This window comes from Polypterus senegalus, chromosome 10, assembly GCF_016835505.1.
Source record: "Polypterus senegalus isolate Bchr_013 chromosome 10, ASM1683550v1, whole genome shotgun sequence".
Classification (NCBI taxonomy): domain Eukaryota; kingdom Metazoa; phylum Chordata; class Cladistia; order Polypteriformes; family Polypteridae; genus Polypterus; species Polypterus senegalus.
The window spans coordinates 173,455,399-173,580,116 of NC_053163.1; the positions used below are offsets into that span (position 1 = coordinate 173,455,399).

General features: G+C 38.8%; 2 protein-coding genes across 5 annotated transcripts; one reads left to right on the plus strand and one right to left on the minus strand.

Annotated features, from left to right (window-relative positions):
• The first annotated feature begins 2,657 nt into the window (after window positions 1-2,657).
• clp1 (cleavage factor polyribonucleotide kinase subunit 1) lies at window positions 2,658-15,862 on the plus strand. The gene is given in 6 exon segments (XM_039767556.1): window positions 2,658-2,788; window positions 5,467-5,717; window positions 7,692-7,799; window positions 12,217-12,292; window positions 12,295-12,470; window positions 14,915-15,862. Coding segments are annotated over 5 exon segments (1,275 nt in total). The 5' UTR covers window positions 2,658-2,788; window positions 5,467-5,474; the 3' UTR covers window positions 15,587-15,862.
• Window positions 15,863-27,158: 11,296 nt separating this feature from the next.
• zdhhc5a (zinc finger DHHC-type palmitoyltransferase 5a) lies at window positions 27,159-102,961 on the minus strand. 4 transcript variants are annotated; one of them, XM_039767570.1, is made up of 13 exons: window positions 101,121-102,961; window positions 90,786-90,930; window positions 55,496-55,617; window positions 53,707-53,864; window positions 47,369-47,541; window positions 46,119-46,221; window positions 45,902-45,993; window positions 44,221-44,353; window positions 41,842-41,962; window positions 41,438-41,538; window positions 38,138-39,171; window positions 35,289-35,323; window positions 31,166-31,253 (listed from the first exon to the last, which is right to left on the minus strand). In XM_039767570.1, exons 2-12 carry the CDS (start codon window positions 90,902-90,904, stop codon window positions 35,314-35,316), a joined length of 2,166 nt encoding a protein of 721 aa, XP_039623504.1. In that variant the 5' UTR covers window positions 90,905-90,930; window positions 101,121-102,961; the 3' UTR covers window positions 31,166-31,253; window positions 35,289-35,313. The 4 variants fall into 4 exon arrangements, with proteins under 4 accessions (XP_039623503.1, XP_039623504.1, XP_039623507.1 ...); XM_039767573.1 differs by having other exon boundaries at window positions 38,121-39,171; XM_039767569.1 differs by lacking the exon at window positions 35,289-35,323 and having other exon boundaries at window positions 27,159-31,253.
• Between the last annotated feature and the right edge of the window lie 21,757 nt (window positions 102,962-124,718).

The window sequence follows — 124,718 nt, forward strand, 5'->3', positions numbered from 1 at the left end:
CACTTCTGTTTTTAATTTTGCACATAAATGTGACACAATGGAAACATTCTAATTATGTTTCAATTCCATTCATGAATGCAAATAAAATAACTATTCAAAGTTTAAACAATATTTATTAATTTAATTTTACAGAACCTTGTCGATTATGCAATGCACAATTTTGATGAGTGTATAAGAAATTAATATCAGCCTGTTAAAGAGTTGCATTCTCGATAGACAGACAGACAGACAGACAGACAGACAGACAGACAGACAGATAGATAGATAGATAGATAGATAGATAGATAGATAGATAGATAGATAGATAGATAGATAGATAGATAGATTTCCATCTCCATGTGGGATGCCTTCTCAGTAGAATTTGCAAGTTCTCCATGTATGCGATTGTTTCCCCCTTAATCTAAAGGCTCTTTATTCGCACTGTCGAATAAAAATAGAAAAAACATGTATGCCTGCATGTGTCCAATTCGTTTGTTTCACTGATGCATACCTTGTAATGAGAATGTGTTAAGAAGATATCAGTCCCCCGCGGATTTAAGCGAGTCCTTTTATTTAGCGCAGGCGCATTAAGACGTGATGTTTTCCGATGTCTTCGTACCTGCGCACGTTTTGCGCGCCCTTTAATTCTTTTGATTTCGCGCACGCGCCAAGCCAAACTGTGCCATTGCCTGACTGTGACGTGCACGCGCCGCCGCTTGCTCTCCTTTTTTGCCCCACTCAGCGCCGTCGTTACTCTCCATTCTTAGAGACTGCAGGTGTTATTTTCGTTTTAGGGGCTGCTCGGTCTTTCAAAGCGGACTGTAAACTTTGTTAAAGGAGTTCTGAAAAATACCACTTTAAAGGAATGGCTCCGTTTGGTGCGCGTAAATGATACTTCCAGCAGTGAATTAAATTAACATATACTATATTATGTAAGCGTTGATTTGCGTTTAAATATCTTTTGTTAACAGTTTGTGTGCCCGCTGCCAAAAAGACATATCATCATTATTATTATTACTACGCTTAAATAATATTGTACATGTTTGTTCATGGAATCCCGTTAATCCCCTGCTAAAAGTGCCATTATGTGCGAGATGGACTGTTAAAACAAATACATTAATCCATTTTCACTTAACACTATTCTCTTAAACATTTAATGAACTAGTTTGCTTTTCTACTGGAAAACTTCAAAATTGTACTTATTATTTTAATAAGTATCTTTGTTTTGTTTGCTTGGGACCCTGCACTTTTATGATGGGGAATAATGTTCAGGTTAGGCTACGTTAAGAAAGTCAGTCCATCCTGTTTGATAAATGAGCAGTTGAAACTGAACCAATGAAACTGTTTGAATTCTGTTATGAAAAAATACCTGGAATCCCTGCTGCTTTAAAATGGGGAGGAAGCTCATTTTCACAATTTGGGCTATGTTACAAAATTCCGTTTTCCATTACATATTAATTGCACAGTTGGACCCGGATGATTAAAACCAACCAATAAAAAAAAAACGTTTAAGCAGTTTTCTATAGCACTTTAATATTTAATGTGGACTTCCCTTCTTCCTCTCCCACTGATGGTGACATTCGCTTTCACAACCATGCACGAATACGCCGTGGAAATGTGTGTCCCATGTCCGCTACTTGGCTAATAAACTTTGACATAACTATAATCATAATTTCTTTGAAATGTCTGTAGGCAGTCTTTTATAGCACTTTCCTACATTTTTTTCACGTTAAGGTGGAAGTAATTTTTCAGCGGGGACTACTGTATGCCGTGACATGTCCATTGTCAATTGCAGTGCCAGTCGAAGCCCATATGGAGCCCTAGGCTGGTGAGGGGGCTCTCCGTGCTGTCCCGAGCGCGCACCGCTTGAGGCACATAAAACACCGTCACCTCGGTGCACTTAGGATTCAGTCTGTATTTTTAGATTTCGAAGATCGTGGCGGCCCCCCTCGATGTCCGAAGCCCAAGCCCCCCGAGTTACCAAAACGGCGTCCCTTGGCGTCCATAGCGCGGGTATGGGGGTACCAGAGCGCACAACCTTTGAGTTACATAAGCGACTCCCCTCGGTATTCGGGAGGCCTCGCCTCTTAACTTTCAAAAACAGCGGCCATCGGCCTGTGTCTCCTAATTGATTGACTGTATCTGGTTAGTTGTCTAAAAATATAACAATTACTATATAGATATATTTTTTTATAATTTTCCAAAGTATTTTCAAATCAATTCCTGAAGAACAGCATATATCCTCATGTAAGAGCCACGCAACTACTTTACAGGATCGTTGCCTCGACTTTGTGGACAAAAAAGATGCGATGTTAAGATAAGTTGCTAATGTGACATTCGTCTGAACCGGCGTTTTGATCTTTGTGGTAAAAATCCTAGGAAAGCACAGCTTAATGTTTTCCTGTCCTGAGTACCACCTCAGGGGGAAAAAAATCAGAATTCATTGATATTATGGATTTCTTGTCACTATAAAACTAGTACTACTCATGTCTAAATTAATCACTCTGTAATGCACTGTGTTTGATCATAAATTATCGAATCTTAGAATTTAATGATTATTTATATATCTTATTTATTAACATTTTATATAATTGTATGAGAATTAAGCAAGAGGCATTAAATTGTCTCATAACCAGTAAACACCAAGTCCCATAAATCTTTGCGGCAAAGCCATTGCTGATTGGGCGATAGGAAAGAGGCCCGGCGGAAGAGCGGAAGTTAATGATTACGGGATGAAACCGTGTGCTAAACGTGTTTTCTTTTTTTGCTGTCCTATAAGGATAAATTGAATAAGCGAAAAACTAAACCGGTAAGTAAAACGATTGCAATAAAAAGGTCTATCGAACGCTTGACATTGTCTTTGGAGTAGTTTAAAAGTTGCGCAGGTACCAGTATGCAGGGAGGGAAAGTGAATTTTATGCAGTTTTAAGTAGTGTGCGTTTGTGTTTTGCTAAAACGAAGTCAAACCCACTTAATCTCGGTCAGGTGTGCGGGGAACCGGGGTCCATCCTGGTAATGCTGGCAGGAACAGCCCCGAACAACACGCCGATTCATTAAGGCCAACTAAAGCTCACAAGAGGCCATTTTCGATTGCAGTTAATTTAAGTTGCTCGTCTTTAAACGTCAAATGAAATGAATGAACATGCCAATCATTTACTTGGTTAGATACGTTGTATTAAAAATGGCTCTTGTTCGTTTTGTTTAGTACGAAAAAAAGGAAAATATAATCGGATGATGATTGCCTTTACACGTGGATTCAATGCGTATAATAGCTGATGAAGGTTTGTCGGACCGCCTACTGCATTTTCATGGCATATTGTACAAGTCGAACCATTCAAGCGCACGACATTATTGTTTTGGGCTGCGTTTCCCAAAAGATTCCTAGATATGTTGCAGTTAACATATAATCATTTTATGCAATATTTACATTTTTTAATCTTGAACGTTAACAGCTACGGCTTGTACAGCCACAGTCTCGTCTTTTTTCTTCTTTACCTTCCATTTTCCTGGGTTACGTATAACACGAGACGTCAGCCAGGTGAGCTTCTCTTCTGTTTATGAGGTCCAAAACACGCGAGTTCCTTATTTCTCATTGTTGCTTTATATGCATCGTACTTCCACTTCTTCTATCATTCATTGGTTATCAGTTCTCATCGATCATACAACAAAATCAAACCTGTGCTAGTTGTAGACCAGTAGGAGTGAATTATCGGACATGTCACATTATGTGACCGCCTTAACGGGAATACGTCGCCTGCCGCCTAAGATTATGCAAATGAACTCTACGAATGAAAACTCACTGGACAAATCGCATCATGTGACCTTGCCATAGCTCGGCATATGCACCCGATCTTGAGCTTCTAAAATTGAACCAGCTGTCGTCCAGCAGTTTCAGACCGGTGTCAAGTATCCTCTTGGTTTACCATATTAACATCCTTTATAATTATTTTTCAAGGTATGATACAGGAATTAAAATTTGATACAGATATTAATGGCAAACATTGTGGATATTCTGAGCTTTTTAAATTCAACATGTTGTTCAGAAAATAAAGCTTTAATATTGTGTGAGGTTTGGTAAGGTTTCGCGGGTAAGGGGATGCAGCTGTCTTTTATATTTTGGGGAGTAATATTACTACCTCTAGCCATGTGCGCCCAACTACGTTGCGCGTGTTAAAGTTGTGTGTGAAGGGCTCCCTGTTTAAACGCGGCTGCCAGTCGTGAACTGGGCCCTTCGTCGCACAGCATTATGATTTTTTATAAGGGAAACAAAATTACAAACGAAAATCCTTGGACATTGATTCGATAGGAACAGCCTACTCGGAATCACTGTCCGAATAGTAATTATGGTGGCGGTGTAGGAGCATTTCTGCTTCTGTCCGTTCACAGTCCGTCTCGTTTTCACGACGCTATCGTTTCCTCTCACAATCTCTTCTCAACCTTTCTCCAATCTCGCAGGTTGCTTTGTGGCAATCCAAAGAGTAAGGCAATATACACGGAGCAATGGTTATAAAAGGGGGACACATAGGTATCCAGGCTCTTTAAAGCATAAATAGGGATCACTTCACTGACATGTGAGCAAGCCACGGTACAACTGTGAGACGTGCAGCACTCGCCGGCTACAACGTAACAATAATAATTTCTGGAATGTGCTGTTACGTTGTCATTCATTTTACCCACTGTCTTTCTTTCATTCATATGTTACGTAGGCACGTATCTTTTATCTTCGGCAATCTCATTCTCTAACCAGGCCTCAGGAGCTAACCAGCGTATCACTGTTCTCCACCCCTTTCGTTATTCCGGCACATTATTGACATCCGTAAGTAACAACAACGTACTAAAAAACTGGAAGGTGGTCTACGCATTCGTGGAATTCGCGGACAAAGATCAAGATCTAAATGAAGATCTCTTTAGTTAATTTAAAGCACAACAATTTGTTTAGTTTGAATGTCTGTGTTTTGAGGTGTGACTGGAGTACTACAGTCTTCAGTAGTATAAGCCTGGAGGAGATTCTTAATGCAATGCCTATGTTTTAGCTGTCTCTCTACTGCCATCTAGTGCTTCTTCTTCTAATTCATTCGCGGACAAACAAAGATCAAGATCCAAATGAAGATTATATATAGAGATAGTAAAACAAATGTGATTTGTATACTGGCATTATTACGCTTTTCACTGCAAAAGTTGGATTGGCTAAGATGGTGATTAAAGGGGCTGTAAAATGAAGAACCAGCAAACTCACCCCCTCCACCCTTGGCCCAGTGGCCCACAGAGTCTTTGTACAGCCGGACCCTCCTTCAAGATAAATAATTACACAGATGGAGGATAAAAGTGAGTCTACAGTCATGGACAAATCAAGACTTTTTATTTCATAGAATTATAGAGATTAAATGATATGAACTGCCGTACCATATTGCAATGAGTGATGCTTGACTTTAAAGGTAGATCTGAATATGTCCTGGTCCGCTTAACAATTTACTGATTTGTTTTCAGGGCATACTATGGCTACAGAGGAGCCTTCCAAAGATGAGAAAGGCGGTGTAAAGTTTGACCTGGAAAAGGAGACAGAATTGCGCTTTGAGGTGGACTCCGGAGATAAAGTACAGCTGGAGCTGCTTTCTGGCCTTGCAGAAATCTATGGGTCTGAGCTGAACCGCAATAAGAAGTACACGTTTGAGTCGGGATGCAAAATTGCTGTGTTTACCTGGCAGGGCTGCTCGGTGCAACTTACTGGCAAAACTGAGGTCAGCCTCAAATTCTTTACATTGCATTAGTGTGCACTGGGATTGGCTCCAGCGGACCCCCGTGACCCTGTAGTTAGGATATAGCGGGATGGATGGTGGGTTTGTTTATGGGTTCTTTGCATTGAATTTACCACAAAAAAAAATGACTGTAATTAATATCAAAACATTGAGAAGTCGTCCAAAAAATAAAATACACTCACCGGCCACTTTATTAATTACACCTAGCGAGTACCGGGTTGGACCCTCTTTTGCCTTCAGATGTAATTTTTCATGGCGTAGACTCGATAAGGTGCAGGGAATATCCTCAGGGAGTTTTGGTCCATATTGACATGATAGCGTTATGCAGTTTCTGCACATCCGTAATGCGAATCTCCCATTCCACCACATCCCAAAAGTGCTCACTGGACAGTGGAGGCCATTTGAGTCCAGTGAACTCCTTGTCATGGTCAAGAAACCCGTTTGAGAGGATCTGAGCTTTGTGACATGGTGTGTTATCCTGCTGGAAGGAGCTATCGGACGATGAGTACGCTGTGATTATAAAGGGGTTGATATGGTCAGCAACAATACTCGGGTAGGCTGTGACATTTAAATGATGCTCAATTGGTACTAAGGGGCCCAAAGTGTGCCAAGAAAATATCCCTCACACCACTCCTGTAAACCACGGGTGGGCAGATTCAGTCCTAGAGGGCCACAGTGGTTGCAGGTTTTTGTTCCAACCTAGTTGCTTAATTAAAAACCAATCCTTGTCAATTATTTAATTTCATGGCTTGCTAGTGCTTTAAATCTGCCATGTCAGCTCATTCTCCTATCCTAGATTTTTTTTTTCCTTTCTAAGCATATCATTCAAATGATTTGAAGTCTAAAACAGATGAGTTATTCTCAGTCCTTCACTTTTTTCTCATCACTTCCTTCCAAGTATTTAATTAAACCCAATAGTGCGTGATAAATACACACAGGAGTAAATGGAAACAAGCTAAATGGAGGCATGCTGGTTTCTTTTGTCATTTGCATCTTAATGCTAATAAGGAGCAAATAAAAACCAAGACTACAGCTGTTTAAGACAAAATAAGCAATAAGGGTTCAAAATCTTAACAAGCGAGACAACTAAAGTGAAGCAGAAGTGTTACTTGAGCACTAAGGGCTTCTTAAAAACCTGCAGCCACTGTGGCCCTCCAGGACTGAATTTGCCCACCCCCGTCCTAAACCGTTGATACAAGGCAGGATGGGTCCATGCTTTCATCTTGTCAACGCCAAATTCTGACCCCACCATCCGCATATCTCAACAGAAATGGAGACTCGTCAGACCAGGCAACATTTTTCCAATCTTCTGTTGTCCAGTTTTGATGAGCCTGGGCAAATTGTTGCCTCAGTTACCTGTTCTTAGCTGGCAGGAGTGGCACCCGGTGGGGTCTCCTGCAGCTGTAGCCCACCTGCTTCAAGATATGATGTGTTATGTGTTCAGAGATGCTCTTCTGCATACCTCTGTTGTAGTCAGTGGTTATCTGAGTTAATGTTGTCTTTCTGTCAGCTCAATCCAGTCTGGTCATTCTCCTCTGACGTCTGGTATCAACAAAGCATTTTTGCCCAGCGGACTGCCACTCACTGGATATTTTCCCCTTTTTTTTTTTTGGACCATTCTCTTCAAACCCTAGAGATGGTTGTGGGTGAAAATCCTGGAACATTAGCAGTTTCTAAAATACTCACACCAGCCTGTCTGGCACCAACAATCATGCCACGTGTAAAGTCACTTGAGTCACCATTCTGATGCTCAGTTTGAACTTCAGCAGGTCATCTTGACAAGGTCTACATTCCGAAATGCATCGAGTTGCTGCCATGTGATTGGCTGATTAGATATTTATTTTTAAGAAGAAGTTGAGCAGGTGTATCTAATAAAGTGGCCAGTGAGTGTATAGAAACATAATTTGGGCATACGTGACTTTAATTATTTTTGTACTTCTGTGATGTTTTCCTAAGGTGGCTTATGTTTCTCGGGACACCCCAATGTTCCTTTATCTTAATACCCATGCTGCTCTTGAACAAATGAGACAACAGGCTGAAAAGGAGAATGAAAGAGGACCAAGGGTGAGTGGATTAAATCAATGGATCTTTGTTTTGTGTGGTGTTTTTTAATGGTATATTTATCAAAAACATGTACATTTCTCGATGATTCCAAACTTTTGAATACTAGTATGTATACAATATAGATTATCTAATATGTATTTTGTACGTATGAAAAGTGAGTGCTTTTTATGTGACAATTTGTTATGATATGTTGTTGAGTAACCTTACAATTTGTGGATAGACACTGTCACAAGAATGGCAGCTTAATTTTATAGATTTTTTTTTTTTTAATGAAATCTTTAAGTAAAGATTTACACAACTTTCAAAACTCAACTGCATATTGGTCATAAATCGTCCTTTGTCATTTTGGCAAGTCAAGTTGGGGAGCATGCACTGGTACAGCACGTTGCTGCACCCACTACACGTCGAAACAGCTCGGGATCCCGGTTGGCAACCCCCCAGGCAGACACGCGGTTCAGTCCTACCCTCCAGAAATGACCCTCTATCTGCCGCAGCCAGGTGTTACGTGGGCGACCCCTTGGCCTGGTCCAGCTACTCTGGTTCCCAACAATGAGGATCTTACGATCCGGATCAGCCTCGGGGAAATGCGCCACATGGCCGTAGTGCAGTAACTGACGCTCCCTCACAATGCAGGTCATGTGCCTCATTCGGGACTCCATGAGCAACACAAAGTCAAACCAACGGTACCCAAGGATTTTCCAGAGAGACACAGTACCAAAGGAGTCCAGTATTCGTCTCAGATCACTGGATAGCGTCCATGTCTCGCAACCACATAGCAAAACAGGAAACGCCAGGACTCTAAACACTTGGACCTTTGTCCTCTTGTAGAGATATCGGGAGCGCCACACACCATTTTCTAGCGACCTCATGACCCCCCATGCTCTCCTAGTCCGTCTACTGACTTCACAGGAAGAGTCACCAGAGATGTGAATGTCACTGCCAAGGTAAGTAAACCTCTCAACAAGGTCAACACTCTGTCCGCAGACAGACACCCTGCTGATGGCCGTGCCCAAGAGGTCATTAAAGGCCTGGATCTTGGTTTTTATCCAGGACTCTCGCAAGCCCAGACACTCAAACTCCTTACTCAGTCTCTCTCGAGCATCCTGATTAGAGCCTCCATTGACTCCGATCACAGCATCATCGGCAAAGTCAAGATCTGTGAATCTTTCTTCACCAACAGATGCCCAACAGCCGCTGGACCCCATGACTTTGCCCAACACCCAGTCCATACAAGCATTGAACAGCGTAGGAGCAAAACACACCCCTGAGAACCCCAGAATCAACTGGGGAAAAACGCAGAAAGAAGTTCTGCCTCCACTCTGCACAGCACTCACAATACCATTGTACAGGTCAGCCATGATATCCAGCAACATCAAGGGGATTCCCGTGAACCCTCAGGATGTCCCACAGGGCAGCTCAATCAACCGAGTCGAATGCTTTGCGAAAATTGACAAAGGCTGCAAAGAAACTCTGCTGATATTCGTATTTGCGCTCTATGAGAACCCTCAGTGCCAGGATGTGGTCGATGATAGACTTCTTAGGCGTAAAACCAGACTATTCTGGTTGCTGGTAGGTAAGCAAGTGATCATGGATCCTATTGAGGACGACCCTAAAAAGGACCTTACCTGGCACCAAGAGCAGTACTATCCCCCTGTAGTTGCTGCAATCCAGGCGATCACCCTTCCCTTTCCAGATAGGGACGACCAGTCCTGTTTTCCAGTCAGTTGGGATGATGCCAGTTTCCCAAATGGATGCAAAGATTTTTTGCAATGCCAGGAGGACAGCCTTACCACCTGCCTGGAGAAGTTCACCCTGGATACCACAGATCCCTGCAGCCTTTAATCAGCTGGTTCACCACCTGTTCAATCTCCGTGAGACTGGGTGATTGACAGCAAATTGGAGGATCAGCCTCAAAGACCGCAGACCCTGAGATGTCCAGCATTCTAGCTGGAGGATCAGCTTTGAACAACTGCTCAAAGTAGCCAGCCCAGCGGGTCACAACTACAGTGTCATTTTGGCTAAAACAGTTATATAGAATTTTGACATATTTTATTGAAAAACACTCTTCTTAGTTTCATAATAGTTTCAGCCTGCAATAATTTGTTTACTGTGGAGAAAGGTTTTACTATCCATGGGTGCCGTGTATCAACAGTTCAGGCTGCTAGTGGAGTTGTGATGATTTGGGGAATATTTTCTTGGCACACTTTGGGCCCCTTAGTACAAACTGAGCATCATTTAAATGCCTCAGCCTACCGCAGTATTGTTGCTGACCATGTCCATCCCTTTATGACCCCCATCTTCTGATGGCTCCTTCCAGCAGGATAACACGCCATGTCACAAAGCTCAAATCATCTCAAACTGATTTCTTGAACATGACAATGAGTTCACCGGACTCAAATGGCCTCCACAGTCACCAGAGTTCAATCCAGTTGAGCACCTTTAGGATGTGGTGGAACGGGAGGTTGGCATCATGGATGTGTAACCAACAAATGTGCAGCAACTGCGTGATGCTCTCATGTCAATATGGACCAGAATCCCAGAGGAATGTTTCCAGCACCTTGTTGAATCTGTGCCACAAAGAATTAGGGCAGTTCTAAAAGCAAAAGGGGGTCCCAATCCAGTACTCGCAAGTATAGATTACTATTAAAGAACAGAATTTCCTTTAGCCTAACCTAAAAGATAGCATAGTTTATACCATGTGATAAGCATAGTTTATACCATGTGATAAGTTGTATACTTTTAAGTTTCTAACTGTCCTAGTAACTATTCCGAAGTCTATAGCAGCGTTTCTCAGCCACTGGGTTGGTTTCAAGTTGCTGTTGTTTTTCAGTGATAGTCATGGGGACGAGTTATGATCACCGTGACCCCCTAAGCTCTAACAATTGCACCCAGTTTACCTAGGAATACCAAACCACCTCCACCCCGGTGGGCAGTGAAGACTCTTACATGTGAAAAAGTGAATTATGACACGAGAGGCTGATAAAGGGCGATTAACCGCATTTATCTGTCATTTTTTATCTGTGCGTCTACTGTATATAAGCTTTGGAATCTTTGTCTAAGCGCAGTGTCACAAGTAGACCAGAGAGTTCAGTTGCTGCTCTACAATAGATCCTTTCAATGAAAATAAATATAGACTGTATATACAACAAACCCATTGCAGAGTGACTTCAGAACATTTATTTAAAAGAAATCTACAACGGCTTCGCCCCCTGCTCACTTCGCTCTCCAACCCCCTCACCTGCGCTTCGTGCCAGCAAATTCACGTCTCTGTCGCTCGCGTATGTGGATTTCACTTTCACCAAACAACAAAACTTTTAATTCTCACAGATGTGCCTCTTCATTGGGCAGAAACACTACTTTTCCCCGATGGCAACACGAATTAGATGATCTATAAGTCTCCGACTTAAAGTTTAAAGCCAAACAATATCTACATACTTCTGTCATATCACCTATGTCCATATATTCGATCTCTTTTCGTTTTTACCAATTCGTCAATATCACATTGAATTTTGATTCCGTGTTTGGAATTATATGTTGCATTGCCACAATGTAACTGCCTGTGAGTGAATATCGTTTCTTTCTCTCTACAAGAAATGTATCTGATAATAGCATTCACACAAATGAGAAATGATTGAATCGTGTGCAGGGTTATGTGGGTAGGACTTTTTCAAATCTCTTTGCACAAGCTCTTGTCTCGCAGGGCTTGAAATTTTCTTTTGCGGAATTTCACCCTTTCATCAAACAACAACTCTTTTAATTCTCGCGGATACACCTCTTCATTGGGAAGAAACACTACTTCCCAAAGGCAACACGAATTATACAGTCTACAAGCCTCCGACTTAAACTTTAATCCGAACAATATATTCGATCTCTTTTCGCTTTTTCGTTATTTCACCGAGTAATAATTTCCGTTTGTTTGCGCTAATGCAATCTTTCCTATCCTTTTTTTGAGACTTGAATTTTCATACTTCCATTATCTCTAACCTGCTCTGCATGTGTATTGCACCAACATTTTTGAATTCTTTACGACATTCTACTTTGTCATCTACTCTTTGTCTTTTATTTCCGGCCCCGGGACATGGTTAAATCTCTTGGCACAAAGACTCGTCTCGCGGGACGTGAAAGTGTCTCTCTGAGAAAATCACGTCTCGTCTCCTGCCAAGATTTTTTTTACAATAAAGAGATATTTAGAATGTAGCATAGATGTGTTTGTCAATAAGGTTTGTTTTTTTGTTTTTCTCCTCAGACAATATATTCTAACAAAGTATGATGTATCAGTTGCTGCTGTCCTTCAGTAGTCATTGTTGTCTTGTTTGCCAGATGATTTAAAAAACTAATTTAAAATATCACGCTAAAACATTTTCATCAAACAAAAGTCCTGTAAAAGATTTTCATAATGTTATGTCCTTCATTACAGGTGATGGTCTGTGGTCCTATGGATGTTGGAAAATCTACACTGTGCAGGCTACTTTTGAACTATGCAGTTCGACTTGGCGGCCAACGCTTGTTGAGCTGGATGTAGGTCAGGGAAACATCGCCATCCCGGGCACCATGGGAGCCTTGTGCATTGAGCGGCCAGCAGACGTGGAGGAAGGCTTTTCAGTACAGGCACCGCTAATCTACCACTTTGGGTCTACAACTCCTGGAACTAATATCAAGCTATATAATAAGGTAATTTAATCCCTTACTTTTATCCAGAGCAAAAATATATATTTTTAATTACTGGTTTCAGTAATAGGACATGCTGAATGGAGCATATTTTTATATATTTATCATAGCAGCATGGATTTGAATCCTTCACAGATGCGGTCATTTTTCCAGCAGAAGGTGTTCTGTGGTCATGTGGGCCTGCTGGCTATGATTTCACTTTTAAAAATAGAATGCCAGAGAAAAGCAGTCTGGTTTGTAATATTATTTGAGTCTGAGTCATAAAACTGGTAATGTTAAAAGTACCACTGCGCCCTATCACGAACAGAAAACAAGACTGCTGTAAGATGCAGAATGTGCATGTATACAAGAACAAATGCAGTTAGGTGGCAATTTCCATAATCCTTTTTCAAAATTGGTTTTGTTCATTACAAAGTGGTGATGATCCAGAGCCCATGTGGACAAAAGTCGATGTTAGGTAGAAAACAAACCGCGAGTGTGGCACAAGTCCTCAACAGGGTGCAGTTACATGCCTTTGTGTACGCAACACACACACAGAGTCACCAATTCATATTGAACACACTAATTACGTGTTACATGCATTTTATGGGGTGCAGGAGGAAACCTATAAGAACATGAATTATGGACTTTACAAAGAACATTTACTCTACAACAGATGGAGCAAATGTGTTTATTTAATTAATAAGTCACTTCCAACCTCACATATACACCAATATTGTAATGTCACTTGAGACATGGACAGTGTAATAATTCTGTCCCATACTATCGCCCATTTCTCACTCTTAGTTTTTAATGTGTACTAGGGGGCTCTGCCCTCTGCTCGCTTCGCTCGCCAACCCCAGTGCGGGCCCTATGCACTAATCATTTCCCGGATCTGCCACTTGCGACGAATCATGCTGTGCTTTTGGATAAACACGATTATCAACTCAAGTATCAATATGTCAGTCTTTCAAAACTCTTATCGCTGACAATTCGTCACATGTTGGTTTATTATATATGCGAGCATGATCTTTTGGATTCATATAGAAATCCAAGAAAACTTCTTTGTCTGTGTTTTTCAGATAAACTTTGTGTAAAGTGCGATACTTTTCGATGTATGGATTTGCAACCATTATTGGCTTTAGAATTTCTAATACGTCCGATTCTATGTTGCATCACTTCTCAGTGATCATTAAAAAAAACCTGACCAAATTGTGGTTTCTTCAAAATTAAACTTGTAGCTTTAATTGTTGTGGGACCACAGATTCTCATAGCATATGGTCCTGAATCGTGTAAATCTACATTTTGAGCATTGACTGATACAAACGCGAACATATTATTGTAGATTCGGATATTTTGCTTGTAGTGTTCGTAGATTTCAATTTCACCAAATAACAAATCTTTTATTTCTTGCGGATATGCCTCTTCATCAGGAAGAAGCACTACTTATCCCAGATAGCAACACGAATTAGACGATCTACAAGTCTCCGACTTAAACTTTAAATCTGAACAATATCTACATGCTTCTGTCATATCACTTATGTCCATGTATTCAATCTCTTTTCGATGTTCTGTTATTTCACCGAGTAATAATTTCCGTTTGTTTGACCTGCTCTGCATGTGTATTGTGCCAATGTTTTTGAACCTTTTTACGACATTCTACTTTATCTTCTACTCTTGTCTTTTTTTTTTTCTTCTACTGTTTGTCTTCAATTCATCTCTTGGCACAGTCTCGTCTCACGGGACTTGAAATGATCTCTCTGAAAAAGTCTTGGGTCGTCCCAAGATTTTTTTATATAATAGGGAGATATTATAATTTAAAGCCAGTCCATCTAAACTTTAGTGCTTGGGTAGAAGGAACTACTCTGGGCATCTCTCACTAGGAGGTTTCATTTTGCTGACGTGCTCACCTCACTTCTGTATTAGCGGCTAAGCGACTCTGTCTTTCTTCAGAGGTTTTGTTTTGCCGACTAGCTATCCTCTGAGGTGGAACCCTTACCCCAACTCCACCTCTCACTTCCGGGACAGACACACACACACTTTTTATATATAAGATGAACGCACTGATACTTGTCCACCTACCCCTTGTTGCGTTTGTCCTCATTTGCCTGGCTCATTTTGGTTCATGACTAATCGACGGTTCGGGTTTAAGAGGCTCCCAGACACAACAGAGGGCAAGGAGCTGACCTGGACTGTCAAAGCAAGTCTCTTAGTAACACTAGTAATGTTTTGGTTATATTTCTAGTCAATTTAATGGCATCTTGATTTAAAAAAAAAAAATAAAAAATTGGTATCACTTTCCATCAAAAAGTTGAACTTCTACAACAGCGTACTTCTACTGTTTTTCCCCCTGATGTTTATGTTGTTCCACATTCCTGCTCTTTGTCTTGTTCACTAAGTTTTATTGTACTCTTTGTGACCATGAAAAGAGTTTTTCTTATCTGTTACTGTTTTTATCTTTTGAACAGATCACTTCTCGACTGGCAGAAGTTTTCAACCAGAGATGCGACATGAACCACAAAGCCTGTGTGAGTGGCTGTGTGATTAACACTTGTGGCTGGGTGAAAGGTTCTGGATACCAGGCACTAGTGCACACAGCATCTGCTTTTGAGGTGGACGTTGTCATTGTGTTAGACCAGGAGAGGCTGTACAATGAGCTGAAGCGGGACCTCCCCTTCTTTGTACGTACCGTGCTGCTTCCTAAATCTGGGGGTGTGGTAGAGCGCTCGAAGGACTACCGACGAGAATCTCGAGATGAGAAAATCCGGGAGTACTTTTACGGGTTCCGTGGTGGGTTTTTCCCACACGCCTTTGATGTCCGGTTTTCTGACGTACGCATTTACAAAATCGGTGCACCAACCATCCCGGACTCTTGCCTGCCTTTGGGTATGTCTCAAGAAGACAACCAGCTGAAGCTTGTGCCAGTCACCCCAGGTCGAGATCTGGTGCATCATCTTCTCAGTGTCAGCACTGCCGACAGCCCAGATGAAAACATTATTGAGACAAGTGTGGCGGGATTTATTGTGGTCACAAACGTAGACACGGAGCATCAGGTCTTCACGGTACTTTCACCAGCACCACGCCCGTTGCCAAAAAACATCTTACTGATTATGGACATACGCTTCATGGATCTCAAGTAAGTGAGGCAAATTTAGAAACGGCAACAAGACCCGAGACCATTTCATCCTGATTCATCGTTGTAGCTCCTGGGAGATTTCAGCTATATGTATGTTGGCCATCACATTGGACTTGGTGAAATTATTGATCTGAGTTTACTTAAATATAAGTATTGGTTTTAAATTTGTGTAGCTGTTAAATATTGCCAGATCTTCTTAATTTGTCTCAATTTGATGAGGCCTTTTTTATGCTGTTAAAATAGTTGAGCGAATTTAATAAATATTTTAAATTAGGTAGCATCTGGGTATGTTCCTGTTCTCTCTGTTTGTTAAAGCCAATGACACATTACACAACTTCTAGTCGGGGCGATATGAAGCTTGACGACTGCTGCTGCGAATCTTGTTCCTTGATTATGTGATATTACATGCAGCTACCACAAGGTACACTGTATTGCCAAAAGTATTGGGACCCCCGCCCCCCTTCCAAATCATTGAATTCTGGTGTTCCAATCACTTCCATGGCCACAGGTCTATCAAATCAAGCACCGAGGTATGCAGACAGCTTCTAAAAACATTTGTTAAAGAATGGGTCGCTCATAGGAGCTCAGTGAATTCAAGTGTGGTACGGTGATAATGATGCCCCCTGTGCAATAAGTCCAGTCGTGAAATTTCCTCACTACTATAGGATGCCACCTGTGCAATAAGTTGAGCCATGAAATTTCCTCACTACTATAAGATGGCACCTGTGCAATAAGTCCAGTCGTGAAATTTCCTCACTACTAAATATTCCATGGTCAACTGTTAATGGTATTATAACAAAGTGGGAGCAATTGGGAACAACAGCAACTCAGCCACAAAGTGGTAGGCCACGTAAAATCATAGAGCGGGGACAGTGCATGCTGGAGTGTGCCGAAGTTGCCTACTTTCTGCAGAGTCAATAGCCACAGACCTCCAAAAGCTCCAGAACAGAACGCAGAGAGATTCATGGAATGGGGCTTCATGGTCGAGCAGCTGCATTCAAGCCTTACAACACCAAATGTGATGCAAAGCGTCGGATGCAGTGGTGTAAAGCCCACCGCCACCGGACTCTACGGCAGTGCAGACGTGTCCTCTGGAGTGACGAATTACGCAATCTGATGAACGAGGCTGGGATTGGTGGTTGCCTGGAGAACGGTACTTGCCTGACTGCATTGTGCCAAGTGTAAAGTTTGGTGGAAGGGGGATTATGATGTGGGGTTGAGCTTGGCCCCTTAGTTCCAGTGAAAGGAACTCAATGTTTCAGCATACAAAGCCGATTTTGGACAATTTCATGCTCCCATCCTTGTAGGAACAGTTTGGGGATGGCAACATGACTGGGCACACACCAGTGCACAAAGCAAGGTCTAATAAGAAATGGAAGAGTGAGTTTAATGTGGAGGAACTTAAGTGGCCTACACTGAGCTCTGACCTCAACCTGACAGAACACCTTTGGGATGAATTAGAGCAGAGACTGAGAACGAGCCAGGGCTTCTCATCCAACATCAGTGTCTGACCTCACAAATGCCATCCTAGAAGAATGGTCAAAGATTCCCATAAACACACTCTTACACCTTGTGGAAAGCCTTCCCAGAAGAGTTGAAGCGGTTATAGCTTCAAAGGGTGGGCCAACTCCATATTAAAGCCTACGAATTATGACTGGGATGTCATTAAAGTTCAGGACTTCCAATACTTTTGACAATAGAGTGTATGTCATATCCCATAACTGCTAAACAAATTCTCAGCACAGCTTCACATTTTCAAAGAATCTCAACCTCACCATTTTTTTTTTTTCTGACTACCATCATTGTACTGCCTGATGCAGTTAGTTTCTGTGTAAAGGCTTTACAAGTTCACAGCGTTTAGTTGCACTCTCATCCCACACCACATTCAGCCATGTCATGTAAAACATACAGCATCTGACAGATGAACCCATCTACTGTTTGTGAGGTCTAACACTCCTGGATTCCTTATGCCTTGTCACCGCATTTACACTACTGGTCACAATTTTTTAGAAAACTTGCACTTGTCCTGTGTTTTTGTATATGCTCTACCCAGGGCCTGCGCCACTGTTAAAGCCAATTAGGCATTCACCCAGCTAGGGCACAGATCCTATTTTGTAGCCGAACTGGTTAGCTTCCCAACAGGCATTCGGCGCACTAATAAGTTTGACCCAGGGCGCAAAACAACCAGTCTGGGAGAACGTTGATTTAATAAAGTCACTTCACTTCTTTCGATTCAACTCTGAAATGCCCGCTTCTCAGCCCGATCTCAATAGCTGTCAGTTACGGAGAATGGCCACAAGAGGCCGCTCTAAGCCCCGTTAATCGCACCGGCTATCTCAGTGAAAGAGCGTGCCCTGCTGAAATCTATGAATGTGAGCGACAATCCCATCAAAAAGATCGTCACGGAAACAGAGAGCGATCCACTGCTTCGGGCCTTTGTCACCTTTTACGGGTTTGAAAATCAAAAGACACAGAAGCAGGGTTTCGAGTCTCTGAGAATTGCGATCAGTCGCGTGTAAGCCGTGTAGTGGACGCGCGATTACACGCTACTAAAACGCCTTCGTTCGCGATCGCTATAAATTTTTCGGGTGAGTGGTCAGACTGCTGCTCCCAGAATGAAGGTTTTTGGCAATAGTATTTTATAGTTTAAATTTGCAAATATACCTTTAAGAGAAACTTGGAAAAGTAGTCTTAATATGGCAAAGAGTGGCGCATGCTCACTATGTCAAACGTCTACGTCATCACGCTAGCTTTCAAAATGACGTAGTAATGGGCGTTCCGAGTCACTTTAGTGAACCGATTTCTTGGAACTGCCCGTTTAAGTTGATCAATTCTTTTGTTTGCTTCGCTTCTTTTACAGGCTGGTGTTATTGGAGATTTAATTACACATCATTTTGATATATTGCATGTACGTATATATGTATTTTATTTAAACTGGTTCTAAACTAGCTGTGCTAAGACGGGTTGATGTCTTAAGTAATCAAAGTTGACCTCAAGACGTAAGATCTTTTTCCGTTACTACCCGACTGTCCCAGGAACTCAAGTCTCCTGCACAGAGCCCTGACCTCAACCCTACTGAACACTTTTGAAAGAACCTTTTTAAACCTTCTTTAACTCATATTTTTAAAAATGGACAGCACCGCTTCCTCATGTATCTTGGGTTTAAATCATCTCCATGTGCTGCTTGCATGCTTTTCCTTTGTATTTGTGGGTTTTCCTTCCACATCTCCAACTATCTTCTGGTTAACTGGGCTGGCAATTCCTAAATAGCCCCACCAGTGTGATAAGTGGACCATAGGACATTCTGGCCTTTGCTTTTAGTATACAGTATACTAGATGGTTATTTTGCCACCATAAAGTCCTGTTACGGCTGCAAAATAGTTAATACGGATCGATTCATTTTCTTGTGACAGACTGTCTCTTAATGCTTAAGTAATTAAGTACCGTAGCAAGGCTAAACATGAAGAAAGCCTACTGGAAAAAAAACGACAACACCCTCACAGTCAGAAACCCACTTGGTCATTAGAATAGGGGAGGCTGTCCTTTAGCTCACCTGGTAGACATAGCTTTGCCTTCCGATTGCAGTTCAGTGGTCCACACACATCCCACAGTTCTGAATATGCACCACCAAGACGGTTGTTTCCCAGGCACATTCTTCTCTGGTGACATAAGGGGGCTCGTCCAGAATTTGCTTACATATGGAGTGGGGAGCCCATGTTTGCTGATAACATTGTGATCTGTAGCAATAGTAGGGAGCAGGTTGAGGAGAGCCTGGAGAGGTGGAGATATGCTCAGTAGGAACAAGACAGAATACAAGTGTGTGAATGAGAGGGAGGTCAGTGGAGTGGTGAAGATGGAGGGATTAGAGTTGGCGAAGGTGGAGGAGTTTAAATACTTGGGATCAACAGTACAAAGTAATGTGGATTGTGAAATAGAGGTGAAAAGGAGTGCAGGCAGGGTGGAATGGGTGGAGAAGAGCATCAGGAGTGATTTGTGACAAGACAGGTATCAGCAAGAGTGAAAGGGAAGGTCTACAGGACGGTAGTGAGACCAGCTATGTTATATGGGCTGGAGACGGTGACACTGATCAGAAAGCAGGAGACAGAGCTGGAGGTGGCAGAGTTAAAGATGTTAAGATTTTCATTGGGTGTGACGAGGATGGATATGATTAGAAATGAGGACATTAGAGGGTCAGCTCAGGTGGGACGGTTGGGAGGCAAAGTCAGAGATGTGAGATTGTGCTGGTTTGGACCTGTGCAGAGGAGAGATGCTGGGTATATTGGGAAAAGGATGCTAAGGATAGAGCTGCCAGGAAAGAGAAGAGGAAGGCCTAAGAGAAGGTTTATGGATGTGGTGAGAGAAGACATGCAGGTGATGGGTGTGACAGAACAAGATGACGAGGACAGAAAGATATGGAAGAAGATGATCTGCTGTGGCGACCCCTAACAGGAGCAGCTGAAAGAAGAAGAAGATGGAGTGGGGAGCCCACTGCAGGAAGAAGCCTGATTGGTCACTAAGAGACTGGGAGGGGGTGTGGTCACTTCACTTAACTTTACTCTGCACTCACTACTACATTTTCCTTAAAAGTTAGTCTCCATTTTTGACCTTTGTCCACACTACATTGCCATTTTTAACCCCTGAAAACCGTCGCGCCATGAATGAAAATGGTGAGCTTTGAAAACGATGAATTTATAATGGTCTTCCGAGTGGTTTGGGCTTACTTTCTGACCCTTCCCTGATTGGTTATGCCTAACAGAAGAAAACCATCTCTCTATTATAATCAAAAAAAATCTGCGACTTTTTCAGAGAGATACTTTCATGTCCCATGAGACAAGACTTTGTGCCAAGAGATTTAACCATGCCCAGGGCCGGAAATAAAAGACAAAGAGTAGATGATAAAGGAGAACGTCGTGAAGAGGTTCAAAAACTTTGGTGTGATACACATGCAGAGCAGGTTAGAGATAATGTAAGTACAAAATTCAAAAGTCTCAAAAAATGATAGAAAAGATTGCATTAATGCAAACAAACGGAAATTATTATTCTGTGAAATAACGTAACAGCAAAAAAAGAGATTGAATATATTGTTCGGATTTAAAATTTAAGCCAGAGACTTGTAGATCACCTAATTCGGGTTGCCATCAGGGTAAACTAGTGTTTCTTCCCAATGAAGAGGCGTATCCACGAGAATTAAGATTTGTGGTTTGGTGAAAGTGAAATCCACATACGTGAGCGGCAGAGACATGAAGTGGCTGGTGCGTAGCGCAGGACAGAGGGGTTGGCGAGCAAAGCAAGCAGGAGGCAAAGTCCTCTGGTATTCTAATATCGCAGAAATGTTTTCCATGGTGGTTATTGTGTTGCTTTCCTGTGTGAATACTGCATATGTGTGCAAAAAGCAAATAATTTACTGGTCAGTACACTTTTGCTATATATCCCGTGGCGTTTCCGCTGACGCACATATGCCTAGCATAGGCAATATCATATATATTTTCAGAGACATTTTCATAAAGGATGCGAAAAATGTTAGTGAGGATGGAGTCATTTCACTAATACTATGTTGGAACGCAATGTACAGAGAGCTTTTTAGGAAAATGAAAAATCAGGAAGGTAGCAGGAGGTAAGCAAGGCCCAATGACATTCCAGAACACATTTTTAAGATCTTGTGGCGTTCAACTTGCAACAGTGTCCATAGTAATGTTTAATTTCCTTTTAACCGAGTCTGTTGTTCCAACATGCTTTAAAAGGTCCAAATGATGTTTGTCCCTCATTCAAGGATACCATTGACACAGTAACAAAGAAATCCCATCCAAACTGCCTGAATGACTACCTTTAGCAATAAAGTGTTTGAAGGAGTCAGTCAAGAATTACATGTGCTCTTTTCTACTCAAAAGAACTGGATCCATTACAGTTCATGTATTTTTTGTACATGTGTGAATGTAGAGCCATAGATGATACCATCCTGGAATGATTCTGTACATGCAGCACTGGCCTACCTGGACAACAGGAGATTTACGAATGCTCTTCATAGACTCTAGTTTAGCATTTATCACAATAAACCTCTCTAAGCTCACCCCCAAACTCTAGGTCCTGCATCTGAACACTTCACTGACCCCCAGCTGACTCGAGTGGCTGGCCACACTTCATCACCCCTCACTCTCAATGCAGGGGCTCCTCAGGACTGTGTGCTGAGCCCTTTGCACATATAACCGCACGGCTGCACATGACTAATATCATTGTCAAGTTTGCTGGTGACACAGATGTTGTAGGCTTCATCTCGAACAACAATGAGCAAGCTTACCTGGATCAAGTGGAGAGTCTATCATACTGGTATCAGTACAACATTCTACTGCTGAAAGTCAGCAAGACAAAGGAGGAGTTGACTGCAGAATTTAGATGAAAATATCAGAGGCGGCACCACCACCACCCTCTCAGTATTAACACCATTCAGCTGGATAATTTCAGATACATCAGTGTCCACAACTCACAGAGGACCAGACCTGCTCCAAGCATGTTGACACCTTGGTCAAGATGCCTTTACCACTTCAGGGGTTTTAGGCTGCACTCCCAGATACTAAAGAACTTCTACACATCCTCCATTGAAAGTATCCTTACAGGGCAGTATTGGTGCCTGGTCTGGAAAAAGCAAAGATCTGTAGAGGCAGAGAGATGTGCAGCTGAACACATCGCTGGGTGTGCACTCTTGAACTTCCAGAACTTCTACACCAAGCGATGCTGGACCAGGGCAAAAAGAAAATTAGTGATACCAGCCATCCCAATTATGACCTCATCTCTGTACTGTGGCAAGGAAGATGGCACCACTGCCTGACAACCAGAGATTGATACGGAGGTCCATCTGCATCTTGAATAAAGAACGTGTCTACAACTACGTGGCGCCTATTGCTGATTCTCCTATTTTAAGTTATTTGATTATTCCACATTTTTTAAATTTTAATATATAAATTCTATTGCTGTCATTTAATAAAATGATTTTTGTTGACACTTGTAAAGTCATGTATTACCGTTTTTTCCTTTATATTCGACTTAATGAACAGGCTTAGTTATTTATCAATTAAGCTTTTCACTGCATACTGTATGTGACAAAAAGAAATCTGGTGTACTTTTAAAATTTACATAAAAGTTGATTACCTAATAAATATTGTACATGACCGTAACGTGTTACATTTAATATTGCACATCTATCTGGATTAACTGTTTTTTCTATTTTAAAAGGTCCGTCATACAACACGTCACCACTCTTGTGAGAAATATCATACAGGATTAGTCAAAACATAAAATAAAACACCACCTCTTACAGCAGATTACCAACTACTGAAGCAATGACAAAAACAAACGGTGTTACGTGAAATGTGTGGACATCAATGAAGTGCTGAAGCTGGCCTGCAAAAGGACAAAAAACAAACAAACAAACAAAAAAATCCCCTAAAGGAAAAGAAAATGGTTGTGGAGTTTGAAGGCAAATGCTTCTGCCTTCTCACTGCGCTTATGTTTTAAGGGCAAGAGACGATTATGGAATAAAATCTATCTAAAACAAAGAAATTTGTTTTCCTCATGCTATGTACCGACATAAATTTCAGCCAATAAAAGGAGTCATCTTGCTTGACTTCTCACTGCATCCGTAATGGCTAACTCAGTACAACAGCCTACTGTTATGAACTGTTGTAGACTTTGAGTCACAGCACACGACATTCCACAGCTCCATTCATCGGGAAGGGATCTGCAGCTTCCCAAGCCATAAACAAGTTAGTCCATCTGTGGCCTTCCAGTTTTTTCATTTCTTCACTGAGTGCCGGTGCAGAGGGCTGCAGCAAGATCTCGGGTGATGCACGGACAGACTTTACAGATTACTGATGAGTACACAAGCACAGCTTTGCTACAAAGTGGTTTATAGCTGTGATTAATATAAATGAAACCTAAGGATACTTTTTTTTTTTTTTTTTAAACTGCGTTATCCAAAGCAAAGTTGCAGGGAAGCAGTAAAACAGAGCTAACCATGTTTTGCTTGTACTCAATGGCTTGACGCTTCTTGTTTCTGCGTCCAACAACAGTTGGCCAGCAATGATGGATTCCACTTTCCCAGATGTCCCTATTTAATCATGGCAGTTTTCTGGTGGAAGCTTTCTCCATGTTTGTTTCTTACTGCATTAAGATGAGCAGAGAGGAAGTTCATGTATGAATGAAGAAAATGAATCTTTAGCTTCATGTTGAACTCCATGGAGGTAAAAAGCTTAGGGGTAATTGTTGACTGTAATCTGAATTTTAAATCACATATTAATCAGATCATTAGGACAGCATTTTTTCAGTTAAGAAACATAGCAAAAGTTAGACCTCTTGTATCACTGAAAGATGCTGAGAAATTAGTTCACGCGTTTGTTTTCAGTCGACTAGATTACTGTAACGCACTCCTCTCAGGACTACCCAAGAAAGACATAAATCGTTTGCAACGAGTGCAGAATGCAGCTGCTAGAATACTAACTAGGAAAAGAAAATCTGAACACATTTCTCCAGTTTTGATGTCACTACACTGGTTGCCTGTATCATTCAGAATTGACTTTAAAATTCTGCTTATGGTTTATAAAGCCTTTAATAATCTCGCTCCATCTTATATATCGGAATGTCTGACATGTTATATTCCAAATCGTAACCTCAGATCCTCAAATGAGTGTCTCCTTAGAATTCCAAAAGCTAAACTTAAAAGAAGTGGTGAGGCGGGCGGCCTTCTGCTGCTATGCACCTAAAATCTGGGATAGCCTGCCAATAGGAATTCGCCAGGCTGATACAGTAGAGCACTTTAAAACACTGCTGAAAACACATTACTTTAACATGGCCTTTCTATAACTTCACTTTAACTTAATTTAACTTAATTCTGATACTCTGTATGTTCAATTTCCTCATAATAATTACTCATGGTGGCTCGAAAATCCGTACTGACCCCTACTCTCTTTTCTGTTTCTTTTTCCGGTTTCTTTGTGGTGGAGGCCTGCGCCACCTCCATCTACTCAAAGCTTCATGATGCTCCAACAATGATGGATGGATTAAAAGGCAGAAGTCTACGTGACCATCATCATCAAGCCCTTCCATGAGAACTCTAAATCCAAAGAGGACTGTTTCATTTATGTTAGGTAGAATGCCCAGAGGGGACTGGCGGTCTCATGGTCTGGAATCCCTACAGATTTTATTTTTTTCTCCAGCTGTCTGTAGTTTTTTTTTGTTTTTTCTGTCCCCCCTGGCCATTGGACCTTACTCTTATTCGATGTTAATTAATGTCGATTTATTTTGTTTTCTTATTGTGTCTTTTATTTTTCTATTCTTTATTATGTAAAGCACTTTGAGCTACTGTTTGTATGAAAATGTGCTATATAAATAAATGTGGTTGTTGTTGTAGTTGCACAGTTGAAGTATTGTATGTTGTCAGCCAGATGGATGTAGTAGCCTAGTGCTCTGTGGTAGCCAAGAAAATTGAACATCCTTGAATGCTTTCTATGCGATTTCCTCCGAACCCACTAGCAGATCTTCGAACCAGTGGTCATAAATTACGTGTCTGATTTGTGGACAAACAAAAATGCCTTTCTTAATCTTGCCATCATTCATGGAATCATCGGTCTCTAATACTGAAATTCTTCACCACTGGTGTTCATTACTTAAATTTTTTATTAGTGCAAATTTTACTCAAAGATAACGTAAAGGTATCTTTGTTGGGTCGACAAGAGGTTTACTGTATACGGCACACTTTTGTGCCGCAGAATCAAATGCTTAAGGAGCAGCCAGTTCTCTTTCTAGCTGTTGTATGCTTTACCTACACTTATAATATGAAAGGAAAATACAAAAATAGCCATATAGTTGCAATAAAACATAGGATAGGAAGGTTTAAGGGTAACTTTTATGATGAGCAAGCCAAAATCCACAAGATACTTCCAAAAGTGTCCAGGAAGCAAAAATCTTTGTTGTCTGGTCATTTTCAGTCCTTCACTTCCCCCATTTTTCATTCCCCCCATCCCTTTTCATTTCTTACCCAAATACATTACTAATACAGATACAATCACATAAGTATTTGGAGAGTGACAATTTTCAGAATTTTGGTTCTGTAAGATTCAATCAGATTCGTATTTGGAGGACGTGTTGTGTTTAAGTTACATCCCGTGTTTGTCAACCGTTGTAAAGATAAAAGGTTTCATTCATCGAAGTGTTCACTACCCAAATCGGTACTCGTGAATCTAAGATGTTTAACAGGCACTCCCAGTATTAAGGTGTGGATTTGCCTGCGAATATTAAGTGGCAGCGTGTCTATGAACTTAATTAAAACTTAAGCTTTACACCTTGCTTTCCTATTGATACAGTATGTCTACAAAGGCTTGTTCAGATTCAGAGGGTTGTTCCTTTCTTATTGCATCAATAAACAGCTCGTCTTCCTCTTTATTAGAGACATCACACACTGCATGCACAGGTTTACCTTTGCCTTTTATTAGTATAGACGACTGTTGGCAGAAGTAGCAGGATTGAGTTCTGAAGTATCCAGGGCTGAACTGTCTGCTCAGATTCACACAAATGCTGCACTAACTGATAGGACGGCACTTCACAGTACAGATGGACATGAAGCCAAAACATACTATGGCAGCAAACCAAGTGTTTTTGGAGACAAAGAAGTGGAATCTTCTTCCATGGCCAAGTCAATCCCCCTGACCTCAACCCCACTGGACATGCAGTTCACTTGCTGAAGACAAAACTGACGGCAGAAAGTCCAACAAAGAAGCAGCTCCTGAAGACAGCTGCAGTAAAGGCCTGACAAGGCATCAGGGGGGTGGAAATCCAAAACTTGGAGAAGGCCGTGGGTTCAGATTTCAGGCAGGCAATGACTACAGGTAAAGGATTTCCACCGACATATTGAAAATGATCATTATATTTGTTAGTTTGTCCAGATACTTTGGACCATGCATAAAAATGTCTGTCATTACTAAATGGGTTGTATGATATTTATGGTAAACCCATTAATTAAAGCTGAAAAGTCTACAATCACATCTTGACTGCTTTGTTTCAAATCCACTGTGGTGGTGTACAGAGCCAAAATTATGGAAATTGTGTCACTATCCAAATAGTACTTCATGATGAACACATACAGGAGTAGATGGGACCAGGCTAAAAGGTGAACTGTAGGTTCTTGCAATTTTCATCCTATTGTAAATTGCAAGAAAACTAAAGATTAAATGTGGCTGCAGCAATTTTAGATTAGGAGATGCAGTTAAAGGGTTGTAAATCTTAACGGAGTTAAAGCAAAACACACAAATGTTTCCTAAATTGTAATTGCATTAGCAGTAATAATTGGATTGTAAATAAACTGGACTGAAATAGAAACCTGTAGCCACTACAGGAACCAAACAATAATGACAGCACAAGCGGATTAAACCACAACTGAGAGAATCAAAAAAATGTACTATGATGAAGTCGAGTGCACACTTTGTTTCAGAAGTCGTCATCTTCAAAGTCCATTCCCTTGGGACTTTAAGAAACTGTTGTAGGGAAAGGTAACGTGAGAAACGGACAACAACTGACACCATTTTATGAAATCCATTCTCTTTTTTCCCATTTTATTATCAATAATAAGATATTGTGGCTATATTGATTGCACTTGTCCATTCATTTTAATTACATTTCCCCACCCCTGAAAAAATAATAAAATAACCGTTTAAACATATTCATAAAATAAAAATATTAGAAAGATCCCACTGTGAGAAAATAAGTCCATTTGATTGATAGATGGGAAACGAGGAGACACAGGACCAACAGCATAAAGCCCCATTTCAGACTGGTCACGGGGGCCAGTTCAAGACATCACAGTGTATATTTTCAAATTTACCCTCAAAATCTTTTTTCCATCTTTAACTGCAGCAGTCCAAAACCTGAAACCTGCAGCTTCCAACTGCCAGAGTATGCCATCAAAAATATTACGCTACAACTCTGGTGAGGAACTGTTTCCATTCAGGTAATACACATGCAGCTGTGCAAAGTCCACAATTACAAAACAAAAAATAATGTTGCCACACTGTAGTGCCCTTCTGCTTTCAGATTTAGTGCATGTTTATTTGGCGTGAATTAAATTTGGACAGAGTGAAGTGTTTTCTAAATGCACTTCTGTCCACAATGGCATGCATGGGACACCTAAAGTCACCCACACAGCACCCAACTCATACAACTGCAGTCAATTTACGGGATGAAATACAAGATAAGCCTCAAGTACAACTGTCTTGGATCAGAAATTGATTGGAGTCCCCACCTCAAGCAGATATGGCAAACACATATTGGAACAGCTAAAATACAACTGATACAAGTGTTGGCAGCCTGGAGGAGAAATTTACATATTTTTTTAAACCCGGATTGGGGAAGCAGCAAACTTCTGAACAGTCTCTGATGGTGCATTTCGTTCATTCGCTCCACCTGGGACAACTTTATTATGTACCCAGCCTCATCAAGGTGGCATCACACACACATGCTGGTCACTCCCTTTAACAGACACTGCAGACAGACATTTCAACCAGAAAGTAAGTAGTGAACCAGAAAACAATTAATGTAGAGCAAAGGAACAGTGAGGGCAGCACGCACATGAGGCTCAGAGAGCCTCTTCCCATGGCTTCTTCTCCATTAAAATTGACAGCCACTTATCTGTGTGATTCATATAGTGCCTTACTCTCTCCTCTAAATCTACAGACAGGTACACTGTGATGCACTGAAACACAGTGGTTCAGGGTCGGGATTTGAGTGTCATATGACAGATATTAAAAAAAAAATGTTTTAAAAACCTGGCAAAGGTTTTCAAACCTTATTTGAAAATTTAATTGGCCACAGATGCCTTACTGCTACTCAAACAAGTGCAGCACCCAGAACTTATACATATCTGGATGAAAAAAGCATTACTATCAATGTTCTTGGTTATAAGGGAACAATACAAAAGTTCAAACACACTACAACCTTCATTATCCATTATGTCTGAATAGCAATTCTCTGTATCATAGGGCTGATGCCATACTTTTAAATGCACTACTTTTGAACCTTCCATTTATATGAACAATTAATATGCATACTGGATACTGCCTCTCTCTCTCTCTCTCTGTTCCTGACTGTTGGTTTATGGGGTTGAAGGTAGCAGTTTTACCTTTAACTGTGAAAGGTATAAGTTTTACAGTCACTATTAAACAGAGAAGAAAGTCTTCACTTTGAAGATCTGTGTCTGACTGGCTGTGATTTTATTGCAAAAAGAGAAAGATATGTTCAGGGAAGAAGACAGACAAGTTTAAAAACTGAAAGGTATCCTTACAGATAAGCCTAGTAAGCAACTGTCTACTGGGTCTTTTAAGATTAGACAAAGCCAAACAAAATATGATGTTGTGGTTTGCTTCAGCTACCCGCAGCTGATTCTTTTGGGTTTGGGACTATTTTTTAAATCATGCAAATAATTAAAATTTTGAGCATGTCTTATTATCAAAGAGGAGACATGCTTAAGCTATTTTGTTATCAGAATAAACACAAAATTTTTAAATTTCTGAAAAAGTGACAAATGGCACAGGTCAGTATTATTCAACTTTAGGGTTATTACTACTGTAACCTGACCCAAACATGCATTTTTTTTCACTAAAAAATTCAATAATACAAGTGTGTGCCCTTTAGGCTAGCAGCTGCAATATAAAATGTACATTAAAAAAGTATTTGGATATTCTTATTTTGACTGCCTTAAAAAGGGCCAAATTTAATGTGCTAAGTTTAAGTTTCTGGGTAGAGACCTCAAATTACAGTCATAATGGGCTATATTAAGTTAATGGTAGAAGAAACAATATGCGAGCAGGAAGGGGGTGAGAGACACACCCAAAACCACCATAATCTCGTACTGTAATATTTGCTAACACACTTATGGTCCTTTAGTCTATAAAACCACTCTGTCCAGACACAATATATGTATAACTGTATACATAAGACAGTGCTTACTAATGTCTCTCATACAAAAGAAAAACACACACATACACACACCTTGATAATTACTGCATAGAGGCCATTCCAGGCAAGTCTATTTGGAGACATCAGCTAATTGCATGCTGAATTATTAGACACAATCAGGGATATGGGGAACACTTTGCCTGTATAGTGCATCTTGCTAGGGAAAGGAAAGAACAATCACTTCAAAGAAACTTTGGGAAGATACTGCTTCGCCATCAGGATACTCCTGTTGCAGAAACACAGATGTCAATACACACCTTTTGGGTATGTGTCACTGTAAGGCAACTTGTTGGAGCTGTTGACATTGGACAATGATTTTACACAAAATATTATGGTGGTTTGGAGGAGCCAAGCCAACGGAGTAATCTATACCAGGGACTACATACTGCTTCAGTGCAGCAGGCATGGAAAGACATTCATTCTAGATCTCAGAGGCACACAGTTTATAAAATGGTCAAACTGAAAAATTTACCTACTCACTATGGCCTTTGCTCCAAATGGCGCAGGGCTTCTAAACTTGTATCACATTCATTTTGAAACTGCATTTCTGTCGAAAAAATATTCAGCTGAGAAATCAATTTCAGTAATACTGAAGGCTGCAGAGACATTGTTTATTAATGCTTCCAGGGTGTTCAGTTTTTTTTTTTTTTTCTTCTTTCCCCTGAAAAAATTTCATTTTGCAAAGGCAAATAAATATTTCAATCAACACGGTCTTCTAAAAATAGAAAGTAAAATTTTCATATACCAAGCCCTGCATGTTGATCTCAAATGTCCTTAAAATCTGCTTATGCCTCACTCACTATTTGGTCATAAAATATTTACACCACCTGAAACAGCTCCCAGTGTCCAAAGTTGCCCCAGACCTACACTGCTAATGTCTTTTCTTGCACACTGCTTCCCACAGATCTTTGCAGTTTATTTTGCCCTTAATCTTAAAGGTCAGGTATTTAACAGAAAATGTTTTAATTTAATTCCAATTCAGGTTAAACCAAGATCATTCACACCTTCAAGGCATGTAGAATGTATGGGTAGATGCCCATTTTTAAATTTTACCTGCATGGTAAAACTAAAAAACACAAAAACATACAAACATCGCCCCTCAGTTCTGCCCACACAGTAAATGAAATGAACAGGAAGTCCAAAAGAAAAGAGGGCATGTGGACTCTCCAAACTGCTACCGAGTTATGCTATGCCAAGTTACAAATCATGGATGGATTGGCAAAATTTAACTGATACTGAACATATTCAGTCTTGTATTAAAATAGTTATAGGCATCAGAGAGGTAACTGCCCAATGAGCCACACGAGCTCTTGGCTAGTTTTTTTTTTCTCCTTGGTTTCTCCAACACTGTGTAGCTGCATCTTCCCTCTACCAGCAAATTCCTGGCCTCTCATACAGAAATCTCATAAGTAGTCCCACCGACACCAGAGACTTTCTTGACACCACCTCCTCCACCTCCTGGACCTCTAGTAGGACTCAGAGAAGGAGTACTGTGATTTGATGACCCAGAGGCAATCGGGCGAGGGCCAGGACTTGTAGGAGATGAAGACATGTTGCTGATGCTATCTGGGGCTCTGGCTGGCACATGACTCCCAGGATGAGGAGGATGAGAGTGAGAGAAGAAGTGCTTGGGTTGCCCATTCAACTTGCCGTGAGCTCTCATTTGGACTTCGTCTCTGAAAGAAATAATTTAGCAGATGTTAAGGACTGGGCAACAAAAATTAACAAACTGAAGTCAGGAGAACATATTTTCACAGCCAGCTTCAGACTGCCTAATACACGCACACACACACACACACACATCTAAAATAAGCACTTTAACTCTTATGCTCTTTCAATTTGTAGCCCTTGCTTCGGCATTCTTTACTACAGATACTAGAACCAAAGTGTTAGGTGAAACTAATTTGTACATGTATCATTCATCCTACAATTTTACTTTTTGGATGGGTTAAATCTCTATTTGCGTTGTCTTGAAAAGTAAAAAGTGCTGCAAGACAGGATAAACAATTAAAAAAATGTGAAGAGGGTTCATAATTGGAAGAAGTGGGTTATCACCAGCATGAACTCTTAACCAATTCAAACTCTCACTACTTATTTTCTTTGTCACTTTGGTAAAGTTATATGTACACATAACTCCTAGGCCATCGATCAGAAGCTAAACAGAAACATAGTGACTATACCTGAATCATAGAAAATAAAATCAATATGAAGATCATATTATAAAAATGTTTGTCATTTACGTTTCTCATTTGTCAGACTGAGTGATAATTGCATCTGCATCTAGTTGCTTTATCATTCAAAACACTTTTCAAAACGCATCAAAAATCTATAAACAACGGGTAACAAAACATTTTTGAAAAGGATGTGAAATCTGGTTAATTGTGTGTTGCCATTAAATTGAAAATCATTTTTCTGTAAAATTTCTACATGGTCAATCAGTAGCGATTACCCTTTCATGAAGTGGTTTAAAAAAAAAAAAAAAAGGGTGTGGCACCTAATTAGAACAATTTAACAAAAAAAAAATCAGCATTCAGCAAGTAAGTGCAGGTTCTTGTTTAACATTTTGCTGTGAAAAACATGAGGCTTATGGACACTATAGAGGAAGTAACTACTAAAAACACTAAATACTTGTCACACAGCAGAGGCGTATGTTAAAGTCACAACATACAGGTGGTGTTAGAGCAGATGAATCAGTAGTGGGCCCCTTTCAAACAAACAGGTACACATTTACTTCACCTCAGCCTTTTTTTTTATGCAGAGACAACTACCATACTAGTAGTCATGGACCTCTTGACCAATTTTGAGGATCTGTGTTCAATGACCGTGGACTGTCATTTGTGAATTCTATCAATATAAGAAAATACCAGCACTTCCCCAATAGGTGAAAATATGCAAATACCGATGCAATTCAAGGATGGTTAAACCATGAATTTCCAAGGTTCTATTTGTGCAAGAGGGAACTTGTGGCCCTGAGTGAGTCACTCAATCTACTCATGTGATGAATGCAAACTAGTAGTCTGTACTACTGAAAGGATCTTGGCTACAGAAAGAAGCTATAAAAAATCTGGTTGTGGTTTTGGAATTAAGACATGGATGCTACTAAAGCTGGCATCATACTATACAACTTTGAGTCAGTCGGTGCATCATACTTTATGACTGCAGTTGCCTTAAGGATGTTAAACAACTATTTTACGCAGGGAAAGCCCTACTACACAACTCTCTCACAACTTCTTGGCTGCATTTTAGTGGCCAATGAGCAAGAATAACACCACAACTAAAACTGGTGCACCATGCAGAAGTAAGCAAAAAGCATCGAGAACCACCAGGTAGGAGAGAGAAAAATGTGGAGGGAAAAAAAAAAAAAAAAAAAGACCCGTCAGTGGACCACATCTCTTTGGTGGTGAGCGACAGGATTGTATGAACTGTATTTTCAAAGCTTGCCCCAACAACTTGCAACAAAGTCATGGCAAGTCGCAAGGTGTTACGACTGAATCATTGTGGCTAGCAAACTATTCGACTTTGTGATCGTGGGCACACACACAGCGACTGTGCACGACTCACTATGACTACATAAGTGAAGGCTATGATGAGAGGGTAAAAAAAAATTCTGGAAAGGTCAGGTAGAAACAATAGGGTTTTATGATTATCAGCAATCAATGTGAAAGTACTGTACAGCCAGTAATTTGAAGGTAACATTTTTAAAATAGCAACCATTTTGGCATACCTTGAAGTATATTGTTTAAATCAAAGTGTTTTTCAAATAACTTCCTAAAATTATGTTTAATCTTTTGCTAGAGAACTAAAAATTTCCATTATCCAAAAGAACCTTAAACCTAGTTTACTACTTAATTTTACTTACAAGAAAAACAAAACTGGACACATCCCTATCTATAATAAAGACCCTGTCTAAAATTATTTAATTCCTAATATATTACTGTGTAACCATGGACAATTGTCATACTTTGCCAGAGCTATTTGACATCTTGCTGAAAAAAAAAAAAAAAAAAAGACATGCATATGGAACAGTGCATCCCAACTATAATGGCAGGCGCTAGTAGCTTAGCAAAAAGAAAGGGCTTGCACTGAAATGGAAAAACAAGAAAGATGTTTGTCGTCTTAGCACTGTATATAGTCACTGTACAAGCAAAAGGCAACAAGCAGGTTACAAAGCCTTGTGCTGTAGTTGCCTACAATAGCCTACGATGGGTGGCACAGGTTGTGTGGATCAAGAATGGACTTTCTATCCCATATGTGGAAGCAACAAAAGAAATGCTACAAAAAGATTGCCATTTGGTGGAGCAGTGTGTTTGGAATGTATTCTTGATATACAAACAAAAAGCTGGCAAAAAACTGTATCTCATGCAAACTTTACATGCCAGCTTATAGAACAAATCATTGCCACATATCCACAGTCCACACTACAGCTAAAACACAGTCAACCCAGCACATCGCTGATCAATCCATAGCATCTTATTTGGAGACATTATATATCCCCAACAGAGGGAAAAAAAATCCAACTCATTCCTGTGCAGTGTGTTCAAAAACTGATAAATCTGGAAAGAAAATCCAAAAAGAAATACACTATCGCCCCGACTGTGACGCTGGATTGTGTCTTTCACCATGCCTTAAGATTTACTACACAAATGACTCATCTCAAGATTATATGCATTTCTGGCATCATTAATAGTATCATTACTGTTGTTTTTGTTATTATTGTTCATTTCATATTATTTTTCTCTATCGTTACTATTATTTTTATCATTATTATACTTTAGAGATTTGATAAAAATGTAATCTCATACCAAACAAAAAATGCAATGCTTTACATGTTTTTTTTGGAATAAAATGCAATGCTAAGGTGTTTAAGATATTGTCCTCTTAAACTGCACTAGTGACACACAGACATCAAATAAATGTAAATAAATTAACCGCAAGCACATTCACAGTTAACTGCTTGAGTGTACTGCACTGCTCACAAAAATAAAAATGTAAAAAAAAAAAAAGGGATAAGGAAGCTAAATCTTAACGAGTGTGACACAAAAGACTATACAAAAATAATTTAAACAAGAATTTAACAAAAAGCAGCCCCTATAAAACTAAGATGAATTATCCTAACCTGACTGCCCTGAAAAATAGTCTCAAAAGCAAGTTTATCGTTATGCCACTGAATTTTGAAATACAGAACTTTTTTTTTTTTTTAAATAAAAGGAGTGCCACATCTGATTGCCCCATTATCACAACTGACAACAGCATGAAGGGAAATGGCACAATTAAACTGAACTAAGTTCCCAATTGCAAGTTTCAGAATTGGCAAGAATTTGAGACAGGAAGTAAAACCCATTTTGGGGGAGCAAGTTGAGTAGGTATTGGGATGAAGCAACAAAATTACTTACCTTAGAAAATTCAATACTAAATACAGCTCTGATAAAAACTACAATTGCAATCACATTCTCATCATAGTCAGTTAAGAATTTCACCAGTCAGCACACAGTCATACTGTCATTAAAGAACATAGGCAGCACATAAGTCAAGGGAAATGTTCACTTTTGGAATAAAATGAGTAAAATGTGTGGACACAATTAAAACATGAAAAAACAGATGATCCAAACAAGACAAGACAAGACACCACAACGTCAAACTAGCACATGAGAAGTAGGAACAGGAGGAAATGCACAAAGCAGAGAAACAGTAAATAAAAAGGCTACACTTACATTACAAGGTTCGTCACTGGTAGATCTAGAGCACTCTATGGAAAAAACAGCGCAAAGATATGGAGACCTGAAGCAGCACTACTGTAATACATTACAGAAGTCAACCACACTATATCTTAAATCCTGAATAAACTAAAAACAAATACTATAATTTGCATGGCGGGGAAAAAGTAATGCATCCATTTCTATCCATATTTAAATTAAAAAGTCAAAACTATTTTAATGCTCACCTTAAAAACTAACCTGAAAAATGTGGAATTACCATCAGAAATGTGATTAAATATTCATAGCATATGTGCAATTATTTAGTTAAAGTCAGACAGAAAAAACAAAACATTTTATTTTGTCTACTGTCATGTGATATTTTTACTAGATTATCTCTTTGAATGAAATTCTGTATTGAGTTAGGATTGTGTGTTTGGTGTTCTGAGTGACCCAGAGCAACATCTCAATTTGCTTTGGGTCAAATGGTTTTAAAAGATATTCTACAATTGTTCACATATGTAAGGCAACTTGCTGAAGACACTTACAAAATAAGCATTTAACAATATCCAAATTCTCTGTAAAAAGAATTAAAAAAAAATCCTTTTCAAAATATTTTTTTTTAGAGGCAGCTGTGGTTTGTTTCCCACTTCATTTCTAATTCCTTTATTTAGCTAAACTCCTTGGTGAATCAGTCGACTCTAAGACTCTCCCGTTTGGGTTGGTTAAAAATCACATTCGACAGTGGAACTATTTTAGGAAGGATAGCCTTAAGTTCTCCATGACGATAACTCCCTGCCAACCTAAAAAAAAAAAAAAAAAAAAAAAAGGCCGTGGCAGTCTGCACCAAGTAAAAACTCATCTGTCTGTCTCTCTCTACATATCTCTACCTTGCTCAAGACCAATTACTATGCTCACTCACGATACTGATGAACTATTTATGATACCACTGCATGGACAGTGACCATAAATAATCCATACATTGATAAAACAATTCTAACAAAATTCCAGAAATGTGAACCGCTTTGAATAAATTTAAATGAAAAAACTGCATTGGATTGTTTGCTCATTAGTAACTTTTTTTTATCTTTAAACTCAAACAGTTCGAAAGCAGGATTAATATCTTTTAAAGTCATTAAAAAAAAAAAAAAAAAAGGATGAGGTTTAATTTATGTAGAGAATTTCTAAAGTTAATACATTAACAATACTTTTTAGAATATTCCAAATAATATGGTTTAAATATTATTAACATTTCGAGCCTGTTCTAGTTAGGCCACTTCCTCAAAGTCTCATACCAAGTCAGACGGCGGGGCCAACAACTAGGTATGTTGAAATTCAATGTCCTAGCCATCAGGACAAACAGCTTTCCAACAGGAACTTTTCAACAAAAGTACCCATAAGCAGGGAATGCGAAAGGTCAGCTAAAATGCTTAACTCCATGTTCTGAATTAGCCTTTTCACCGGTCACACTAGCACAAGCCACTGATTTGAAAGTTGCTGTGGATACAAATGTGGGCTGAACACAATGAAATTCAATGAGTGAACATATTCACAGAAGGCACTATACCCATGTTCTAGATCATACTGAATATTCATTTGAGCCCGTAATTAATGAAAAGGAGTACAGTTTTAAAAAGCACCCTTCTCTTGCTATTGGAGAGAAAAAAAAACCTTGTTCTCCATAATAAGGACAGCTCATTGAAAAAACTTTTTCCAGTAACTTCCAGTAGTACGACTTCTGTGTGTAAACATGTACGTTTAAAACTGTTTTTAAAATAAAACACACCAGTACAGAGAAGTCCGTATTCAGACAGCAACACAGTTGTTACTAGGGTGGCTCTATACCTAAACATAATGGTACTGAAATGAAAGGATTAGTTTTAGTGTAGCCTTTCAATGTTAAAGCAACAGTATTTACATAAGAATCACAAACTACCCCTTTCTTTTTCTACACCCTTCTCTGTCTCACTCTGGTACTTCATCTCATAAGTCAGCTTCAAAACTGGAAAGCTTTTTTCTTCTTAAACATTAAAGTAGTCTTCTGTCATGCACTGCATTTGTTTTCCTAGGTGTGCCAGGGTGTCTACACTATATTGTTGTTTGTTTCACTTCAGAACCAGTACACTTGAGTAGACGGCCATAGTAATTGTGTCACTGCCAAATACTTATGGAATGTACTGTATATTTTCACCATAAACAAGTGAGAGCAGGAAGAAGTCGTCTAATTAGACAAGGAGTTCACTTAATGCCAAATACTACCTATAAAGACCAACATTTTAGAGCTAAAACCAGCAGCTGCAGTATTCCTTAAAAAAATAAAGCCGTTCAGAGTGTGCTTCAAATCATATGTCATGTTTTTCTTCAGAAATGCTAAGGATTAACCGACAGTCTATGGATTAATTTATTTTTCAAGAGGTTACATTTCCCAGTACCACTGGAAGGATTATATCTTTTCATAGGCTTAGGAATATTGACTGTTTTACTGCTCAAAGAAAGGTTTAAATCACATTTCTGATCTAAAGGCAAACTGAAAATATCCAATCAACTACAAATAGAGCACCTGAATTTCTATTGGAATTAAGGTTTGTTTCAAAGATGAAAAAACTGTCAGATAGTAAGCGCTAATTATTTCAGACGAGACTTCGGTATAAATTTACATGTACAACAAAGACTGAATTAAAAACTACAGACATTTAAAGCAAGCAAAGAACAGACAAGTAAGCCAATAAAGAGGTTGCAGAACACAAAATGAAAATGCTGTCAAAGTTAAACTAAAAATATCAAAGCAGCGGGTCTGCAGAGCTTAAAAAGTAGAGGAAGAAAAAGAAGAAAGGAAGGAAAGCCACTCACAAGCTATAGCTACTCACTTGGGAGCATGGATCACGTTACTGGAGCTGCCACTCAGTTGGAAAGTGCTGGTCACCCCTTCACTGGGAGACGCAATGCGTGAGCTGCTGCTGTACGACAATGACTTTCCTAATCCTGTATGATGGTGGTGGTGGTGGTGATGATGAAACTGAGTAGAATTATGACCAAGTTGCTGGTGAGCTGAGGTGTGTGGTGGAGGAGGAAGGTCCGGTGAACCCAATGAGCGAGCCCTGAGTGAGGAATGGTGGGGTGCACCCTCTGTGGGTGAGGAAAGAGGGGGCCTCCCAAATCTTGGTGGCCGTTGGTGTGGAACTGGAGGATGAGATGGGCTCCCATGTTGTTCATTGAAAACTTCAGAATCCTCACAATCCAGAAGGCGTTCCCGTTCCTGCATGGAGGCCATAATGTGCCGTGAAAGGTTGTCATACCGCACTGGGGACTGAGCTCTTGTTTGCTTTTCACTTCTATGTGGTGAGCCCAGACTTTTGGTTTGGAAACCTACACTAGGATGCAGTTCTGCTTCTCGTTGCTGAGCTATCTGTGCAGATAAAAATGGAGAGTTATATCCAGTTGCTGGATTCTGGGATCCAAAAGGAGGCTCAGGTGCTGCAGATTCAAATTCTGGGCTCTCCGACGGTGTAAGCAGGCTGTCGTAAGACAAGCTTCCATTACGTGGGGTTTGATTAGCTAAGCTCTTGTAGCTGGTGGATGTTGTGCCTTCCGAGCGCACAGAAGCTAGTGCCCCCATTTCAAATCCTCCAGCACCTCCTAGATTGGCATGAGTTGAGCGGAGGCTGGAGGACCTTGAAGTTCCAGACAAAGGATCTTGGAATGACGGGTATGAACGTCCACCTACCCCATAGCTGGAGGCCATACCTCCTCCACCTCCTGATGATGCACCTCCATTGTCAAGACCCATACCACCTGTGGCGGGAGAGTTGATTGCATCAAGGCTTGGTTCAGAGCGATAACTATGATGCTGGCTGCTTTCTAATATTGAAGGTGGCTCTTTTAAACTGTCACCCCTCATCATCTGTAAAAGATATATCATAAATAGCTGTATTAATATTAAATCATTTAAAATTATTACAACACAAAATATTAGGATCCTCAATGATTTTATAATTGTGACAGACTACACAAATCAGTTGCTCATGGAAACCAACAGATGCACTAGAATTTCACATTTAAAATTGGTAAAACACAATTTAACAGACATTTTTTGTTTAACAAGCTTACTGTCTGTGGGTACACTCTTTACCCAGATGGCCTGACATCATATTTTACTACTTGGATAATGTATACCTTTGATTCTGGAGAGATTGCAAAAGCCTTCATTCCAGTGTTTGGTCCTAACATTATAAAGGTTTGGAGGGTTAAAAAAGTCATGAAATATGGGGTTCAAAGCAAACAGGTTTGCCCATAATACTTACTTTATTTAAAAAACAAACTAGTTACTTCTTAAGTTGTTTTTATTGTTTAATGTATGCACAAGCAAGATTATTTAGATTTAGGGTGTTTAGATCTGCTCCTGGAATGTGGTACAAGCTGCACATTTTCACTTTACCCACTCCTTCTGGTCATAGGATCTATATTAGGGGTAATCTGTTTCAGTCCTATATATTTCAACCTTTTAATTTTCTTTGAAATGAACTTTTTTGCTTATTTTCCAGTCTTTATATAGAATATCAATACAAAATCAAATTTAGCAACATGCACATTACTGACTAACTTTAATACTATTTTTTTCTTTGAAAAGAGCTGGTAATTTCCAATTCAATACAGCTGTAAATAAATGTTAACACAGAGCTACTACAGTGTTTAAAAATCAATTAAGTGTCCTCAAAATTGCAAAAACAACTGCCAATATTTTTGTGAAAAAGCAAGAGAGACATACTGAAGTGTAGCATAAATAAAAGTACATTTATACTCCAATCTTCCTAATAAGGGTGCTAATACTTTTCAAGGTGAGCAGACACCGACACCCACACTTGTCATCAATACATACAACTAGACAATGAGAATTTAAAACCTGAAACTAACCTTTTTATACATTTTAAGAGCAGAATACCAATTTCCCCTACTTAGGCTGCACAGTTTAAAAGAAGCCCTCTAGGTTTTGTGTCCTCTGTAAGATACATGCAGCATACAAAGGTTGAACTTCCAGAATATCAATAAAAGCACAAGTATATAATTTCTCCAAAAGTCAAAGATGTACTACAGTCATCTGGAAATTGTTAAAGTCAGCCAACTGTCACCCCAAACTCAAAAAGACAGGCATTAACACTGGATGGAATGACAGTCCATTGCCGAATACATTCACACACTCTGGAATGAATTAGACAGATCAAATATTCTAAAAGAAACTCTGAGCTAGGGAGAATATAGAGAATATGCACACAGTCAAGTGACGAACATGGGTCTGCTACACAGGACATCCAAGCTGAAAATCTGGAGATTGTTAACTGCAAATGCTCTCTACTTATCTTGCATGTACAGATACCTACATATGACTTGCTTTACAATGGCTGGACTGAGTAGTGTGAGAACAACCACCCTTGGGTCATTCCATTTCAAAACAATTACATAAAGCTTAATAAATACAATTACTAAGTCGGCATGCAATACTGAATTAACTGCACAATATGTATACAGTTTACTAGTACTTTAATGCAAGTAAAATTCATAGAGCCTCCTGTGCCTTTTCAAAATAAACATTTAATACTGTCAACAACCATTCTGGAATAAAACTTAATGCATAAATTGGAGTTAATGTACCTCAAAGTGCCAAGCCACCTTTTTGAATATCCTTTAAAAATCATTATGATTTATACTATTAAATTATACTCTATGTAAACATCTGAAGCAAAGGCAAGAATATAGACAGAACCCATGCTTGCAAAATAAAGTCCACAATGATTAAGTAATGATTAGAGGGGCAAAACAAAAAAAAAAACTTAGCTTTCAAACGCAGCAATAAAAAAAGGAAAACCGCAGCTAAGAAAGGCTGATGCAGTTTATCTTCAGTCTCTATTATGAAAGACTAAATTAATTTAGTTGCAATACTCATATACATCTTACATAGAGAAATTAACATTTTAGAGTGTGAAAACAATACAGTTCAAAAATGTCCATGTGAGGAAGACTGTTAAGACTTAAGCTGGGTCAAATACAAAAAAAGAAATAAGAAATACTGTGGCAGAGGCCAATGGGAGGAGAATTTATAAATAATTACTGATTAAATAAAATAAAAAATTAAAAAAATAAAAAGTAACCACATTTATATTTCTTCTCCATACCTTTGTGCTGGTCTGGTTCTTCCCCGGGCTGCTGTATGCAGGTCTATATTTGTACATGGTAGGAGTAGGGGGATTGTCATTTTGGGACAGCAAGCTACTCTCTATTTTTTAAAAAGGAAAAAAAAAATAAAAATCAAGAAACACACTGTACATGAGTAACACTGAAGGAGAAATTACAAAAAGCCACTGAGCAATTAGAGGGGTTTTAATTGTGAAATCAGTTAGACATGTTCAGGCCACATATTCTGAAGAACACCTTTACATTGGATTATAAGCAGTTTTCAATAATGATCTATTTGTGACGACTGCTAGAAAATTCTGAAACTCCCACCACCCTCAAAAACAACAACAAAAAAATTCTTATTAAAGAAACCCCCAATATAGCTTGCACAAAAGGGACTCACCCTCAGTGGTATTCAATGTCAGTTGTGCTCTAAGGCCTGGGTAGCGAAGTTCAGGTTTGGGAGGAGGAGGTGGTTCAGAATCGGCCGACTGACTCTCCATAACTTCCAAACTGCCTTTGGACTGGGATAGTTAAAATACAAAGAAAAGAGCAATTTTTAAAGGAATATCACATGAAATATATTCTGAATGTCTGTAAATATATACTTATTTTTCACATTTCTTTGTTAATAGTGGAGAGTGCATGACAATAATATGTTAATTTTGAGGCAAGTCTTTTTAGTATATGAAAGCACTTTATACAGGTAGGTGAATCTGCAATTGGCAACGTGGTCATTTCAAAGATGCTTCCATTTTAGTAGTAGTACCACCGTAATTCCAGAGTTGGACAATATTGAAAATGCTAATAAAAACAAAAAGCAGTGATTTGTAAGTTTACTTTCACTTGTATTTAAAAAAAAACAAAAAACAAACAAACTATATGCACTAATAAAAAGGTCTCAAACGTGCTTGTAACTGTACATATATTCAGTTTCACTGTTTATATTGGATTATATATTTAGCTCAATTGTTGTGCAAAATTGATTAAAAATGCTTTGGACTACAGAATGCAGTGCCTAGACTTTGAAACTTCAAACTGTTACAAAGTGATTTGTATAAGCAAATAATAAAATTGGCAATGAAACATGCAAATATACATCTATGTATGATGATATGAATGTTTAAGTTCTCACAGAAAAAGAGGAAAAATACAAAAACACCTGGACTTAAGTCACCTTCATGGCAATTCCTATTTATGTAATATTCAAAATAGTAATAGGTGATGTAACAGTTGATCTAATATAACAGATGAAATTCTTTGAATATGTATTTTGAGAAAAACATTTTACCAGTAAGCTAAAAATTAGGGAGAAATCTGCAAACACATTTAAACAAAACATGCATGCCATAGGAGACATTAAATGTAAATATCTCAGTGCATTAAAGCCCTAAAGGTAACTTCTTTGTGTATGGACTTATATGCAAACTGTGATAAGTTAGCCTATCCCTTTAAGAGAAGTGGTGTTGTGTGGTTCAGCCTTATTGGTGAACCAATGCAAACAGGAAAGGCAGACAAGATGAAGCCTCTTCTTGTCAGTTCAGGAAAGGTGAATGCCTTCTGTTAAATCTCTCTCAAAAGCAAAGTGGTATGCATTTTGATGGATTAGAGATATCTATACTAATGAAATCAACCACTACATAATCAGTTTTTAAATAAATAACCACACTACTAAGTTTCAGTCTAAAAATTACATATAAAACTGTTATCTTGCAAAATAATTAGAATTTTCTTATATTGTGTAATACAGATTTTAGTCCAAACCATACACTGCCAATTCAAAGGATTCACATTATTCACATCCAAAAGAGTTAAACAAAAAACTTTGTTAATAAAATTTGAATTGTAGAATTTAAAGGTGGATATATTAATAAAGTTCACATCCCAAAATATACATTTAAACTTCTGTGCTTAAAAGACATTCCTTACAAAGGAGCCAATTAAAGCCAATGACATGTGCACAAAAGACCAACTAGCTTTATTCCAGGGCAATAAGCTATCAATGTCTGCAGCCCAGCCCAAGTAAAACATGACAGGAAGTTAACAGCAGCAGCTGCTATGTGAAAGAAGTGGTTGTTCAATGAAAATACAGGTCATAATCAGAGGCTTCCTAACATTTATGCAAAATTTCAATATCTTTAGTTGTTTAATAAATAGCTAATGGCACATGTTGGTTCATAGTGCTCTTGAAATATACATATTTGGCAATTTACATTTTCAGCCTGGAAATGGGTTTGAAGTATTAATATCTAAATTTGTAAATCTTAACATTTAAATAAACATACTTTACGTTATATTGAGTTGTATGTTCTTACTATCCAAGTTAAATAGATTGCTAAGGATCACAGAAGAGAAGGAAATGGACTCAAATCAACAGTCTAATAGATGCAGGTCAAATGTCTCTGCAACAAAGCTATAACTGAGAACCTAAGTTAAAAAACAGTGATTTTGCATTAAAGATTTGTTTGATAACTGACTTAGCAAATCATTTTTAACTTAGTTATCCTCACCTAACAGCAAACAGACCAGATGCGTTTAGGTTTCAATTCGTTCAAGTAAAGGGACAAGAAAATTAGCATCAGCTGCAAAGACAGCTTCTTTTTCCTTCCAATTCAGTTTACCTATTCATCTATTTAAAAATAGTTGAGCTCTAAAAGAGATTTTATTTGTATAAACACTTTAAACCCCTGGAGATTTATACTTTGTACACGAAAAATAAATAAAAATAATCCTGACTTGCTGTTAGAATAAAGTCCATAGTCAACTGAAAGAAAGCACTTACCCTTGTTGGATTGAGATCATTCTGAATTCCATTGTCCATAATTTTTACAGTTATCTGTCCATCAGAGAATTCTGGTCTGAGGAAAGGGGGTTTCACAACTGCTGTCTGCTCCTTGCGTGGACGCCCAAGATACCTGACAAAGAAGTTTTATAGATTTACATATATATGTAAATATATTTTTTAGTCTATAAATCAATATGAAGGATACAGCTCATCTTAAAAGGAGGAAAAACAATTTAAAAAATATTTTCTTACTGGTACATAAATTTGGGTTTGCTAATTTGAATACACTGGTTTTTTTTTTTTTTTGTTAATATAATCCTGTAAATGGGATTTACGATTTTTTCACCTTAAACTATAAATCATGATGTAAAAGAAAGTGATCTTAATTCATGCTCTTTTAGCCAGTAATGTCTGTTTTTCAGATACATCAAAGGAAGTGTTTAGGTTTTTAAAAAGTCAGCCCCTTTGCTTGCCAACCCCCCTCACCCCCGGCCTGCGCGCCAGCCACTTGGCGAATGTGGATCTGACTTTCACCAAACAACAAATCTTAATTGTTGCAGATACGCCTCTTCATTGGGAAGAAACACTGCTTTTCCCTGATGGCAGCATGAATTAGATGATCTACAAGTCTCCGACTTAAAGTTCAAATCCGAACGATATATTCTCTCTCATTTCACTGTTCCGTTATTTCACCGAGTAATAATTTCCATTTGTTTGCGCTAATGCAATCATTTTTTTTGAGACTTTCGAATTTTAGTGCTTTCACTATCTCTAACCTGCTCTGCATGCGCCAAAGTTTTTGAATTCTTTGATGTTCTACTTTGTCATCTACACTTTGTCTTTTATTTCTGCCTCCGGGCATGGTTAAAGTGCAAAGTGTCATCTCACGGGACATGAAAGGATCCTTCTGAAAAAGTCACATCTCGTCTTTGTTTTAACTTTTTTGTTTAAAGGTCTACTTTTAAATGCACTTATGTTCCCCCCCCTCTTAAAAAGGCAAACAATTTATTGACTTTATGTAGTAATTATGCGTACACATACAGGTAGATTAACATACAAAGAGTTCCAGTTAGAGGTATTACACACATACAGGTGGAAAATGACATGTCAGTTCACAAAGGAAATGTAAGATATGCATCAAAAAACATGGACTGGATGTAGTCCTATTTGATGTTTTCATAAGAAGATGTGTTGTATTAACTTTAAGGTAAAAAAGCGTACATAAAAGTAACCTAATCACTCCCAAAACCCACTTTCCTCCTGCACCTCATACATAAAGAGATATTTACTTACTTAAAAACACTAAATTATGGTTTTAGTCATTACAAATTCAGATTACCATCCCACTAGAGGTAAAATACATCTTTAGATCAAAATTATGCTATAATTTTGACTTTTATTATTATTATTATTTTATTTATTTATTTTTTTATTAATTTTGACTTTTAATTCTGTATGTTAATGTATTTTACAAAGACTTCCTAAAAGTGAATTGAGATGTTTTCTAAGAAAACAAATAGCTATTAATATCTTTCAAAAACAAGATGAAATGCAATACAATCAAACTTTACAAAATATGCACTTACAACTAAAACACACCTAAATAATAAGGAAAGACTGCATTAAACATGACACTAACTGGTATACTGAAATTATATGGTGTAATAAAATTTATTACCTGGGTGCCTGTGAAATGCAGAGAACATGGCTGACATTTTTCCAGCAGCCATTAGTAAAAGGATTGACCCCACCACGGAATTTACCGGTTACCTGGTCAGGGAACAAAAAACTTATTAATCAAAAATACTACAATCAATGTTATAAATAGTATGATTTGGCACTGTATGATTGCCACGTGCTAGTTTACATATTGCTGGTCAACTGTATGCACAAACCTGTTCATTAGTAGTTCTGCCTCTTGCTACCAATACAATATGGAAACCAGTGAGGCCAGCCACTGGAACAAAAAACAATCCTGCAACACACATGACTGCCATTCTGGGAAGAAAATATGTTAAAGAAAAGCTTCCAAAAAGAGGGTAAAATTACGAATTACTGCAGAGATAAACTAGGCAGATTTGCCTTTTCCTGTCAATATACATTAGTGTTTACAACTGTTTAATCTTGTAAAAGAATATCGTTTTCACATTAATGTTAGCTTATTTGCCTACTCCCCCTTCCTAAAAAAAAAATCCAGATCCATCAAATTACAAGGGCATCTAATGTGCACAGCTCTCTTCAGGTTACCACACAGATTTTCTTTTGGATTAAGGTCTGGGCTCTAACTGGGCCATTCCAGAACACTGAACCTCAGTTGATAAAGCCATTTATTTTTGTTGATTTTGATGTATTGCTTTGAGTTATTGTCATGCCGAAGGGTGACGTTCCTCTTGATCTTCAGCTTCCTAGCAGATGCTTGAAGGTTTTGTAACAAAACAGACTGATACTTGGAGGTATTCACTATTCCATCCACCTTGACTAAAGCCCCAGTTCAAGCCTTCACCATGCTTCACTGAGGCTGTTGTATTCTAATGTTGGTGTCCATTGGCCACTTATTACATCATATTGTTCTCAAGAAATTACACAGTATTACTCAAAGATTTTCCACTTGAATATTTTGTTTATCCAAACCCGATGTGTGATTTAAGTGTACCCTTAATTTGTTTTGAGCAGTGTATTATACAATAGTTTAATTTTAACATTTTATGGCCAAACCATAACCAAGCCTACAATTAACTGCATTCCTGGCAAAACAAATTAATCAAAAGTTTGAGATCAATGTACATTATAATTACAGATAAACTTTTAAAATACATTTACACAGGAATTGACCAGTAGCTCCTCTCTCAGCCAATGCATGGATAGTCTTAATAGCATTTCAGATTACCGTTGGAATATTACCCATTTATCCATTATTTGATTTCTTTCCAAAGACCGATTAAAACTATATATAATCAAGTTAATAATTTTATAATGTCTGTACAGTTTCATCTAATAAGCCAACCTGAACCCTGGCACTATGGGTTAATTAAAAATTCAACTCAATATACATAGGTCTGACCACAGAAAATGTGAAAAAAAACGTACAAATTTGACTGACATTAAAGTATGCATGCATGCTCATTTTGATATTATAAAAGGATACGTGACAGCTGAGTGAACCATTCGAAGTTCATCCATGTGGTATAATATGAATAGAAGCCCAAACCCAAAAACTCCAATGATATGAGCTGTCAGTGACAACAAGAACAGAAAGAAATACCGGTAATTTCTTCGCCCGATACAGTTATTCACCCAGGGACAGTGATGATCAAACTCCTACAAAGATAATTAAGGGGGAAAAAAAACATTAAACCAATCTATTTCAGAAACTACAGTTTTGTAAATTCTAGTCTTAAAATCATAAGCAATAAAATTGCTAATTTTCCCTTAAACTCTAGAATAACTCAGAGTAAGTAGAAGATTTAAGCAAAATATGAATACTTGAAAGTGCAACAGATTGAGTATACCCAATATGAAATGATAGAGATCAGTGGCCTCACGGCCGGTACGGAGAAAACTAGAAATGTGTAATTGCACAAAAAAATTCAGATGCGTAAAACTGCCTAAGTTCTACTCTTTCCCTTTATAATCATTAATGTGAATTTTAAACACACATGCACAAGTCTACAGCACAACCCTGACTCCTCCCAGAATTTCTCCTATTTGAATGTGTAAATCAATATAAATAGCCCATTCTGTTCTGTGCTTTGATAAAAGACAATGGCAAAAGCACATGTGAAAAAGAAGAATTTCAACGAATGTGAAATGAAGGTCTGCTCTGTAAAGTGGAGGAAAGGAAAAATGTACTGTTTGGTGGCTTAAGTATTAGTATAAGCAACAAAAGAAATTGGAGTGGCACAGTGGGACAGAGGCACTCAAAAGTTCAAGTTCAGGGAGGTGCACAGTGCCCTTTTTGGGAGTCTTTGGCTATTAATGTCAAAGTTGAAAGATGAGTCACAGCCCACCATCTGAGTGTCAACACCACTGAAGGAGTTTTGTGGCTCACAATGCTTGAGCAGTGAGCTGCTGCAATTATTGGCGAGACACTTATAACTGGCATTTAACCACCGCCCGAGCCTGAAAGCGGAGGCCATCATAATATCGCTCTTGTTCATTCAGGGGGTTGGCAATCGGAGTGAGAAGCCATATCTTCAGCAGATAGCTGCTGTCACCTAAGTAATTCTGCAACATGGTTACATCATTCAGATAACGTACAATTTTGACCAAAGTAGTAATATTAAAATGTCTTCTCTTACCAAGAAACCAGCCATCACTCACAACACCATTTTCAAGTTTGTTCTGAACACTACTATTTCTCAGAATGAATGAATCATGAGTTGTGCTGGGCCATCTTGCCACAGCATTAATGAGATGCATTTTTGTATCACAGATAAGACTTAGAAGCCAGTCATCATCATGTTACAAGAAATCAGTATGATCTCTGAATACAAGCTCTCTTCTAATTCTGCGATTTGCAATGTCTTTTAAAAACATTAAAGCAGCCATGGTAGTCGGAAGTTTGGCCATTTGGTGCACCATTATATTGTTACGGATTGATTACAATCAAGTGCCTGATATTTGTAAACAATATGTAATAAATTTATGGGTCTTTGATAAAGCCCAAGTCATGGATGCAAATCTAAAAAAGGGAAACTACACAAAAATAGTAGCACTGCCCGAAAAAAAAAAAAAAAAAAAAAGCAGAAATGGGAGTACTCATGGTCTAAAGCTGCTGTGAGTACATAGCATTATGGCAAGTTTAGTTTTTATACATCTTGATGCGAATATAAGATTTTTTGAACGTACATATTGTTTAAACATGAGGCCCCAGAAGAAGTATTTCAGATTTTTGAATATTCGCATATACACAATGACCTATCTTTGGGACAACCCTTGATCGAACAGGGCCAAACCAAAAAACCTCAAACAAGCTTACGCAACAAAAATTTGCAAGCATATATATTGTGAAAAGTTTAAGAATAAAACGACTGAGTCAGAAGATGGTTTTTGGAGATTTTTTTCAAAACATGAATGTGGGACAAAAAAAAAGTGATCAAACAAACTCAAGAAATTAAATATCTATGCAATTCAGAGTATACCATGAAAACACTACCAATGCTTGGCAAAAATGCTTTTCACTCACACCAGTCTCAATGCATGAAATTGTTATTTTGAAGTGTATAAAAGGGATTTAAACTTCAGTCAAAGGAGAAATATCACAAATCCCTGTACACAAGATTGATATCATTTCTCTCTCATCTTGAATATTTTCAACAAAGAAATTTTCACAGAGCATGCCATCCTCTCTCTGACTCGCACTAGTACTATGCTCTTTCAGCCAACAAATTATTCAGCAGAAGTCAAGACTGACTACTGGTGCTCCCTAATACCAACAGGATTATGCCTTTATTACGCTTCTCTTTGACTGCAACTCATCTTTAGCCAAGTCAGAAGTTTTAATTTTCTTACTTTTAAGTCATTCTTGTGTGTATTTGAGAGGGGTGTCGGTCATATTTATTGATTACTGAACTTCTGTAAAAAGCAGTATTTTCTTTAAGGACAAAGAACATGCTGTCTAAGACACTGTGCCAAAAAGTAACAAATTGTGGCGGAAGTCTACCCTGTACTAAAATATGGAATTCACAGGTAGTTGTTAATCAAGATTTATTTGCTAGTTATTATGAGAGGTTTAAGCATTAAACTTTAAACTCAGAGTTTGCCCACATGCTTCTTGAGAATTCCCTCTCAGATTAACACAAAGATCAATTATAACAGGGGTGGCCAACCAGTCAGAGACCAAGAGCCACATCATACACATGGGCACACATGAACATCACCCATCCCTTCCTCACACACACACACACACACACACACACACACACACACCCACCTCTGCTCAGCCGGATTTATTGTAAATGTCACACACCAACATGATAAATGACAGAAATTGACTCCTACAGTACTAAAACCACAGGCCAGTCATTTTCAACAATGAACACTGTGTGCACGGTCACACACACAAACTCTCAGTTCAACCAAGTCCACAAACAAAAATATAATTTACAATAGCGTTTTTTTTTTTTTACTATCATGTTGCTTAGCGGGAATTCTGGCATTCCTTGCCTTGAACAATCCTCTTCAAATCTGGCTTGTATTCCATTGTTGCCACTCGAAACAATTCTTTCACAGGGTGTCAGTCAGAACAGATCGATGTTTTGATTTCACATGTTTCAGGGTAGAAAACACAGACTCACAGACATATGTTGACCCAAACATTGACAGTATGTTAAACGCAGCCTGTTTGAGGGTATTTTTCCATTGACACACTTTTCCAGAACTCAATGGTCCCTTCCCTTAAAGCAGGTTTCAGTTGGTCCTCCTCACAAAGATCGATCATCTCCAACTCGGCTGCAGCCTCATCTGACTAGCAGGGCTTTCAAACACTCAGTCTCCGCATTAAATGGGTCGACGAGGAATGTAATCTGTGGCCTTTTCAGTTGTAGATCACAGAACCTGGTCACAAAGCTTTCGTGCAGGTTTTCAACCAGTGTTGCATATCTGGCTCTTTGCTTATTCAGGGCGGCGCTGGTGACTTGCCCGCTGGCTTTTAGAAGAGTGGGAAAATGTGTTAAATCTCCCTTTTGAATATGCGCCTTGAACAGCTTCAGTTTGTTGACACAAACACACTTTGCACCAGGTCAGGCAGCATTTTTAACTTACCCTGCAGGGTCAGGTTCAGTCTGTCCAAGTGACACAGCATGTCGACCAAAAAGGCCAGATCCATAATCCACTTGAGGTCAGAGAGCTCGGGATAGTCCTTGTCCTTCTCTTCCATTAACAGTTTCACGGCATCCAAAAGCTCAAAGAAGCGAGAGAGTACTTGGCCTTTTGACAGCCATCTCACAGTGCAGTGCAGCGGCAGGTCACCTGAAGCCCTTGGTCCAGCTCAGCAATGAGATTCTTGAAATGCCTGTGGTTAAGCGCATGTGTGCGGATGTAGTTGACGATTTCCATCACAGGCTTCATGTCGTTGTCTAAATTCAATGATTTAGACACGAGTTACTCCCTGTGGATGATGCAGTGGAAATTCCAAAACTCGGGAAATGTTTGGTCAGCTTTGCACAGCCCCACAAGCCCATTCACAGATCCGATCATGGCTGGCGCTCCATCCGTGGCTATTGCAGTTAGTTTCGGTATGGGCAGATTTTCTTTCGCAAATACAACCATCATTGTTTCTTTCACATCTATGCCACGGGTTCTGTCTTTTAATGGCACAATATCAAGGAGTTGTTCTTTGATCACACAATCGTTTGACACAGACCGTGCAAATATTGCCAACTGAGGCTTGTCTTGTATGTCACAACTCTCATCCAATGCGACACTAAAATACTCACATGCTTGAAGGTCAGAGTGCAACTGTGATTCAATAGCCATGTTAACGTCCGATATTCTGAGTTCAACAGTGTGGCGGGACAGTTGGACGTCTGATACCATGCGTTTTAGTTTGCCGTTTTCAAGAGACAAGATTTCAACAACGTCAGACGCAATTTTTAACAAACTCCCCTTCACTGTATGGCCTTTTAGCCCATGCAATGTTCCAAGCCAGTTTATACGATGCGAGCGTTAGTCTCTGAGCACTTTGTAAATTTTCGGAAAAACTGTATCTGCTTTTCTGCCCGAGTTTTTAAAGTGACCAACTTGTACTTGCGAAGTTCAGTCCCTTTTGGAAATTCCTGGTCGATGTTAACATGTAGTGAGCTGAAGTGGCGCTGAAGATTTGAAGCTTTGAAATGCGCTAATGACGCCTGACATAAGGCAGAATGGCTTGCCATTACATTCAACAAAAAAAAATATAAAAACTCTCCCACTCTGTTAAAAACGTTCTGTGTTCATCTTCATATTTTTGTTTTGCTGCACATTTTTTCCCTGGCATTTTGAGAGCAAACTTGACACAAATTGTTTACTTAAATGATCTTGCCCCTACTAGGAAACTTTGCTGTATTTTCATCTCACACACATGCGCATTTGACGAAAATACCGCATTGAACTCAAGCGAAGACGATCATTTTAAAAAAAAAAAAAAAACAAACTTCGATATGAACGTAAGAGCCGCATGAAACCAGGCAAAGAGCAGCATGCAGCTTGGGGGCAGCGAGTTGGCCACTCCTGCTTTATAAGATCCTTAATATCTGAATGTTTCGTTTTGAATACATACTGGAATTAAATATCAAGACAAAATGATATGGTTATATTAAAAGCTTAATAACAAACTAACATCTAAATTAATGGATACAGTTGCTCAAGAGAAAGTAATAACTAGCAAGTTCAACTTTCCCACAACATTGACTACTGCCTTTGTTCACATGTTCCATTAATCAAACAATTTACCAGTTAGTTTGCGAGATACTTTCAAATCCATTTAAAATGGCCAGGGCACCACAAACCTGTTCTGGAAAGAAATCCATCTGCTGCACAGTGGAAAGAATTTCATCCAAAGATACTAAAGTATTTATCCCCAAGCAACCCACATTGCCCACTTAAGACACTAATACTGTATATTTCCTGTTTTGCATTCTTGGTAATGCATTCAGATTCACTAAGACGACAAACAATAGTATATTGGACATGTTTTGCCACACCTCAAAATAAATACATCGGTGCTGATGCTCTCTTCCTGGAAACTAAACATAAATAAGAACCTTGATGCAGATTAAGATGTCACTAGATTTCAGGATATATTCCCAGTCCCTGCCAAAAAATCTTAGAATAATATTACATCTTTATCTTAAATACAGGAATTAATTTGGGAGAGATCAGTTACATATTCAGTGTGAAAATATGCAGGGGTCAGAAGGGTAAAATGGTAGCCTAGCAAATTGTGCCAGATGAAAATAAATGTTATTTGTGCCAGTTCAAACACTAATTTTCATCAAAACAGCTATATCACGGTTTGCATTCTTTAACTGAAATTGTGTGGAAGTATCCCAAAGCACCCTCTCTTAAATAACATTTTAAAAGAAAAGAACAGTGGCAGTAAAACACTGGTACATAAATTTGGGTTTGCTAATTTTTCTTCCTCAGATAATAGATAAGCCTATAATAAAGTCTATATTTTCCCACCTCTGTGTACTCTCACCTGTAATACTTGGCTAAAATAACACTACTACTAAAATAAATAAGAAATCAAGAACTAGCATTGTAGATTGATATTACTTCTCATTCAATACTACACATAAATCAGTACAAAAAAAAAAAAAGTATTTGCGCTGCACAGTTACTGAAGATACACCTTTATCTTCATGTTTCATTAACAAAAAGTGGCAAACTCAGTTTTGGTCAAAAGAATATTTTTTACTATGATTTAAACAATATTAAATTCTATACAAGTTCTGTATTATGAAATTCAATCAGAGAAGTCTAAATTAACCCGAGAGGTCTTACCTCGACACAATTGTCGCATACACTGCAATGTGAGCATCTAGGTGGTCTGTAGAAACGGCAGGTGGAACACCATTTCATTCGGACCTGGATTCCCTTTATCTCCACGGTCTTGTAAAGAGGAGCACGGAAATCATCTTCTTTATCCTCATCTTCCTCAGCTGCAAACAGTAGACATTTTAAAATAAAATGCTGCACTTTGCACTTATAGTTACCTGTGGACTAGAGGCAGATTTTGCCAAATAAAATATATATGTGCATAAGTTCCACTAATTTACAATTTTTTTTAGTCTGACTTTTACACCAAAAAAAAAAAAGTATATTCATAATTATGAATAATTACATTTGACTTAAATTCACAAACACACAATAAGCTTCTGTGGATATCACATTTGTTACATGCATCCACTTTCATAACTATTTAAGGATAGAGTCTGGCTCCTTTGAATAAACTATTTCCAATACCCAATTTCATGAATGCAAGTTTTCAAATTTTTTTTTTTTTTTTTTAAAAGCATAAAACAAAAATCAATTTAACCACATTATGAACCATTTACTTAGAACATAGTTGGCTTTGAGCCATACTGTAAAATGCTTGGTACATTAGACTGCAACACTTAATTGTATACCTGTAAGTGGCTGATTGCCCCATTCAAGCACTGTCTTATAGAAGGATGCCCGATGTTTACTATTAATCAATTAACTAAATGTCTTGTCACAACTCTTGAAGGTTTCAATGCTGGACACAAATATGTAAGCAAGTAGATGCCAAAAGGGAAATGTCAGTGACCATATCCCAGACCATATGCAAGTTTACAAGGAAGATTTTGAGTGAAGTAGCTTAATAAGTCACATATTTATTATTAAAATTTTAAGCCATACATATGAAAGCAACAATAGCCTCTTTTACACATGCAGGCTAAACTGGTAAGCTGACTTAAGGTCATACATGAACAATGATGAAGTGCATTACTCCATGAAATTAATCAGAGCAAAATAACAGTGGGATCAAATATTTATATACAAACTTTTTTGGTATTTACTTGGTTTGTTTATATTTGAAAAAAACCATAAGAAGCCAAGTCAGGAGCACAAAAACCATCACAATGACCGTTTTCAAAAGAGAGGAGTGAAGTGAACCAATTACAAGATAACTGGACAATGACTTAATAGCCTACAATTAACTTCACATTTTACTTAATAAATATGGTCATTACAGAGTAGTCCAAAAATGAACCAGCTTAAGTGTGCTTCTCTTGTCTGGAGCCAAGGAGGACAGGTTGAGTTTCTACTGTACATGGTAATGTGATGACAATTTCACAGTCCATTATAATAGAGGACAATTAAAACGTGGGGAACACAGCATCCATTCACTAAAACTTTCATTAACTGCAATAAAACTAAAGTACATGCAGAACATCCATACCACTTTGCTCTGCATTTTTTATTACTGTATTCTTACCTGCGGTTCTGATTAGGTTTCAAATTAATCTTTAAAATCTGTGTATGTCAAAATAAATAAAAGGACAGGCACTTCACAGACTTTTTGCAAATCTTTAAATATTCCTTCTCTTTTAACTTGGACTGCCATGATTGAATACCCTCTACTTGAACTACAGAAAAAAAAAACTTGTCCTTACTCAAGAACCAATTCCAATCCCCCACAACTCTGCCCCAAATAATTTTTCTGTAAAGAAAGTCCAAGATCCAATAAGCAGGTTTATCATAGTGTTACAGAAAATAATGTTCTCTACTTAATAAGGTTCAGCAGGTAAAAGCAGAATTATCTTACCTCTAGGGAAAATTCCAGGGTCCATGAAGGTAGCCATGCTGAAGTTTGCCAACACAAAGAGAAATATGATGCCATTGTAGATGGGAATTGCAAGAGAGAAGGTCTGGGTTAACCAAGGGCACCTGTCGAGAAACAAAACCATGCAAATCTTAGTAATGTGCAGCAAGCTGTGAAAAAGAAAGAAAACCTTTGCAAGTATGAAATTCTAATCCCCTCCCACAAAGCTTTGTCTACTTCTGCATTATTCACTTTTACTGTACCCCATCAATACAATGGTGTGCAAAGGTATTCAATCCCCTTGAAAGTCATCTATTTTTTGCAAGACAATAGAATTGTACCCATTTATTCATTCAGTATATTTAATTTGTATATTTAATTTGTTTAATAAAATAAATATTTCTCTTAAATATGTACGTGCCACAATTACCAGCACCAGTTCATTTAACACTTTGTGCAGCCTTTCTTTGTCAAGAAGATAACTCTGAGCTTTCTCCTCTAATGTTTAATGAGGCTGAAGAACCAATGGCAAGCAATCCAAGACCATTCTAATATACAGAATATATCTGTAGATCTTTCAGATTTCCACAAAGTGGACTCTTCTCGTCAGCTCATCATTGGTTTTCAGAGCTTGATCTTCTGGCCACTCAACAATTTTTGTGTTCATTTTCAAGTGTGCTTTGGATCATTGTCCTGCTGGAGGATTCAACCATATCCCAGTTTAGATATGCTGACCAAGGAAGCCATGTTTGAATTTAATATCGGTTTACAATTGGGAGTCCAATATATCATACATTCTAACAAGATGTCCAGGGCCTATAACAGAAAAACAGCCAAACAACTTCAAAGAACTACCACTGTACTTCGTAGCAGGGATGAGGCACTTTTCTACATGACTATCATTCTCTCTATGCCAAACCCACCTCTGATATTTGAAGCAAACCAGCTCAACTGTTGTTTCACCCCACCACAGAACTCAGTTCAATTGAAAGTACTAGCAAAACATTCCAAACCTTAGGTGCTTGGATTTGTTGTTGGTCTCAGGTCCTAGGGTTTTAGAGAATGGGACCAAAACCCAAATAACATTTGACGATTCTCCTGCTACAATCATTGGATATTCTTTGGCCATTTTAAATATCCCTCACACTGTGATTCTTAGCATTTCCAGCTGCTTATAACTATTGTTCTGATGATGGCATTTTCAAATATTTAACTATTTTCTTATAGCCATTTACTGATTGATGTGCACAACTTAACCTTTTTATTCACATTGTTACTGTGTTCTCAGATCTTCCCCATTTTGAAGGATGACTAAGGGAATTTGCACTGTGTGTCACCTCATATTTATATTCCACTGCAACAGGAAGTTAAGCCTGGTAACTTAAGTGTTTCTGCTCATTCTGAAGAACTGAAAAGAAATGTAAAATACGAACTGGAATATACTTCACTTAGATTTTACCCATATGACTTTCTAGGGATGCCAATAATTGTAGCACGCATTTGTGAAAAAATATTTAATGCTAAGAATTTTTTCCTCCTTTCCATTATTTGACTTATTAAATGTGAAAGTTTTCTTAATATTTTGAATGAGAGATCAAGACATTTTTCACAGCCCATTTTGCTTTTACTTCAAGGGTGCCAATATTAGTGGAATTAAATTGTTTTCATTTGGTAATGATTACTCAAGAATCTGATATACATGTCTATTTTCCCAGTATAAACTACTCTATTCAAACAATGTTTTATAGTGTTTTGCCATGTGTTAAAAAAAAAAAAAAATTTAGACATCCTCCAGTGATCAATAAAGGCAAGAAAATCACAGAAATATCAGAGCACAATGTGAACTCCCTGTGAAAAGTAAACTTTTTTGGTATTTTAAACTGGAAAAGAATAAATGTGGTGTTGTAAGACTTAACAAGTAGATACATCATGTAATAAGTTGTGTGTCATGTAAATGATAGAATAAAAATGATTGGAAATTGCATTTTTTTCTGATTAGCTAAGCAGAGGTGTTGAGAAAACACCACCATAACAAATAGTGCTTTAAATTTGCCCAATACAATGAATGCATTTTACAGCTACATGTTTGTGTGTCAGTGAATGGATGATCATGGAGGGCTAAATCAACATCAGTTTGGAACAGACCGACATATTATTATTAAGATACAAACTAGGCTGTAGCTCAAGACCACCCCCTTATGAGTACAATGACCAGTTCTTGAATCAGGGTTATTTTAGATAAATTCTGCAAAAAGGACTGGCAAGCTTTGTTTGTCTCTTCTCATTAACATCTCCCCAATGTTCTTGGAATCAAGCTAGGGATGCTTGATTTCAACCACATTTCTGTAACAAATTATTCATTCCCTACTATGAATATATCTAAACAAACATTTGCCAACATGATACTTAGCTGAAACATCAGTCTTTGCAACTGATATGTCAGCATCACAAGAATCTTGCTACATCTTCTATTACAAGAGCAAAGACACCTAACACATTTAGAGAGCAAACCTCTCCTAGGTCTGTTTTTTATTCTGCCCTGTAATGAACTGCAGGATCCTTTGCCTCAAATAAATCAGTGTCTTGTCAATTGTACATATCTATTGATTACATTTATACACAACTTACTATATAAATCACTCAAAACAGGAAGCAATGCTGAAAATCAAAACTTTGAGAGAACAAGCAACTGAGGAACACAATCAAGCATTAGCAGAGCTCAATATTACCAGTTGTCAGATTGCCATTCATAGCCATCAATGCAACCACTTTTGTGATACAAAAGCAAGTCTTTGCTCATTATGATTAGTTGGCAGATCACCATGTAACTTGACAATCAAACAAAGGCTTTATGATTAAAATGAAACATAAGCTGTGAACTGCACTTCTTGGATTTCTTTTATATGGGTAAAGCAAGTTAAAAAATAGTGTAACAACCAGCCACTGTGCAAGGGTGTTGTGAGCTGGTTGTGCGCTATTAAGAATGTTAAAAGTCCCCTTTAGCTCTGGGATCTTTTTAAAGTGACTTGTTTTATTAATATTCAAAAGACGCTGCACACAGCCTGCAATGACTATTAGTTGTTTCAAATATCCCCTTTAAAAAGTGTGTTTCATATGTTGACAAGTCTACGATTACATTTACAGCTGGCATTAAAATAAATCTCCACTGTCAGCACTTGTGTCCAGACTGAGATGGGATAGATGCCTCAAATACACACAGAAATGTCGGGCTTAGTGGCCAATCAAGTTTATCTGCGCAGCACAGCGCATTGCGGCTACTAACCTGGAGTCAGAATGGGTACAAGTACAAGAAATGGATAAAGGTGACACTGCCATAAAAAACCTTTAGTGTTTTAGTATGATGGAAGATGATGGGACATTCTCATGAAAGAGATAACAGGTCAACTTCACATGTCATTGTGTTCACTTTATAAAGCTGCACAGTTGCAAGGAGTGGCCATCTTTCAACTGCTTACTTAGAATGCTACCACCACACCACACAAAATGTGTATCTGTTCTTCTGACTTGAGTCCTGTATGTGGACAGAAAACACATTTGCATTTTCACCAATGTTAAATGTGTCTAATGCTGATGGAAATTCTACAGTGCTGAATCCATCCAGAAGATAAAAGTAGCTTCTGTAATTAATGAAAAATGTCTGCAACAAATAATTCTGTATTTTAAAAATTACTGTTGATTTTTTGTTTATTTTCAGAAATACTTAATCATTTAATTCTTATTTGAAAAGTAATACATAAACTCAGTAAATAGCGAGCAGCTATGTTGCTATCAAAATATTACCAGTGACAAATTCTAGTTTTTGGTAATTTATCCCTTAAAATGCCTATTTGTATGAAGGGATTAAGAAATTCAGGCACTAGTACAACATAACTTATTTAATAAAAACATACAGCCTATTTTTCAAGTCATCATTTGCATATTATACTTTTAAAAAGGTGATGTAATAGCACTGGTAGAAAATATGCTTTTGTTAAAATTTTAAAAATAGGCAGCAGAGATACAAGAGGGCAAATATCATGGACCGTGGGAGGGGGAACTTAGAAGAATAATGGTTGAAAATCATGGTGTTAAAAGTGTACAAAGATGAAAGATTTACTAACTGCAACAAGGACCAGGAAAAAGTCACGACAGACAAATCAAAGATGTTCAGTGCTATATATTTGATAAGACGTTTAAGATTACATCATACAGCAGAATATGCCATTGTAAACTTTTATTACATAGGAGTAAAAACAGCATTCTTTCCACACATTTTCATTTCGGTTGTGTTTTCGAAGTACACATAGTGCAGTGTTAATAAAATTCATTGAATGCTAACATGTTTTATTAGTAATGATTATGTTTTTCCTTGAATATAATCTAGAAAGATGGATATTTTAGCAACCCAATACAGGAACAAGTAAGAGAAACTCTCCAGAATATTTCAGAAAAAAGGGCCCAGAATGTGAGTGGGCAGAGGTGACACACACAAGCGCCTTAAATAAATGCCTCCGTCTTGCGTGCTTGCAATTGATCAATTGAGAAGCCAGAGGAGGTTTTGGGGAGTTTCACACTCTGAGCAGTGTGACCTACCTATCCAAACCATCAATACCTTGAGGTGAACAACCCATCATTTACTTGAAGGGAAAATAAAGGGGATATCAGGTGATCAACTTGAAATGCTTATGCCTGTCAAAAAAAAAAAACACCCCTCCGATTGTTATGTTTTCATTTACATGCCATTTGCTATAAAGAATGTGTGTGCATAATTTTTTTAAATATACAGTGAACCCTTGTTTATCACGGTGATTCCATTCCAGACTCTACCGTGTTAAATGAATTTTCGCGAAGTAGGATTCTTTATTTATAAATCGAATATTTTCGCAGTTAAGAGTATAGAAAACCTGCTTACGACCTTCTAAATACGTTTTTTAACATTATTAGAGCCCCCTAGACATGAAATAACACCCTTTAGTCACTATTACACTCGTATTACCCAATATATTAGACAAAATAAGAGAAAATAAGACATTAGACGTTACAAATATATTACTAGGCGCACTCGTCTATTAAGGCGACTGACTTTTATCCTCAATTTTTGTGCGCTCCATGTGTACATCAGGCATGTAAGTGTAGGGAATGAGAACATCAAAGTGCCCATTCATAACATCCCCCGAAAACCAAAGGTTTTTTTTTTTTTTATCTCCTCAAGTGCCTGTCCAAAGTCGTACAATGTCAGCCCAAATCTGTACCGCTAAAGACGGAGTTTCATGCACTAAATAAGCTATAGATGAGAATTGGCAAGCACCATCTCCCCTGATATTTACTAAGCGGTGAGGCATTTGTACTCCATCAACATTAATTATTTCCAGAGCCATAATTTTGTCTATTTTTCCAGCGCATCGCGCAAAAAAACAAGGGAACGATGACAGCACCAGAACTCTGCTCACATCGCGTCGCTTCGTACCTCAAGCCGCAAGTAGTAAGTCTGTAATAAGTGGAATACCGCCACGCTTTGCACTCACGGGACGGAAGGACAATCCCGAATGCTTTTATATAGTAGATTATTGTACTGTACATTTAATTACACAAAACCACTAACCTATGAAGGCACGACCTTAGTAGGAGAGTCTTCAGAGGTGGTGCAGTATCTTCAGCAGGTGCGTTGTTGTCTTCAGTGAAGAAGTACTAGGAGTAGGCAGTGGGTGTCTGGGTGCGCGGCTGAAGAACATCTTGATAGGCAGTTGCTGGCACGGTCTTTTCATATGCGTGAGGAGGCTTTTGTAGGGTATTGCCATCTTTAATCATATCCAAGAGTTTCACCTTCTCCTGGATAGTGCGCTTAGTTTTATTGTCAGAAGGCTTAGAAAAAGCAGCACGTTTAGGAGCCATCGTAGGGCTTAGATAAAAGTTCTCAGAAAGCGCATGCATATCGACGTAAGCATGTATGAGAAAAAAATCGAGATAGAGTGAAGCCGCGAAAGTCGAAGCAAGATATAGCGAGGGATCACTGTATATGAATGAATGATACAGTATCTGCCCAATAATACAAAGAGTAGTGACGAGTTTCACCCTTATTGTGGCTCGTCGGGTGTACACACTTTTGCATCCCCTAACAGGGATCTAAACTCTGATGTCAGTGCTTGAGGCAAAGCCTCTAATGCTGCGCCATGGTTGCTGGTTCACTGATTTGACAGGGTAAAGTATGGAGAATTCATTACATTCTTAGGTCGGAATCACAATCGGATTATTTGGTGGTTACCTGCCAGATAACACTTCTGGCTGGTCAGCCAGTCAGGAAACATCCACAAGTTAGTTGCGTGAATCTTGGGACGAGAAGAGACTAATTCCTGCGACGAGACGTGACTTTTTGGAAGGAAGTCCCATGAGACTGAGACTTTTATCATGAGATTCTTTCAAGTCACGCCCTACTTACAACTATTTTCAAACAAGACCACAGTCATCAGATGCATTCCGGCACTTAACCTGGAAAGACACCAATCCATTAAAGGGCTTACTTATGAGCACACACACACGAAGATCCAGTTTAGAATCACCCATTCATCTAAATATGGCAGCAAGAAACGATAAAGTCAAACAAATTAACATGAAAATTGTCGATTGGTTACACGGCAAATTGGTTAAATGTGTATATCAATAGATTATCCTGAAACAGTTGGTGGTGATAGTGCGGAAGATGAAAACATCAATTTACAATATCCCACAGAATATCTACAAGTGTTAACACCGTCCGGTCCTCCACCGGTCAAATTACTGTGGAAAGAAGGATGTATTGTAATGTTATTGCGGAATTTATGTCTGAGTGATGGTCTATGCAATAGAACATGATTAGTTGTATTCAAATTTGGTCAAACAATTCTGACATGTAAAATTTTAACAGGCTACAAGAAAGGTAATGCATAGGGCCCACGATTTACCGCGCCCCGCGGAATTTACGGTTTTGCAGCGGTAAAACGCCACGGAAAATACCAAATCTGAATGAAATCTCACTATTTGAGACATATTGATATTAGTATGATTAGTTTTGATTACTTCTTTAAGTTCTTTCTTTAGCCTAATGCATCATCTCATTAATATCATTCGTTGCTACTGAAATCGAACACAGTGGAGCTACAGTCCAGATAAAGAAGCTGAAATTCAATTTGTATCCGTTCACTGTCAACCAATTATGAACACTCTGACTTCTTTTGAGGCACAGTCATTCATGGCTGTCGATGTCTACAACAAAGTGTCCGACTTACTGTCTTGCCTGAAATCGTCTGGATTTCTAATTGCATCCAACAGCTGTGAAGATGCAAAGCACAATGCTGCTGCTGAACTTGAATATTTTGTGGGAACCAAACAGCCGGCAATAGACCTATTCAGATCTGCGAGAATATTTGATCCACGACAGCTACCACTCTTATCGAAGAATTTTGCTGATCATGCACCATCAGTGCCAACAATGATGGCCGCAGCAGATGAACGGCAAGCTTATCTGGACATAGCATCTCGTGAAGTAATTCCAGCTGATATCACTGCTTTTTGGCGTGTCTTAGAGGACAGACTGCCTCGCTAAGTAGCTCTTGCTAAAGTTTACATTGCGTTGCCGATCTCTTCTGTTGATGTGGAACGTTCGTTCTCAAAATATGTATCAGGGTTGTCACCACTGCGATATTCTCGGTCACAAGAAAACCTACGAGCTTACAGTGCCGTTTTCTTCAACAATAAACAAACAATGACTTTAGAAACATTATTTGATCGTTTGTTGAGAATACTATGCCTACATATTTTTCAGCATCATTTGCCTAAAGCAAATCTGTGGATTAAAATGTGCAGATGTGAACGCTTTGATATACCTATATTTGATTAGTATTCCGAATTATGATTCGATTATTATTAGGGATTAAGAATAAGAAAAATTGCATTTATTTTGCTTGGGTTACGAATTAGTCTTATAGAGATCTGGTACTGCATTTGCCACGCAGTGGTACACTGCGGAATTTTAAAAAAAAACATGCCATGGAATTTACCATTTCTTGACGCGGTAAATCGTTGGGCCCTAGTAATGCAGTACATCTTCCACAGAAAACAGACACCAAAGGAGATCTTGTCATGCCATTCATATTAAAACGTTTACAGTTTCCCATTAGAATAGCTTTTGCTATGACAATTAACAAATCACAGGGACATAATCGGTTTATTAATTAGAGAAAATGAAACGATATTCACTTACAGGCAACCCAAACATACCTTGGGTTGTCACGATTCAATGCGATATTGACAAAAAGTTAATTAAAAAAAATTGCATTAACTTAAGTATTTAAGTAAAAGTGAAAATAAGGCATATGTAACAATTCCCATGAAAATAATCTCTGTATTGTATAAATTGTATATCCAGTTAACCAACCACGGGGGTTGGCGAGCGAAGCCCCTAATATGTTAAGTAATTTCATTTGCATGTTGAACTTATTATCAAAAATACGGTCTTCAAATGACATGGTTTTCAAAAACCACTTTTTAAAAGGATTTCATTTATAATGACAATTGCACAAATTTTTAATTTTACTGGAGAAATTGATTGTATATTAGAATTTAATAAAGTACATTGACATTTTTACACAATCCTGAAAAAGAAGTTACTAAAAAGAAAACTGAAACACTCAAAATTAGTAGTACAAATTGGGTTTGGGAAGACAGAATGCTTAGTATGATGAAAACTAACATGTTACAAGAAATGTAAACAAATATATTACATATTTGATACATTCAGAAATGACTACATTTTAGTCATTCAATTGTAGGTACGTTAGTTGATAATGACTGGTGATAACTCCATTAGCTCTGGATGAGCCTATAGACATAAGCAATATCAAACATTTGGACACTAAAGTGATACCCTGAAAACATACATCTTTTAAGGGTATTCTGAAATCATAAATGAATAGCAAGAGATTTTTTCACTAGATGAAGAATGAACAAAGACAAATCATATCAAAACAGAGGGTGAATTTTGGACAAATCTGATCAGATAAAGTTGTTAACAAGCAGCTTTAAAACGTTATTATGCAGGATACTTTGATTAACAGCAGTGTTTGCTGGTTTGGTGCTAGGGCTAAAATAATTATTCACCATTATTGAGGAAGCTGACAACAAAAAATTGTCAATAGATCATATGCATTTTCAAGAAGAATCAAGTAGTGCCAATACAAAATACTAAAAATGAAAAAGTCTGTCAGGGTGCACAAGGGAGGACAGCATGGTTCAACACAATCAAGAGCATGATATATACTACATACTGCAAAGTTATTAGTGCACTGTTCTTAAAGATTCATAGCTGTACAGTTTGAAGAAAATAAGTTAAATAAGATTAGTTTAATCCGATTCACAAATGTTGATGTTCTCTTGTCTATAATGAAATGGGCAAGTAAGTGAGATGCAGTTCAGGAATGTTTAGTGCTTCAATGCTGAACAAATGCTGCAATAAAAATAAAAAGGAATATGAAAGCAGCAGTCGTCACTATTTAGTAACTGTTCAAAGAAGAATACAGGAGGAGGTTAGAAGCATGCACTGATGCAGCATGTTGACGCACCCACCACAGGATCCCAAATTAGGACAAGAGTGCAGCTGTAGAACAGGTGACACCACTGCACCACACTTCATCGAACAAAGTGGAACAGCGAGATTTTTTTTTTAACAAAAAAACAAGGTAACTGGAGTGCTAATCCTTCCACCAATCACTGAGTTGGAGGACCTGCTGGTGCTGGCAGGGCTGGATGCAGGTCATTGTCATACCCAGGACGGAGCAATTGCAGGTCAAGGGCCTTACTCAATGGCTCAACATAATGGAATCACTTCTGGAATTTATGGGACTCTAACTAGCAACCTTTCGAATGCCGGCGCAGAACCCTGGCCTCAGAGCCACCAAAACAGAAAGCCATGCTTTAAACATCTTCCCCTGTGTTCTGATGGACACTCTGCAGTAAAAAGTGTGGCAAAAGATGTTATGCAAACCTTCACAGAGAAAAAAGAATTCATTAATTTAAGCAATTGCACTGAAAGACTGTATTCAGAGTAAACCTCAATGGAGGAAAAAAAATCTTTCCATTATTCATCTAGTTCGTTGCACAATTCGGCATCTGGACTACCAGTATTTTGTTAACCATCTACCAAAACAAACATGGAAGCAGCCTTGGGGATGTGCTGCATGTGGTCTAAAACATTGGCATCATCAAAACATCTAACAAACAAACAAACAAACAAACATGAATGCCATTCCTTAGACTATTATGCACAAACAGTTCTCAATGGATTAAACAGTTAATATAATGGTTATACAAATTATGTTTGTAAGTAACACAAATCTGAAACACCCTTCTTGCCAGAAGGTATTGTTTTTGATGAGAAATCTACTTTCACACTTTGATGCCAGTATAGGATCATATTATTTCTGTTTAGCTGCTGTTCATGAAAATTTATTTAATGGGATAATATGTTGCCCTTCACTGTGCGGTTGTAACCCTTATATCATCTCTGGGTCAAATTATTCAGTAAAAACACTTAAATGTTTCATATTTGATACAGCTTCTACATTTTTAACCTTGCCTTGTCTTTCATGTCAGTCCCTCCCCAAATTTGATTGACTACTGCATTTAAGTTAGTTTCCAACCAATAATAACCATCATAAATGTCATCTGTTCCAAAATTTGGAATCATTGGTTCTACCAGTTAAGGCGGTCAATCAATAAAAAAAAAAAAAAAACACAACAGTAGATTTGGGGTGAAAAAAAATCTCATGTCCAGTTCACCAAAGAAGGGGTGTCGGATTTAGATCAAAATAGACGTGCTTCATTTAAGCTAAATTATCGATTAATCATTCTAATTTTTGCACCAATAATTATGGAAATATTTTGCGAAGCCCCCATGTAGTATAATCAAACTACTAATTACAAGCCTCTTACATATCAGTGACAGTAAAATACAGGTGAGACAAATCTGAAAATGACAGAGAAAGTAGATTTTCATGCTTTGAAATACTTGCATATACATAATGAGATATCACATGAGACATACATGATTAAATAGGGAAATGCTGCCAAAAACCAGCTAAATGAGGACTTGTACATTTGTAATAATTCATATCATGGAGCAGTTGTTATAAATGTCAATCGACATGATAAAAATTTTAGATCTCAAAAATGATTAATATGATATACAGACTGCATTGTAGTTCACTTTTAAAAGGGGCAATGCTGTGTATTTGCACTGATCATCAATTGGATATAAACTACCTGTTCTCAGTTTTCAGGGAACTGGGCAACAGGTCAGTAATCTCTCAGTCAACCTTCGCTCCATCATGCCTGCTATGCTGGAAGCCACTCACTGACCAAAGACACATTACATCCAGTTTTTATTTGGTGTGGGTATGCATATGTAAAACAGGATTTTGCCAGCATAAAAAGGCAATTTGCAGCAGTGCCTGGTGCTCCTACATTAATCAGAGCAATTTACTGCACTTATATTGCAATAAGAGAATCTAGCCAGAATGAAGCCAATTGTGTTAACGGTAAGCGGCGAAAGTCCATTAAAGTACAAGTCATCTGTAATGTCTATATGAGTTTGATGGTTTACCGTGCGGTAGTTATAGTCCGACCCCATCGTACAGCATGAAACTGCACCACATCATCTGTCCTATGTCGCAGTGCTTCACAAGAGACAACTGTCCCGATATAACACACTCCCAGTTCTTCCCACAAGCACAGTTGTCTATGATGTGTGCAGCTTCATGAAGCACCAGGTCTCAAAGATTTATGTTATGGGGTAGACATTAGCTGGTTAACAGTTACAAGAAATATTTTATGGACAAGTCTACTTACTCAACTGACAGATGACTGGCCACAAAATCTTGATTTCAAAGCATATATTTTTATTCCTCAGTAAATTTTGTTATGGCATAATATTGGCAATTCATCTTTTTGCCTTGAAAGTACAGCTAGATTTTCCCACTTTATTCAACTATGCAGGATTTATAAAAAAAAAAAAAAGTGAGCGGGACACCTGCCTTACCACACCAAAATGTAAGCCCTGACAATTTTTATTTATTTAAGGAGTAGTCATATCCTTTGTAAATTCAAGACTAACTTCGCTTTGATGCACTGTTCTACTTTACAAAATTCATTTTGTTATGGAATCCACTTGTGAATTACCTGCCTTAAATGAATTGGATAGATCCACAATTTCTAATTATGAACCAACAGTAGTATTGCCGAAATTATTTGCAAAGCAAAAAAAATATCAAGCAAAACAAGTCAGATACCAAAGCAGCACAAATCTGGGAGTGGTACAAGACTATGACACCAATACTACGAAGAAATGGCAGAAGGTCTAAGAAGTTTTTGTGAGGTGTAAATCAAATGTGGCACATCAGCTAGGCAACACCACCATCATTGTAAAACATCCTGGTGGCAGCATTAAGCTGTGGGGAATGTTTTTCAGTAATGGGAACGGCCAATCTTATGCAGTATTTAACTTCTCACCAATGCCGACAATACAGACAGATCCTGGAAGAAAACTTAAACTGGGGAGAATGCAATCCTTTAATAGAATAATACCCCAAATCACAAAGAGAGTAACAAATGAATGGCATAAAAGTAAATATTTGAAGTCCTTGAGTGACCCAGTAGAAGTACTGACATTAATTTCTATTAAATAACTGTTACATGACCTATAATTACTGCCCACTACACATGTATCAAAATAACCTGGCACAGCTTGAGCAATTTTGCAAAGAGGAATAAACAAATCTTGCTCCATCAAATTGTGCAAATTTAATGCAGACTTCTCCAAAAAGACTACTTGGTGCAGCTATAAGAGGCGGTTCAAACAACTTCTGAACACAGTGGATGAACACTTAAACTGTTGACATTTGAGTTGTGTTGCCACACAACTGCCCTAACTTCACTGAGCTGGGTTGATAGGTTTATGTAGTTGTACCTGCTGAGTGACAATGACATGAGGAGCTCTGGTAGCAAGCTGATAAGGGCAACATTAGAAACCATTGCTCTGTTAGGAAGGCTTTCTTGGACACTATACTCCCCCCATTACTTTTCTGTAAGAAATGTATTTAAATAATGCCTTTCATCAATGTTTCAACATACTGAACTGTCCATCCAGAACTTTTTTTTTATAATTTTATTTTTATATATATATATAAAAAGACGTTCTGGATGGTCCAATGCAAAATGTATGCTGGATACTACAACAAAACATGTTGCAAGATCAGTCAATGGTTTGGTCAAGCACAATTCTCTAGTAGAGAGGGACTGAGCAGCCAGCAGAGGACAGTGGAAAAGTAAAGTAAATCAAGGACTGGAGACATGGCTAGCCTGGTCCTGAAAATCACAAAGAAGAGGAGGAGTAAGCTAACCAAGGCTGGTCTTGCAACAGTGCGAATAAAAACTTTTTTTGTGCAAGTCATACAAAGAGGGATAAAGCCAATTGACACCAAGAACACATTCATCCTGATGCATCTCAGTTTGTGGAATATAACCAAAACTTCCCATGGTAAATTACAACACGTTATGGTTGTTTAGTTAAACCTGACATATAACGGATAGCTCTGGGTCAGATTACTATCTCCTAAAGGTTGCCATGGGTTTCCATCATTCATTCTGTCTGGAGAATGTCCAAGAAGATGCCAGGGCTTATACCTCGGACGAGGATCCAAATTACCCTTTACATCATGGCAAGTAAACTATCTGTGAGGGTGGGGTTTACCACATCAAAAGACAAGGGGCCGGCAGTGGTGAGTCGGTCTTCAGTATCTATCTATATGGCCATATGTTATATAAAGGCAGAAAGAAAGAGAAAATATTCAATCTTGGGCTACTGTTGTGTACCTTTAGTGCATCAGTGGCTTTTGGTCTATGCAAATAAGCTTGTTGTCACTTAATTCAAAATATCTTTATGACTAATGAGCAACCAATAAAAGATTGGGCCTATAGAACCACACAGTCAAAGCCATAATCTCAATCCAACTGAAAATCTTTGGGACTACTTGAAAATTACACAGCACAAATGGCATCCAACTAACCTAAACAATTCTGAGGAAATCTGCTTGGAAAAACGAGCAAAAAGGCACATGTATGAACTACACCAAAAGATGTAAACCTGTTAGGGCAGCAATGGTTAGCTACATACAATTTTAAAGAGAGGATTGAACAACTTAGTAAATAGAAAGAAAATGTCATATTAAAAGTGGTCTGGAATGTCAGTGCTATGAAACAAATTATAGAGAACAAAACTTTCAGTGTAGGATCTGATGTGGCATAATCCATCAGACTGAATATTTTTGCAAAGCACAGAACAAATCTGAAACCTGAATCTGAAAACTATCAACAAAAAACTAGGCAAAGGTATACTTAATCGTAAAACTATGCAATGCTAAAAAACGATCATTGTGAACATAAACCATTTAAAAAAAAAAATTACACAACCTATTCTAAACCATGGATAACAAACAATATGATCTTTTATGCAATGTTAACTCAATATACTAAAATGTGCAATTCATTAAAAACAGTACTCAAATTAACTCCAATGCATGACAGAGAACAAAGAAGTTGCATAATAAATTTCGTCTGGCACTATATGACTTCTATTAAACATTAAAATAGAGGACAGTCCATTGGTCAGGTTAGGATAAAATTTAAATGATTTTCAAAATGTACACAAAACCCCACTCAGATTAAGACCAACTGTTTGCACCACACACTTTGCTTTAATATAAATACTGTACATATTTTGATGTGGGAAGTCCTAACACAACAAAACAATGAGATATGGCAGCTGTGTAGTTTAGCAGGTACAGAGGGAGAATCCTAATCTGCTTTTCCTAGCTAGGAGTTAGCAAGGATTACAATACGCAGAAATCTAGGTCAGCATCTGTCTCACTCCCTGACCTTGTATCTGAAAATAGAGAAGCCAAAAGGTACCAGAATTATATGGCACATATTGCATGTAAGCATATCTGCAGTTGCAGTCTGCTTATAAAAATGTTTGCTGACAATGGTTTTAATATTTCCACCCAAACATAAAACCGCAATTTCACAAAAATTACCAGGCTCAGCAACAACCAACTAAACGTGGCATCCATTAGACTTCAAATGCAAAAAAAGAATGCTAACTTACTCTATCCACAAATACAAATTTTAAATGAAAATATAGTCTGAATGATTTTTTTGTTAATGCGACAATCTGATTTCTTTGTCTGCAGAATCAGATTAGACAAATGGGGAGAGCTGACCAGATTAAACCATTACATATGGCCTAATGTGGTTCTATTCTGGTCTATGTAATTAAATTGCTTCAACCTTCTGTCTGTTAATGTACATCTTTCTTACACCTATTAAAACTGGTGAGAACAGAAAATCATAAAGTAAAATGTTCACATTTAGATAAAAGTCATATCTCCCTTTAATAAAATAAATTGTAAATCGACTTATATGAAATTACTAATAGCTCTGTATTTGAAACTGAATATTTGTACCTAAAAGGTCTGTTCTTTTTAAGGTCAGAACATCCTAGGCAAATGAACTCAAACCAATATGACATCAAATGAGGATTCCTTGCACATAATACTAAACACACCACTGAAAAATCTAACTTGTATGTAGTTGGGGTGATTTTAGGACGACATTTCAACAAGGTATGCTTGGAAAACACTATTTTGTATGCTTCCCTGGTTTTTTCCACCTCATGCATTGTACGTTCAATTTGATAATTACAATTTAAACAAACATTCAATTAAGATATCTCGCTGAAACAATTACAGCACCAAAAATAAATGAATTTTATGTACTAAAAGAATGAACAGAATTTGAACAAACCTATGACTTGGATACAACTACTCAGCAGCATCATACCATGGTCCTGTTCCAATGGAAACTGAACTAGCTGTGCTAAAATTCTGTCTACAAATTCATAATGTAGAAAGATATTTTTTAGAATCCAACATTTCACAGAAAGGAGAGTGAATACAGGGGCCGACATGGGAATACTACCAGTCAGGGAAAAAAAAAAAATCTTAATTAAACCTTTCTATCTGCAAAAGATTGAATCTGTGATGGGGTGGTAACAACTAATGACTTTTGAACCCGATTCTAGCTGCTTTGTGTCCTTGGCAGACAGAGTCCCATTGCAATCTACAACACAATAGGCCAACGCACTTTCAAAAAATAGACCTGAATAAAACATGTCATTACTTCCTATGATGCCCACTTATAATGACTCTGAAAGAATAGACAGAGTGGAGTTCTCTTGACTAAGGCTACATCCATAAAACTATATTTTCTGTCCACAATAGCATTTTTTTATGAAAATCTCCATCCACGCCAACATGAATGAAATTGCACATGACTTAAGATATTCAATCAAACTGGACATGCAAACATCTGCGGAAAAATCCTTGAAGAGATGATGATGATACAGACAGTTCAGAGGATCTATTGTAAAACTAAAACGGCCATTCTATTTTTTCCCTTTTCTGCATGTTAGCAGAATTTGAACTGCACAAAACATAATTTGGATATTTACAGGTAGGCAACAATCACCATGGATCATAAATTCTCTATGTCAGAATATGGTTTTCTTCTGTGAAGGGTGACCAATCAGGAAATGAGACACTAATTTTCAGTATTCAATCAAGAAAGGATTATGGAATAAGCATGAACAGATCAGAGATCAAATATTGCATTTTCAAAAATCTGTGTTTTTCCAAATCCATATTACAATATCAGGACAGTAATTTCAGAAGTATATTGGTTGTGAAGAGTGTTTTCAAAAGTCTCTGTTTTTGGCGGTTGAAAATGCCCAAGTAGTGTGGACAAAAGGGGGAAAACTGAGACGGTCAGCATTTTTAAAAGAAAACGTACTAGTGTGGATGTAGCCTAAAACAGACGCATTACACTCTCATGCTAGAGGTGCTAGAAATGGTCATGCCCAAGCATTTCAATTCTTCACTATGTCTCCCACTTGCTCATTTATGTAAAGTATGATCTTTTGCCTCGTTTAAAGCCCACTACAAATTCTATTTTTTTAGATTACACATACTGCACTGTTTGACCAGTTCTGTTGTCTCATTCCTGTACATACAATAGTTATTATTTGTGATGTGATCCACAAGAGTCATTTCGGCACCCTGGGACATGGAGACAAAGAGCAGTTGTTTACCATGGAACTTAAATATGGTGGTGACAAAAAACAGCAAACTACAGGTTTGGTTTCCATCACAAACACATCATCAACCAATGACAAAGATGATCAGAGGAAGAACTTAAAAAAATAAATTAAATAAGTAAATAAAATACACTAAAATTTCAAAGACAAGAAATAATGCCCATTAGGGATGACACTAGAAACTTTATATTTGACCAGGGGGCTCTGCCCCCTGCTCGCTTCGCTCGCCAACCCCTATGTTTGGTTAATGGGATATACAATTTTAAAAGCTTTTTTTTTCCTTTGGAATTGTTTCAATTTCATTATTTGCACTTTTACTTTAAAGCTTCATTAAAAATAATATTTGGAATTACTTTTCTTCAAGATCGCATTGAATTTTCATTCCGTTTTTGGAGACACATTGTGACAAACACACCGTACAACTGCCCGTGAGTGAATATTGTTTCTGTTTCTCCAATAAATAATCCAACTTTTTCTAATGTTTGTCCCTGTGATTTGTTAATTGTCATAGCAAAAGCTATTCTCACAGGAAACTGTAAACATTTTAATACAAATGGCATATCGAGATCACCTTTGGAGTCTAATGTTATTCACGGAACATATACATTACCTTTCTTGTCGCCTATTAAAATTTGCATCGCTTCTCCGTGATCATAAGCATACACCTGACTGAATTGTGTTTTCATTGAAATTAAACTTGTCATTACTTTAACTGTTGCTGGACCACAGATTCTCATAGCGTATGGTCCATTATTGTGTAAATCTACGTTTTGTGCATTAAATGATGCGAAGGCGAACAGACTTTGTTTTCTGCTCTTTGCCTTTTATTTCTGACCTCGCTTTGTCCTGCTATTTTTTCAATTACACCTGGTCCTGGTGATTAATTTCCTTTTGTTTGCGCTAATGCGATCTTTACTATCTTTTTTTTGATACTGCAGCGACTGCCGTAAAAAAGGGTCACAACAGTTTTACTTGAACAATCGCCGACTTCGTAACCCCAAACACAACTTTCTAGCACCCTCTCCAACCCCTCCTCCCTCACGGCATCAATCTATACCCCGCTAGTCTTCTGTGCTGTACTCCACCCTCCCTCAATCGGACCTAACAGTCACTTAAAACAGAAAAGGCTTCAACCTGGCTGGGATACAACAATACTTTCAAATTTTACTGCTTTCATATTCTTTACTTTTCTCTGCATGCGTATTGCGCCATCATTTGCTTAAGCCTTTCGAAGTCCAACACTTTCATAATCTCTTATCTTCCATTTTTTCTCTCCAACGCTTTTGGGTCCCTTTTCTCTGCACTGCTCGCTCTTCTTTGCTTAGTCGTTGACGTTTCATCTAGAACGTAATGTCCTTGTACACTTTACATGTGCTGAGAGCACAGGATCTGTGTGTGTTACCTGCCTTTACATGACTGAGTGTTTTGCTGGCCGTGCTCTTATTTGATATTGTTTGCATCTCGCGGGTCTTTCAAGTGTCTTCCAAGAAGATCACATCTCATCGCCCTGCTTTTCCTTTCCAGGATTTTTTTTTCTTTTTAAAATAGAGATATATCTATTCCAGCAACATTTCACAATACTTGATATCACAGTAAAAACGGAAATCACATTCAAGAGAGTTTTATTATAAAGTACCTTTAATATTCAAGTAAACAGTGTTGCGCTTTTTTCTGTAATTGGATTTACATATTTTATATTCTAACATTAAACTCAGCTTTAAAATACTGGTATATCCATCAAGTAGAAACCCAAAAATTAAAGCAACTAGTATTGAGATTCATAAATAAAATCTAATGCAGGGCTGGAATTTCAATGTGTGATAGACATGTGGTTTAATCCAGTGCAACAGTTATCCTTGAGCACTGTTTGTAATCTGTGTGTCATTGATTTTTACTTTTCAGATTCAGTCAGCCAACCCACTTTAAACATTTTAAAGAACTGATGGGAGTGTATTTCCTTAAATTACTCAACACAGCCACAAACTGGCAGCTATCAAGGTGTCATTAAAAAAAATAATAAAGATAACAATGAATGAGTTCACTGAATAATCGAAGTTCCTAAATTATTTGTATTTTTGAGCGCTAAAATATACTTTAGCCTATTTTTTGCCTTAAATTTAGAAATGTTTAGTCAAGTTTTTTCTAAAGAGCAGTGTAAACACAGGAGACTACACAAGGGATGTCACAAAAACCGATACTAATTTGGTTATGAAAATATAACAGTACAAGCTTTTTTACAATATCGGTTGTAAAAATGAAAGTCAGAACAGCACTAATATGTGACAGCAAGTAGAGGAGTTACTTTGCAAGGCAAAATATGTAATAAAAACGGAGGCAAAAATAATTCTTTATATTTATATAGTGCTTTTCTCACTGCTCAAAATGCTCTATATGCAGGGACTACATAAAACAAATGTCTCATAATGTGGGAGATAAAGCACCTTGTCAACAGCTGTCAAAAACAAAAGTCATATTTGGAAATTCTTTTGTGTTTGCAGAGGACAATTTCAGCGAGTACGTGCAGGAATGGTACTTATTGTTATAAAATAACACACTAAAAAAATAAATAAACACACACATCCAAGCTCGTTAGACACTTTTATCCCATTACAAAATTAATTCAGAAACAGATTTGCAAGTGCTCAGAGAGTGAAATATTGTCACTGATCAAATGAGGTTTGCACTGTGACACATTTGCAAAAGGAGATGAAAAAAATAACGAGATTAGTTGCTTTTAAATACTGTCCTACATAGTCCTGCTAAATGAACAGAGGCTTTGCACTCATTCTCTTGATAGCAATGACCATGTCAACAGATGTCTATCAGTCCATGCACCTGCCCATTTTCTAACCGCTGTATACAGTTCTGGGTCGTGCTGGAGTGCGAATTGCATGCATTCACAGTTATGCTTACAGGACTGCGGGAAGTGGGAGGACTGCCAGCACAAACACTTGTAGCAGGTAAACATTAATGCAAGATTGGCGCTTTGGTTTATACTCCATGTGTTAACTCCAAAATAAAATGTAGTGTTTAGTGTTTCAATGTTTTAAAAGGACAAGGCACATTATCCTACTATACTATTATGACAAGTACTGTACTATAGATATGTCACTCTGAAACACAGTTTAGCAGGACGATCAACACAGCATACTTCATTAACGTTGATGAATATAATGCTGCCTCAGTTTTAAATTTGTCGAGTACAGGTAACGACAGCACATGTAATTTTGTAATTCTTATAATTCATGCAAGAAACCTTGAAAACAGCAAAACAAAGGCTGTTTAACAAGAATCCAGATCCAAGCAACTATAGCCCAGTAAGCTTAATGTGCATCAGAGGAAAATGAAAGGAAGGAATTAAGGAAAATATTGAGCAACACAAGCAAGAACATTAAAACATCATGACTGTTCAGTAAAACTTCAAACACACTGGAATTCTATGAGGAAGCACCAAAAGGACATGATTAGAGTGGCACATACATTAATCTTTCAAAAAGCATTTGATTAGAAACCACAGGAGAGGTTGGCCATCAAACTAATGGCGCTTTTCCACTGCATAGTACGGCACGACACGGTTCAGTTCAGCTCACTTTTGGGGGGTTTTCCACTGGGAACAGTACCTGGTACCTGGTCCTTTTTAGTACCACCTCAGCCGAGGTTCCAAGCGCCAACCGTTACCAAAACATGACGTGTAAACTCTGCTGGTCACTGATTGGCCGGAGAAAATCGTCATTACTGCGTCACTGGCTATTCTTTTCTTTAAAGGTACATACAGGCGGAAGTTTGTGTCCCGTCTCTCCATCGCTGGACGCAGTTTGTTGCATAAGTGGATGAATGTTTCTTCAGACATTCGAAAGTTCTCCAGCCACTGAGTGTTTGTAAAACCGGGAACAATCACATCCCACCACTCTGAAGCACGGTTAAATGTCCAAACAGATAGTCTGTTGCGGCGACTTTTTTGCAAAATGTAGAAGATCTGTAATATACAGAATCAGCATTTTAATGTTACACTGGCAGCGAAGTTCATTTTATGATTTGCAACAGTGATAAAAGTTAGCTAGTGATGTGCTTTTTTTAGATGCTTACCCTTGCGCGTCGTCGAGCTAAAGTGTTGTCGTTGTCTGCGTGTTGTTGTAAAAGTTCCACGGTGTCACGGCAGTAGAGGCGCAACTATAACGACACGTGAATAATCCGCCCACTCTAAAGCGGTACTAAACTGCAGTCGAAATGCAAACCGAGCCGAACTGAGCCGAACCAAGGTGAGCTGTACTGAACCGTGCTGTGCCGTACTATGCAGTGGAAAAGCGCCTTAAAAGAACCGAATTCAGGTTGTAGTGTACAGATGGGTGCAGAATTTGCTAAAACACTACAGAATGCTATTGTAAGAGGAACCCGTCAGAATTGGGGTATATTAAGAATGGCATCCCTCAGGGGTCAGTGCTAGGGATGGAGCTATTTTAATATATATGATTTGGACAGGAATGAATAGATAGAGATAGAGAGATACTTCATTAATCCCAAGGGGAAATTCACATAATCCAGCAGCAGTATACTGATACAAAAAACAATATTAAAGAGTAATAAAAATGCATGTAAAAGCAGACAATAACTTTGAGTAATGTTAGCGTTTACCCCCCTGGGTGGAATTGAAGAGTCGCATAGTGTTGGGGAGGAACGATCTCCTCAGTCTGTCAGTGGAGCAGGACAGTGACAAAAAGTCTGTCACTGAAGCTACTCCTCTGCCTGGAGATGACACTGTTCAGTGGATGCAGTGGATTCTTCATGATTAACAGGAGTTTGCTTAATGCCCGTCGCTCTGCTACAGATATTAAACTGTCCAACTTTATTCCTAAAATAGAGACTGCCTTCTTAACAAGTTTGTCCAGGTGTGAGACATCTTTCATCTTTATGCTGCCTCCCCAGCACACCACCGCATAGAAGAGGGCACTCGCCACAACCGTCTGGTAGAACATCAGCAGCATCTTATTGCAGATGTTGAACGACGCCAACCTTCTAAGAAAGTATAGTCGGCTCTGTCATTTATTACACAGAGCATCAGTATTTGCAGTCCAGTCCAATTTGTCATCCAGCTGCACTCCCAGGTATTTATAGGTCTGTACCCTCTGCACACAGTCACTTCTGATGATCACGCGGTTCATGAGGGGCCTGGGCCTCCAAAAATCCACCACCAGTTCCTTGGTCTTGCTGGTGTTCAGTTTTAGGTGGTTTGAGTCGCACCATTTAACAAAGTCTTTGATTAGCTTCCTGTACTCCTCCTCCTGCCCACTCCTGATGCAGCCCACAATAGCAGTGTCATCAGCGAACTTTTGCACATGGCAGGACTCCGAATCATATTGGAAGTCTGATGTATATAGATTGAACAGGACCGGAGAAAGTACAGTCCCCTGTGGCGCTCCTGTTTTGCTGACCACAACGTCAGACCTGCAGTTCCCAAGACGAACATATTGAGGTCTGTCTGTAAGATAGTCCACAATCCATGCCACCAGGTGTGAGTCTACTCCCATCTCAGTCAGCTTGTCCCTAAGGAGCAGAGGTTGGATGGTGTTGAAGGCACTAGAGAAGTCCAAAAACAATTCTTACAGCACCACTGCCTCTGTCCAAGTGGGACAGGGATCAGTGTAGCATATAGATGATGGCATCCTCCACTCCCACCTTCTCCTGGTATGCGAACTGTAGAGGGTCAAGGGCGTGGTGGACCTGTGGCCTCAGGTGGTGAAGCAGCAGCTGCTCCATGGTCTTCATCACATGTGACGTCAGAGCAACAGGCCGGAAGTCATTCAGCTCACTGGGATGTGATACCTTTGGGACTGGGGTGATACAAGATGTTTTCAAAAGCCTTGGGACTCTCCCCTGTTCCAGGCTCAGGTTGAAGATGTGCTGTAGAGGACTCCCCAGTTCCAACACACAGGCCTTCAGCAGTCGTGGCGATACACCATCTGGACCCGCTGCTTTGCTGGCATGAAGTCTCCTCAGCTCTCTGCTCACCTGTGCTTCTGTAATTGTGGGTGGGGATGTCTCACCTATGCTGGTATCAGCAGAAGGATGGTTGGAGGATGCAGTACTCTGAGGTGAGAGGGGGTTAGGGTGGTCAAACCTGTTAAAGAATTTGCTCATTTGGTTTGCTCTCTCAACACCTCTCTCGATGGTGGCACCCCGCTTCGAGCTGCAGCTAGTGATGATCTTCAGCCCAGCCCACACTTCCTTTATGCTGTTATTCTGCAACTTCTGCTCCAGCTTTCTCCTGTACTGCTTTTTCGCCGCCCTGAGCTGGACTCCGAGTTCCTTCTGCAAGCGCTTGAGCTCATGCTGATCACCGTCTTTAAAAGCCCTTCTCTTCTGGTTCTAAAGGCCTTTGATGTCACTTGTAATCCATGGCTTGTTGTTAGCATAGCAGCATACTGTTCTTACTGGAACTACAATGTCCATACAGAAGTTGATGTAATCAGTCGTGCAGTCAACATCCTCTTCAATGTTCTCACTATGTGACCCCAGCAGTATATCCCAGTCTGTAGTTCGAAAGCAGTCTCTCAGAGCCTGCTCTGCCTCGGGGGACCACTTCCTGAATGATCTTAAATGAATATGAACAAGCAGTTTGCGGAGGATACCAAGCTTGATGGACTGACAGGTAATCTAGAATCTGTTAAATCATTACAGTGGGACTTGGACAGCAAATAGGGTTGGGGAGATTTGAAGCAGATGAAATTTAATGTACATAAATGTTAAGTATTATACATTGTAAAAATAAGTTTTGAATACACAAGGGGGTCTGAAAGCAAAGTAACCCTTGTAAGGAGGATTTAGGAGCAGTAGTTGACTTGCCACCATCAACTGCAGGACAGTGTTCAGAAGCCATTATGAATGCTAGAAGATTTTACAGCATACCGATTTGTAAAGTAAAGGTTAAGTCAGGTCATGCTCAAGCTTTATAATGCACTGGTGAGGCCTCATCTGGAGTACTGTACACCATTTTGGTCTCCAGGTTACAAAAGAAGAAAAAAAAACCAACATGCATAGACACTGAAGCACTAGAAACTGTCCAGAAAAGAGCAAACAGGCTTATCACAAAACTGTGGGGGATGATTTATTACAAAAAATAAAAAAAAAAGAGCGGAGCCTTTTCAGTTCAAGCAAAAGGAGATTAACAATTTACAAAACTGAACTGTTTAAAATTACAAAAGGAATTAGTAGCGTGGATTGAGACCAACTATAAAACGAGTTCAAAAAAGAACAAACAGGCACAGTTGGAAACTTGATGGAAAATTGTGCACAAACATTAGGAAGGTTTTTTTCTGAGAATTTTTTAAGTAGAGTGGTAGACAGAAGGACTTTAGAGGCCTTCAAAACTTGACTTGATTTTATTTTGGAAGAATTAAGTGGATAGGACCGGCAAGCTTTCATGACCTAAATGGCCTGTTCTTGCCTAAATTTTTCTAATGTTCATAGTGTCACAGAGTTTTGTTTAAATTTTCTACTTTGCTAGTGCCTCCAGTGGGTCCTATACGGAGCCTGCCATTTAATTTAGCTTGTTGATTCAGTGAGCCTAGCCTAACTTGAACTGATGTTATTAGCCCAACACATTAAAAAGTAGAAAATTGAACTGGCCATCACAGAGCTTTTGAACATATAAAAGGATGTCACTACCCATATAATTAAAAGGACAGAGCAGACATTTTTTCTAAGGAGACAACGGTTTCTTTTCTAGATTCTCCATGTTATGAAACCAGTCCATCCTGTCATTAATGTGGACTCCCAAGTACTTGTAGCAGTGTACTACCTTCACATCCACTCCTTGAATAGTGACTAGACAGACTTTCTCGTGCAGCAAGAGCCAAACATTTCCTTGGTTTTGCAGATGTTAAGAGGCAGAGAATTCTTTCTGCAACTAACCTCTATCTCATCCCATGCATCTTCTTAATCATCTTAGAATTTCTAGAACTAACATGACCTGGTGTGATATAGTTAGACCTTGATGTATACAGAGTAAAGAGAAAAAGGAGACAGAACTGTTCCTTGTGGTGCTCCAGTGTTGCTTACATCCTTATCAGAAACACAGTTATGGAGTCTAACAGCCAGCCCACTGCCTGAAAGATAGACCATTATCCAGGCATAGGCTCTTCCTCCTGATCTGAGTTTACATCTTAATATTAAATACAAACAAGTCACATTTTATAATTGAGTTTTGCTCCTGCAGATGTTGAAAACCCGGTTTTATATCTAAAAGTCTTAATTTGGCAGAGAGTGGATAAAAATGCACAATGCTGCCGTTTTATTTTATAGGAAAAATAGTTTCTATAAAATTATAACTTAAAAGTCACAAAACCATTTATACCAAGTTTATCACACAGGAATAGTGGATTCATAAAGTATTCAGACCCCTTTACTTTCTGTACACTATCCACTTGAAATTAAATCAGTACAATACATTTGCTCTTTTAACCAATCTACAATTGATATCCCATAACAACAAAGTGAGAACATGTTTTCAGAAAGTTTAGCAAATTTATAAACCAAAAAGTAAAAAAAAAAATCTAAGTATTGAGACCTTTTTCTGTAGCATTACCAATTGTGATCAGGCACATCCTGTTTGCATTAATCCTTCTTAAGATGTATGTAGAATTTGATTAAAGTTCACCTGTGACAAATTCAACTGATTAAAGCCATTTACAAGGGCATGAGAGTGCTTGTATATATGCGGCCCATCAATTCACACCGAGTATCAGGACAAAAACAAAGCCATGAAGTCCAATGAAACCTCAGTAGACCTCGGAGATCAAATGGTGGCGAGGCTCAGATCACGATCAAGTAGGGCTACAACTAATGATTAGTTTGGTAATCGACTTATTGTTCAATTTATTTTTCGATTAGTCACGATTATTTCATGCCTGCGACCTGTGGTTGCACATCCTGTTCTGGGCTCCAGTGCATGTCTTACCTCATCTGCTCACGTCTGTCAACCTGTGAATGTCAACCTGATGTCTCTGCATTAGCATGATTAAAATAAATAATAATCAAATTAAAATAACCAGTGAAACATATGAATCTGAAAATAATTATATGTTTTTATATTAGTGTGTCCATCACAATAAAAAAGAAATACATTAAACAATACAAACTAAAGTGCACGTAGTCTTTAAACAAAAAAAGTGCATTTAACTTAACCAAAAAAAATATATCATTAAAACTGAAACGTTTCATATTTTAGTAATAAATGACAAAATGTAGACAAACTATATAATATGTAAAGCTTGAAGTGCAAACATCAAATAAACACTTTCACAAAGGTTCAAGGATGATACAAAAGCCTCCATGGTGCAGCGGTTGGAATTGCCGACTTATACAAGGCAGCCAGGATCGAACTGGGGTCTCTTGATTATATTTACCGTTTTGAGTGGCGAATTACTCTTATTGTTATTATACTATAAACACATACATTTGATTTGCGTCTGTAACTGCCATTGTATTAAATGTATAGAACTTGTAAAAGTTACTGGTTTTTTTTTTTTCCACTTTTATTCTCTCAGGTCACGAACACGATACATACTACCCCCCAGGGATCTGACACTTACTTTTTATCTGCAACTGGGAATAACTGTAGATGCGAGTGGTGTTTTGAGACAATCGAAATGGAAATTTTCTGATCTGAATGGATAAAAGCTGACACACAAACACTGGCGAATCTGCCTTATTGGTATCTCATTGTCACTTGATTTTTTTTTTTATTCAATTTTATTGAGTGTTCCTGCTTACGCCGAATTAATATGCGCCTTAAGTCCTGTGACGTCAAAGCCGCACTGACAAAGACAAAAAAAAAAAACAGACATAGGTATATATGATATTTGGATTTATTCCTTTTATGACCTTATAGTACATTTCGGAAAACATTGTGGCACAGATGCAACATTGTTTATATTCATTCGCATACCTTCTTGCAGTTGTAATAAATGTCTGCGTTTTTTTATCCCCCCCGATCTTGCCCAGTCTGTACAGGACTCCAGGACATGCAGAGGAAAAAATGTTCCTCTGCAAGGTGTGCCATAAACGCTCTTCTCAGTGGACCGCGTACTTGTGCTTTGATTGCCACCAGGTCAACTTCTTATAGCACAAGCAACTGGCCACCTGCGTGCTGCTGTTAGCACTGAATAAGCTAACACTTTCTGGTGTCAGCGCGCAGCACCCTGACGGGTTGTGGGGGGTTGGCAAAAAAATAAAAGACAAATATATGTGACATTTTGAAGACATCATTGTATGACCTGAATAGTACCAATCAGAAAACATCATCGCACTAATGCAATATTATTTGAGAACAAACAGATCGGGTGTAAATTTGTTACTTGTAAAAGTTTACTTTTTTCACTTTTATTTTCTCAGTTTCGTTCATGCTCTCCCTCCCCTCCTGATCTGACCCTAACTAACTAACTAACTGCGCCACCATACGTTCTCATGAGACGGTGGCATCACATCTCCAAGATGCTTTCATTTCAGATGCTCATGCATTGCGATGGTGCTGCCGTGAAAAGAAAGCTCCGCTTTACATAATCTGCATTCAACTTTTTTTCCTTTATCAGTGAAGTGCTCCCCCACTTTCGAAAGTTTCTGTCTCAATTTATTTCCATTTCCTTCCCCCTCCTCTATCCGACTTGCCATTGCAACCACGTTTATTTTCCTTTACATTCTTCTACTCCTCAGACGTTCTTCGTTGGTAGGACTGTGTGCAGTCTTGACAAACAATAACAAACGATACTGCCCCCAGACGTTCATGTAGTGCATTGCAGTTACAAAAACCAATGTGGTTCTTTGTGACTGGAGCCTCTATTGAAGGTTCTGTTCATGCCGCGTCGACAATAAAATTCCGCGTCAACGTTTTTTGTAGTCGACGTCATTGATTACATAGACTAATCGTTGCAGTCCTACGGTCAAGGCTGCAAAATCATTTCAAAAGCATTAAACATTCCCAGGAACACAAGCCTTAGTAATTGTGAGATGTAGGAAGTTTGGAATCACCAGGGCACTTTCTAGTGTTGGCTGTCAGGCCAAACTCAGTAACCAGGCAAGAGAGGCCTTAGTCAAGAGGGTGACCAAGAATCCAGTGGTCCCTCTAACAGAGCTTCAGAAGTCCTCTGCTGAGTGGGAAGAACCTGTTGAAAGGACGACCACTTTTAGCCTGCAACACTCCATCAATCAGGTGCATTTGACAACCTGCTTGAAGTTTACCATACAGCATTTAAAGGACTATGAGAGCATGAGGAAAAATATTCTCTACTCTGAGACACAAATTGAATTATATGGGCAGACCTTCAACTACTATGTCTGGGAAAGACCTTACAATGATCATCTGCCTAATACCATCCACACAGTGAAGCATAAGGAAATGGTCAGAATTGAGGGAAGATACAACACAGCCAAATACAAAGATCCTTGGAGGGTTGATTTGGGAACATGCTCCAGAGCTCTTGCGACCTTAGATTGGGGTGATTGATCTTTCGGCAAGACAAAGTGGGCCAGCCAAAGCCTAGACTTTAACCCTAAAAAAACAGTTGTGGAGAGACCTGAAGATGGCAGTTTACATACACTTCCAATCCAGTTTATTAGTACTTGACAGGATCTGCCAAGAAGAATGGGATAAACTGCCCAAACCCAGGTAACACAAAGATTGTAGAGACATTGCCAAAAAGACTCAGAGCTGGAATTGCTACCCAAGGAGCTTTTACAAAAGTACTGAATTAAGGGTCTGAAAACTTGTATTAAAAAAACATACTGAAATCTCTCATTCATATATTTCCAAATCATTCTGAAAACAATTTTCACTTTGTCATTCTGGGTTATTGAAAGTAGACTGATGGGCAAAAAGACACATTTGTCTACACAAAATTAAATCTACAGTGCAGTGAAGTCTGCAGAAAGAGGTGTGTATACTTTGTAAACCTAGTGTACAGGTGCCGGTCATAAAATTAGAATATCATGACAAAGTTGATTCAGGGGTGTGGAAATCAAATTTGTTTCTACTTGTCCATGGACTAGTAAACTTAGAAAATCCACTTGTCCGCCAGTTAAATTCACTTGCCCATAAACAAATAACATAAGTGAAAAATAGTTTATTTTTTCTGATCTCTTTTATTGATACCAAAACTGCCTTCCATTTTAAAACTGAAAAACGTTCTTTCAGGGAGTAGTATTTTGCCACCTTGCTCTAGAACATTATATAAAAGATTCCCTTATTTTAACTGGCTAATAAACAATGCCTTCATTATAGCTACACTAGTTCTTTTTTCATATATTACAGTTACATAACAGAACACTGTCCTGATTCATGTTCTTCAGCTTTTGTCTTGCAACATCTTCTCCCCCAAGAATCTTTACCATCTCAGACAGCATGGGCTGAATGCTGTTCATTTCTGCTTGAGCTGAACTGCATGGTTCCTGGACTGATGGTCCTGCAGAAGTGGATGCTGATAACTTTTCAGGTTTTTTATGAGTGATGTGACTGTTGATAGGTGACAGCCAGAATTCCACAGCTGATCATGGGTCAAACTATTCTAAAGAAGCAGTATTGAACAGCCTAGCATAAAGCTCAACCCTTCGAGCGTTCAGCTTTAGAAAACGCTTTTTCAATTGAACCAACTTTTTTCTTACTTTTAGACTCATGTGTCTGACGTACTAAACCCCCAGTTCCTATCCTTTTTCTTTCTGCACATAACCAATCACCACACGATAAACGTATTTGTGAAATTAAAACTAGTTATAAGCTTAGACCTCTGAATGGATGGCATAATTAAACATGTATAACTGAAAATTGTTTTTAAAGTTCTGAAAACTGAGGTCTAGGTTTATAACTAGTTTTAATTTCACAAAGACGTTTATCGTGTGGTGATTGGTTATATGGAGAAAGACAAAGGCTAAGAACTGGGGGTTTAGTACATACGGTAGACACAGCAAATATGCAATAAAGAAAGCCTGCTCAGAAAAACATCCATTGAATTCTTTGTTCGTATCTCCGACCTCCAGATCACGAACCCAACATTTACACAATATTTCAGTTAAACCTGTGCGATACCCATTCAAATACAGTATCCAGTTTTTTGGAGCCTCGTCACACCTGCCAAACTTCTCTACCCTGAACGGAGACCTGAGAACCCCATAATGCAAGGGAGCAGCACTACAGCCACGTCACCGTGCCCCCCGCCACCCATGTCTAATACATGCTTTAATGCATTTCATCGTGAAAAAGATATCAAGTATTTATCTTAGTATTCTGAATGTTCATTGAGCAGGAATATCATGAAGTCAATGTGTGGCGATTGCTGCCGGCACCTCTCAGTGCAAGAGAAAGTCAGTTTGAGAAGCGCGCAGAGATTAACAACTGGGTCGTGGAACACTTAATATAAAGCATTTAATGTGCTACATTAATTTATGACGGGGTTTGAGAAAATCTAGTAAATGAAACATTCGTTTAAAGATGAAATTTAGTTTGCGACATTCAACTGACAAAATAAACTACGAGAATAAAGTCAACATGTCGACTTTAATCTTGACATTTACATTTTTTTGTCTTCACTGTGTCCCTATTTTTTTCACAGTGGCCTTACTACGCTTTCTTAGGTTTTTCAAGGCCTGTTGTGCCAGTTTTAATCAAGAAATGATCCATTTCTCATCCGCGATGCTACTTGTTTCAGTTTCAACAACACACATATAGCGAGAACAACTTGCTTACCGCAGTGCATTATGGGTTACGCAGGTAATTCCTAATGACGTATTCGAAATTCAGCAAGAGGTTACATTTCCAAAGAAGTAAATATTACCGATGTTGTCGGGAAAAAAAATAATCGCGTCTAAGTGAAGATTTTTATTGATATTTCATAACATTTGGAAACCGTTAGAATGTTTTCTTTATTTTTAAAAAACTGACAGCGCGAAACCAACTTGTTTAATATGAAAAATTATCTAATCAAAAGCGATCTATAGACAGCTCATCAAAATTGATGTCACGCAATAAATTTCTTAACTCCTCAATATATCACAACTTACGTGAAATCGCAAATTTCAGAAAAGATCAAATGCCTAACAAGCTTTATGTGGCAAAAACAATTGCATTGTAGGTGAAATGACCGCATTTTTATATAGAAAAAATTAATTGATAATATCGATTATAATTAAAAATCATCAAATTACATCGTAATGTCGGCATGAAAAAAATGACCGCATCTCCAAGCGTGTAAATAGTAGGGTAAAATACTTAAGACCACAAAAGTGCTTCCCCTTTGAAAAATCAGCCATCATTTTGTAAACAATATTGAATACCAATTTGATACATGAAGAACATGCCTAAGTAAACTGTTTCCATGAAGCACGCACCCAAATGTTTAAAATTTGAAAGTAGTGGTAAAATGTGCCCTGCACTGCACATGTAATCCTTTTTTCTCCAGAAAATTGCACTTGTCACGGACAACTGAAACCAGAAAACACGCTTGTCCGACGGTCAAGTTACCCGTGTCGGACAAGTCGGGCGTTGGATTTCCGCACCCCTGAGATTTATTTCAGAAATTCCATTCAAAAAGTGAAACTTGTATATTAGAGATTCACTCATTACACACAGACTAATGTATTTCAAATGTTTATTTCTTTTAATTTAGATGATTATAACTGACAACTAATGAAAGTCCCAAATTCAGTATCGCGGAAAATTAGAATATTGTGAAAAGGTTCAATATTGAAGACACCTGGTGCCATGCTCTAATCAGCCAATTAACTCAAAACACCTGTAGAAGCCTTTAAATGGTCTCTCAGTCTAGTTCTGTAGGCTACAAAATCATGGGAAAGACTGCTGACTTGACAGTTGTCCAAAAAACGACCATTGACACCTTGCACAAGGAGGGCAAGACACAAAAGGTCATTGCTAAAGAGGCTGGCTGTTCACAGAGCTCCGTGTCCAAGCACATTAATAGAGAGGCGAAGGGAAGGACAAGATGTGGTAGAAAAAAGTGTACAAGCAATAGGGATAACCGCACCCTGGGGTGGATTGTGAAACAAAACCCATTCAAACTGGGGGTGGGGGGAGAGATTCACAAAGAGTGAACTGCAGCTGGAGTCAGTGCTTCAAGAACCACCACACACAGACGTATGCAAGACATGGGTTTCAGCTGTCGCATTCCTTGTGTCAAGGCATTCAAGAGACAGTGTCAGAAGCGTCTCGACTGGACTGCTGCCGAGTGGTCCAAAGTTATGTTCTCTGATGAAAGTAAATTTTGCATTTCCTTTGGAAATCAAGGTCCCAGAGTCTGGAGGAAGAGAGGAGAGGCACAGAATCCACGTTGCTTGAGGCCCAGTGTAAAGTTTCCACAGTCAGTGATGGTTTGGTGTGCCATGTCATCTGCTGGTGTTGGTCCATTGTGTTTTCTGAGGTCCAAGGTCAACGCAGCCGTCTACCAGGAAGTTTTAGAGCACTTCATGCTTCCTGCTGCTGACAAACTATCGAGATGCAGATTTCATTTTCCAACAGGACCTGGCACCAGTGCCAAAACTACCAGTACCTTGTTTAAGGACCATGGTATCCCTGTTCTTGATTGGCCAGCAAACTCGCCTGACCTTAACCCCATAGAAAATCTATGGGGTATTGAGAAGAGGAAGATGCAATACGCCAGACCCAACACTTCAGAAGAGCTGAAGGCCACTATCGGAGCAACATGGGCTCTCATAACACCTGAGCAGTGCCACAGACTGATCGACTACATGCCCGCCACATTGCTGCAGTAATCCAGGCCAAAGGAGCCCCAATTAAATATTGAGTGCTGTACATGCTCATACTTTTCATGTTCATACCTTTCAGTTGGCCAACATTTCTAAAAATCCTTTTTTTGCATTGGTCTAAATTGATATTCTAATTTTCTGAGATACTGAATTTGGGACTTTCATTAGTTGTCAGTTATTATCATCAAAATTAAAAGAAATAAACATTTGAAATACATCAGTCTGTGTGTACTGAATGAATCTAAAATACAAGTTTCACTTTTTGAATGGAATTACTGAAATAAATCAACTTTGTCACGATATTCTAATTTTATGACCGGCACTTGTATTTACAGAATGCTGACCCTAAACTTCCCAGAGTTTGATTAAATTACCGTTCTTCAGCCTGGTGGAAAATGAACAGCATGAAAAATCTACTATTAACTCATGAAACAATCTTCAAGACCTTTCCCTCTTCCAGCTGCTATACTCTATGAGACCCCATTGCCAAGATATTTACTTACAACGCTAGGAATTTTAAGCAATGGGCTCAAACAGTCAGCTAAATGGCTATCTCTAAAATGTACAATTCATTGACAAGTGCTAATGAAAATACTATATGATTACGTGTTAAGTACTGTTTTATATGCCTTAGCATAAAAAAAAATGGCTGCTATGTATTCACGCAAGTCAAAATGAGTTTGCTTCACTTGTAAGCAAAGAATGTAAATCAATGCTTAAAAATCAAAGTACAGTACTCTTGAAAAGAAAGTTTTGGGTTATATGTGGCAATCTGAAGCTGTGGAATTACCTTAATCTGATACTTGCCTATACTTAGTCTATTTTTTCCCAAGGGTTAAATAAGAACACCATTGAAATTTAAAACAAAAAATAAATAAATAAATAAATAATAGAACTCCTAAATAGGACATTTTAGAACCTTTGTCCTCCCATACATGTTTAACTCCACATGATATAATGAATATTTCCAAAAACAAAATTCTGCCTATTACACTCCACATATTTTGACAAATCTTACATTTTAAAAAGGGCTACATACTGTATATACTGTACATTTTGTGTGTAAACTGCCAAGTCACTGTTCCTATTATGCACTGTTCTACTCTGAAAGGAGTTTGTGGTTTCTAAATGTTCCATTTACTTTTGAATGCATTTGTAAAATATGCACATTTCTCTAGGCCGGGAAGTGGAAAGAAGAGCTACATAATTTAAATAAAAACAAGTCTGTAATACCTCCTGGCTTTTCTTCCAACACCACAACATTCTGACTGAGGTAAACTAAAGAACTTGTCCCATAATATATATTTGACAAAGGCATTCATAATAGACTAATCCTGACACTGTCCATTTAAAACATATAACATAATTCCTGTTTTTCACATATAGGGATATGGTATTTAATAGGAAATGAAGGATTAAACCACAAAAAAACTGTTCAGTATCTTGACTTTCGTGTCTTGACTTTGCGGTCACAATTTAAAGGAAAAGGGGAGTCATTTTAATAATTATTTTAAAATTTAGAAAACTTGTTACTTTGTAATTTAAAGTACAACTGTACAAGCTTAAAAAGATTAAGGCAAGATTAAAACACCACATTTAACAACACTGGCGCAAAGTAAACAAGAGAATGCAGCAAAGTAAGCAAACCTGTTACAGAGATACACAGGTCAAGCCTGTACCTGTTTTTGTACTTTCTCCAAATATAAAAGTCTTGCATTATAGGAAAGCTACACCCAACATTTTGCAACATATCACATAGTCAGAAGAAGACAACATTCACAGTCCAGTCTCTAACACATTTCAGATAAGACAAATGAACACAATCACATGCACAGCAAAGGGTCCCCATTTGATTAGCATACAATACACCTCAATGTTACAACTTGTTTAGTGGTGAAGTTTTAGTTTTGCTATACTGGCTTGGAGGGAAGTTTCTGTCATTCTACACACACAGTGAAAGTTGACAAAAAACTTCATTTCAAAAAACAATATACAGTCACATACAAACTACACAATTCCTTTTGTGGCATATCATTCATTTTTCAAAGATGCATAATATTAAACTTCAAAGAAAAAGCACAGCAGCAAACCACTCTAGTCACTGAAATACGGGACTTTCTTTTAGAAAACAAATGTTCAAAGCATATTGCCTGTGGCTTATAGAAGTGAACACAACAGCTTAAACGGATTAAGCTGCAGGGTAGAATGCTCGAGCTACTGATGCATTATACAGTTGTTATAATAAAAAGTATGCACATCTTTAGATAGGGGGAAAAAAAGACAGTAAATGCTCACGTGAAAACGAAGAACAGGGAAGTGGATCCCACAAGGAACGTTGTTGCTGCAGACACAGGGATGTATTTGCTCGGTTTGAATTTACGTGTGGTACCACTGCTACCTGAACCCGATGGCATCTTTGTGCTCACTGATGATCAGGATGCTGCATTGATGAAAAAGAAATTTCAGAATAGTATCATCTTTAGGTATGCATTATACAATTAAAAAAATAACCTAAAGTACATTACAAAAATACCTAGAATATTACAGAGAGAAGAGACAAACTTAGGTGCATTAATGGTGCATCAAAATCTTTACGGACAAAGTCTGTGTTAAAGAATTATTTAGTGTTTCACATGGATACATCAAAGTACTACTACAGGTCATCAGTGCTCAAGAGTTTAGTGCACCAAATTAGCTAATGAAATAACTAGGAAAATGTAGCGAGGGTCTACAGTTGTTATATATATATATATATTTTTTTTTACCAAAAGGAGCTGGAACTGCAGAAAGAGGGCGAAAAGTACCAAATTAAATCTCTAAAGACCCTTGAAATTAACCATTTTCATTAGTTTCACTGTTTAAAAGAAAATTTTGCTGGTAGTTTTCCTCCCCTATGAAAGTATTTATATATTAAAAAAAAAAAAAAAAATTACTTTAGGAAATTTAGCAAAAACACCATTGTCATAGTATGCAATACAAGATCCTGCATGTGCCATTTTCTATGTTAATAGATTTAATTCTCCTGATGGGCTCTCTTGTAGAGATTTAACACTCTTAATTATCTCACACATTACACTTAAAAGTCAATGCAGCAGCAACCTGTTGCCAGTAACAATATACATCTACTACCCAAAACTTTATTTTTGGAAGAAAAAAAATTTGCAAATTATAGCTATACTTTTGACTACAAACTGTCAAGAAATGTACATTGTAGACCATAGCATTTAACAAACTAGATTATAAAAAAACCTGGAATTTGTTTAAATATTTTAAAAAGTACAAAAGGAAAAAACCACATACATATTAGAGACTAGCACTGTCATCTAAACCAATAACTGAAAGCTAATTTCACAACAGAATTTTCGCTTCAAATGTACTGATATATGGCTAAAGTGGCCCGGTTTAAAGTATGGCTTTGTGCAAAAATGTGCCCTAAAATACCCTGCTGTACTATTCAGGTCTGGACTACATCTTGCACTCAATTTTATCAGGAAAGGCACACCCCCCCCATGTGTCCCTTAAATGAATTAAGCAAATCTGAGACTGTATACTGAGCTCTGAAAACAATTCTCTAAATATTTACAAGTATAAATGTTATTTAATGTATTATCTTAAACTAGCCGAAGGTGTAAGAATAGGAACGGAAAACGGTGAGAAAGGAATTCAGTATAACAAAGGCTTAGGAAACCACCATCGCAGTATAACAAAAATAGCAAGGAGCAAAACCAATGCCAATGGTCGAGAGAGTACCTTCCTGTAGCAGGCTACGTAAAACATAGACATATATAGACGCCACATTCACAGTGTTGCCCAGTTGACACGATAAGTCAGCGCGTCCGCACTATTGCGAGTGGTAAAAGTGCCATTTAAACTAATACAGGTAGACATGGAAAACAGGTTTTCTGATGAAAAAACAATAACGTTTTAAACAGTATCATTTAAATACAACAGATTTTTCGTTTACATGCAATTATTTATATCAATTTATACACTAATAATGGTAATTATTAAATAATAATAAATTAGTATTATTAAATAATTCCTCCCGTATAAGTAACATTTCTCGGACTGCTTTCTTCCATCTCCGAAACATTTCTAGACTTTGTCCTGTTCTTACGCCACACAGTACTAAAGCATTGGTTAATGCCCGAGTCACCTCACGTATAGATTACGATAATGCTATTCTATCTGTCATCCAACAAAAACGTGTCCATCGCTTACAATTTATTCAAAATTCTGCTGCCAGGATAATAACCTGCTGTTCTAAATCCACTGAACATATTACACCTATTCTCTCTCAACTTCACTGGCTCCCTGTTAACTACAGAATACAAAACTAAAAATGGCCCTTAACATTTCAAGCTCTCCACAACCTCACTGATCTCCTACAGACCGACACTCCTCTCGCTCACTCAGATTTTCATCTGCAGCTCTACCTTCTGTACCGCACATCAGACTCTGTGCTATGGGAGCTCGAGCGTCTCTTATAGTGCTCCTCAACTCTGGAATTCTCTTCTCTCTCACATACGTCAGCTCGATTCAATAACACATTTTAAAACTACCCTCAAAACTTATCTTTTCAAACTGGCATACCAATTGTGAATTTTGCACTGGTACTGCCAGTTATCTTTGTTAGTTTGCTAATTATTGCTGTTTGATTTAGCTTTCTCTTAAGCCTCGAGAGTAATGGTGGACGCGGAAGGAGAATTAGAGTTGGCGGGCGGGGCTCTGTCGTGTGTTCCCCATGACGCGGTAGGAGGGTTAGAGTTAGCGGGCGGGGCTCTGTCGAGCGTATCCCAATGTCTTAGAGTTGGCGGGTGTGGCTCTCTGTCTTGCGTGCCCTTAGTGAATTATATTATATTATACACACAGTACACAGTATTATTATATATCTATAGATAGATATGTATGGATTTAATATAAACAGTAGCACATTTATATGTAAATTTAACTTGTATTTATCCATTTGTATTTTATATAATGGAAGCATCTTATCAATTTAAAATTTAAGCATACAGAGATTAAAAAAACCATGGGTTGGAGAAAGGATGCATATTTGATAACTATATCATTTGTATGCCTGAAATTTTACCATGTAATGATGATGGAGAGTGTTGCCCAGGGCATGCTGCTCACCATCTTTAGACCCTCTGCAATTTGCCTGTCAGGACCACATAGATGACAGCATTATACACCCCTATCGGCTGAATAAAAAGCATACTCTCATCTGGAGAAACAGGGTAGTATGGTGAAGATTTCATTTTTTTTTTTTTAAATTCCTTAGTGAATTCAATACCACACTCCCCATGGAGAAGCTACTGTCAGTGATGGTTGATTCTACCACTGTCCTGGGACCTCATGTATAATAACGCTGTGCGTAGAATTCGCACTATAACATGACGTAAGCACAAAAGCTGAAACATGCTTACGCACAGAAAAATCCAGATGCAGGAACCTGTGCGTACTTCAACTTCCGCGTTCTTCTGCGCCATAAATCCCGGTCAGCGTGAAAACTAATCCAAATGCACGCACACGTACCTTCTGTCCCGCCCCAATTCCTCCCAGAGTTACGCCTCTTTGAATATGCAAATCAATATAAATAGCCCTTAAGCTCAGCATTCTGTGAAAAGACAATGGGAAAAGCACGGGGGGAAAATAAGAATTTCAGCGAATACCAAGTGGAGGCAAAGAAAAACGTACTATTTGTTTATTTAAACAGTAATATAAACAACAAAAGGAAGCCGATCGACTGAAATAGCGTGTTGGAGAAACTCAAAAGCTCAAGTTCACAAATTCGCACAGTGCCCAAAATAAAAGTTGACACATATCAAAGTTGCCATGAAAAGGCGAGTCGTAGCCCACCGTCTGAATTTCATATGAAAGCTTATTAGGGTACAGAGAAAAAAAAAGGCACACAGTAGGAAAAAAAAGCATGAAATGTCAACTTCAATCTCGAAATTTCCACTTTAATTACGTAGTTTATTTGGTCATTAAAGTAGATCATAAACGTTATCTTAAAATCGTTTAATTAACCAGTTTCTCAACTCACATTGCAATTAAAGTAGCATGTTAAATGCTTTGTTTTGTATTTCATCTTATGCTCTACGTGCGTGAATCACTACGTGCGTCCGCTTCCTCTTTCTCCGACAGGACACAGAATCCAATACATTCGTGATATTACAACTCTCTGAATAATCAAAATACTGAGATGTACACGTGATATTTTCATGATGACAGGAGTTCAAGCATGTTATTAAACAGGGGAACACTGTGTGATTGTGCGCGACCTTCGATGAAATTATTGTAGCAGTACTGTCTCTTTCAAATGTACTAATCTCCAATTCCTGTGCTTACTTTTCTTTCTCCAAATACCAAATTGCCACACAATCAGCTCTGCAATAGACGTTAAGCCATCTGTAAGCTTACGACGACGATTCTTGAAAACTTTTAAAGAAACATTGAAATATCTTTGTAGTACATGTTTAATTATTCTATCCATCTACCCTTCCAGTGTTGTGTCAGCCCCAGTAAGCATACAGCACAAGGTAGGATAAACCTGTGAACTTGCTAGCGCTGCAGAACCGTGTCCTCACGTTTAATTATTACAGATTAGATAAATGAAGTTAAAGTTTAATCTATATAATATAATCAACATATTTTGCTGCATTTCATCTTAAAAATGATATTTCATCATATGTAAATACGCGCTTTATAAAGTGGTGCAGGTTGTGCAATATTATAACTGTAGTGCCAGTTTACAGTGTGGTGATTGTACTTATAAGTACAAACAGTTCTACAAGGAGCAATTGATTGAGTGCGTTTAAAGTTCTTGGGATTAAACTGTTTCTGAACCGCGAGGTCCGCACAGAAAAGGCTTTGAAACGTTTTGCCGTGGCTGAGACAGCGTGTGCCCGATACTGTATACCGAGAATTCTCTTTCCGATCAGCTGCTGCTGTGATTCACACTCAGATACAGTGATATAAATACTCTGAGTGCTGCAGTGAGAGTAATATGGAAAAAGATGATCTGCTGTGGCAACTCCTAATGGGAGTAGCTGAAGGAAGAACAAAAAGGTGCAGTGAGAGTAACAACGCTAAAGCAGTTATGGTATTTGGAATACTATGGCTGTTCCCTGGACCATTATATTGTTGCAAGTTAATTACAATCAGATGCATTACACTAATAAACAATGTGCGGTTAGTTTCAGTGTATTTATAAAGCCTCGGCAGGAATGTGGATCTAAGAAATAAAGAGTAACCGCACAGGAACAGTAGCACTGCTTTGACGCTGGGTGCCGCCAGTCTGCAAAACCAAGCGGAGAATTTGCGTACGACAAGGTATGAGGTACCGTGGAAAAGTGCGTGGCTTTAAACCAAGTGTAGGTTTTATACATCGCGATTTGAACGTGGAAAAGTTCTTACGCACCGTTTATACATGAGGCCCCTGGATACTGGACTACTTAACTTTCTGACAGCAGTTTGTGAGGCTTAATAAACTACATATTACATACGTGGGTTTCACTGATAACTGCCCCGACACGCCTCCTCCTTATCCTGTACGTTACAGGTTTTAGACACGATACAGTGTCATGTATTCAACTTTATTTACTTGATGCAACCTATAACATCCCAGTATAAGATATAATACCAAAAGTTCTGAAATATAAAAAAAATCTGAATCACCAAGACTGATATAGGATTAGCGCCCAATCCAATACTTGTAAACTCAATTAGATATACGTAATAATCTACTCTATCGCACTCCAAGGTAAATTGGCTTCCACTTGTGATTGACTGTAACCACTGATTAGTTTAGCATAAAAACAGCTATTCTTGGAGCATTTCAGTGCTTGGTAGGGTAACGAAAAGCAAACAACTGACTATGGGTAGCAAGGCACTTTCAGAAGATCATAGGGATAAAATTATGGACAAGTCAGAAGACAGACATGGAAAGATTTCTAAAGCTTTATTAATCCTTAGAAACATCGTAAAGTCCATAATTAAGAAGAGGAAAAGTGTTTGGTACAACTAGGACCCTCCTTGGATCAGGCAGTCCCTCCAAACAGGATGCAAGAATAATAAGGAAACTGGCCAGGGATGATCCCGATAGGCCATTGGCAATTTTGAAGGAGTTACAGGACTTTACAGCAATGAGCAGTCATTGTGTGCATGTATTGAACTTGTGTTAAGTCAGCATTAAAAGTAAAGCTTCAAATGTTTCAATGTGTTTTTCCTTCATCATCACTTTTGGAGGTACATCTGTGGGCATGCAATTGGGTATAAAATAAACGTGTTTTTCAAAGAATGTGTGCCTCGCAATGCACAGAGCTAATGTCAAATTAAAATACCATGTGCTAATAATTGTTTTAGCATTTAAACCTGAGTGAAACACCAAGAGATTTTTTTCTGTGAGGACATTATTCGATTATGCAGCTTTTTCTTTGCAAATACACTTCAAAAAAAAAAAAAAATGCTCATTTAATTTTCACATTCATTAGTCTTTTTAATTCTAATTTGTTGAACATTTAAAATTACGTTCATTTTAGTGAAAGCCATTCAGAAATGCAAATAGTCAAACAGTTTCAGAATAGGCAAATAGTCACAAACTGAGTAAACAAACAGGATGAATACATTTTTGAAGTTTAGTATGGACTGCACTATACTTTTTAATAAACTAAGTGCTACACTCAGTCAGTCTTGACTACTAACATTATGTCTATATTGGCCAATCATCAATAATGGATTAAATGCTGAACAGCTGCCTCTTGGACAGCCGGAATAGTGCCATTTTTTTTTTTAAACATTTCCTAATTGTTTAATCTTCCCAAAACCCACCTATCTACACTTGTTCCGCCTTACCAAAGCAAAAATGACAAAAATCTAACCAATAATCATACAGAGCTCACTTTACTGCATAGGCCACTGCATCATCAGCTTTTTCCGAGCAACATCCCTAAACAAATGTTCTATCCCAGCTAACTTATATTGTAGCCATTTGTAAGGGAGACCTTCTGGGTGGCCTTCTCAGATCACCCTGTGGTTTCTGGTATCAACACTAGTAGCTAGGACACCCTGGCCAATAAACATCTCTACAGGACGTATGATTTATAAAGATTAAGCTCTGTGGTTGAGAAAAGGAAAGGGGGGGGGGTTGATTTGAGGAAGCCACTCCCAAATAGAATCTCCTGATCCAAATTTCTATGGTACTAATGCAAGTCTGATTTGTCATCTTAGGAAACAACAATAACCTTTAAAAAGGTGTCATTTTTGCTCTGAGTGACTACTGATGTATCATTTTCAGATCACTATTTGAATAAGTACTTCCATTCCCTCACAACCTAAGCATCGTTTCACTGAAGCAAGAGACAGCCAACAGTCTAAAGCACCAGTTCCCGTACTCCTAAATGCTGTGATTGTGACACAAACACTGTAATTCAAGTGTGACCTGTCATTTACACAGGCCCTGTAAGAATGACAGTAGAATACACCTATAGTACTAGCAGAAATTGTAGTGCCTGACCAATGAGGGGGAAAAAAATAAATAAATACTACAGAATAAAATGGTTACATTTCCCTGCAACTGCCAATCAGCAATATAGTACTGTGGTTAGTGCTACTTAGACCACCTTCCTGGGTTTAGAGTCTCATGCCTGGTCATGACTTGAATGTGCTTTCCCTTTCACATCTTACAGTTGCATAATAGACTGACAGATATGATTTTAAACTGGCCCAATGCATTTATGAATGTGTGCATGACTGGGCTCTGCAATGAACTGGTACCTGCCTTGTAGCCTAGGTTTCCATCCGATTAAGCGGGATTCAGAATGCATACAACATTCTTTAAACGTAAATTAAAATGTGTTTCTACTTTTAGCATAATAGCAGCATCCACATGAACCTAAAAAAATATTTTAAGCAGATTTCTGGGGGGGGGAACACTTTACAATGGGATTTCAGTCTTACTGCTGCAATTTACACCTTTACAAGAAAATTTTAAAACAGATAACATACAGTAAAAAGGACCAAACAACTTTCTTTTGGACAAATTGCAATAAAATTGTTAATTATAAAATGTACATGCCTTACTCATCATTGAAATCTTTTGCATTTACCCACTGCAGATGTGATTAGATGGGAAAACAGACATAGGTTTACTTGTAGTAACTTTGCCAAAATGTATTCCATATTTGTGAAAATGACACGAACTACCATGAAAGAATATGAAATCTAATAATATATTAGAAGGCCAAATCAGAACAGGTCTAATAACTTTCACCAGAATCCTGCCAAAAGTATAAGATGAAGGTAGCAAAACATACTAAAACAGTCAATTGAACTAAGGGGGAAAAAAAAAAAACCTCTTAATCTCATTTTGTGAAGAGCCACTTTGACTGCTGGGTTTCATGCCAGCAATTTTTTTTTAATTAAAAGTCAGTTCTAGTTTCAACAGATAGACTCCAATTAATTAATTTTAAGCCTTACTTCAAACTTCTGATTCATCCAAGCAGCGCATATATTTTACCTTTCAGGAAACTAATAAAAAAAAAAAAAAAACAGTGATGCAGGTCGCTTCACTCCTCTAACTTTTAAATATTTAAACTTCCTAACTGACAAGTGCAAATTACACAAAGTTAGAGTGGCCATTGTCATTTTTGTCTCATTGTATATTGGCTGCTGTTTTACAGCATAAAAACTCACAAGGACTAAATAATAAATAAATAAATCTAAGTAAAAGAGTGTAGATATTTAAAAGAGTATGGTACAACAAAAAGTATAACTGGAATATGTGGCTACCTAATCTTCACACAGAACCACTAATAAAAGTGTTTGAATTACGTGAAAAGTTTAACATGGAGAACACATTAAAACTCAGCAAAACTAACACCCATGATAGCGGACAACAAAGAGCTTATAACTTGTCGAGGTGTGCCATAACTGGAGTAGACCTTACAGAAGAAGTGCTTGTTTTCTCCAGTTTTGGAAGCAACCAGCAATAACATGTTTTACTCCAAATCTCTTTTCTTTTGGAAGCTAATATTGTTTTCTAAATCAAAGGCTCATTTCTCCCAGCAGACTAGCACCCTGTCCAGGTATTGTCCCTGTGCTTGCTGGGATAAGCTCCAGCTACCCCACCACCGCACTGCTCAGGATAAGGTGGGTTTAGAAGATGGATGGATGGCTATTCTATTCCTGCAGTACCAATTAGTGTGCTTCACTTTAATTTTGAAAGTATATTAGAATCCCTCAGTCTTCACCTTTTTATTTATTTCTAAACAGGATTTTATTAGCCACCTCATAAAGAACAAACTGGTGCAAATGGTCATAGACTGGCTACCTTGTAATTTAATGAAGACATGAAGGGTTTCTGTCCTAACTGGGAAGTGATTTAACATGGAGCAGAAAAAGGAAAATATATACTCTAATGCGTTAAATAAAAAGTACCTTATTTGTAATTTCAATTGGCAGTCAAAGTTGAAACATGGCATATGTTAAAATAATTTAAAACAGAATGGCATCCAATTGAGAATCTGGCACACTTAGTGATCAGCTCCAGCACTACAAAAAGAAAATGCTTGAGACTCACCCAGCAATTGTTGAATTTTGTTTCTGATGACCATACAATGGCCTTAATTAACACAAACTTTCAATATCACATGGAGTCATGGCGTAACCAGGAGTGAGTCAGAAGTTCAAACACCACCAAAATGATACTTTGGAAACACTGGAAGATACCCTAATAAATACCCAAATGCCTCCTTAAAATCTGATCACTATGCAAAAGCTGAAAACTGGATCTTTTTTTCCTGGACAACAAAACTATGAATATCATTTAAAATGTTTGAAAAAGTCTGAGCTGCCCGGAGAAAGGAAAAACAAATACAAACACACACAACACACCATAAAGAGAATAGTACAAATTCTGAAAATGTTTACAAAATTAGACACTCTCCCTTAGTTTGTAAGTTTAAGAGTTAGGACGAGGAACTCAAAATTGGATTTGGAAAGTGCATTTATGACTGAAGCCAGGAAGCACTTCTTTACGCAAACAGTTGTGGGAATCTGAAACAAACTACCTTGACATGTAGCTGAAGGAGAAGCCTTGGCTGCCTTTAAGAAATATCTGGATGATGAGATAGTTGGGCATTTTAGCTATCAGCTAAACAAACAAGCATGATGAGCTGAATGGTCTCCTTTCATTTGTCAAATTTCACATGTTCTTAAAATAAAGAAAAAGTTTGTGTGTGTCCTGCGGTGGGTTGGCACCCTGACCAGGATTGGTTCCTGCCTTGTGCCCTGTGTTGGCTGGGATTGGCTCCGGCAGACCCCCCGTGACCCTGTGTTTGGATTCAGCGGGTTAGAAAATGGATGGATGGATGGATGGTTAGTTACCCATAAGTCATTTACTGACTAAGTACATCTGTACACTTAAAAAGGAGGAGGTTAGAACCATGATTAGTGGTGTGATGTTGACTGCTGAACAACACATAAGGCAGCAAGACTAATACAAATAAACAAAAAATAAAATGCAGACAAAGATTTGAAAATGAGTAAAATCAAATGAAAAATGAAACTCAAATCAGCTATGAAAGGATCTTAAAAAAGTGTACAAATGAAACTCTTCATACATACTTGAACTGATGTGATGCCAGTTTAAGACAACACCCCTCCAGGTAAGCGAGCGTGTGCATCCAGGTTCAGTGTCATTAATCCCAGGTACGAGGATGATAAAAAGGCCAAGAAATGCTGGCTTCTTGAACTCCAAAGCGCGTCTTCAGAATTTAAATGTTTATTATAATCCATGTGGTTCTAATCCCTTCCATCGCTTCACGGTTATTTCCAAGTCCAAAAAAAAAAAAAAAGAGCAAAGACATAGAAACTAAAAAATATCCTTTAAAAAAATCTTTTCTAACTTATAAAAGGAGCTGAACATCCTACTGAGGGGCCCAATTTTAACTCTTCTAAACTTCAACTCATTCACAAGCAGAGGCACAGCTTGTGCATGCAAAATTTCTAAGACATTCAGGCGAATAAAAAATGTAATCTCATTTTATTTACCAAAGACGAGAGGAAAAAAAAATATTTAAAGGTAATCCTGTGATCGCCCGGTTGCTATCTATACTATTTACAACTTGGATGTGTCTAGTCAATGACAGATACGCTGTAATAAACTCAGCTTAAAAATAATGGAACACCGTAAAAAAATATACTAATAATAAATGTATATATAAGGAAAGTGTGTCTATTACAATTTCAGGTCACTCCTCGCTAGACAACTGAAAACTATGCTCAAAATACCTTATTAACGTAAAAATAAGTCAACGCTCGCCTTTCGGTTAAACAAGGCGGAGACCTGGCTAGCAAGTCGCTAGAAGTTTAAAAAAAAATGGAAAACGTTTAGGAATATTAATAACAGCACAAAAACGTTAGCTTCCCTTTCACCATACCGATTCATGCGTCTTTTGTGTGTAAAGCAGTCGTACGTTCAAGGCTTGCCTAACAACTTACTCTTTCTCGTTTTCTTTAATTGTGAACACAGTAATAATTCATTCAACCTTTGCAAAAACGCAATTCGTTATCTGATCTACTCGGCTTAATAATTACCTTTCCCTTGTGCTTAATATCACATATAAACATCTAGCATTTTAATCTTATTAACAGAAACTCAAACTATAAAATCATCTGTCATTTACAGTAAATCATTAACTCAATAGAAGCAACGTTTCTAAAACGCGTTGTGTATATACTCTCGCTGAATATTTTTTTTTTAAAGTTGCTTTGGTATATACTGTACTCTTCCTTGCTTATTATTGCTTAGAGTGTTTTTAAAACATGCGTATTTACAGACACGCAAATCGGCCATTTGGCTTTTCAACATTCAACTGAGAGTTGCGGCCTGCCCGTTCTTTAAATATTTAATCACTTTAAAAGTCTTTGGAATATTCTCGGTTTTGCGGCTCCTGTACTTGATAGGCTAACCATTTTAAAGAAATCCTATCTCGCTGGCGAACAGTCTAAAACATGGCCCTTTAAACTTTAACAGTATAACCTTTTAACATTCACGAAAAAAAAACACAAAGTCACAAACTTCTTGCGTTAAATCAACTTCAAGTTGGTCGGCATTTTCTCCGTATATCGAAGGTAAATCTGAAGAAGGAAAAGGGGCCCCCCTGATGAATCCTCGATCTTTGTTAGGCGCTATGGCCTGACCAAAGCGTAGCTTTCCGGATTACACACAGTGCAGGGCCCCCTGGCTCCGAGGCCTTCGTTCCTCAGACTCTTCAAGGGTCTGTACTGTTTCAACAATTCACCCAATAAACAGCCAGCGATAACCGGTTATCTCCCCCATCACGTCCGCAGAAGGATTTGGTAACCTAGGAGGCAAAGTCTGACGAGATTAAAAAAAAAAGCGACACTGCCTTTAAAAACCAAGCCGAAATCAAGCGCAAACCACTTAAAGGGGAGGAAAGAGGGTGAGGAGAGGGCGAGGAAAAGAGGAGGGACGTGGTGTGTGTGTTATTTAAAACTTCGACCAATCATAACCGTGTATGGGCGTGGCTACGACTGTATGTGACTTTAGGATTGGTAATGTAAATGTCAATCACGGAGGACAGTGAAACATCATGTACGGTCGGGTACAAACGTGAGAAGTTGAGCAAGGGGGGGGAGGTTGAAACAAATCTGAAAAGTTAGTAAATCCCAAAGATTAAAATGAATGTGGTCCAAAATATTAAATGGTTTATGATAAATCGTCCACCTCTTAAGGTAAGCGCGCAAAAAACTTCAACGAGTGGTATTCGAACCGAACTTCTGCCGCTACAGTAATACTGCAGATACTTTCCGTTTATTGGAATCGAACGCATGAAGATCCTTTTACAGGAAGGCTGACTTGTCCCCTTAGGTGAACCTGAACGTGCGCGCTTTCCAGTCAGCCATTTAAGTTAAATCTCGGCCCCATACAGCGACGCTGGTGATTTTTCCATTTCTAAACTGCCGTGAACAGATTGTCTGGCGGCAGCGACCTACATTAAACTCCGCCTATCCTTTAATTGAAGATTAGTCCCATAGGGTTCAGTGCCCCCCAGCGACAGCTGTGTGTCCAGATGTGCGGGTTTCCCGTCCATTTCGGATTTAAATCCCTTTTTACGAGTTGTATTTTAGGTAGAATTAAAAAAAAGGTTTAAAATGCTAACTTGCATAAGGCATCGTCTCATTGTGCAGATTGCATAGATTTTCCATACTGACTGGAAAAAAAAGATAAAGGTTATTTCCACACTGGAAGACATAACGTTACGGCTGTATAGCATCCATCTGTGCAACTGAAAAGAAAAACATATATGGGTAACAGGTAACATATAGGAGGGAACAAAGCTATGGCAGATGAAAGAATATGGTGTAAGCCGATACAAAGGGCTTCCATTAGAGAAGAAGAAGGGAGAAATTAAAACGTTAGTTGGTCTTTAAAACTTGGAGAAATATGTGACCTCAAATGAGAATAAGTTTAGATTTTTGTGTTTTTTCTTTGAATAGTATCTTTGAAGCTCGAACACAAACAGAGAGATCAGGTATGGCTAAGATTATAGCATTTGAAGTGTTCTGCAATAGGTTTTGTGGGGGTTTTAACGGCTCAAACATGCTCAGCTAGCCATCTCCCTGTTTCATCTATAAAGGCCTGTTGTTTACTATTGAATTTAACAGAGGGACAAGATATAAGGGTATTGTTTGTGGCATTTGAGGAGGAACATGTTTCTCCTCTGCAAAACAACTAGAGGTTTATTTAGGTTAGGTGATCAATGGAAAGAGATCATTTGGTGGAAAGGAAAAGACAATTCTGTGGAAGGATCAGTCTACTATTTTTGTAATGACCTGTAGGATAGATAAAATATTAGGGTGGAATGGGTGCAGACCAGCAGGATACAGGTTTCATTATTGGGGATCCTCTTTATGGCAAGGTGTGCTCTCGGCTTGATTGAGGGCCTTGTCTATAATATGAGAAGGATATTCTCCATCAATGAAGAAACTCCTCATTTAGAGTGCTTCATTACAGGATTCAACCTCATTACTGCAGAGTTGGTGGAGTCTAAGGAACTGTGTAAGAAGTTGAGAGTTTTTAGTATGCCAATGTTTGGAAGGGGCTGTAGAGAAGGTAACTGCGTGGACCAGTTGGCTTGTAATAGACAGAGGTTTTAAGTCATGGAAAGCTGATAGAAAGACTGATATCTAAAAATAGAGCTGTGGCAGAAACGTTGACCGTAAACCTATGGGATGGGGTGGAAGCTAGTACAATCATCCCTCCATCCATTATCCAACCTGCTATATCCCAACTACAACAACAACAACAACATTTATTTATATAGCACATTTTCATACAAAAAGTAGCTCAAAGTGCTTTACATAACGAAGAAAAGAAAATAAAAGACAAAATAAGAAATTAAAATAAGACAACATTAGTTAACATAGAAAAGAAGTAAGGTCTGATGGCCAGGGTGGACAGAAAAACAAAAAAAAAAACCCAGACGGCTGGAGAAAAAATAAAATCTGTAGGGATTCCAGACCACGGACCGCCCAGTCCCCTCTGGGCATTCTACCTAACATAAATGAAACAGTCCTCTTTGTATTTAGGGTTGTCACGGAAGGACTTGATGATGATGGTCATACAGACTTCTGGCTTTTAATCCATCCATCATTGTTAGAACATCACGGTGCTTTGAGTAGATGGTGGTGGCAATCCACCACCAAAAGAAACCGGAAAAGAAACAGAAGAGAGAGTAGGGGTCAGTACAGATTTTAGAGCCACCATGAATAGTTATTATAATGAATTGATATACAGAGTATCAGGATTTTAATTAAGTGAAGTTATAGAAGGCCATGTTAAAGTAATGTGTTGTCAGCAGTGTTTTAAAGTGCTCTACCGTATTAGCCTGGCGAATTCCTATTGGCAGGCTATTCCAGATTTTAGGTGCATAACAGCAGAAGGGCCACCTCACCACTTCTTTTAAGTTTTGTTCTTGGAATTCTAAGGAGACACTCATTTGAGGATCTGAGGTTACGATTTGGAATATAAGGTGTCAGACATTCTGATATATAAGATGGGGAGATTATTTAAGGCTTTATAAACCATAAGCAGAATTTTAAAGTCAATCCTGAATGACACAGGTAACCAGTGTAGTGACATTAAAACTGGAGAAATGTGCTCAGATTTTCTTTTCCTAGTTAGGATTCTAGCAGCTGCATTCTGCACTCGTTGCAAACGATTTATGTTTTTTTTTTTTAGTCCTGAGAGGATTGCGTTACAGTAATCTAGTCGACTGAAAACAAACGCGTAAACTAATTTCTCAGCATCTTTCAGTGATATAAGAGGTCTAACTTTTGCTATGTTTCTTAAGTGAAAAAATGCTGTCCTAGTGATCTGATTAATATGTGATTTAAAATTCAGATTACAGTCAACAATTACCCCTAAGCTTTTTACCTCCGTCTTGACTTTTAATCCTAATGTATCCAGTTTATTTCTAATAGCCTCATTGTATCCATTATTGCCAATCACTAAGATTTCAGTTTTCTTTATTTAACTTGAGAAAGTTACTATTCATCCATTCTGAGATACAAGTCAGACATTGTGTTAGTGAATCAATAGAATCGGGTCATCAGGTGCTATTGATAAGTACAGCTGTGTGTCATCAGCATAGCTGTGGTAGCTCACGTTGTGCCCTGAGATAATCTGACCTAACGGAAGCATGTAGATTGAGAAAGAGCAGGACCCAGGATAGAGCCTTGTGGAACACCATATGGATATCATGTGTCTTGAGTTGTAATTACCACAACTAACAAAGAATTTTCTCCCTGTCAGGTAGGATTCAAACCAATTTAAGACACTGCCAGAGAGGCCCACCCATTGACTAAGGCGATTTCTAAGAATGTTGTGATCAATGGTGTCAAATGCAGCACTCAGATCTAAGAGGATGAGAACAGATAAATGGCCTCTGTCTGCATTTACCCGCAAGTCATTTACTACTTTAACAAGTGCAGTTTCTGTGCTGTGATTTGTTCTAAAACCCGACTGAAATTTATCAAGAATAGCATGTTTATTGAGGTGGTCATTTAACTGCATAATGACTGCCTTCTCAGAATTTTACTTAAGAAGGCAGGTTAGAGATGGGTCTAAAATTTTCAAGAGCGAGGGTCAAGATTATGTTTCTTAAGAAGGGTTCAACTACAGCAGTCTTAAGACAGTCTGGGAAGACCCCCGTATCTAATGACGAATTTACTATGTCAAGAACATTATCAATTAGCGCCTGATACTTCTTTGAAAAACCTTGTTGGTATTGGGTCAAGGACGCAGGTGGAGGGTTTTAATTGAGATATTATTTTTGTAAATCAGGTAAATCTATCCTAGTGAAAGAGTTTAATTTGTTTATAACAGGATGCTGGGGTTTAGGAGGATCCTTAGTGTTGGGGAGATATACTATGTTATTTCTAATATCATTAATTTTTTGATTGAAAAATACAGCGATAGCCTCACAGGTTTCACTGGAAGTACTTAGGAGGCATTCCTTTGAGTTACCTGGGTTTAGTAGGCGATCAATTGTGAAAATAAGACTCTGGGATTACTAGCATTGTTATTTATAATCTTAGAGAAATAGCAGCCCTCTCAAGACGGACAGTGTTATTGTATTCTGTTATTTTAACTTTTAATATTTCATAGTGGATAGTTAATTTAGTCTTCCTCCATTTACGCTCAGCTCTACAACATGTTCTTTTTAAATCAGACACTCTTTGGGTCTTCCATGGTATAACAATGCTAGAAGATTTTTTAACTGTCTTTTCAGGTGCAACTATGTCAACAGCAGCTCTCACTTTAGTATTAAATCTTTCCACCTTACTATTTACATTATCCTCGCTATTATAGTTGGCACTGCAAACGGGCTGATTGCTTAGAATGCTTGTAAGTTTTAAAGCTGCTGATGAGTCAAAGAAGCGTTTTTTAACAATATGCTTCTCATGAGTGTTTTCTATCATTATTTCTATATTAAAAGTAGAAGAAAATGGTCTGATAGACCAATATCAATGACCTGCTTTCTATCAACGTTTAGTCCTTTAGTAATCACTAAGTCTAATGTATGACCTGCTTTATGTGTAGGCTGATTAACGAGCTGTCTCAAATCAAAAGAGTCCAGGAGGTTCATAAATTCTTTTACTTTTAGATCACACTGATTATCTATATGAAAATTAAAGTCGCCAGCTATTAAGAGTGTGTCATAGTTTGTAATTAAAATTGACATTAAGTCAGAGAATTCCTCAAAAAAAGACGCGTTGAATTACAGGGTCACGGGGGTCTGCTGGAGCCAATCCCAGCCAACAAAGGGCGCAGCACCGGGCAGGGTGCCAACCCACCGCGGAGCTAGTACAATCATTAATGAATTCCTGTAGCTGGCTTTTGGAGCAAGAGGTGGCACCAAAGAAATTTTAGATGTATCTTTTGTACAGGTATGGTTCAAAGGAAGAAAAGAAAAGAAATGCTCTGCCCAGCCAGCAAAGATGTTAGCATAACTAGATCCCATTCTAGTGCCCAATGAAACTTCAGTGACCTGGTGAAAAAATGTTATAGAAAGAAAAGCCATTGAGAGTAAGAACCAGTTCTGCCAGTCTGATGAAGTTGTTAGTGGGGGGATCTTGGACAGGACATCTGTTGAATACCTGCCTGAGGGCAATGAGTCCTTCATTGTGTGACTTTATATAGACAGGTGATGTTCATGGAGGGCGGCAGGGTGGCGCACTGGTAGCACTGCTGCCTCGCAGTTAGGAGACCCGGGTTCGCTTCCCGGGTCCTCCCTGCGTGGAGTTTGCATGTTCTCCCCGTGTCTGCGTGGGTGTGCTCCGGTTTCCTCCCACAATCCAAAGACATGCGGGTTAGGTGGATTGGCGATTCTAAATTGTGTCCTGCGGTGGGTTGGCACCCTGCCCAGGATTGGTTCCTGCCCTGTGTTGGCTGGGATTGGCTCCAGCTGACCCCCCATGACCCTGTATTTGGATTCAGCGGGTTAGAAAATGGATGGATGTTCATGGAGAAGATAAAGGACTGACGACTGGGAAACCTAAAGCTGTCAAACAACTGGAGAGCAAGGTAAGTATTGTTTAAGTATGAAGGGAGACCTTCAGCAGTGGTTTCATAAGACTGTTGAAGAAAGCTAAAATATGAAAGGTGGGGCAGATGCATGAAGAAACAATATGAGTCCAGGGTTGTCAGGTTTCTGTATTTTGGGGTAAAACTGAGATAATTCTTCCTTTTATTCCTATAAGAGATGTGTGAGCCATCTACATGCAACCCCTTGTAAAGAGATCATTCTGTTGCACATTTCAACAATGCTGAAGCGTTTGACCAAGAATGCAGGTGGGGTCAAGGCTGTCACTCATAACATCACATGGTACAAAACAAGTGAAAGGTTTATAGTGGTGTGAAAAAGTAAGTACACCCCATGGAAATGGATGACTTTTTTAAGATATTTGAGTAGGCAAAGAGTAGATCATCTTGTAAAACAGTGCCTACAGACTTGAATAAAAATCACAAATTTTCCTTTTCAATCATTTGTTCAACAAAAATATCAACATATGTAATGGTCTACTGGGGAGTTCCACCCTTGGCCTCAGAAACTGAAATGACAGAAATGACATCTTGTAGGCGTTTTGCATAACTGCCCACCAGTTTCTGACATCAACTTGGTGAAATTGTTGACCTCTTCTCCATGCAGAATGCCTCCAGTTGCAAGATGTTTGTGGGTTTTCTTGCATGTGCTGCCCGTTTTAAATCGCCCCACAACATTTCAATGGGATTTAAGTCATGGCTTTGACTAGGTCATTCCATAATCCTCGCCCCACAACATTTCAATGGGATTTAAGTCATGGCTTTGACTAGGTCATTCCATAATCCTCCATTTCTTGTTTTTGAGCCATTCATTGGTGAACTTGCTAGTGTGATTCGGATCATTATCGTGTTGAAAGATCCATTTCTGGCTTAAGTTCAACTTTTGGACAGATGGCCTCGCATTCTCCTCCACCACACTTTGATATGATGTAGAATTCATTGATGACTTGAGGACTACAAGCTGCCCAGACCCTAAGGCAGCAAAGCAACCCCAAACCAGAACATGACTGACAGTTGGTATGAGGTTCTTCTGAAATGCTGGCTTTGGTTTGCCTCAAACATGTCTGTTATATAAATAAAGCATACTGCTTTTTGCCCAATACTGCTTGGACAAGCCGTCTAGAAAACTGATGAATGACACTGAAAGGAGGATGAACAGGTTGCGTGAGGTGGCATGAATTACCCTCCAGGTACATTGGTAACTTTGTCGCAAGCTCTCTTGTCTTGGTGGGATTAGAATGAAGACAGGCATGTCAAAAATTTGTATGACATGCAAGGCCACGCGGTGCAAATGTTTAACATACACCTCAAGTTTTGTTTAAAATTTATAGCTTCAGGCATTCAAACAATAATTCCAGACAGTGTATAGACTGTCGATGCATGGAAGGTGTATTTTTGCATCCATCTCCACAAAAGAGTTTGATATAACTCCCAGACCCTAATCTAAACCTACAACACTAAGTGCTATCCCTTCTCAAGACCCACTCACTCCGTCATTCATATAGGACCAATTTGTATATGATCATTAAACAAGCGTGCAAATGTTTGGGTTGTGGTATACAATGGCTAGACAGAAGTCATGAATTCAGAAGACTGAATCTGTTTCACTGAACCAGTATCAACACTAATCACTACCCTGCCATCTTGCAGTTTGTTTCTTCATTTATCCATCCATTCAGTTTCAAACCCACCTAATCAGATTCATGTTCAGAGCAGGCTGAAGTCTCTACCTGCAGCCAGAAGAGGTCACTCACCTGAAGCTAAGCATGTTTGGGCCCGGCCAGTACATGGATGGGATACCATCTAGGAAAAGCTTGGGTTGCTACAGGTAGAGATGATGGAGAGGGTACTTATCCTGTGGTCTGAATGTGGATCCCAATGCAGTGACAAGGACACTGTGTTGTAAATATGGTGCCGTCCATTTGGGTGAGACATAAAAGTGAGGTCCTGACCCTCTGTAGATATAAAAGATCCCTGGGGTGAAGTGCCCTTCCTTGTCTGGTCATTCTGACCCTATAACCATCCTCTGCCTTTAATTGTCTCTCTCTTTCTCTCACCTCTTCACCACATAATAGCTAATTTGTGGTGAACGTTCTGGTGCAAAAATGGCTGCTAGGTGGATGCTACTCATTAGTGGTGGTTGAAAAGCCTCCGCACTCACTATGAAAAGCACTATATAAACGTAAGGAATTATTTCCTCAAAATCCATAGCCAGTTAATAAAGTTCTAGCATTGAATCATGTACTGTTTAACTTATTTCCAATGGCAATGACGATTACAGATAACTGATTTATGTGACCCATGCAATGAATTGAACATTTTAAATTTGATTTTTTTTTTTATCACTGTAAATGTACTTTTGTAACCTCTTTGTAACACATACGGTCACAGCCACAGCGTTTGGCACTCGGATTCGAGCTTTATAGTGCATTTGCTAACCACAACTTAGTTGAACTTCACTGAACTTTCCTCCTGCTCAGTCTCCACGCCACTATCATGTTGTGTTTTTTCCCCCCCCCCCTTCTTCACTCGTCCATCCACCCTATTGGTCGGTACTTTCTTTTCGTGTGCCCCTCCCATCCCTAGAAGTGACAACAGTCATATGCATAAATAGGAAAGCTGAAACCAGCCGAGTGGCACTGTGTCTCACAGCTAAGTTTCTCATCTAGCATTAGCATTACACTATACCAATCCTGCTTGATTTTAAAATCACAGCAAAACAGACGTGCGCACATACACATACACAGTAAGTACACCTTGCTAGTTCTGGGTTGGACCCCATTTTGTCTTTATAACTGCCATAATTCTTTGTGGCGTTGATTCAACAAGGTGCTGGAAACATTCTTCAGGGATTTTGGTCCATGTTGACATGATACTATTACACAGTTGCTGCAGATTTGTCAGCTGCACATCCATGATAGATAGAGAATCTCCTATCCACCACATCCCAAAGGTGCTCTATTGGATTGAGATCTGGTGACTGTGGAGGCCATTTCTGTACAGTGAACTCATTTATCATGTTCAAGAAACCAGTCTGAGATGATCTGAGCTTTGTGTCATAGCACTTTGTCCTGCTGGAAGTAGCCATCAGAAGAGGAGTACACTGTATTCATAAAGCAGGGGTGTTGAACTCCGGGCCTGGAGGGCTGTAGTGGCTGCAGGATTCATTCTAACCATCTCCTTAATTAGTGATCAGTTTTTGCTGCTAATTAACTTCCTTTGCATTAGTTTTAATTGACATGACTCAGACCCTTTAGTTGTTTCTTTTTCCTTAATTAGCAGCCAAACAATAATGAGACACAAAACAAGCCGCCACGTGACCTGCTCACCTGTGCCCATCACACATTAGCTGAAAATAAAGAAAGGTGAAGGTCACAGTAAAACAGAAAATCAACAGTTTTGGAAATGTCTGCTGTGGCAGAATGAAAGCTGCAACAAGCCATGGAATTAAATAACGGGCTTAATTAACAGCAAGAATCAGTTTCTCATTAAGAATCTGGTTGAAGTTGGAATCCCTAGTTTAACTGGTCATCTGTTGGCTCGTTTCATGTCTCATTTCCGTTTGGCTACTAAAATGATGGAAAACAATTTAATTATCAGAGAAAACTGGTCACGGATTACGAAAAGGGTTAGAATGAAAACCTGCAGCCCTCCAGCCCTGGAGTTTGACACCCCTGTTAAAAAGGGACAGACATGGTCAACAACAATACTCAGTTAAGCTGTGGTATTTAAACAATGATCACTTGGTACTAAGGGGACCAAAGTGTGCCAAGAAAATATTACCCCACACCATCACACCACCTGCACCAGCTTGAACCGCTGATACAAGGCAGGATGGATCCATGCTTCATGTTGTTAATGCCAAATTCAGACCCTATGATCTGACTGTTTCAGCATAAATCAAGTCTCATCAGACCAGGCAACGTTTTTCCAGTCTCCTATTGTACAATTTTGGCGAGTCCACGCAAATTGTAGCTTCAGTTGCCTGTTATTAACTGACAAGAGTGGCACCCGGTGTGGTCTCCTGCCGCTGTAGTCCAACTGCTTCAAAGCTCGACGTGCTGTGCGTTCAGAGATGCTCTTCTGCATACCTCGGTTGTAATGACTGGTTGAGTTACTGTTTCCTTTCTATGAGCTAGAACAAGTCTGGCTATTCTCCCCTGACCTCTGGCAGTGAAAAGGCATTTTCACACACACAACCGTCGTTCACTTGATATTTGCTCTTTTTCCAGACCGTTCCCTGTAAATCCTAGAGATGGCTGTGTGTCAAAATCCCAGTCAATCAGCAGTTTCTGAATTACTGAGACCAGCCCGTCTGGCAACAAGAACTATGCCACATTCAAAGTCACTTCAATCACCTTTCTTCCCCATTCTGATGTCTGGTTTGAACTTTAGCAGGCCATCTCGACAATGCCCACATGCCTAAATACATCAAGTTGCCGCCCTGTGATTGGCTAGATATTTGCGTTAACAAGCAGTTGAACAGGTGTCCCTAATAAAGTGGCCTGTGATTGTATATTCAATACACAAGAAAATCATATTTGTTACTAGTGTCTTAAAAACAATGTTCCACTACAAAGCTCCTTCCCAAATTAAACAATGAAACTGTATTGTGAGGTACATTATATTGTTTGTTCACATTGTCTACAGAATTGTAATTGGGTAAAGCAGTAATTTACATTTAATTTATATTCATGACTAATTACTCAACTGAGCATTGCCATCCTTAGTGGTTTTCGTTGTTATATTGACTCATCACTGTCAGAATTCTTGAAAGACCTCTATTGTCAAGTTCATTAATTGAGTGGTCCCTATCAAATACAGTGGAACCTCGGTTTGCGAGCATAATTCGCTCCGGAAACGCGTGCTCGCAATCCAAAGCACTCAGATATCAAAGCGAATTTCCCATAAGAAATAATGGAAACTCAGATGATTCATTCCACAACCCAAAACTATTCATATAAAAACGATTAATTCAAAATATAAAGTAAAAATACATAAAACAAATGAACCTGCACTTTACCTTTAAAAAGAATCATGGCTGGTGTGAGTTTCTAAACTCTTGTGGGATTCCACCCAACGGGACGACACGCAGAAGAGCCGCCCCAAAGCAGTCGCAGTCTCCCAGCTGTAGCAGTTCGCCGATAAGCGATCCAAAAGATCGCAGACATGCTGTAAGCTTCGTCGATGGGTGATACAAGGAACATTATAAAGATCCCTCTACAGTAAATAACTGCGCTGTTGCTATTTCAAGTTGAATAAAGCTGGTGTTGTTAAATTACTGAGACTCAGCTTCGTGTTTTGGGGCAAGATGGGACTCGACTTCACAGCACACACACAGTCACAATGCTGTAGTAAACAGTATACGCCGCACGGGATGTTGACTATATGAGTGAGGCACACAGACTCAGACGGAGAATAGGAGACGATTGCCCCTCAAGAGGAGAGAGAGAAGAACAATCAGCTCAGTTGTGATCACATGAGGCTCAGCAGACAAAGTGTATCCATACTACTGTATTGCAAGACATCGCCGCTTATCAAGTCAAAATTTATTAAAAAATTTTGCTTGTCTTGCAAAACACTCAAGAAACCAAGTTACTCGTAAACCGAGGTTCCACTGTACACTGTGTGCACAATTATTAGGCAAGTGAGTATTTTGACCATATCATCATTTTTAATGCGTATATTCCAACTCCAAGCTGTATTAACTTGAATGCTTATTGGATTTAAGCACGCCAGGTGATGTGTATTTGTGTAATGAGGGAGGGTGTGGCCTAAGGAGATCAACACCCTATATCAAGGTGTGCAGAATTATTAGGCAGCTAGTTTTCCTCAGGCAAAATGGGCCAAAAGAGATTTAACTGACTCTGAAAAGTCAAAAATTGTAAAAGTCTTTCAGAGGGATGCAGCACTTTTGGAATTGCTAAGATATTGGTGTGTGATCACAGAACCATCAAACATTTTGTTGCAAATAGTCAACAGGGTCGCAAGAAATGTGTTGAGAACAAAAGATGCAAATTAGCTGCCAAAGATTTGAGAAGAATCAAACGTGAAGCTACCAGGAACCCATTATCCTCCAGTACTTTCATATTCCAGAGCTGCAACCTACCTGAGGGCCCAGAAGTACAAGGTGTTCAGTGCTCAAAGACATGGCCAAGGTAAGGAGGGCTGAAACCCAACCACCACTGAACAAGAAACATAAGTTGAAACGCCAAAACTGGGCCAAGAAATATCTGAAGACAGATTTTTTCAAAGGTTTTATGGACCGATGAGATGAGAGTGACTCTTGATGGACCAGATGGATGGACCTGTGGATCAGTAATGGCACAGAGCTCCACTCCAACGTGGAGGTGGGGTACTGGTATGAGCTGGTATTTTTAAAGATGAGCTAGTTGGACCTTTTGCATTGAAGATGAACTCAAAATCAACTCCCAAACCTACTGCCAGTTTTTCAAAGACACTTTCTTCAAACAGTGATACAGGACAATGACCATGATTTTTATGCAGGCCAATGCTCCATCACTTGCATTGAAGTTCTCACTGCGTGGCCAGCCAGTAAAGGCCTTAAAGATGAAGGAATAATGACATGGCCCCCTTCCTCATCTGACCTAAACCCTATCGAGAACTTGTGGGCACTTCTTAAACGCTAGATTTACGGGGGAGAAAAACAATCCACCTCTCTGAAGAGTGTCTGGGAGGCTGTAGTCACTGCTCCACAAAAGCTGATCGTCAACAGATCAAGAAACTGACAGACTCCATGAATGGAAAGGCTTATGACTGTTATTGGAAAGAAGGGTGGCTATATTGGTCATTGATTGATTGATTTATTTTTTTGAAATGTCAGAGATGTTTATTTGTAAATTTTGAGGTGTTTGTTTATTATTCTCACTATAACAGATGAAAAGAAACAAGTGAGATGGGAAAATTTTCATTTTTCCTTTAGTTGCATAATAAATCTGCACATTAATAGTTGCCTAATAATTGTGACATATGTATTCCCCTGATGATGTTCACACTCACATTTCCGTTGTAAAAACATTCAGGTTTCAGGTTTATTAACATTTTGGATTGACTGATAGCACTGTGTTTGTTCCATATTAAAATTAATCCTCAAAAATACAACTTGCCTAATAATTGTGCACACAGTGTATATGTAATACTGTACATCCTATTCTGCTGCTTTATGTGTCTTAACCAATGTTTAAAATCTACAGCCCCTTTACAGATACCAAGTGCTTACTAAAGATGAATGACACGAACAGCAATCACTGGTTCCAGGCATTACCAAATAGAAAAACAGAACTTGATTTAGACACTTAAAACAGAATAGCACCTCAGAAATTGCGGTAACAGCAACAAGGGCAGGACAAGGAAGTTAACTCTCATTATAATGAATAAGCGGAAAGACGCATCCCAAAATCACTTGCTGTAGAAAAATATCACATTATAATAGTGGCCGGAGTCCTGGCTGAACACATTATTGGTTTTAAAATCGACAAGATTCAAATTGGTTAGATTTTTGAATATCACTATTATCATCATCCAACCTGCTATATCCAAACCATAGGGTCACAGGGGTCTGCTGGAGCCAATCCCAGCCAACACAGGAAACAAACCCCGGGCAGGGCGCCAGCCCACTGTGGGGCACGCACACACACACAACAATTTAGGATCGCCAATGCACCTAACCTGCATGTCTTTGGACTGTGGGAGGAAACTCATGCAGACACGGGGCGAACATTCAAACTTTACGCAGAGCCGACCCGGGAAGCGAACCCAGGTTTTCTAACTGCGAGGCAGCAGCGCTACCGACTGTGCCACCGTGCCGCCTCGCTATTATCATTTTCCCTTAAATATTTGGGACAGTGATAACACAAATATCCAAAGTATGAACTGCAGCTTGCAATAAATTCAAATCATTTCTGTCTAAGAGAGAAAAACCTTGTTGCACCTGTGAAACTGGAAAGAGAAGCAGAGTGAGCATTCCAGTGCGGTAAGAACGGGGCCATTCATTATGGTGTGACAGTTATTCAATCATCTGCATTCTTACACAAATCATCAAAACGTTTCGCTGCATTTTTGTGCCAAACTATAAACTGAGACTTCATAAAAGATGAGATTTGGGAACTTGCCTTCAGTTCAAATGTGCCAAATAGAAATGAATCGAACTGAATCATTAAAAACAGTCCAAGTTCAATTTTCAATTAAAATAAAGATTAGGGGAGAAGGACAAAGAGTGCAATCACGAATTCGGGCCATACAAATGCACATTCAGTGAAAAAGGGAAGATAATGCCAGACAAATTTTAATCAAATATATATTTATTTATTAATATACAATTAAAAAAACACAATATTGGAAACAGCAGAGGAAAATATACCCATTTCTCTGCACAGCACATTAGCTGGTGTCAGATTAAAGTAACTAGTGTTTATGTGGTTCCAATGGGCACTTGTAAGTCTTAATTTAACTCAAGACGTATTAATTTGACATTGACAATTTTGCTGTGCAAAAGCGTGTTAATACACCCTCAACTTCAAGTATATTTGTACCATGCCAATTTGTTGAAAGTTAAATGACTGAGTTGGTCTGGGCTTGGTGTAAACAGTTCTTTTTCATTTGTATATTACCTTTAAAGCTTATTGGCAGCACCAAGAGAGAAAAGAGATGTTCATATGAAAATCTCAGATGTGATAATATAAACCTTATGCACAGTCATTCAAAAATACAAGCTAGGACAGATTGACTGCTTTTGAATTCCAAGTCTATACTCAAAAACTGCAGAACACTGAAAATAACAACCTTCAAATAGTGTTTGAAATTCTCTGTCACACTGGTGAGCTTTTCCCAGCTGCAGGGAGACTGTTCAGCCTTCATCTCCACAAATTTTGAAGTAATAATAAAAAAAAAAAGGTAGAACTGTATATTAACCTTGGAATGAGGCCTCTGCAAGCAGTTTTCAGAGTCTCCCACCTTCATCAGTTTGTGAGGAACCTTCAAAGCCACCTTTTGGTTCGGGGAAGCTTCTGTCTCGTGTCTCTTGGTTTCTGGCTAGTCTGGTCCTAGTTCCATACCTTTTTTTTTTAGGACTATGCTTTAACATATATATATATTGCTAAATAAAAAAAAAATTATAGCACACATCTAAAAGCCCATTGTTGCTCGTGTCTGAGGGAAAAAAAAAAAAGATCTAAAACTCAGCAATGCCTACCCACCTCACTCCCTTAGGGGAAGAGAAGAAGCGGGGGGGTTGGGGGGAAGAAAAAAAAAAAAGACCGGATTTCTTTAAATGTTATTATTATTTCTTTTGCTTTTCAGTCAACTTCATCGAAGGCTGGTGCTACTGTTTGGCTGTGAGTTGTTGATGCCTGGGTGATCTGGACTGTGCCGGTTCTGTAAGAGAATAACAGGGCCAAGATTAAAATCTCTAATGACCTTTGTGAAAACTTCCTCTTTCAAGCATTTTTTCATGCCACATAATTTGCTAATTCAAACACGACAAGAAGATAAACACAAGTTGTTTTTTTATGCTCTAATCATGCATCTAAAGAACACAAAACAATGTAAAAAGAATAATGACATTTTTTTTTTCCCTATTGACAAGTTCAGAGCATGACACATACGTACAGCTACAAAGATAAAAGGCAAAACTCCATAATTAAAACACAAACATACAAATTAGGTACATATACACAAACATTCATTTTATATATAGTCAATTCTCCTAATCCAAAGGATACAGAAACCATGGATACTGAAGCACTTTATCCTACCGGAAAAAATGGAGTTAGGTTCTAGTGGCACATCAGCTCAGGGTGAGGACTGGAGAAGTGAGAAGAGGCTGGGCAGAAACACCAGCTGCTTTCACCCTTTGTGTTTCAGTACTAATCCTTCAATAGGTTGGAAACCTTGGTATGACTTTTACTTCTTCTATAGTCAAGTTTGATCATCTTCTAGATGCTCTGCCAGAGGCTGAGAATGAGTGTAGCAAGGCTGATCTGAGTACATCACTATAATATCCAAGTTTTAGTGGCAACGTTTTGGTTGAGCAAAGGTTTAATCAGTGAAAGCTTATGACCCACACTTACCGGGAATTCCTCATTTGTAGGGAACAATTGTAAACCCGGGTTCCCCTCATGAATGGGGTTCAACTGCTTACCCATGCGCATTAGCATCAAGTAGACACACATTGATATACTGTATTCAGTGTCACGGGCGTGCATCCCCAGACATCTAAGTGCATTACAGATCAGTTATTGCTCAAGAGGCTATTTCACGTATTGCACATGTGTGTGAGAGAGAGAGGTTAGGAGCACGGACTGATACAGCGCATTGCCGCACCCACCACATGACAAACCAACTCAGGCTCCCAGATTAGGACCCAAGTGCAGTCACCACACTAGTTCAGATGGAATGGAACAGTGGGAGCTTTCGTTATGGTGGCTGGAGTGCCAATTCTGCCTATCAGATTTTTTTCTTCTGCTGCACATGGCTACTAATACAGCTTCCTGATGTCCATTCACACCCCATCCTATGGCCTGCAGCGAGAACTTTATCCATGAATAGGAGTGGTTAGACTGCAGATGTCACAAAACGGGTTAGACTTTTATAATAAGCGAATCCATGGGAATAGAATACACAGATAGCAAGGATTTACTGAATACTCAATTTTACTTATTGAGAATGAGTCATATACATACACACACACACACACATACATATATGTAAGGTTTCTAAACTATGGGATGACACGCCGAAGAGCGTCCCGAAGCGTGATCACCGTGTCTGTGAAAGACAGCCTATCAGTTGCCAGGGCAAACGCAGACTCCCAGCGCTGTAGCGGCTGTCAGCAAAAACAAATCCAAGACGATTGTGTTTGTGCTATAAGTACCTGTCGTCAATGGGTGATATAAGAAACATAAATGCAGGGAACAGTACTACTTGGCCACGACCCTACTGGTGTTGCTAAAGTACTGAGACTCAGCCTTGTGTTTTGGGGTGCAAGACAGGGACACGTCACAATACAAACATAGTGTGGAACGGGACCCGGACACAGACAGACGGACAACGGTTTTGCACCCAACACACTCATGTTTATTTACAATATGTACAATAAAGTCAGTGCACAAACCCAGTGCCTCCAGCACCGATCCCCAAAGTCCAGGCCTCACAGTCTCTTGTGCCTTCCTTCTGGCTACCTCCACTCCTCTCTAGAGCTCCATCCTCTTCCACCCGACTCTCGCTCTCGAATGAAGGGAGGCAGCCCCTTATGTAGCAGCCCGGATAGGCTCCAGCTGCTTCCCAGCAGTCCTCTGCGGACACACCCCCGTGTGGCGGAAGTGCCAGCTGCGCATGCAGAAGCCCTCCGGGTGTCCCCAGTCTTCTTCCCCCCGGCACTTCCTGGTGTGGCGGAAGTGCGGAAGTCCAGGGTTCTTCAGGCACCGAGGCGCCCCCTGGCGGTGGCCACTCTACCCGTGGCCCCCAACACAACCAGGGCGGTCGCACCCTCGTGGTCTGGAGGAAGCACAAGCCCTCCTCCGGTCCTCCTGGGCATCTCAGCTGGGTACCACCCCCAGCCGCCCGCCACAATACACACACACCTATGTACCTCACGAACAAATCAACAGCTCCAGACCTAAAATAAATCTTTACACTGACATAATTTGCAGGTTTATATTTTCATATTTTCTTCATGCATTCAAACCAATTTTTACGGATAATAATATAAACAAACCTTAAGAAAAGAGATTAAATGAATTCCCCATGATCCACCTAGCCAACCATGTGCAAAATCTCTAATATATAATAAAATACACCTCTAATTAAGTCCAGTCAAGTCAATTTGGGGAGCATGCACTGCCACAGTGCGTTGCCGCACCCACGACAGGATGAAACAACTCAGTATCCCGGTTAGCAACCCCCCCCAGGCAGACACGCGGTCCAGTCCCACCCTCTGGTAATGACCCTCTATCTGCCGCAGCCAGGTGTTACGTGGGCAACCCCTTGGCCTGGTCCAGCCACTTGGGTCCCCAACAATGAGGATCTTGTGAGCTGGATCACCCCCGGGGAAATGCGCCACATGGCCGTAGTGTCGTAACTGACACTCCCTCACAATTCAGGTAATGTGCCTCACAAAGTCAAACCAACGGTACCCAAGGATTTTCTGGAAAGACACAGTACCAAAGGAGTCCAGTCTTCATCTCAGATCACTGGATAGTGTCCATGTCTTGCAACCATATAGCAAGACAGGAAGCACCAGGACTCTAAAGACTTGGACCTTTGTCCTTTTGCACAGATATCGAGAGCGTCACACACCCCTTTTCCAGTAACCTCATGACCCCCCATGCTCTCCCAATCCATCTACTGACTTCATAGGAAGAGTCACCAGAGACATGAATGTCACTGCCAAGGTAAATAAACCTCTCAACAAGGTCAACACTCTCTCCACAGACAGACACACTGCATTAAAGGCCTGAATCTGGTTTTTATCAGGACACTCGCAAGCCCAGATACTCAAGACTCTTCGCTCAGTCTCTAGAGCACCCCGATCAGAGCCTCCACTGACTCCACGAAGATCACAGCATCGTCAGCAAAGTCAAGATTCATGAATCTCTCTTCATCAACAGATGTCCCACAGCCGCAGGACCTCATGACCTTGCCCAACACCCAGTCCATAAAAGCACCGAATAGAGTAGGAGCAGAACAGACCGCTGATGAACCCCAGAATCAACTGGAAAAAACACAGAAGTTCTGTCTCCACTCTGCACAGCACACACAGTACCGGTGTACAGGCCGGTCACGAAATCCAGCAACCTCGAGGGGATCCTGCAAACCCTCAGGATGTCTCACAGTGCAGCTCAATCAACCGAGTTGAACACTTTATGAAAATCGACAAAGGCTGCAAAGAAACTCTGTCAATATTCGCGTTTGCGCTGCATGAGAACCCTCAGTGCCAGGATGCGGTCAATGGTAAATTTCTTAGGGCCGGTTTATATTTCATGCTGAGAACGCGTACGCGCCCGCATCATGGCTGCCACATGTTCCCAGTGTTCATTTCACGCGTCCTCTGAGCAAGTCCTCAGAAATTAACGCGACGCATGAGTGAGTTGCAGTACCAGCAAAAAGTCGGGGGACGCAGAGTGCTAAAAGTCGGAACGTGACGTCAGAATCTCTGTTTACTATCTACATGTGATAGAAAGCCTCTATGCAGATCCTACGGGATCAATGTGCGTGTTTCGCTGTTTGATGAATGGTTCGATGTGGTGAAGCAAAATGCCGACATACAGATGCATTCGTGGTGCTTTTATATTGAAGCGTCGCATAATCCTAATCGTAATGACACAATACATTTTAAAAGTCTCACATACCATCTTTTGTGCCGTCTTTTTTTGCAACTTCACAACAGCAACATAATGTATAGCGCTGTATTTGAGCCACTGGGAAAAAAAATAAAGGACACAGTGAAAACGTGTATTTTGTGATGAAAGTGGAAATTTCGGCTTTAATCTCGAAATGTCCACTTTAACCTCATAGTTTACTTTATCATTAAAGCAGACCATCGTAGATGTCATCCCAGTTTTTAATCGCTACGAGCTTCTTGGACCTGACAGCAGCAGCAAGCAGCAATAGATCACCACACAGAACTCATTAAATGTATGATATTCCAACTCTCTGCTCATTTAGAATCTTTAGATTTATACTTGATATCACTTTCATGATGAAATGCATTAAAGTGTGTATGTTACCTTTTACATATAATTTCGTTTAAATAATGAATACTGTTAATAATTACACACGTGGGGGAATAATTACACACATGGGGGTGACATGGTGGCGGAGCGATAGCACTGCTGTCTCGCAGGAAGTTATGTTGCTGGTATTTCCTGCTTGTATTCCACACTGTGTTCCGCTTTCCTTCCAAAGATATGCAGATTTGGGGATTTGGTGCCGCTAAAATGACTCCAGTGTGTGTGTGTGCTTGTATTCACCTTGCGATGAGCTGAGGCCTCGTCCAGGGATTGTTTTTCACTCGTGCCCAATGCTTGCTGGAATTGACACATCCCTGGATTGATGGATTTAATCAATAAACATCTTTTTCAGAGATACTGCAGTAAGGTCTTATCGGAATTTAATAGGTGTTCTAGGCAATTCACAACACAGAGAAGCCGAACATGTTCTCACCGTGATAATATCTCGCACTGCCACCTGGTGGATTTCTCCAGATTTACGTAAAGTACGCACGCAAGTATAAACACTACAACGCTTGCGTAGCAGGAGCGTCCACTGCAGCATGCGCCACGTCGCGTGAAGTATAACTCCAGCCTAACGCGTAAAACCAGACTGTTCCGGTCGCTGATAGGTGAGCAAGTGATCACGGATCCTATTGAGGATGACCCTAGCAAGGACTTTTAATTAAGAAGTCTGGTCTAAAGCTAAATGTTTTGCATGTACTCAAAGACAACACTAAAATGAAGGTTAAGGGTATTATTAAGGTTAAGGGTATTAAGTTAGAAAAAGGGCCTTTTCCCAAAAAGACAAATCAGAATCTGGAACAAACTAGTCAATCCCACAATTGAAAAGAAAACCTTCCTTTACTGGGACAACTGCGGTCTTCTCTTTGAAAATTACAAAAATCATTATTCACAGAGGCTGCCAATTCTCTAGCCAGTTTTATCCAACCTCCAACTTTAGCTCTGGTTCCATCTCAGAGACGTGTGTAAAATTATTAGATCTTAAGATTCCACTTGAGTCCTATACACAGCTGTCACCTGCCTGGTATCTCAGTTAACTTTCCCTACATGCAGACCCTGGGTGGTGGCTTCCATGTCCTCAACTTGATAAGGGCAGACGTGTTATCTAGCCACCAGGTACTCACCAGCAAACATCACTCACATGCCTTCCTCCAGGAGCTAGTCCCAGTACTACCTTTCCATACAAGGTTAGGTTATATTTATTGGGAAACATCATGGAAGCTCAGGTTTGCATTTCTCTTTATCCGACTTCTCTACTTAAACCGATTAGCCAAGTGAACTCTACCAGCAGAGCATGGATCTCAACAACATCTCTTTATTATAATAAAAAAATCCTGAGTAGAGACGAGACTTTTTAGCCTGGAACGAGACGTGACTTTATCAGAGAGATACTTTCACGTCCCGCGAAAAGAGACTTTGTACCAAGAGATTTAATCACGCCCAAGAAAACAAAGTAGAATGTCGTAAAGAATTCAAAAATGTTGGCGAGATACTCATGTGGGAGCAGGTTAGAGATAATGAAAGTACTAAAATTCGAAAGTCTCAAAAAATGACAGTAAAGATCGCATTGGAACAAACAAATGGAAATTATTAGTTGGTGAAATAACAGAACAGCGAAAAGCCATCGAATATATTGCTTGGATTTAAACTTTAAGTCAGAGACTTGTAGATCGCCTAATTCAGGGGTGTCGAACTCCAGGCTTGGATGGCTACATGTTTTCATTCTAACCCTTTTCCTAATTAGTGACCAGTTTTCACTGCTAATTAAGTTCTTCTTTCATTTTAATTGCTTTGTTTTTAAGGATTCAGTCCTCTGAATTGATTCTTTTCTTCATTAAATAACAGCCAAACAGAAATGAGATGTGAAACGATCCAACAGATGACCACCTAAACTGGTATTTCAAACTCCAACCAATTTCACTCCAACCAGTTTCCTACTGAGATGCTAATTCTTGCTGTCAATTAAACCCGTTATTTAAGTTCATGGCATGTTGCTGCTCTCATTCTGCCTCAGCAGACATTTCCAAAACTGTTGATTTTCTGTTTTTTTTTTCTTTATAAGAAGACTGTCAAAATGTTTTGATGACCCGAGAGATCAATCTTACAGAGATCTTCACCTTTCTTTAATTTCAGATATTGTGTGATGGGCAAAGGTGAGCTGGCACCTTGTTTCATTTCTCATTATTGTTTGGCTACTAATTAAGGGAAAAGAGAAAACTAAGGGGCCCAAGTCAAGTTAATTACAACTAAAGCAAAAGAAGTTAATTAGCAGCAAAAACTGGTCACTAATGAAGAAGATGGTTAGAATGAAAACCTGCAGCCCTCCAGGACTGGAGTTTG

Excerpts from the sequence above, each read along its gene's own strand:
- zdhhc5a (XM_039767569.1), bottom strand. The coding sequence starts at position 90,904 with ATGCCATCGGGTTCAGGTAGCAGTGGTACCACACGTAAATTCAAACCG. Across the intron at positions 47,542-53,706 it reads TATGCGACAATTGTGTCGAG|GAGTTTGATCATCACTGTCC; the intron begins GTAAGACCTCTC and ends TTATCTTTGTAG. Across the intron at positions 45,994-46,118 it reads GCAGAACTACTAATGAACAG|GTAACCGGTAAATTCCGTGG; the intron begins GTTTGTGCATAC and ends TTCCCTGACCAG.